This window comes from Scomber scombrus, chromosome 15 (genome assembly GCF_963691925.1).
Source record: "Scomber scombrus chromosome 15, fScoSco1.1, whole genome shotgun sequence".
Taxonomy (NCBI): Eukaryota; Metazoa; Chordata; class Actinopteri; order Scombriformes; family Scombridae; genus Scomber; species Scomber scombrus.
In genome coordinates, this window is record NC_084984.1 from 4,644,212 (window position 1) to 4,786,534 (window position 142,323).

General features: G+C 39.4%; 11 protein-coding genes across 12 annotated transcripts; 6 read left to right on the forward strand and 5 right to left on the reverse strand.

Annotated features, from left to right (window-relative positions):
- Positions 1-6,084: 6,084 nt before the first annotated feature.
- On the forward strand, positions 6,085-13,429 carry mpx (myeloid-specific peroxidase). Its single transcript, XM_062434608.1, has 17 exons — positions 6,085-6,130; positions 6,261-6,326; positions 6,456-6,543; positions 6,738-6,922; positions 7,148-7,280; positions 7,710-7,836; positions 7,933-8,139; positions 8,237-8,600; positions 9,546-9,706; positions 9,811-10,069; positions 10,153-10,323; positions 10,416-10,653; positions 10,823-11,031; positions 11,206-11,246; positions 11,486-11,533; positions 11,802-12,089; positions 12,484-13,429. Exons 2-17 carry the CDS (start codon positions 6,263-6,265, stop codon positions 12,505-12,507), a joined length of 2,607 nt encoding a protein of 868 aa, XP_062290592.1. The 5' UTR covers positions 6,085-6,130; positions 6,261-6,262; the 3' UTR covers positions 12,508-13,429.
- Positions 13,430-19,811: 6,382 nt separating this feature from the next.
- Positions 19,812-26,456, forward strand: loxa (lysyl oxidase a). The gene is made up of 7 exons (XM_062435182.1): positions 19,812-20,635; positions 20,940-21,048; positions 21,511-21,648; positions 22,912-23,068; positions 25,343-25,438; positions 25,598-25,713; positions 25,802-26,456. Exons 1-7 carry the CDS (start codon positions 19,996-19,998, stop codon positions 25,806-25,808), a joined length of 1,263 nt encoding a protein of 420 aa, XP_062291166.1. The 5' UTR covers positions 19,812-19,995; the 3' UTR covers positions 25,809-26,456.
- A 3,968-nt stretch (positions 26,457-30,424) lies between these two features.
- snx24 (sorting nexin 24) lies at positions 30,425-36,968 on the forward strand. Its single transcript, XM_062435184.1, has 7 exons — positions 30,425-30,625; positions 32,461-32,544; positions 33,632-33,736; positions 34,009-34,103; positions 34,195-34,224; positions 34,468-34,532; positions 34,622-36,968. Exons 1-7 carry the CDS (start codon positions 30,557-30,559, stop codon positions 34,690-34,692), a joined length of 519 nt encoding a protein of 172 aa, XP_062291168.1. The 5' UTR covers positions 30,425-30,556; the 3' UTR covers positions 34,693-36,968.
- Positions 36,969-36,997: 29 nt separating this feature from the next.
- ggcx (gamma-glutamyl carboxylase) lies at positions 36,998-43,673 on the reverse strand. The gene is made up of 15 exons (XM_062435183.1): positions 43,513-43,673; positions 43,078-43,278; positions 42,488-42,646; positions 41,699-41,864; positions 41,523-41,601; positions 41,316-41,422; positions 41,058-41,221; positions 40,633-40,934; positions 40,068-40,199; positions 39,722-39,873; positions 39,429-39,598; positions 39,171-39,301; positions 38,943-39,090; positions 38,514-38,715; positions 36,998-38,015 (listed from the first exon to the last, which is right to left on the reverse strand). The coding sequence occupies exons 1-15, from the start codon at positions 43,535-43,537 to the stop codon at positions 37,856-37,858; spliced, it is 2,298 nt and encodes a 765-aa protein (XP_062291167.1). The 5' UTR covers positions 43,538-43,673; the 3' UTR covers positions 36,998-37,855.
- Positions 43,674-47,352: 3,679 nt separating this feature from the next.
- gmcl1 (germ cell-less, spermatogenesis associated) lies at positions 47,353-55,823 on the forward strand. Its single transcript, XM_062435185.1, has 15 exons — positions 47,353-47,663; positions 49,327-49,513; positions 49,633-49,752; positions 49,851-49,947; positions 50,044-50,141; positions 50,260-50,372; positions 50,501-50,566; positions 51,570-51,654; positions 51,750-51,840; positions 51,930-52,070; positions 52,407-52,476; positions 52,615-52,690; positions 52,795-52,940; positions 53,230-53,317; positions 53,423-55,823. Exons 2-15 carry the CDS (start codon positions 49,334-49,336, stop codon positions 53,561-53,563), a joined length of 1,512 nt encoding a protein of 503 aa, XP_062291169.1. The 5' UTR covers positions 47,353-47,663; positions 49,327-49,333; the 3' UTR covers positions 53,564-55,823.
- Positions 55,824-57,185: 1,362 nt separating this feature from the next.
- fam136a (family with sequence similarity 136 member A) lies at positions 57,186-59,484 on the reverse strand. The gene is made up of 3 exons (XM_062434838.1): positions 59,265-59,484; positions 58,955-59,095; positions 57,186-57,929 (listed from the first exon to the last, which is right to left on the reverse strand). Exons 1-3 carry the CDS (start codon positions 59,349-59,351, stop codon positions 57,741-57,743), a joined length of 417 nt encoding a protein of 138 aa, XP_062290822.1. The 5' UTR covers positions 59,352-59,484; the 3' UTR covers positions 57,186-57,740.
- A 1,590-nt stretch (positions 59,485-61,074) lies between these two features.
- On the forward strand, positions 61,075-66,429 carry pcyox1 (prenylcysteine oxidase 1). Of its 2 annotated transcripts, XR_009927151.1 has the most exons (8): positions 61,075-61,292; positions 61,534-61,675; positions 62,719-62,925; positions 63,016-63,190; positions 63,300-63,511; positions 63,634-63,786; positions 63,874-65,251; positions 65,365-66,429. XR_009927151.1 is itself a non-coding variant. In XM_062434837.1 (7 exons), the coding sequence occupies exons 2-7, from the start codon at positions 61,555-61,557 to the stop codon at positions 64,542-64,544; spliced, it is 1,539 nt and encodes a 512-aa protein (XP_062290821.1). In that variant the 5' UTR covers positions 61,075-61,292; positions 61,534-61,554; the 3' UTR covers positions 64,545-66,429. The 2 variants fall into 2 exon arrangements, 1 of the variants encoding a protein (XP_062290821.1); XM_062434837.1 differs by having other exon boundaries at positions 63,874-66,429.
- Positions 66,430-71,573: 5,144 nt separating this feature from the next.
- On the reverse strand, positions 71,574-84,150 carry slc20a1b (solute carrier family 20 member 1b). The gene is made up of 11 exons (XM_062435192.1): positions 83,875-84,150; positions 82,141-82,830; positions 81,566-81,706; positions 80,566-80,651; positions 80,158-80,254; positions 76,349-76,468; positions 74,768-75,049; positions 73,982-74,594; positions 73,641-73,826; positions 73,438-73,522; positions 71,574-73,228 (listed from the first exon to the last, which is right to left on the reverse strand). Exons 2-11 carry the CDS (start codon positions 82,487-82,489, stop codon positions 73,073-73,075), a joined length of 2,115 nt encoding a protein of 704 aa, XP_062291176.1. The 5' UTR covers positions 82,490-82,830; positions 83,875-84,150; the 3' UTR covers positions 71,574-73,072.
- Positions 84,151-87,680: 3,530 nt separating this feature from the next.
- Positions 87,681-93,676, forward strand: stard7 (StAR related lipid transfer domain containing 7). The gene is made up of 8 exons (XM_062434934.1): positions 87,681-88,543; positions 89,316-89,479; positions 89,665-89,714; positions 90,129-90,239; positions 90,436-90,518; positions 90,624-90,723; positions 90,818-90,902; positions 91,342-93,676. Exons 1-8 carry the CDS (start codon positions 88,089-88,091, stop codon positions 91,518-91,520), a joined length of 1,227 nt encoding a protein of 408 aa, XP_062290918.1. The 5' UTR covers positions 87,681-88,088; the 3' UTR covers positions 91,521-93,676.
- Positions 93,677-100,028: 6,352 nt separating this feature from the next.
- Positions 100,029-106,377, reverse strand: drg1 (developmentally regulated GTP binding protein 1). Its single transcript, XM_062435196.1, has 9 exons — positions 106,204-106,377; positions 104,621-104,744; positions 104,310-104,485; positions 104,134-104,203; positions 103,058-103,227; positions 102,197-102,327; positions 101,410-101,577; positions 101,165-101,287; positions 100,029-100,378 (listed from the first exon to the last, which is right to left on the reverse strand). Exons 1-9 carry the CDS (start codon positions 106,240-106,242, stop codon positions 100,279-100,281), a joined length of 1,101 nt encoding a protein of 366 aa, XP_062291180.1. The 5' UTR covers positions 106,243-106,377; the 3' UTR covers positions 100,029-100,278.
- A 3,367-nt stretch (positions 106,378-109,744) lies between these two features.
- On the reverse strand, positions 109,745-132,528 carry kcnn2 (potassium calcium-activated channel subfamily N member 2). Its single transcript, XM_062435195.1, has 8 exons — positions 132,508-132,528; positions 130,883-130,975; positions 119,750-120,168; positions 119,293-119,434; positions 118,996-119,106; positions 118,770-118,897; positions 113,660-113,729; positions 109,745-110,020 (listed from the first exon to the last, which is right to left on the reverse strand). Exons 1-8 carry the CDS (start codon positions 132,526-132,528, stop codon positions 109,745-109,747), a joined length of 1,260 nt encoding a protein of 419 aa, XP_062291179.1.
- Positions 132,529-142,323: the final 9,795 nt, after the last annotated feature.

Consider the following 142,323-nt stretch of genomic DNA (forward strand, 5'->3'; position numbering starts at 1 on the left):
TGGATTAACTTACTAAAACTGTTGCTACATACCCAATGTGCAATACTGCTGTTCACAGTTTCATTTTTTATACAGTTCATACTTTAAATCCTCTTTTTCATAAATTGTATTGTGTGTTATATTTTATTTATATCTCACATATATATCACATCTTTATTTAATTGTTTATCTTATATATCTTATTATCTATTTTTATACAACTAGTGCTGTCATCCAACAGATTTAAATATACCTTTGACCCACCATTAACCTATATATGACTAATAAAACAGAATTACTCAGTCACTACTAACAGGGAAGTAGTCATGAATAAATAATTCCCTGAATTCCAGGCAAAGTATCAATAAAAGGACTTTAATGAAGGTAATAACAGTTCCTACTTATTATGATAACAAATACCTGTACAAAAGCCAAAAGACATGAAAGGAGTGAATTTATACAAAATTACCCCCCCCAGACAAAATCTGGTATTATGACTCACTAATGATACACACTTGAAAACTTATTCTACATAATTTGCAGATAGAGATATACACATATAAAGAACAAATAACTGATGTATGTCCAATAATACCTTTTGTGCATGTGTTAATCTTGTTATTGCAATAATCCAATGATATATAAAAATAGTTACATTAGATATGCACACAAATATTGAAGCTACGGAACTTTTTTCTTTTTTCTTCTTTTTTTTACTCCTGTACTGTAAATATCCAAGCCTGATAACAGTCTTTGAAATATTCATTTGACAATTCAGCAGATTTCCTAAATAACTTAATCAATTATTTAATCAATCCTTTAATGTGAAGGCCTACCAGTTCATCATTCATAAAGGTATAAAAAAAAAAAAGGAGGAAAAACGAAATAATATGCTGTTCAAAAAAATAGCAGTGTGGAGTTCAATCAGTGAGGTTCACACCGGACTTATCTACAGTATTTGTGTGGAAAAAGGAAGTACTTACATGACAGTACAAAAAAATGCTAACTTCCTAAAACTGGTTAAACTAATTTAGCAGAACTGACATGACCTACACATGACCCACATAACCTTATACATAAGTTAAACATAAAGGTAAAGTTACTTTATTTGTCATAGTTGTACACTGAAATCCACTGCATTTATCCCATCCTAAGTATTGGGAACAGTGGGTATCCACTGTGCAGCGTCCAGGGTCCAACTCCAGTTCCATGTCAGTGCCTTGGTCAACATACATTGTTTTGAAATTGGAAGGAAACCCATGCAAGCACAGGGACAACATGCAAACTCCACACAGAAAGGCCCTGCCCCAGCCGTGCTAACCACCAAGCCACCAAAGTAAGTAATGTTGTGTGTTTAATGGTTCATAAAGGAGCTTAGTCTCCTGTAATGTTTAATGCTTCTGTAAATATGTCAGATTCTGCTCTAGATAATAAGCGGTTTGGACAATTAGGTCACTTCTGCTGATTCTAATAACAATAAATATGTTCATCTTGAAACTGAAACATTTTATAACAGCTGACACCTGCTAGCAGTAGCGGTCCCTGACATAGGCGAATTGGGCAAGCGCCCAGGGCGGCATTTTGTCATGACTCATGGGGGTGGCACGAATTCTTCTTCAAAAAAAAATCCTGGCACACAGGTGGTCGAGTGGTTAAGAGCACATTGGACTCCAGTTCAAGTCCCGGCCAGCGGACCTTTCTGCATGTCACACCCCCCTCTCTGTCCCGTAATTGCCTGTCTCTCTATTGTCAAATAAAGGCGTTTATGCCAGAAAAAAAATTGTTTACACCGTGAGGCGGTTTTCTATTATTTGCACGTCAAGTCAATCTATCACTCTGTTGTGCACCCACCCCTGCTTGCTGAGGGTGTCATTCAAGCTACTACCGCCACTGCCTGCTTGTGCTCAAATTTGTTTATCCTGATCATCTTCACTGTCGCTGTGGTGAGACAAGCTCAAGCAGAATGTTTCTTCTATGGATGTGTGCAACAGAACTGACATTATTTAATAGTTCTTTGCAGTTATATTATTGCTACTTTGTGCAAATTGCATCTATGTGCATAAAGTCCTCAATGATGTACATGAATGGAAACATAAGCTCCTGCACTTGTTTTCTAGGTTTTAGTTTGGGTTTAATTTACATGGACTAAATACAATTGATCACAGTCACATCAATTATGTCATAATATTAGACTATCTGCATGTGGGAAACTTCTTTTCGCACTAATCTTAGAGAGGATGTCATGAATTTGTGGTCATCATTATCGAGAAAACTGTTTCCTTATTGTGCTCATGGAAAAGGTGAGGTCTGCGTTGAACTGACTTGTACACAAAGTTATTGTTATAGTAAATGCCACAAATGACTCATGCATTCTCCAAAGCATCTCTGCTTCCTGGACCAGGGGAACAATGTCTCTGCAGCACTCACAGTGAGTACTGGAACCCTGCAGGGTTGCTGCCTTAGCCCCAAACTCTTTTCAATATACACACATTACTGCACTTCCACCCAGGACAATAACACTATTCTTAAATATGCAGACGACATGACCATCCTTGGCCTCATTAGAGGGGGGGGGGGGTGAGTCATCATACAGGGACCTGTTTCATACTCATTATAGACTTCAGGAGACGAGCCCACCCTCTGCAGCCACTCACCATCAAGGGGACTGTGATGGAGCGGACTGACAGCTACAAGCTCCTAGGCCTGCACATCTCAGAGAGCCTCAGCTGGGCCAAACACACTGCAACCACAGTGAAAAAAGCTCAGCAGAGGCTGCACTTCATCAGGGTGCTAAAGAAGGCCGGACTTGGACGCCAGCCCCTCACCCAAGCCTACAGAGGACTCGTTGAAAGCATCCTCACCAGCGCCATCACACTGTGGTATGGCAATATCACCCTGGCCGAGAGGAAATCGCTGCAGTGGGTCATTAGAGCTGCGGAGAGGGTCATTGGCTCTGGCCTCCCTCCTATGGAGACCATATACATGCAGCGGAGCCGGCGGAAAGCACAGAGCATTCTGAGAGACAGATACCACCCAGCACATGCTCTGTTGCGGTGGGGGGACTCGACCCGAGTCGAGGCTACGACCTGAGACACTGCAGGCCAGTGAACATCAGGGCCCGCACGGCTTGCTTCCACAAGAGCTTCTTCCCAGCCACTATCAGACTAGTGGCACAGGACATTAGGGAGATAACTCATTTCACACTATATACAATACGGACAATGTGCAATACCTTTACAACAATAATGTGCAATAAGTGTTTTTGTACTCATAATGTGTTTTTATTCATGTGTTGTGTTTTTATTATTTATTTGATATTTGTATTTATAATGTGACTTAGTGTCTATTTTATTTACCTCTGGGTCTTGTTTTTTAATGAGTCTAGGTGTGCTTGACTCAGGGAAATTCCAATGTACCCGTACTGTGATGTAACAATGGCAATAAAACTCTAATATAATCTAATTACACTTCCGACAGCACTATGAGGCATTGTTGAAGGTCTGCCTCACTAAATAACAGACTTGAATTAAAATTTTAGGTACTTGTATATAATTCCACTCCACTGCATTACTCCATTATGTGATTTTCCATCTAAACTTCTCACATGGTTTCATTTCAACTAATGTTAAAACGATCCAATATTTCACCAAAAATCAAGATTAGAGAAAAAGTTCAAATACTAAAAAACAGATTTGTGTCTCAGAAATGTGTTTTTTTCTTATTTCCTCTCCCATTAATCATCTCACAACCCCTCAGATTGATCTGGTGTTACTATGGAGGGGAACGCCCCCCAGGATGGGAAGTAGCTAGTGGTATAAACATATTATATCAGTCAGAGGGACCAAATGTGTACTTTAACTTTATTTTTTAATGTAAATGTTACTGCTTATTTTGATGTACTTTGATGTGAGTTATAATGTAATTTTACTTAAGTAAAACTGCAAAATGATCATCTACCAAACCTGGTGGCATTAATATTTATTCAATGTTTCTGCAGAATTGTTGCTCGATTGTAAAAGCCATATTTCTCAACAGCTTACTTCTACCTAGGCACACAAGAAACCACACACTCCCTGACCAACTGCCTGGTGAAATGTGATCTCTTGCTACATCCTGAAGTTGACCAACAATGTCTCAGCCAATGCTGTAAATTTCTGCTTCTTAAACTTCCCTCGAAGGGGGAACTGGACATGGTTAGTGCAACTCTCCTGTGCAAGCAGACAAACTGAACTCTCATGTTGAAACTGTTGAGATTAAAAATAGTCTTTCTGGCAACCAAAGAATCATGTATACTATCAATCACTTGCATTCATTTGAGTGCATCCTCATCCTCAGCGTTTTAATTAATTGTCCCCTTTTGAAACCATACTAGCTCAAATTTAAAGTAAATAAGTTAGAAGCCAAAAAGGTGGATAGTGTGCATAGAGTGGGTTAAAGCACAGGACAAAAACAGCACACAAATTTGTACAGGACTAATTGTTGCATCAGTAAATGTTAAGGGGAGTGTGCACATTTCAGTGTGCACACAGCCTTTCAGTTGTCTTTAAATAGTTTTTACACCTCACTTGGTTGAATGAAGGCCAATTGGTTTGGTTGATTGATTAATGGATGTCCAATCAGCCTACAGGCTATTTAGGATCCTGATTCAAATCTTGCAGCCTCAGGAGTCATAATTAAATCAAACTACCGACAAAAGAATTCTTGGCAATGTTTTGGGCGTATAGTACAATGATGTAATGGCCCACAAACATGTTGTTCACGTTATCATTAACAATCATTTAGTTACTGTATGCCAGGTTTTCAAGGGCCAATGATGTTTTCCCAAACTTCCTGGTTCCTTGTTTTATTATCAGTGGTAATTTTGTGTGACGTCCATGAAAAAAGCCCTATACACAATATACAGGCACAGGGATCCACACCCAAACAATAACCTACTTATTCAAGGTTAAAACTTAATCTTTCCTTTTTCCTCATTGTGCAACTGTATCTCAGACAGCCTGTTACTTATTTACCTGTGTTGCTGTGTGGCTAACATCATTAGTTAATGCACTGCTGTCTTTAGTACCTAAAAAGTTCATTTAAATGTGATTTTGCATTTGCACAGCAACAGGTCACATGGACGCTGGAAATCTTGTGCAGTTGACAAATTTGCAAAATAATTTAAAAAAAAATGAAGTTAAATATAGAATTTTAAAAAAAGGTCTGAGAGAAATTACATTATTTACAACAGTTATTTACTAACTGATGCATAAATTATGTTCAATCTTTCTCTTTTACTTATTTCACTTTTTTCGTCTTTTGTAACAAGTGTTAATGAGTTCCTCTTTTCAAGGACTTTCTCAAGTTCATCAGTTTCTGTGTGGTAACAGTGTAGAGCATCAGCCACAACATGTCAACAACAGATGATTAAACAACACCACAAGTTATAAAAGAAAAATGTCTTAACTTCCTTCATGTAAACAAAAAATTAATGAGGGAAAAGTAAAATCTAGACTATTTGGTCTATGGGAAAGTAATAGAAGAAATTATTTTGAAAAATCAATTTCAAAATCAAACAAATGTAAGAAAACAGCCCAGACTTCCTCATTATAAATACATAACAATCAAGACTAGTGTCCCAAATGCCCCAAAATACTTTATGTCTAAAATGTCCCCAGAGAAGAAAGACTAGATCATAATGTCTTGTATAAGGGCATATTAGGTATAGAGATAGACCTACTATTCACTTAATGCAAAAAAGTAGACAAAATTATTTGTAATATTTGTTTATAATGATTCTTAAAATCACATACATTGATATTAAAATTATAATTAACAACAATGTTCATTCATATACTGTAGCTTCATGTTAAAATACTAAAAAGCCAACTACAAGTGGTATAATATAATGATCCACTATCACCATTTCCAGTAGCACGTCAAATAAAAGTCTTTCCTATCAACTGAAAATCAATAACTGATAAGAATGAATGATTTCCCCTCAGTAAAACTCAGAAAGAACAAGGAACTGTTCATTACTCACTGTAGCTTCACCTGGACAACCCAGGGGGTGGGGCTTTAGTGTATATAAGAGGTGCAGGTATGCACAACAATGCATACTTCAGCTTCCAAACATCTTAAAGAATCTTCAGAAGCACCTTCATAGATACGGGTAATGACAGTGCTTTTTTATTTATTTGGATACTTACAGATTTTATTGTTATTTGTGCATGCCTCTTACTGTAACTAATGCAGTGACTAGTGTCATTTTAGCGCTGATGACTTGTGTTTGTTTGTTTCAGAGATGCTTTTCTCTGTCCTTCTTGTGCTGGGCATCTGCCTGGTGCCAGCTCACTCCAAACAAAAAGGTAGACTGAATCCCTCACACTGTGGACACGTTTCTAATTTCAATTTATAACTGACTTTGTGTGTGTTATAGTTACAGTGTATAGTTGAATTACAAATCTTTAGGATAAAGGTGTTGGTTTTTTTTGCAGGAGAATATCTCGGCAGTCCTTTCCTTCAAGACTGTTTTGAAGAGGCAAAGAAAATTGTTGATGATGCATACAAATACTCCAGAGAAGAGTGAGTTCATTTAAAAGCTTAATTTAATCTCGTAGAGCAAAAGGCAATATTGACTGTAAAACGAAATGCTTTTTCTTTAGCTGTTATTTACAATAACTCTGTAGCTTAGTAACTGTTAGAAAAAGTTACAGAACCTGCACTAGGACCACAATTTGGGACTCAACTGTTGAACTGTGTGACCGTTTCTCCTCCAGGAGTCTGCGTCGAGTCCGCAGGGACGTGGTGACCCCTCGAGATACTCTTCGTCTCTTGAAGCAGCCTCGTGGAGACACACGCAATGCTGTGAGATCTGCAGACTACATGCAACAAACCCTCCGCCTGCTGCGCGAAAGGGTGCACCATGTGCACCATGTGCACAAGCGCTCACTCAACGCAACAGGTCAGACATGCAGCACCAAAACAAAAAAAGACACACATAAACACACACACACAATGCTCATATTGTTTTTGTGATAACTTTTCCTGGTACTGGTTGAGGGTCTGAGGTTTATTGTTTCATAAAGATGGCCTTGTCTAGCACTTCAAAGCTGTAATTAAGGACTAGACATAAATTAGATAGACAGTCGAGCATAGTGGTTACCTATGTGTCTTTCATATTTTTCAGATTTGCTCACTGAATCCGACCTGCAAAAACTTTCCGAAATAACCGGATGTGCAGCTCGAATCAGACCTCCACTCTGCAATATCACACAAAACATTAACCGCTTTCGCACAATCACCAGCGTCTGCAACAATTTGTAAGAAATACTTGAATCTTATACTGTTCTTTTCAACATGTTAGGTTAGGTTTGTTCTGTATTTTGTCTCCTATAACTCTATAACATACAGTTTTACATGCATATATTACTTTTACATGAACTGAAATCTTACATTTAAATATTTTAACATTTCTAAATGTCTGCACTTACTTACTTTGATTTCTTGCTATTTGTAAAAACAATTTCCCTGTTATGTTTAAGAAAAAAGGTTACATTTCTCTTTAATTAAGGGCAACTTAGCAAGAATCGGTTGATTTTGTGAAAGAGTCTGTGAGATTGAATGGTGCAGACTGTTACTTGTGAAATAGACCAAAACGTCTTAAGCCATACACTGCAAAAGATGTGTTCACTTCCCCGGGATTTCTCAAGCAGTGTTTCAAAACATTTACATTTCCGGTTCACTTTTAGAAATAACCCTCGCCTCGGAGCCTCAAACACCCCTTTCGTCCGCTGGCTGCCAGCTGAATATGAAGATGGCATCTCCATACCAAAAGGATGGTCAAACGAATCAATCAACAACTTCCTGCTCCCCCTGGTACGATCTCGATGACAGTTGCTTAAAAATCCCAGACAGTTTTATTGAGTAATCCTGATATGAATAGAAAACCAACCACTTCTCCTCTGATCTCAGGTACGACAGGTGTCCAATAACATCCTCCCAACAACTGATGCAGCCGTGGTTAACGACAGAGAATTCACTCACATGGTGACCTTGTTTGGCCAGTGGAATGACCACGATCTCACCTTCACGCCCTTTTCCCCCAGCATCCGCTCCTTCAGCAACGGGTTGAACTGTGACGAGAGCTGTGAGCGCACGGAGCCATGCATCCCCATCCCGGTTGGTGTCAAAATTCAAACCCAAACACCTGAATGTTGTTTTCACTACAAGATTCTGTTCTTTCCATAACCTTTCGACCTCTGTTTCCAATAAATAGATTCCTCCCGGTGACCCCCGCATACCCCCAGGCCCAGAAAATTGCATCCCTGCATTTAGATCAGCCCCTGTTTGCGGAACAGGATTCTCAGCCTACAATTTCGGTGGAGAGCCCAACAAGAGAGAACAGATCAATGCTCTGACAGCCTTCCTGGATCTCAGCCAGGTTTACGGCTCAGAGGACAAGCTCGCCCTCTATCTTCGTGACCCAAACAGTAATGAGGGCCTGTTGCGTGTGAATACAGAGTTCAGAGACAACAGGCGTGAGCTGCTGCCCTTCCACCCTCTCCAGGTCAAAATGTGCAAAACTCGCGAAAGAATCACCAATGACACGAATGCCAGAGAGGTTCCCTGTTTCATTGCAGGTAAGTCATCTTGCAACTTAGTTTATGAGCTGCAACTAGAAGCTTTAAAAATAATAGTTCATTAATGCTTTGTAGATAGTTATGATCATTGTTGCCAGGTTGTGAAGAAAAACTGTTGCCTTCTCTAGCATAAGTGAGAAAACTACAGCCCTTTATTGATGTTTTATTGTTCTTTTCTAACATCTTTATAACAAATTATTTGGAAATAAGTATTTGATAAAGCATCATGTTTTTGTTACTTTATAATAAGTAGTCAGGTCTGCAGTCTTCATACCTAATGGCCATTTCACAATGATCCATTTGAGCTTTTTCTGATCTGCTGCCTCTGTAGTTTTGGTTATGTTTAAGCTGCTTTGTTGAGGTTAGGAAACTGTGATTTCAACAATTGGTAGGAGACGGGATGTGAACTTCTGTCTTTGGAGTTAAAGTCACATATTCTTCATGCACAGCCATGAACCTTGACCTCCAGGTCTTCGCTGCTAGTACAGGAAAATGTAAACATAGATCATTTTGAGCATTTAAATGTTTTTTTTTTGTTCTGCTGAAACTGTCAAGACATCAAAAGTAAATGAACTACGCTTATTAAAAAGTGAAAGCAAGTTATATGTTTTCTTATTTATGGCCAGTAGGCGATTTGAGGGGGGTGATGGGGGGATATCATCATACAGTAGAAAAATCACCAAAATCCATCCCCCTTGTATTACGCTATTGTGCCTATGTGATATTCCCTCTAACCCGCTCATTTGACCATCCCCCCATTTAAAAATGAACAAATCATCTACTGTTTATGGTTTATATTACTGATCTATAAAGCATTCATGAATTAACTAACTAATAAAGTCATTATTTACAATTCATAACAGAAATAGGTGCCAAACGCCTGAATTTAAGGAACTCCTTTGATCAAGTATACTATTTCATGCCTGCTGCATTTCTGTCTTTAAGGTGATTCCCGTGTGGATGAGAACATCGCTCTGACTTCCATCCACACACTGTTTATGCGTGAGCATAACCGCCTGGCTCGTGCACTTAAGAGAATAAATCCACAATGGGACAGTGAGACGCTCTACCAAGAGGCTCGCAAAATCATGGGTGCTTACACACAGGTAACTAAACCTGAGAGTCATTTAGCATTCAAATTTGTATTTTCATTTCCAAAGCATGTGTCATACAGAATAAAGGATAATAAACCTCTCTCTGTGTTTTTCAGGTGTTTGTGTTGCGGGACTACCTGCCACACATTGTGGGTGACGAGGCGATGCGTAGACAGCTTGGCCGTTACCCAGGCTACAATCCTAATGTCGACCCCAGCATCTCTAATGTCTTTGCAACAGCAGCATACCGCTTTGCCCACTTGGCCATTCAGCCAGTCTTGTCCCGCCTGGATACCAACTTCAGAGAGAACAGACAGTTTCCCAGCGTCCCTTTGTTCAAGGCCTTCTTCACCCCCTGGAGAATCATCTTTGAGGGTGAGTTGTTAAAAAAGGCAACTTGCAAGTCACTCTGCCTTAAACTGTAACCTTAATATTTCAACACTGTTTTTTCTGTCTAGGTGGTATTGATCCTCTGCTGAGGGGTCTGATTAATCGTCCTGCAAAGCTGAACACTCAGGATCACATGATGGTCGAGGCTCTGAGGGACAGGTTATTCCAGTTTGTGATGGAGTTGGCTTTGGACCTGGGCTCTCTCAACATGCAGAGGGGACGTGATCATGGCTTGCCTGGTACATTTCTCACTGATTTTCAGCCTTGAATTTTCTGTTTCAAGTTTGATTTGTCCTCATGCTTCTTATCCTCTTGTTGTTCACTCCTCTAGGCTACAATGCCTACCGCAGGCTCTGTGGTCTGTCTCAGCCCAGGAACCAGGGAGAGCTCGCTCGGGTTCTGAACAACGCCAACCTGGCCCGCAGGCTGCTGCAGCTCTACGGTACGCCTGACAACATCGATGTCTGGATGGGAGGTGTTGCAGAGCCATTTGTCCGTGGTGGCCGTGTGGGCCCACTGTTCTCCTGCCTTATTGCAAATCAGTTTCAGAAGATCCGTCAAGGTGACAGGTCAGTATATCTATTGATCCAATTTTGTTTTTTTAGAAAAATTGTGGGCAATCTCAGTTGCTTTGAGCTCAGTTATCTCAGTTGCTTTCCAATCCTGTTTGATGTTTGATAGATGAGTCCAAGTGAAATTGAATACAACTTACACTGTCACAATCTTCATTTCAAATAGGCTATGGTGGGAGAACCCGGGCACCTTCACTCGGAGACAGAGAGCTGCTCTGTCCTGTGCCTCCTTGTCTAGGATCATCTGTGACAACACCGGTATCACTGCTGTCCCTTCTGACCCATTCAGCGTCCTATCAAACAGTAACCGGCTCGTTCCCTGTTCCAGCATCCGTAGCGTGAATCTGTTGGCCTGGAGAGAGAGACCATGCGGAGGTAATTCAGTTGAAAAAGCACATCTCCAAACATTTTGGAGGGGAGGCTCAACAGATTCACTCTTTTGTCACCCACTATATTTTTCATTCTGTGTTTAACATGGGTTGTTTATTTCCTCACTAACCACCTGTATATATGGAAATCATTCTTCATATGTGGTGTTTGATCTTGCAGACGCGGGTGATGCTAACTGTGTTGAAGGCGATGAATCACAGGTCGGTTTTAAGTTGTGTTTTAACATGTGGTACTCACATTTCAACAGCACAATGAATCCACACCTCCTTAAATTACACATTCAAATCATGCAAACACTTGTTGTTCTTAACTTTTAATGTTATTAACTTGGTGAGAGGGGTCCTAACTCCAACTCCATTCATTCTTCACTGATGCAAGCACATTTTGAACTTTTCTTAAATCATGAGGCTAAATAATCTTAACTCTCTTTGATATGCAGACTATGGAATCAGACCCTCAGGACAGCGAAGAGCCCCTGGACAACGAGGTAGTCTACTCATTACTAAACATATACCTTCACCATAACAAGTCGCAGACATTAAATCAGTTTTACATAGAACATGGCTAAATTATCACATTTACAAAAGTCTCTAGTCATTGAAGATAGGGTTATAGATGAGTTAACAGCAGGATTTTACAAGCCTACTTTTTAAACAAATAGCTTTAAACAAGCTGTTCAGCTTGGACTTGCAGGTTGTTTTAACATCTGAAATACAGCTGAGATCAAGACCCACATACCTCTTCTTGATATGCAGGTAATGGATTCATTTTTGGACCCCCTGGAAAACGAGGGGCTCCCGGACAACGAGGAGCTCCTGGACAACGAGATGCACCTGGACAACGAGGAGCTCCTGGACAACGAGGTGCACCTGGACAACGAGGAGCTCCTGGACAACGAGGAGCTCCTGGACAACGAGGTGCACCTGGAAAACGAGGAGCTCCTGGACAACGAGGTGCACCTGGACAACGAGGAGCTCCTGGACAACGAGGTGCTCCCTAACAACGAGGAGCTCCCTAACAACGAGGTGCTCCTGGACAACAAGGTAGTCTTTTCAGCTTTTTTGCACCTTGTATATGTTGCTGAATGTCTTCTAAAAAGCTCAACATGTTTATTTAATATCAAAACTAAACACATACTGACACCATAACAAGTCACATATATCTAGATTTTCATTTTTATCCGTCTTATCAGTTTAAATTAATATATTTAAATGGACAGCCTAGACTTAAACCGAGATTTGGAAAATTCAGCGGTGAACAGAAATAACTGTTCGTTGGAGCAGACCTCAAATTATCAGGAAGTTGATATAGCATCACTTCAGAAATGTATTTCAACAAATTAGATTCAAACGTGAAAATGTTGGTAGTTAGAAAGTGGCTAATAGTCACAAACCTACCAAAACCTGTTTAGTAATCATTACTTTTGTTTCTCTACAGGTCCCGCAGGGCCCCCTGGTCTGAGAGGCCCTCCTGGACCGCCAACTGTCAGCATCAATGCCACACAGCGACAATCTGCCTTCTTCCTCCGCCTGGGCGAGTACAATCTATCCTCTGAAAAAACCATTCCTTTCCATCAGGTCATCTACAACAAACAGAACGACTACAACACGCAGACGGGCATATTCACATGTGCCACCCCCGGTGTCTATCAGTTCAGCTTTCTTTGCGCCTCCTTCACCGGTGCAGGAAGTGTGGACCTGTGGTGTAACAAACAGCTGGTGCTTCGCAGTTTCAATATATATAAGGGAGGCCACTACTTTTCATCAGGGGACACGGTGATCCGGCTGGAGAGGGGAGCCCAAGTGTGGCTGCAGGCCAGCAACAAGACCTCAGACCTGAGCCCCAAAAGCTTCTTCTCAGGTCACCTGCTCTTCACTGCCTGACAAACCATTGCCTCTCAACCTCCACAACATACAACATACACACCCAACAGACTCTCACTGCAGATTATTTAGCATTTGTTTTCATTACTAAGCCACTCTGCACTGAACTTTACTCATTAATCAGATCATATCAAATCTATATTAATAGTAATTTCCTTTTTTAAATTTGCAAACCTTACAACCACACAATGCTTTACATTTTACTGAAGAACAAATACATTTTTGATAGCTTTAGCAAGTAGCGTAATGAACATGGAATACGTTTGCCTGATATTATTCCCACACTCTGTTACAGCATGCACTCCATTGGATATAAAGTCATCAATAGTCAGTTTTGATGGGGGGAATTACCAGTATTATTATGAATACTTTATGCACTGATAAAATGTATGTGTGCCTTGAAAATATTGTGTTGGGCTTTGACTTTGAGGCTTATTTTACTGTAACTTTTTTTATCTGTCGTATTTTGCATGCAATTAAAAAAAATTGTGCCTTGAAAATATTGTGTTTATGTTCTTATTTATCAAGAATTATCTCGTGTACATCTTACAGTACTTAGAGGTACGTACTGTACGTAGAAGAAAAGATGAGAAGACTGCCCAAAATGTTATTTACTGCAGTGAAATTGGTCTTATTTGGTATTTTATCGCAGTGTGAAATACATAAAGATAAACACGCAGAGCATTAAATTCCATTTGTGCAAAAAAAAACAATGGAATATGGTGCACAAAATGAAAATATTTTAAAATAAGAAATTGTATGTCTGCTGCAGAGATGACAATTTTGTTTAAAAAACTGAAGGGAAATGTATCATGTGAGCCTGTGAAGTGTTTGTGTCTGTGCAATTTAAACATAACAAAAACAGCTTGGTTATTTGTAACTGTAACAACAATAAGAAGTCGTCTCTTATAATAATCTTATTGTTCTGAATATCTCCTGTAGATGGAGCCATCATTCTTTTTTGAGAAAAAAAAAAGAAAAAGATAAATGTGACATAACTGGTCTGAAAACTAAGCCTGGACAGAGCTCAAACCACTGTTATTTCTGCTCTTTAGTCTTAAGCTACATATTACTTAAGTGACTAAATGTCTTATTTTCTGCCCATTTGAAGGGTTTTCACTAAGTCTTTGATTTACCAGATATGTTTAAAGGGGAGCTCTGGTGATTTTACACATCAAGCTCAGTTTACTGGTCATGAGGAGGCAACATGGAGCCTGTTGTATAATATCTTTTATGACTCTTTAGGGAGTTTTCAGTAGTTTGAAAAAATACCTCTTGGTCTTGGAGACTAAATGTTTTTAACAGGAAAACACTGAATTACAAACTGGAGCTATCATATTTGAAAGACACAGGCATACAACAGCCAGGAAGAATTGAATGAAAGATGCTACATGCATCATGGGAAATGTAGGATCCAGCCATTTTGGTCAGGATATCGCTGCCTCTGGTGCTTCAATTTTGATCATTCTACCTTTAATATGTCTAATGCAAGTTCCCCCCCCCCCCCCCCCCCCCCTTTATTCCACGAAATTGGTGTAATATCCCTTTAATGCTATAGTTCAAATCAAAGATAAGATGCAGGGTGGCCTGAACACCTCTTAAGATGGCCAAAAAAAAATCCCAAACTCTGTGAGTCAACCTGTGAGCAGACATAAATAATACATTCATTTAGACTTGAAGAGACTCAGTGTTGCATTAAAGAACAGTCTGTGGTTTGTTTGCTAGTTAATTAAAATTAGTCATCACATCATTTCACTTTCTAAATGATACAGCCAGATCCAACCACCATAGCATACGAACGTTTAAATACAAGACTGGATAACTGGAGTTTCAAGGCTTGAAATGTGTTTTATGTGTAGTTAGCCACACCGTTTATTCTGCTCTGGTCTTGGAAAATATACACATAAATCACTGCTGGAAATAAAAGACTACAATATCGCACAGAGTTGAGTCACAGAAGAGCAAATAAATGTCTTTGTCGTGGGATTAACTGGAATCTCTGTCTGTATCCCTGCGGCCGAGATGAAAGGAGATAGTGGGAGTGAAAAAACAAAGACCTTTGTAAGTTGCAGCACAATGTAAAGTATGTTCAGTTGTGTCTTGGTGAAGCACTCCTCCTCCTGGCTGCAAAGTGTACAGTGTATGTGCAGAGTGCCACGTAGTCCACCAGACTCCCTCTTTCTGTGTGTGTGTGTGTGTGTGTGTGTGTGTGTGTGTGTGTGTGTGTGTGTGTGTGTGTGTGTGTGTGTGTGTGTGTGTGTGTGTGTGGTGCAGACCCCTAACTTGGCCCTAACCAAGAGTAATGGAAACCCAGTATTTATGAAAGAGGAAGAAAATATTTGAATTGTCTGTTTCTGTCGTAGAGTTTTGAGCTGAGCTGAACCGTGCTAAGCTGAAGCTGAGTTAAAAATATATTTATTTTTTAAACTAGGAGGAAATCTGCTATTAGGAAGAAATGTAAGAGCATCAAGAGAATAAAAACAAACTGTGAAGGAGATTACCAGCAGCAGAGAGGTTATGTGATAGTGCTTGTATAGTTTTAAGCAGAGAGATGTGATAGAAGAGTCACGGGAAGCAGGACTTGCCCTGGATGTTTTGAAAGACGTGTGTGGTCCTGTTTCACTGTGATGAGATCATCCTGCTCAGACAGCAATACATAATCATATGCAAATGAAAAAATGGTGCATACTTTTAAATTGAAGCCATACATTTGAGAGAAAGAGTGCACTACATCCTCAACTTAGAAAACAAAGCCACAACATGTGCAGTAGAGTTGATCTTCTATCAGAGGTATTGGATTTCATTTTCATAAAAATACATTTATTAAAATTGTCTGTTTGGATTAAATCTAGACGTTGGCTTAAGTAAATGCTTAAATGTAGGTTTCCCTTCTCAAGCAAAATGAAAAATGTCTGCCAGATGTTGACTCAGTGATGGTACTGAAAATTTGGTGTTGGTTTTATGGTAAATTTAGCATCATGAAAGGACGGAGAGCTTTTTTTTCCCTCTTTACTCAATGACGTGTCTCATGCAGGAGGCGCTGTCACTATTTTCCCTCCTTATTGTGCAACTCAGACGTGGATTTATTCAAATTCTTTTAGCTCGATCAAGTGCCCAAAAAAAATCGGGTGAATTCTAGCAACGTGGACAAAAGAACTCGGCTAATTCCTTGCAGATGTGTCTCTGAGCTGTGTGTGTGTGTGTGTGTGTGTGTGTGTGTGTGTGTGTGTGTGTGTGTGTGTGTGTGTGTGTGTGTGTGTGTGTGTGTGTGTGTGTGTGTGTGTGTGTGTGTGTGTGTGTCAGAGAGAGAGAGAGAGAGAGAGAGAGAGAGAGAGAGAGAGAGAGAGAGAGAGAGAGAGAACACTATGCTGCCCTCTCTGGAGAGAAAGGGACTATGCAGGAAGAAAGTTCAATGAATTACGAGCAAAAAACATCAGTGACCCAGTACAGCTGGTTCTGACTGTCTGTCTGGTGTTCCAGGGAAAAAGAGAAAAGCAGGCAACCTAGAAACATGTGCACATAGTTTTCAGTCTCTGGAGGATCAGTTGGTATGCAGAATCACAGAAGTGTATGTTAGTCATCCTCAAAGTAAAAACACAACGGTGCTTTGGCCAGAAAGAAGTACAATAATTGTTTTATGCTGAGGACAAGTACTTCATTATTTTAGTAAAAGTAAGACTGTTAGAGGGCATTTCTGAAGTCAAAACAGGAAACATTTACAGGAAAGCAGTCTGATTAATTGTTGAAAATCAGTCATATTTTGACAGTTCTTTTCATTTTTATCTCTTTCTTTTTAAGTCTCGCATTTACAAACACATCTTCTAGTTGATCTATGATTCATGAGCTACAGGCATTCTCACTTTGGAGGGAGGAGACATTTTCAGGGGGCTCATATAACTCGACTTGGCTTTAATTCACCCCCACAGCTTACACAACCTGCAATGTAGCACGTGACAGCGTGCCCTCCGTTATCCAAGAACAATACGACTGGCTTAACTGTAATTTACAGCACGAGTTAATCAATTTATACTCTACCATTAAAAAGAAGCCATCCTCATAAAAAGAAGTATTTATAGTGTGTCTTTTGGTTCGTAATCTCTTTTTCAGCTACTGTTTGGGCAGAGAGGAGTTTGACAGGAATCCTTAATGTCTGGTTTAATGAATAAATCATTATCACATTGTTCTTAAAGTGATCTAAATTCTATAACATTAAATACTATACATACAACAATCAAAGTAATAGTGACCTTTTTTCACCAATAGAAGCACAATGGAGAGGTGTTTTTATGAGTTGTTCCTTTCTTCTCTCATGCAGTGAAACAAAGTCTCACAAGAAAATGCCACAGGGTAAAAAAAAATCCATAGATATTTAGAGTTTAACACTAAAAAACTAAAATTGTGTGCTTCATCTGATGGATGTGGTTGATTGACAGTGGCCTGGTAACAGATGCAAACAGCCTCACAATTGCCGTCAGATTTAGACTCAAATGTCACTAAGTGCTGATTGGTGCACAGAAGTACGTCCCATCCACTTCAAGCCAGTGAGAGGAGAAAACAAAAAACAGAACAGATGGAAATCTCTTGTGTGAAATAGCCAAGAATATTTCTAATTTGGCATAAAACAGGGTGTTCTAAAAGGGCCTAATAACTGGTGGTAAAACATTGATTAAGAAAATGTGTTTTCGGGGGCTTTTATTGCGCAATAGTGGCTTAAAAGTAGAGTATGCTCAAAATGAACTAGTTACTCCAAAAGTAAGAAGTGTTTATAGCTATTCTGGATGGCAACACCCAAAGGCGGCAAAAAGAGAAGTGCAAGACCCGATAATTGTTCAAATGAGGATAATGATGAACAGTTTTACACGGTCTTCCCTTTGATGCATTCATGATGTTGCACTCGTTTACACTTGTGAAAAGTGAGAGAAGAAATAGTGTGATGAAATAAAAAAAGAGCTTGAGAGAGAAACCTTATTTTCTACTAAACTCTGCTTTCTCAGTCGCACACACCTGACCTCACTTTGCTCTCCTAATTTCGACATTAGAGAGATAGGTGTGTGTGCGTGTGTGTGTGTGTGCGTGTGTGTGTGTGTGTGTGTGTGTGTGTGTGTGTGTGTGTGTGTGTGTGTGTGTGTGTGTGTGTGTGTGTGTGTGTGTGTTGGGGGGGCGGGGGGGTTAGAGATCAACTATCAGACAGGCACTTCAGTTCAAGTGTACTGACGTCTTAAAGGACCAGCTTGTGTCCAGATGGTCGTCAGTTCAATCCTAGGTGTGGCTGGATAAATCTGAGTGGAAAGTGAAAGAGCAGCACTTGCTTCATTGACACTGTGGAGGTGCCTTTGAGCAAGGCTCTTAACCCCAACTGCTCCAGTGGAGGTGCAGCGACCAACAGCTTAGACTGGACAGCCTATACGGGTGTAAATGTGTGAGGGAAAATTAATTCATTCATTAGAAAAAATGCTTGATTTGTTTCGTGTTTCTTGGTATTGACGGAGCCACTTAAATTCATTTGGATTTTACAGAGTGTATGTCTTTCTAACAGCATTTACTTTTGGTTTTAACACTATTTGTGCTTTTCCAGTAACTGATTCAACGCACAGACAAAAAAACACACAATCTGAAGAAAAAACTACATATAGATAACACTTGTTGACTCTGTCTAAGGCAAGACTATGTTCCTCCCAAAAGACAGGGGTACTGCCTGAGACACTGATAAGAAAACGTCAGTCAGCACTCCAATATTACAGACATCTGCCCCCTTGTGTCTTGATATGGGAAACTATCACTGAGGATATTTATATCATTTTATCCTGAATCTGTCACACAAGTGCTTTCTTTTTTATGCTAGGAAAAGCCTTTGCTGCTTTATTTCTCTTTCTCTTTGGCTCCATTTTTTAAATCAAGAAATGTCTGAATATCCCTCTGATGTAATCAAAAATCTCTGCTCATAAGTGAAGAGTTTCATAAAACTGTGAAACTGTGACAATTTACCGGGGTGTAGCCGCAGACACCCTGCGTGTAGATGCTACTAAGACTCTCTGGTTTTCTAGACAGAGGAAAATGAAAACCTTGGACTAAGTTTCCCAAGCTATGCATTATAACTCTAGCATTAACACCCAGGCACTGAATTGACTGGGCTGCAGCAAATGATTTTTATCAAGAGAGGAGCTTGGAGTCAATGTGGCCAGTCTGCCATTTGACACAGTAATGCAGATATAAAACACAGTGTCATTTTATTTATTGCTCAAAATACACTAATTATGATTTTATACAAAATCACTGTAAGATGCATGTGATGTGTCTTTCACGTTTTCAGTAAAGCTCCAAAGCAGACAGCTGGAGTGCACGGAGGATTGTGGGAGATGACTTCCCAGAAAAAAACCTGAAATGTTGCAGGGCCATCAACTAGTCATGTTTAGGTTTCTGAGATCCTCCTATGAGAAAGTGGAAGAGTGTAGAGTCTTCTGGCAGACTGTGTTGCAATTTGGTTGGGAGTTCATCCAACAGTCAGGGAAAAAGCTATTTATCATGACATTTTGTTGATCTGGCAGAGAAAGAGTATATGGAGTACGTTCTAGGAAATGGGTTGTATCATTCATATGCAATCATAACTAAGATGGGTTTTTGTTACTGTCTACATGTTCTTATAAATGCTGTTAAGACTCATAATGTGCATAAGCTTGATGTTGGAAAAAAGGTCTCTCTGCTTGTCACTGGCACATATTCCCCACTTTATACCAGGACCAACCCGAGCAGTTATCAAACACACTTGGCCGAGCATGATCAGACATCACGTATCCAATGGTTATATGAGCAGCAGCACCAGACTTGTATAACAGATTCAGAAACTCCGAATGCTGAACTCCTCCTCTTCTTCATCATCTCACTGGGCGCATCTGCAGGCTGCTGGAGCAGACCGATATGAGTTTACACGGATACATATAAACTAAGCTTTTCCTCTCTGCTCATCGGATATCCTCCAAATGGAGATGAAGGATATTTAAGTTAAAGACAAGTGACGGCTCATTTATAAAACTCGCTTTGTCACGTTGAGTCTCCTTTAATTGAATTCATGATGGGATTACGCATATTTGGCACGCCACTTTACGCGTATGCGTGCGTCTATTTGTGTGTTTTCATCCTGCAAACTGCCCAATCTCAGAGGAATCCGGGGAATCCACAAGGAAATAACCAGAGAGCGGCTCTTCGTCAGACACTGCAATGGTCACACAACGGCAAGATTTTTAGCATTTTAAGTCAGGGCTCGGAGTATCAGCCACCGAGGCGGAGGGGCGCACCTCAGGAGCAAGTGCAGGCGCGACCTGTCACCATCATCCGCGATGCAGACGCAAGACATCCAGATACCTCGAGCCAGCCGCCGATACAGCAGCGGCAGCAGCCTCCCCGGACGGCGTCAAACCCTCTCCCCCCTGCGCTCCAAAGGCTCGTGAGAGGGCACGAGAACCGCCACCATCATCATGACCAGCCCGGTGAGGGCACGGAGACACAAAGCAGCAGAGCCAATGAGACCCAGGAAAAGGTCACGGTCAGTCCGTCTCTGCCCAGGAGAGAAGACATGATGGTCGGTGATGATCCCTATGACCCCTACAAGTCCATTGACACCGATAATCCATATTACAATTCTTATGATGTGTACGAGAGACCTAGGCCGAGACAGAGACCCGGATATGGCACACGTTATCACCAGTATGGTAAGAGTGGGGAAAGTGTTCTCTAACCAGCATTTACGGTAGTAATGATATAGATGTGAGCCATAAAGTGGCGTTTATGATGCTAAAGTGCTTCAAAGTCAATCGGTCACTTAAAGTGTTCAAGGATCTATCTAGTCTTTCCTTGTCTCTACTTTTCTGCATGTGTGTGTATCTCTTTGTCATTTTTTCAAGTGTTTATTTGCATGTGAAAAGTTGTTGATTTATTTGTCAATGTATTGATTTACTTTCATGTATTGTTTTATTCAGTTTTTATTACTATCATTATGTTCTTGTTTGTCTGCAGGCCTTCCTGATCTTGTACCTGACCCGTACTACATCCAAGCCTCCGCTTATGCCCAGAGAGTCCCAATGTACAACCTGAGATGTGCAGCAGAGGAAAACTGTTTGTCAAGGTAGACTGCTGTCAGGACTAATCCACCACTGGAAGGGAGAGAAAGAGAGAGAGAAAAAAGAAAAAACATGATTTGTTTCCAAGTCTGAGTGTGATTCAGAAAGCTTTGAGCCATAACAACCACCTAAAGTGCTTGTGGGTGAGGGCTTCCCAGAGGAACCATTAGCTGAGGTAAAATTAACTGAATGCTGCCACTGCTGGCTGAAGGGGTGGAGTGGGGTAAAGTTTAATCATAGTTTGCCCGAGAAGAGAAAGCCTGAATGGTAAACACATTATTGAAAGCTAACCCAAACACACACGACTCCAAACTATTTTTCCACCCACCATTTACGTGTAAGACTGCCTTCACTCAGGCACTCAAAGTCGGCTCCGCTCGGAGGAGGGGATGTGGCAAGGAAAAACAATCTCAGTGATGTCACTGGGACTGTGTTTTTATGCTCTTCCTTTGGTTTTGTTCCTGCAGCTCAGCCTATAGAGGCGACATTAGAGACTACGACACCCGCATGCTGTTGAGGTTCCCACAGAGAGTCAAGAACCAGGGGACAGCAGACTTTCTTCCCAGCAGGCCACGCTACTCCTGGGAGTGGCACAGCTGTCACCAGTGAGTATAATGACACTTCATGTGAATGCTGCCCACACTCACTGACTTGTGGCAGTTGTCGTGCATCACTTTGTTCTTACTGGCCAACATGCTGGCCCCAATTTGAATAATTTGCATGAAGAAGTTGAGCATGAATATAAAATATAAATCTGGACTCCATCTGAGAGTCCTGCACCGAATGTGAAGTCATAAGTTTTGCACAAACATGTCAGATAATCAAGCTGTATCTGAATATTTAACTACTGTGTTAATTCACATATTTTTACACGACTGAACTGAAGATTGAGAAATTTCTTCACAGGTCAAATGTAGATCTGTGTGGTTGTTTTGTTTACCAGTAATGAGTAGCTAAAATCATCATCACAATTTGTCTGTTCCAGTCTGCAGCTGTGGTAAGGCACCCCCTGTTGAACCACAGTTGTGTTACTTTTGGCTGCTTTATTGTTTTTCAGAGGTTTTGATATCAGAAGTGACAGCTTAACACAAGTTCTATTTGTATCTTTAGACTTTAAAGATGTAATCTTCTGTTTTTAAAGTCTCTACATTAATACAGTAAAAACCTCTTCAGGGTTTCACCAGATGATGTGACTGAACTTCACATGACCTGTAAATTCAGTAGATTTACAACAGCAAATCCAGACACTGTAAAAACGTTTGTGTGTATTGAGGATAATGAGCCAAAAAGGAAAACTGCTAGTGTTTTTTTTTTTTTCCTTTATTGGGGTTATGGAAAAGTGCCTAGTTCCTTGATTCCACAGAAACTACCTCAGGCCATAGTTATGTTGCGAAACAAGCAATCCTCTGTGCTTATCCCCAAGATGGAGCACGTTTGGAAGAGATCCAATAAACTATTGATGTAGCCTGTATAGATTTTTTTGCAGTGTTTGGAAAGTCCACTAATCTAAAAAACCAGGCTGCTTTCATATCCTAAAACAAACCTGTTTTTTAGATAACAGGGTGAACGCATCATTCTCAACAGATTCAGATTCATTGGACCTGCATGTGGATGATAAATAAAGTAAACACCTGTGATGTTTTTCAGTCACTGCGTTTGAGCTATTTCAGTAAACACCAAGAAATGTCTGACAAATTGTTTTAAAATGTTAACCAGTAACATACATACAGCCCAGGAACAGAAACAATCCCTGGCAGCTCTCTTAGCATGACAAACAGTGCCTGGTGGTTTTAAAAAAGTCCCAGATTGATTTGTCGGAAGACGAAAGAATGTCTGGCACTGTTGAACACTGTGCTGTTGATCCACAGGCACTTCCACAGCATGGATGAGTTTAGCCACTACGATCTGCTGGATGCCAGCACTCAACACTCGGTGGCTGAGGGCCACAAGGCCAGCTTCTGCCTGGAGGACACGTCCTGTGACTACGGCTACTACAGGCGTTATGCCTGCACTGCACATACCCAGGTCTCAGAGATAACTGTAGAAAAGTTGTTATTACTGCCTTTAAATCTCCATCAAACATTTTCACATGTCACAGCAGGAAGGGTGTGAATAATAAATTAAATGATGGCTGAGTTCCATTTAGCTGCTGCAGTTTTAGGTTCCTGGTAAGTCACAGTCGGGCTCACTGTCACACTGTCACGTTTTGGATGTTAACATTTGATTGAAAGGGTGTTATCAGTGGTGATCAGCCTCATAGATATCGGTTAGAAGGGGTCTGCTACACCTACTAGTACATGTAAATATCAACCCATTGGAATAGGACTGTGGTACTTACCAGCAGGTAATATGCCACTATGTTACATTATGATACAGAACACTGTGGTTTAGGTGTGGTCAGGTTTAGGCACAAAAATCATCAGGTAGGGTTAGGAAAAGATCATTGCTTTGGTGAAAATGATCACTTGAAACGTGATTAAACATGGCAATGCAGTAAAATGTGGTGAAAAGGCCTGTAGGCCCGCTGAACAACTGTAGCAGGCCCCTTCCAACCCATATCTATAAGGTTGATAACCATTGACAATTGGGACACTTAAGTATAACAGAGTTATTATTATTAGTAACACCTATTGCTCTTCCTGCTGTGCCAAGTTTAAATCTGAAAAAGGTCTATTATCACCTGACTGGGCAGTTTCCTCTCCTCTCTACCGAGTGTCTTATCTTCTTTCAGCTCATTGGTTCACTCTCAATGCTTTCATCACTTTCATCTTCAGTTGCAGCAGGCAGCTATTTTTAGAGAACAAACTCCAAAACCCCAGTACACTACCTGCCCAGCACCAAACAGCAAACAGACAAAGTTATCAGCTAGCTGGTAATCATAGTGATGCATTTAGCTGCTATGGAGCCAGATATTTCCCTCTGGAGTTGGTGGAGACCAAAAGCAGAGCTAAAAGGATTAAACAAGTGAGAAGAAACACAACATTAAGTCAGTGTTGTTCCGTATCTTCTGCATGTCCACCATATCAATTTTGTAATGTAGCAATATTTTAGTGTTGTCTACAGCTTGTTGTGCTGTCCCCAAGTAGCCACAAAATAGTTACTGCAGGTTTAAACCTTTAATTTATTAACATCCACAATGTTGTTTTTAAAAAATGACCACAATGACCAAAAGGATAAGAGGCTAATCCAATGATACACATTTTATATATTTATGTGACTTTTCATATTACAAAATGTCCATGAAAGGTTGTACATAGTGCTAGATTCCTGCAGACAGAACTGGTGGTAAAGGGTTAAAGGAACCGTGTGAGATTTAGTGGCATCTAGTGGTGAGGTTGCAGATTGCAACCAAGCTGAATACCTCTCCTGTCCCACTCCCCTACAGTGGCTGCTAAACGAAAAGGCCCTCTCCAGAGCCACTGTTTGGTTTGTCCGTTCTGGGCTACTGTAGAAACATGGTGGTGCAACATGGTGGGCTTCTTGGAAGAGGACCCACTCCCTATGCGGATATAAAACACTAATTCTGTGGTTAAAAAATAAATACAGTGATCTTATTTTCCAGTTATTATACACCACTTAAAACATACTTATAAATATTATATTCCATTTCTGCTAAATCTGCTCAATACCACGGAATTCTCCATGCTGCACCTTTAAAGATAACATCACCAATTGAGAGATAAAGTAGGTGTCAAAACCAGCTAGTATCATAATTGTTGCATAATAGCGCCAGTTCACTTTGACAAAAATAACTATAAGCTGCACTAATGCATTCTTGGAAATACACATGAACAAAGGATTACAACTCAAATGAATTACTTGCCTAAATGTCCTGGCCTAATTTGCAAGAATTCCAGATCCTTTGAAAAGCAGAGAGGAACTGAGAGTCAAATGCTCTTTTTCTGCAGCAGCCGTCTTTTACAGAACAGCTCTAGTATTTCCTTTTTGCATGAGCCAATAGTGATTTAATGATTTCCTGTTTCTCCTGGAAGAGTAGCCCACCTGCCTAAACTTCTGTGATTAGTCGTTTTAGCACATGCTCCCACCCTCCCACCCCTTTCCTTTTTTCTTTCTTTACTTTGACTGGCTGAATTTGGTCTTTCTTTGGTTGTTTTTTTTCTGTTTTTCTCCCATTTTTGTTGATATTGCATTCAAAAATATAATAATATATTAATTTATTAAGAGCTTTTTGTCACTAAATATCTCTCAAAGTGTCTGCTCTATATGTGAAAGTGTCTTTAATTTAAGAAAAGTGTGTTTATTTATGCAATATTTTTATTGATGGTGTCCAATGTGCAGGGTCTGAGCCCAGGATGTTATGATACCTACAACGCAGACATTGACTGCCAGTGGATTGACATCACAGATGTGAAACCTGGGAACTATGTCCTCAAGGTTTGTTGATAATAACAGATGACTTTTAGTTTTCCTCCTGAGACACAGAGCCATTTGAAAAGAATTACACTTCAGTGGAATCACATTAAGAGCGTTGCACGTGCTGTTTTCATTTACCTTTGCTGCAGTGTTATTTGACCTCTGTTGTTTCCCCAACAGATCAGTGTAAATCCATCCTATCATGTCCCAGAGTCAGACTACAGCAACAACATAGTGCGCTGTGACGTTCGCTACACTGGCAACTATGCCTATGTGTCAGGTTGTCACATGTCAGGGTGAGTATGATGTTCATCGCTAACAGTATCAAACAGTTCTAGTGTCCTCCATCGATAACTTATAGTGGTTTTATTCTCTTTTTTTCAGCTATTAAGAGAAGACAGTCATTAACAGCAACTCAGCAAAGACAATCTGTAAATGACAATGAAGAGGACTGCATATGAAAACATATAACACATCATGAGATCTATTTTAAATTGTTAAATACATTTTATAAATTAAAATATCCCAATTTAGAAAAAAAAAGTAGGAATAATCTGACGTCATAGCATGTGATGTGAACTAGTTTTTCTTTAGTGCCAGATAATGTTGAATTCTTCTTTATTTGTGTGACAATGTTCTTTTTACTTCTCACAGACTGCGAGCGTGGCTGTAGACTCTTACTCGTTTTCTTGCAACTCATTCATTCATTAATTCATAAACATATTCTTCTCACGTTTCCTTTTGTTTGTTTTCTGCTTTAGAGCATTTTATCTACTGTATGCTTGTTGTTTCATATCATTTGTCTGATATAATAGAATAAAAGCCACAAAAGTTGTCGAAGACTAGCAAAAAACAAATAAAAAAGTAAACCTGCTTGCCCTTATTGTTAAATCAATATCAGTTGCAATATTACAATTTTAAAGTGAACCAGCTGTTTAAAGGAAAAATGTATTTGTTATATTTATGTGCAAGGAAAGGAACTATCTTTACTCCAAAGCTTTTGATGAATCTTACTTGAATAAAACTTTGTGATACTTTACGATTTGTCAGAATGATCAGTTAACTAACCCTAACCCTCCTGTCTCTCTTTTCTTCCTTACATTGTTGTTTGGACATTTGTCTCATTTTCTTTGCCACACAATCACACACAGAGAAAAACACATTCCATGTTAAAAAAAAAAAAAGTGAATGCAGAAGGCACCAGAAAATCCCAACAATTACATATTTCAGCTCTATAATGACAGGGGACCAAGAGTTCATGACTTTTAGTCACTATTGCAGGTCAAGCTCTATAAACACTACATTTCCCATATTGCAACTTGATGGTGTCTTCCATTTGACCATCCCTAACTGTCCTGTATTAGTGAAGGCGACCCATATTTTCAATATTTCCATATTGCCCTGTACGTTGACTGAAGTAGACGTACTCTTACAGATCCTATAGCTGATATCAGGTCTGATACAACAGCAGTGGTAATGGAATAAAACAAAATAGCTGTGTGCTTATCACACCACAGGTGAGATTGTATGTCATTTAGTCACAGGCCCCCTCATGCACATCAGCTGTACATTTAATCTAAATGCAGCATTTTTGGTAATGTCTGGGGTTGTTTAGTGCAAATGTGGATAAACCTGCAAAAAAGAAAAGACTGTGTAGATACAACAAACAATCAAAGCCAAAAGGGAGGATTAAGCCTGTCAGCAGAGACTCAATGAATGCCTTCTATATTTTATGCAATTGGGAATTCTTAATTGGCCACAGAGGTGAGAATGACCTCATTTAGCATGCTTCCATAGAAAAACACAAGGCCATGTCCGTGCATTCTTTGTTATATCTACTGTGGGAAATGATTAAAAAAAAAAGTGTACCATACTGTTAAACTCAGAATCAGCTTTGTGTTTTGTTTCATGAATAAATGTTGTGAATAAGATTCACTTGGGAAGAACGAAAGCTCAGATGATTACAATAAAAGTTTTAGGACCAAAGACTGCAAGATATTTTGGACGACCTGTCCCCAACCGAAGGTGAGCTGATGTATTTCTCAGTTGCCACCAATTCCTCAGACAAGGGAAATAGAAAAATGTTTCCAGTATGCGTGAGATACTTCTCTGTGTCTGATAGATAGTAGTAGGTGCAAGTTACTTGACTTTTATGAATACTGTGATAAAACTGCAAATGGCATACATCAAGCTCTAATGAACTGTATGGAAAAGTATCAACTGGATATTAGACACATCCCTTCCTATGCAGCAGATGATGCCAATGTCAACTTTGGAAAACACGACTGTTTAGCAGTTACTGAGCAGTGCCAATAGTCGCATTCTGAATGCTAATTGCACAGCTTACATAGCTCATAAACCTGCCATGCCTGCAATCAGCTGCCAGTGGATATTGAGTCATTTGTTTTAAAGATCTTCAGCCACTTCTCAGTATCTGCTTCCTGAAGAGAGGAAATGCATGCATTTTTTTTCCTTTGTTGACACTGAGTGGAATGAAATCTTTGCACATGATGGCTTTCTTTTCCAACAACTGTTGATCATCGCCTGCAAATCTAGCCAGCTCTCACGTAATACTTCTGGTCCTTTGGGGAGACCTGTCCTGTGGCTCTGAAGAGGATTTTTGAAGATGAAGAAAAACTTGAGCTGCTGAGATTTATCCGTGCTTTTTCCAGAACGTAATGTGTGTTTTTGACCAACTCGTAAAAAAAAGCTGGAGGACTTACAAGGGAGTCCAAAAGTTCTAAATGAAGATGCTTCAGTGGGAACAGCTTTTTTTTGTATACCAGACCAAGCAGCTGATGAACAAACAAGTGTCAGCACAGAGAGCCAAGCAGCAACAGGACTTTGTTACATTCCATGACATAGTTATTGCATACTGAAACCGATTCGCCTGTGGAGCTCTACTTTCACTGACCTGGAGCATGTCAGTCCTCAAAATGACAGAGAGAATCAGTATCAACCAACTCTATGACGAATGTTGTGCTAGCCAGGAGAAAAATACATAAAGCCAGACAGAAAAATTAAAAAATCCACCAGTGACAGGTGTGTGGCAGTTGATCAACATGTTCAGGATTGTATCATTTGGCGTCTGTGTGCCAGGCTCACATTCCCTTGTGGAGAGCATTTTCTCTCTGATGACAATTAAATGGTCAAACTCAAGAAACAGATGCACCACAGAAATGTCATTCAATTCAAATATTTGTTGACTGTGACTTCTCATGTAAGGACTTTTCTCTCTGGCTGTTTAAAAGGACAAAGAACTGCTTGAATCAATCAAGAGCAACAAAAATTATCCATGGGAGAAGTAGACTTGCCGAGTCATGCCCCTTTCTAGAGGGCTGTAGAGGTCAAAATTGTGATTTTTCGATGATTTATTTTGAGGTTTAATGATAATGATACATACATAATGATAGAGTTTTAGTAAAGCTATAGACTGCCTTACATACCCACACTGCCATGGCACACCACCCTTTGTCCCTTATTTGGTAGTGAGAAAAGAGGCAACACTAACTGATGACATCACTATGATGTCGGCCTGGTTATTCTCAGACTCGACAAAGCTCCTCCAGAGCTACATAGGACATTATATTCGTTTTCAAAGGCTAAGTACCATGAAAAGTAAACTGATCTTGATATGTAAAATTGGTGGGGCGCTCCTTTCGTGAATAACTTTTATAGAGTAAATGAAAGTTTTGATTCAATTCATTCAACTAATTGCTTCATCAGCTATTGGTTTCAGCACTAGTCAAGAGCTACGCAGTCAATTTAGTTCTAATTAATTTATGAAACCAATAACATAGCCTGTTAAAAATCAATAATCAATTAATTTAACATTAATGGGCTAAAATAGGAATGCTCACTCGTTTTTGGCTGGGTTCTCTAGGTTCCTTCAACGTTTCTCAAAATAACCTTCTAAGGAATGTTACTCAGAGCTTAGAGAACATTCTCCAGAGGTTTTAAAACAAATAAACTTCAGGGAGTGTCCCCTTGAATTTTTCTAAAGGTTTTACTAAAATAATCATAAAGGAACGTTCTCTAGAGATTTCACTAAGAAATAACCTTTGGGGTACGGAGCCCCCGAGGGGACATGGAGGTCAAGAAAAAAAATCTGTACTTATCTCTTGATCCCGACTTAGCTATGTCGGGATCCCGAGATAACTAAGTCGGGATCCTGACTTAGTTAACTCAGGATCCCGAGATAAGTACAGATTTTTTCCCCCTGCTCTCCGTGTCCCCTCAAGTGCTCCGTAGTGACGTCAATGTTCCTCCGGGTCAGTTTGGTATCATGGAAGACAAGAACAACAACAATGGAGCAGTTCATAGAGTTTTATTTCGTAACTTGGCCTCAAATATAAAGATATTAAATCAGGTAGTTTTCCAAATCCTCCTCCATGGTTCCACGTTGCCTCTTGAAGCTAAGTTATCCCGATGGCTGCTGAACTGATCCGGAAGTACATTGATTTTGAAAAGTTAGCTCAAGATCCCGAGATAGGTAAGTCGGGATCCCGAGATAACAAAAAGTTATCTTGGGATCCTGACTTACCTATGTCAGGGTCCCGAGATAGGTAAGTCGCGATCCTGACTTACCTTGGGATCTTGGGATCTCTTTGCCTCTTCTTTTTTTTCCCACCTTGTTTTTTTTTTTTTTTGCCTCATGTCCCCTCAGGGGCTCCGTATTTGGGGAACACTCCTCAGATGTTTCACCAAAAAAAAAGTTAATGGAACTTTCCCCAGAGTTTGTTGAAAGGTTTGACCAAAATAATCTTCAGGGAACAGTATTAGATCATTGTAGGAACAAAAAGGTTGTGTGAAGTCAGCCTTCAGTTATTTTCTCTGCAGGTTACCTATTTGCTGGGCTCTATTGTTGCACAGCAGTAACATCCCTCATAAAATCCCTTCAGTGTTGAGGACCTGCCGTGTCCTCCGCTCCGCTGGAGGGAACCAGAGAGACTTTGTGCATCTGGTTTGAATCCAGTGATTTTTATCTGGCTGCCAGACAAACTGGAGTAAACCACCACCAGCAGTGTGAGTGAGTGAGTGTGTATGTGTGTGTGCGTGCGTGTGTGAGTGTTGTAGGATCAATTATTACTGCAGGGGGGAAGAAAAAAAACAAAAAACACTTTCGTTATTCAATTCAAAATGCATCCAGTCAGAGTGTCGATCCCGTCGTTTCGCTCAGAAAACAACTCGATCGAGAGAGGATACACGGTAAGCTGCTCAGTGACCACCTCTGTCTGTGCGTGTGTGTCGTCTCTGCTGCTGTCATCAGTTTTTCATGTTATCTGTCTGTCCTGCAAATGAAACCATCGTCCGTCCAACACGTCAAGCCTCGTTAAAGTGTCGCAGTTAATTTAAAATGTCAAGGTGCGTGTTTGGTCACCGACTGTCCAGATCAACCCTGAATTCACCTTGATATTACACACTGCAAACATCTAAGCCGTATAGTGGATCACAGACAATATAAAAGGGTATTTAAGCAAATACTTGTAATGTGTGAGTTTAATTTAACGTCGCATTTATACGATGATGTGTCTAATTAAAGAGCCACTCTGCATAGAAAAACAACCCACCCAGCCCACCAGATCAGCTGTCTGATACAAATAAAGACTGACTTAAATAAAGCTTCGTGACATCAATGCATGGGAGGGGGGGGGGCAGTTTAGGTTTGCACTTTCATTACAAGTTGGGAGATTAAAGAGACTTATTTACAAGAGAAATTGTCAACATTTAAGCAATAGAAGCTGAGATATTCAGTTTTTTAGTCTCTAAACCCCTGAATCCTACATTTCCCATAATGCACTTGGAATGTTATTTTTGTTAGGCTGTCTTTTAAGTTTGTAATGTTGTTTTTTTGTTGCAATATCTCAACTCAGGGTATCTTCTCATATCGAGTGCTGACTGTCTGGGCCTCAGTTAACCCTTGTTTATCGATTAATCTGCTGACTATTTTCTTTATTAATCGTTTTGTCTTTAAAATGGCAAAAAAAAAAAAAAGGGGGGGTGAAAAATGCAGAGTATTATTTCTTAAAGGTCATGTTGATGTCTTTTTGTCTGATCAACAATCCAAAGATATTCAGTTTACTGTCATTTATGACACAGAAGCTTCAAATCATCACATTTAAACAACTATAACCAGCATTCAGCATTTTTGATTAAAAAAAAAGAAAAAAACAAACAAACAAGACCATAAATAATTGCTAGTTAATTTTCTGTCAATTGGCTAATGCTTTTAAGAGGTGAAATGTTCTGTATTTCACAAAAAAAGAAGTATAATGAAACATTTTTTTCTTTTTCTTTTTAATCATCCATGGATCCTTCTTGAGTTGTCTGAACCGTAGGGTTGGGGACCACTGCTTTAGACAACTGTGTGTTTCCTACTTGGTGGCAAAGAAGGTCCTTTTTTTTTTTTCCAAAATGACAACGCCCCTGGGCACTAAGCCCGGTCCGTTAAAAAAATGTTTCCTGAATTTGGCGTAGAAGAACTTGAATGGCCTACGGTCTGACCTCAACCCCATCCGACACCTTTCAGATGAATAAAACCCTGACAGCTGACCTGTCCTCATCACCTCGCTGGGTGTTATCTCATTGTCTAGTCTTGAGTTGATAATAATTTTTACTTGCTGGTTCATGGCTGAGCTGATAGTACGCTTTTGTGATGCCATTTCAGAATTACATGAACTGGGCTGCCATCATTTAAGCGTGAATTTCCCCTTTCATATAACACTGGCAATAACAGCTACACACATGCAGTAAATATGCCACTTTTAGGGAAGAGTGCAGCTGAGCGAGGGAAGTAGATCAGAGTGTTTTGGGATGTTAACAGACAGATCAAGTTGTTTTTGTACTACAACCAGCCAGATGTTTCCTCTTGGTAAGTAGCTGACATAGACAGTAACTGACGGTCAGCTGGCCATCACTCACGTAATGTTCAGCAACTATGTGTGCTGGGAGGGGTCATTTTTGGCTGACAGATTGTGGTGATATATCACGATTCCTTCAACTGACTCTCAACAGGTTGTGCTGACTTGTTTTCTTTCTTCCAGGTCTTTAAAATTGATGTGCTGATGAATGGCAGACAACATGCTCTAGAGAAACGCTACAGCGAATTCCACGCTTTGCATAAAATGGTGAGATTAAGTGGATCACCAACTTTTATGATCATCCTTAGAAAAGTTCTCCTTTATCATGAGTTAAAGTGATTGAACCCTTGAAACCTGTAAAACATTCACATTTAAACCATTTGATACTTTTTCTTACAGACATTTGAGTTTTAGATGCCGTTGAATGTGAAACTGGATCAATCACTGTATTATTTTAAGTGATTTATCACTGAAAATGCCACGATTAAATTCCTTAATTTGTGCCGTTCTAACACTTTAAGTAATTATAAGATGACACCTCAGCTCAATGGGCCTTGATTTCATCCTTGACATTTTGTAGGCTAAGCAAGATTAACTGATAAAGAAAAAAGTCAACAGTTGTAGCTGTAACTGCATCGGTGGAGCGACCTGCCATTATTGTGCAACATTCAGAGACGTGCTGCTTTGCACAGGAAATCACAGCAGAAAGTTAACCGTCATTGAGCTTCGTGTTGGTTTACCACTTTAACCAGAAACAGTTTTGGGGTTTCAGCTGCAAATATGTTCCTATTCCTCTTTAAGTAATTTCTGCCAAATGAAAACTAAATGATGGCACCTGCAGTCAGTAGTATGTGTGTGGGGCTTCTTTTCAAATGAAACTTCAGTATCTGTACTAGACAGAACAGATGTTTGAAAGGTACCAAAGTTAACACATGCTGCATTGTTATTTATCTGCCATATACAGAGAGAGACTTAGTTCATGTATAAATATAAACAGGATCAAAATAAATGGACCAGTGTCCTTTCCTGACCTCAAGTGTTGTTTGTAGTTGTTCATTATTTTTTTATATGCCACGTATTCTGACAAGAACATCCTCAATGTAGATTTCACATATTCACCATTACACAATGGTCTTACAATATTTGAGATCAGTCAGTGCATATTATAAAATCTCTCCACAAAGAATGAGGGAGTTAAAATAAAATGCATAAATTAAATTAAGAAATAAAATAAATGAATAAAAAAAGGGGAGGGGGAGGGGAGTGAATGCAAATAGTCAATAAAGGGTTGCCATATTTTGTACAATTTCTCTTCCATATACATATTTTAAATGATATTTCAAAACCCCTCCAGCTAAAGAAGAGCCTAAAGCCACCTGAGATCCCTTCGAAACATGTGAGAAACTGGGTTCCCAAAGTCCTGGAGCAGAGGAGGCAAGGTCTGGAGCTCTACCTGCAGGTACTCTAACACACCTGCACTGTTTTGCTCCAAGCTAACAACCAAAACATTTCTTAACCTATGCGAAGTCAGCATCATGCTACAGTTTTTTGTGCTTTTACCAAATACGAATTTGTCTCAAAATAAACATATATATGCTTCAGGGCAGATGCGGAGAGGGTAAAAATCCGTAAACAGTCCAGTAAAATGAAAGTCACGCAGAGCTCTGTACCAGTGCACCACTACTTCAAGCACACATTGCAATTTGCTTTTGTTTTTTTCTCTTTTGTCAGACTATAATTATGGAAAATGAAGTTCTTCCAAAGATATTCCTGGATTTCCTGAATATCCGCCATTTTCCTTCAGTGCCAAAAACAGAAAGCTGTGGGTGAGTTGAATCTTGAGGCTTTTCTATAAAATAAGTCTTTAGAAAGGCTGGAGGAAAGCTGTGTTAACCTTTTTTGTTTTTCTCCTTTAAGGTCATTTGACACAGAATCAGAGGAATCAAGGTGGGATGTTTAGTTTCTTGTGAATATTTTTAAACACTGTTGAATAAAACAGATGTCAGATTCTCCTTTTGCACTTTAACCAGTTCAAATGTGAGTCACTGTTTGCTCTGCACTTGAACTTCACCCTGCATATCAGTGACACCACCTACTTCTCATCATTGTGTTCATTTGTATGTAGCATGATGCCGCCCACAAACCTTTTAACTTCTGCCTTTTTTTTATTCTCCTTTTGACTCTTTTCAGTAAACTTTCACATCAGCCAGTCTTGCTCTTTCTGAGAGACCCCTACTTGCTGCCATCTGCAAACGGTGAGGCCACACTGTAACATTACTATGTCAATATCTTCAGCAAAAAGTTCTTCTTTGCTCATTTTATCTCTTGTCTTCATTGCTTGCAGACGCATTTTCAAATGTTGTGATTGAAGGTGTGGTACATGGAGTCTTCTACCCAGATCTTCAGCCAAGGTAGAGCGACAGAGCTGAAGCTGAGGGACTGTCACTACAGACGGATGCTTCATATTTCACACAATGTTACACGTGCTTCAAGGAAGGACATGTTTAAAATACACTGAACCTCATTTTCATTTCCCAAAAGCACAGAACAAAAGTCCATTACAGAAAGAAAGGAAGCCTACTCACTCAGCAATATCACTTATATCAGTTTTCCATTGTCATTATATCCAGTGAATCACCCAGTGCACATTACCATCAGTTGTTATTAATGACCCATATTCATTTGCTTAATTATCCTAACAAAATAGCTTGAGTGAACAATATTTTGAGGCATTAGAAAAATCATTAAGATGGCATAATCAAGATTATTTTCAGAAATTATAGAGTTTAATACTTTGTAATAAATTATCTTATCATATACTTTCCTTGTTTCTTAGGAAAGTAATCAGTAAAATAAACATTCAGGATCAACTGGAAATACAAACATGATGCTGATCAAAGAAGGGAGAAGTGGTTTTTGAAAAGAGTTATATTTTTAGTCGAGGACACTCCAGCTCTAAGGAGCCAGAAGGGAAATGCGGATGTCTGCTGGATAGGAGGTTAGCTTGCCAGAGACAGAGGAGCATTTTTGGCTTGCTGGGACAAAGCTGGAGCTGCAAACAAGGAGGTGCCACCACTCCCTTTGTGTCACCAGCACTGTGGGTTTTGAACCATCTGCAGGGAGCCAGCTGAGGGATGTGGCAGGACAACGTGGATACATTTTGAGGGAGTGAAGATTTGCATACCGATGGAGGTGACAGCTACATGCTGAATGTTTGGGTGGAAATGAAATGTTGAGTTTCTCTAAATAGGTTGTGGCAGTGATGTGGACCTCATTTAACAAACACTGTGGTGTTGACAACAGTGCTATTGAGCTCTGTGTGGAGCTTCTATACGAGCAGCTTAGTTTCGTTCAGTGATTAACTGGAAATTTTGGGCAGAAAGCCAATTTGAAATGTAACTATAACAGACAGAAATATGTGGCACAACTTGTGAGTGCAGAAAGACATGTTTAGCTCGAGGTGAGTGTCATCGCAGTCATAGAAAAACTGATGTTGACCAAGCAATTAAAAGAAACTTACTGTAGAGTGAGCTCCATTTCTTTATTTATGGGTTAGGGTAACCCATAAATAACTTTCATTTTGTCCTCCCTCTAAACTTCCTCTTCATGTATGACATGAGTAAGAGATGCAATGATGAGCCTTTAAGAAAAGCCTGTTGGAACTATTTAAAAGGTTTGACCTGCACATGACACACAACCTCTCTCCTACCTAAGAAAATCAGCACCACATTTGTATCTGAGCAGATCAAATGTTAACTCAAGGGGGAAAACACTGTATTAATCATGAAATGAAAGCAGACATCCCTTGTATTACTGTTAAAACAAGCTTGTACTCTTCTACAATTCAGTATTGTCTTTGATCTCACACCACTGACTACACACACAGGCTCGGTAGGCGAAGGTGCAAGTAAGATTGTTGCATTTAGATTTCAGTTTGTGCATGAAAATAATCCTTTGATTTCGTGTGGGAGCAGGAAAAACTCTTCGGATAACACTCCTTTAGGGCCAGTACCTAACACTAATTCTAGTGATATTACATTTCATGATGAATTTACACTCAATATATTTATGTAGAATGCCAGTTTTTCAGTTGTGGTGATTTAAGGGAATAGTCACCTGTCATGTAAAGGGATGCAAAGTGTGTTTAGTTTTACAGAGCACTTGTAAAAAATAAAGAGGCGGTGATGTAGAAGAACTAGTCAAATACTGTGCAATATGAAAAAAACTAAACAAAAACTGTCTTTATGTTCCTTGTAAATGGATGTCTGTGAAACTACAAAGCACCCATTATTGTGAAGACTCTGTGAAACACAATGTTGCATGTCACTTTTTTGGACAGTACTTGATGACACAACAGTGATCTGACCTACATTTGGACTCACCATTAATGTGACTGGACCTCCACTACAGCACAGTATCAACTGCGTAATTTGTACAGTTTAAAGATGATTACTGAGCAACTAACCTCCACTTAACAGATCACAATTTTATGTTTTAACAAGGTAAATTATTTCCTAAAGATCCACCTTGTAGATTTATATGTATTTATACAGTGTAACATTGTACTGTTTGTGCTCTGATTATTTGAAAAGTGTCATTTATGTGCCATAATGTCAAGACTGGAATGTGACTGCAGCACTTCAGGATGGGCAATGTGTAAAAATACTGACACAAATAAAACTTAATATTTCCACAAACTGTCAGTCGATTTTTTATCAAGTTCATTAACATCACAAGCTCTTTATTATAAAAGTGACAAAATGTTCTTGATTGACAAGCTAGCAGTTGTTTTCTTTTTCTGTCAGTTTTTCTCACATTATAGGGCATAAAAGCACATAGCAGAAAACTCCTTAAACCTCTTCATAAACTGGATATTTGTAAATCTGCTTATACTATAGAGCCAGAACTACTGAGAATTAAAGCTGGGCAATAAACTGAGAATTTACCAATGGAAGGAAAAATGATTGACCAAACTGATCCTGTTCGGGTCAGTACAGCAATAAACAATAACTGAATTATAAGTTAATAATAAGTCATGTTTTCACCTCGTCTCATCAAACAAACACCATTAAGATACGGTGCTTTGTTGTATGATGCAGACTCTGAAGTTTTAAATTTAAAATCTTTTATTTTTAATGCACTTTTATCTTGAAATTGTTATTGATATTGATATTACCCAGCTGTAATTGCAATTATAAAGTTCTCAAGCAAAATCGAACAAACTTGAAATGTCATGCACAGTGAAGCGGTGCAATTGTTAAACAGTATTCTGGTTTTGCTGCCATTATGACAAATGTGTCATTAGCATTAAATTCAAATTTTAAAAAAAGCTATAACAAAATACTGACCTTTACATTTGGAAATAATCTGATATTCCAAACATTTCAGAAGCATAGAAGATTAAAAAAATCATAAAATTTCTGGGTAGCGACGTCCCTGTGTAGTAACAGTCCAGTAGTAACAACACTCACTCACACACTCACTCGCTCGCACAGACACACACACACGTCTGGAATGTGTGATCCAGCACTTAAAGGCAATTTGACAGTAACTGTGTCTTTGGTCCCAAACAATAGCTTCAAAGTTCTCCGTGGCCAACTTCATCTTTGAGTCGCTCGTCCTGGTTGGTTTCCGCCTCAGGCTCTTTCATGTTGGCGAAGGCGACTTCCCGGGTCAGCTGTTCCAGCGGAGGCAGACCCACAGCCAGGTTCCGCATTGCAATGGCTGTCATCACGAATCTTAAAGAAAAGGGGGCCGAGTTAATAAGATGTAGTGCATTCACAGTAAAAGGCTTTGTGATATAATGCTTTTGAAGATAACTATATTTAAAAAATGAAAATTGATATAATACAGATATGATAATATCATGTATATAATCAAGTGCTGGTTCTTCCCATTCTCTGTCTCTGTCCCTCAAGGCCCCACACCCATACATCTTGTGGATCTTTTGTTTATCAGTTCATCTGGTTGTCTTTTCACTTTCCATTAAGTGTAATTGTTCTTTTTGTATGCTTTTGTGCAGTTATGGTAACAGACTCCCTCTCCATGTAACCACACTCGTATTTTGAGAATAATTCATTTTCCAGAAAACAGAAAACAAACAATAAACAAAGTTAGATAAACACAGATATCACACAGCCATGATAACCGTGTAGTGAAAATATAATATCTTGACAGCCCTAATTCACAGATTCATTTTGTTGGTTAAAGAACAAGATCGAGAGGACAACACTCACCCTCGCCGTATCGTGTAGTACTTTTTCACAGCAAAGCGGTCCAATCGCTCCAGCATGCCTGCCTCCCTGCGTTTCTTCACCTCCTTCATGCGGCGCTGCCTCTTCAGGAACAGCCGCACAATGGGGTCAGTGGCATTGACCTCCGCCCCTTCGTCATCTGCAGCCATAAGAGGCAGCAGCTCAGGAGGAAGAGGCTCAGTTTCTGTGGGATGAGACTCCAAATCAATCTGATTCTTTGTTTTGAGTTCTTGAACAAAATTTTCTTTGCGTTCAGCAAAATCTACAATATTCTACTATGAAGTGCTACAAACTTCAGTTGTACAGCACCTCTCCTGATACGACAGAACAAATGTATACAGTAAAAAGCTAATGCACATAAAAATGTAATGATACCAATAAAATGAATTCAAACAAAGAACAAAGTTTCACCTGTCCCATTGCGAACACGCTCCTGCAGCTCAGACAGTTTGGTGAAGTTCTGCAGTAGCCCCGCCTCTGTAGTGTTGACGTAGATGTACATATAGCAAGAAGGGTCTTCAGACACCGTGTACACTTTATGGTAAGCCCCAGCAGGTACCTACACACATGCACATTATGGTTAATGCTTAAATTTGTCCCGCTTAAACAGTTAATGGTGATACTATTGTGTATCTGTACCTGTATCTGCTCCCCAGCCTGCAGAGTGTGGTTCTTTTTCTCATCCACTACCTCAACTTTCACCTGACCCTGCAACACATGGATGCTGGTGTTGCCCAGATCTTCACTCACAAAGTTTTCTAAGTGGAGACCTGAAGGATAACATGCTTTCAGTTAGCACAAATTCAGACAAAGTAGCACCAAGGATTAAGAAGGGAAGTCAAAACAACTAAATAAACACAACTAAACTAAATGACAGGACAAGATGAAGTGTGTAACCTGGGAAATCTGCGATAAAGACGATCTCTGTCTGATTGTCCAAACTGTCCTCAATCTCCTGGAACTTGGTCCTCCATGGCGAGAGGTCGACCAGAAGAGGCATCAGCCATGCGTTTGGTCGAAATGGTGACCAATCAGCCTTCACAATGTCCACACGGGGATCAAAGATCCTTAGAGAAGAGCAACACTTTGACTCTTAGTTCATTATGATTTTTTTTTACAAGATTCACATTTTGATATAACTGAAAAAATATATGAATAGCATCTTTTTCTCACATAAACGCCTCTCATACCTTTGCTGGAAACGTTCATTTATGGACACCCAGATGTCAAAGTATATTTCAGGATCAGAGATATTATAGCGAGGCAGGAGCTGATTGAGGCATGTGGCGTACTGCTTCAGCATGTCTCCGTGGTCTTTCCACCGACGACTTTGAGTGAACACCTACAGTACATATACAATATAATAAGTACTTCACTAAATTTGCTAAAATGCAAACATTAAAAGAGACATTTTCAATCAATCGGATAGTGACAACAATGATAAGTAAAAAGTATAAATGTGATAGTCTGCAGCCACTTCGTTGTCTATACTGCATTGATTCAGTGTTAAGATAGTGAATAAATAGAGTTACTTACCCCTGGGTTCAGGTATCCAATATCTCCTGTTTTTCCATCTTTGTAGGTGATCTTAACATGCTGATGGCTGCGGGCATGAACCATCATGTCCCACGAGTAGCCATACAAGCCATTGGTCCAGTTGTTGTAACCCTGGATGAAACAACATATACACATTAGGATAATTCCATTGCTAATAATTTCTAACCATTTCACCAGTTTTTATTAAGTCAGTATATACACCAAGGCTTTAAATTCATAAATAGCTAAGAGAAAAATGCAGTGTGTTCATATCAGAGGCAGGATGACAAGTATCTTTTTCTGCACCGATCTTGCTCTCACCCTCCTGCTAACAACACAGGTCTGAGCCACTGTTTGCTGTTGAACAGCAGCAAACTGATTGAGCAACTATCTGTATGGTCAGTCAGAGGGCTGATAAGGCTTTTGTTGATAGCAAAGTACAACTTCTCGGTGGCAAAAAGCATCAGAAGAATGGACTCACTTTGCAACACTTTGATAAATGGTTCTTTGAACGTGCAGCTGTACAATCTGGGTTACGCTGACAAATAAAGAGAGATAGAGGTACCTTTGTGATGAAGTGGGAGTACGGCATGAAGAACTGCTCGATAATGTAGAGGATAGTAAAAATAGCTCCCAGCTTGTGCTTCAGTCTCAGTTTGGAAGGTTTGGCAGCAGGCGGGCTCTCCTGGCGTTCAGTACCGGTGCCGTGGGTCTCAGCGTAAACACAGGAGGTGCTGGGCTGAGGGTTCGTTGACGTGAATGGCAAGACTGGCCTGAGGAATGCTGGGAAATAGGCGAAAAATCTTCTTGGCCAGTCGGGGTAGCAGAAGAGAGGACTGGTGGCCAGCATCGTGTAGGAAAACATCCCTGTGGATTATTAGCATCCTTTTTTTAGATGAAGGTAAAATGAAGGTTTCATTAAAAGTATTAATCCAAACTGAAAAACTAAACAAGAAAGATGTTTATAGTGAAGCGAGGCAACAGACTCACCGATGCTAAAGAGCTGGGAGTTCATACAGTGGAAGTAGGAGACAAAGAAAAATGCATAAGGTCGCGTGGCATCGAAAAACAGCAAGTATCCGGCGGTCAGATCCAGAAAGAGACCGCCTCCATGCACCACCAGTATGTTTACTAACTCCACCGGAAGAATCACTCTGAAAAATAATGTGAGGTACACCAAGGTTAGAGTGGGTGTAACGAAATACGACAGGTAGTGATGTTTTGGACAAGCTGCTAACTGATACCTACTTGAAAGGATCAAAAAGCCAGTGGTGTGCCAAGTATGACATGGAATATCCCTCTACCCAATCAGCATCCAGCTTTTTAACTCCAGCAATGAAGTATACAATAAATATCTTTGAAGAACAAGAAACATAGACAACGTTAGATTACCTGCACCTGAGAGATAATTCATTAGTTGAAAAAAATGTCTGTTTGACTGAAAAAGTCACGCACCTGTGTCCTCAGCACAGTGTAATTCCACAGAGGCACTTGAGCGTTTCTTTTAGCAGGTCTCCGCAATCCATCAACTGACCTACAAACAGACAAAAGGGCATAAGGGCATGTCTCCTATGCTCACATATACAGACAGATATGCACAAGCACCCACAGACAGACAAACATTATCTCACCAGTATCTGTTGCCATCCATGAGTATGAGCTGAAATCCAATGAGGCCATAGAGGTAAGAGTGATTGTTCCAGGTCGTCTTGTCCAGAAAGAAGATGTACCAGTATGTCGAAATAAACATGAGGCAGGAGAGACGATAGAAACAGCCGAGCATGATGCCCAAGGAGCCTTCAATGAGAGACACACACATATACACACAAATCTCAGTTATGATGATATAACAGTTGTTGCTACTATGAATCTTTTTGTTTCACACATTAATGTCTTTTTACAAGTCTGCAGATTAAACCAGTGAACACTATTGTCAAAATTCTTAAAATTTGATTTTATGTTTCATAATATATGTAATTGTATGTCAATAATCTAAATTGTATTACCCACATTGGTGAGTCCACTTTGTAAAGTACATGGTTTGTAGCCCTAATGATTTCTTCCTCGATCAGTATTGATTTACTTTGATTGTCACTGTGTTCTGCTGCCTGTTTGCTCTCTTACTTCAGCTATAATGTTTTTGCACTAGTTGTCAAAGTCTTTGTAAAATCTTGCGTTGAGTTATTTGGCTTGGAGGAGAAAGAGAACTGGAAAATTGCAGGTCTGGAGCATACTCTTTCATCTTTGCCAAAGACAGCCTCCCTACAGAGACTGCCTCCAATAAAACGCTTCCGCTCAAAAAGAACGGTGGGAGGGGGGGTTGCTCTTCTCAGAGAGTCGGTAAATACAGATGTACGAACCTTCCAACCTGTAATCTTTTGTATATCAGCTTCTAATATTACCACAAGAGCATGACCCACCAAGAAACATCACCACATACACCAGGTACATCCAATCCATCGGCAGGGGCTGCAAGAAATTGATGAGGGGAAAGCGGCACACAGGGGCACCATCCAGGAACTTGTAGTCCAGGTGACTGAGGCCACGTTCCTGCGTGACGTCGATAGCCATCAGCAAACCTGCAAGGAAAACACAAGAAGTGACAAGAGACACACAAATTGTAGAAATAAATCAGTATCAGTAAATGGTAAAAGGAAATGGCATCTTGAAGATCTCCTCCAGACATATAAAACTTCAGACATTATCAGACATTAATGTGTCTGATAATATTCTACTCCTTATCCCTCATTTTTCCACAATCTATAAATGTGAAAATATGTTTCATTTCAGAAGTTAAAACAAAATGTCTCCTTGTTCATTCTCAGTGTTCGTGCACCAGAGGCCTCGGGTTTCACATCACACATGTGTGAGCTGAATATTGAACCAGCATTGGTTTCCAGTTTAGTTATGATATCACAAATCCTGCTCATAGGCCCATCGTTTTAAAATTAGATTATTAAGAAAATGTCTGTCTCCTGCAGATGAATGTGAGGAGGAGACTTTGACTTACCAAACAAAAAGCGGAAGATGCCCAGGGATGCAGGGTCAGTGGGGCGGTTCAGAAGGGCCACCAAACTATGCCAGGAAGTTAGGTCCTCCTTCTTGAACCCAAAGATCTGCTCCATCCTGGTTTTAGTCTGTGGGTTGTCTTTTTTAGGAGCTGCAACCTTTTTTGCAGTTTGTTCCTCTCCATCGCTGCCCACAATAGCACCTAGAGGTTTAACACAGACACACAATTTACTGTTATGTTAATTGTAACTCATACAATATGAAAGCTGTTGTTGGACAACCTGAGGATCCCTACATGGATTACATCAAACATGCAACAATTGTTTATACAGCCAAACACGGCTTTGGTTTAAATAAGAGATAGCCGTGGTTAATTGCAGGTCTTATTTCATTGGCTAAACAACAACAACACATAGCCTGCTAACAACAACCTCACCTGCAACAGCGTCTCTCGTCTCCATGCTAACACGTTCAAAATGCACCCGGGTTTAGATTCGGGTTTAGGTTTGGGTTTAGGTCCCCTCTGTCTGCTCCTCGAGACCCAGGTGGAGGTGTCCTGCCTGGTCACGTCACTGAAACGGCCGAAGTTACGTGTCACGTCCCACACAGACACACAGAGGAGGTGGACAGTCTGGGGCGGACGAGTTATTGTTCTCCACCCGTATTCTGTAAAGACCTATTCTGTATTTGATTGGCTGTAGCCGCGACATTAACCTAAACCAATCATCTCATTCCTCCTGCCTAAATGTAACCAATCGAACCAACGACGGTTATGAATACTAGCCAATTATAAGTAGAGTAGGGCGGGTCTTCGTGGAATGCGGGTGGAGACGGGAGACATTGGAATGTTGTGAAACAAGTGCTTGTCGTTTATTGGCTAGTTTCACTGCGTCACGCCTAAAAAGGGTAGGACCCTGTACGTCACATCCGGTAGACTGAAGATTTGACTTCAATATTTGAACTACAGCATATACAGTAATATACAGTTACAGCATATACAGTCTATGAGTTACACAGACAATAACGGAAGTACAAGCAATATAGGAAAATAAATCAATACATTAGTAACAAACCGTTGAAATACAAATAAAAATAGAAAAAAACATAATAGTAATAATAATCATCATAATCACATTACATTTAATTTGTATCACCCTTTATTGTATTGTATTATATTGTATTGTGTTGAATTTCAGAGTGCTGCAGCATTACAGCATACAACACATAACATGTTAAGATGCCAAATAATGTTTTGACAGCAATACAGCCCTTTATAGATATCACACAAAGTGTATACCTAATTTTATTTCATTGGCCTTTACAAAAAGTGCCATCTTATTTGAATTTACTCATGATATCACCCAAAAAAAATTAAATGACCAACAAGGAAGTCTATGTTTTCTCTTACTCCCAAAAATCTTAAGAATATAATATGATTTGATTTGCATTTTATTCAGAAAGATGTTTCCCTACTTCTATAATGATTATTCTATCCTTATTTCAACCTTTAGCATGTGTACATTTCTCACTCATATACTTATGAGGGCAAAAGCACAAGGCTGTGGATGTGTTGTATTTAAAAGAAGGGAAACTCTGGCCATCCAGTCACACTGACGAACCATGTTTAATCTCACCAACAGGGGTGTTTGAAACTTTCTTCCTGATGGAGGGTGGTCATGTGATCTTAGCCATTTATTTGTCAGTCTATTATTTTCTGTAATGTAAAATTTTAACATTTTTTAGGTGGAGTTTTCTGTGTTTTCTGCCGCACCCTGCACTGTATATTATCTGTCATAATCTGTCATTTTTTGTGTAATTTTAACTTGTGTAAACTAAACTAAACTTAACTAGTCTCATAGTGACTTATACCTGTGCTCATTAGTAAACACTGGTTTCACAATGAAAATTGACCACATGTAAACATCTTATGACCCTTTTTCTGCCTATATTTCAAGCTACTGTCATGACTAGAATATCAGATGATACTACTGGAGGGCAGTTGTGTGTAAATGTATTTACATATAATTTGTTTATCAGCCCGGCTTTAGAGGAAAGATGATGGGGTTTACTTTCAGGACTTCAGAAACAGGACAGTGTCATAATTAGATGTTCATCAAATGAAATGCTATTCCTTCTAGTCATTAAAAAGAGAGAAGGGACGGAGAGTTATCTTTGTTGTTGTTTCTTCAAGTGTTTGAAAGGTGACTACCTCTGTTGAATCTCAGTTGTCTGCACAAACTGGTGATATGAATTTGGCAATGGAGATGGTTGCAGACTCCATTCAGTGAGGTCTTGGTCTATCTGGGTGGGTTATTCACAGTTGTGTGTTAGTGAGAGAGAATGAAAGAGGTTTTCAAGTGGTTGGAGACAAGAAAGACCTTTGTGAACTGGTTGTCTTGGATGCAGTGTTACTTTCTCAAACCCGATGTTAAAGCTGTTCCATGTCACAGGGAAGCACGTTGTTTCACACACGTCCGTATGAATATATTTTATAAGGTCACTTTTTTAACATAATACTGGGCATGCTTGGCTTTGTCTTTGTGATTACACAAAAAGAAATGGTTGCTTCACCCTTTGCTTTAGATACTAATTCAAAAATATTTATTTAGCCTTTTAAATCATTTAAAAGACAGCAAATGAAAAGAACTTCATAAATACAATGTTTTGAATGATTTCTCAGGACATAAATGATTCAATGATATTAATGTATAATAATTTCCTGTCTAAGAGTTTGAATGCAGTTGGGATAACAGACTGCATTACGCAAAGGTTCCAGCCTCAACATACAAGATAAATACTTGGCAGTGCTCTTTGGACTCAGGAGGATCCAAACAGACAGGTCAGTAGGGTTCAACTACTGTTAAAAAACAGCCTGATGTGTAGGATTTGTTATCAAGTTTTCATTTTTTATATTTCATGGGATGATTAAATATCAGTTTTAAAGTCTTAAATTAAATCCAAAATGGAGTAGTTATTTCAGATAGAGAAACCCATCGAGGCATGAGCAGATAAACTATTCATTAACAAAACACTTAACACACTATTTCTAATAACGTATTTTTATCCATCTCTATCCAAAGTTGCTGCATCTCTCTGGGCACCACCGGACGTAGTTATCACCAATGATCCACACTGTGTGAATATGGGAGGAAAATAAATGAGTGTAATAAATGCTTCAGTAAAGTTAACTTAAGGGCTTATTTTTTATATTGACACTATTATTGTCACATCTATCTAAATACATTTTTTGTCATTTTTTGACAAACTGAGTGTAAGTCATATGGTCAGGACTGTATAGACAGTTTATGCTGTGTGTATCAGGCATGATGGAGGCATTACAGATGGTCATAACCTCGACAAGGACCAATGAACTAGAACAAATAAACATCTTGTAAAAAAGAAAAGTGAAAAGAGTAAGGTAATGGTAATAATGAAATGAAGTATACTGCTAAAATTATATGAAACATTTTACATTTTAGATTTATTTCCAGAATGAAATAATAATAGTATGAAAACTTAACCATTGACTCTACAAAGGAAATATGGAGTGCACTACAGACCAAGAAATTAAGTGTATGAAGTATGAAGGTGACAGATGAAAAAATGAAATGATGTAAAATGATATAAAAGTGACAAGTGCAGGGATTAAACGAGTAAAGTCCAGTTTAATAACAATGTAGCTCAGCTATTTAGTAGGGCCTTCCAATGAGCAGCATGAACAGTAGGACAATGCTCATGTGGATTATCTGACAACCAAACTTAAAGACTTCTGGACTTTTACATGTGGGCCAGGCAACATTTGAGGTACAAAAATGTGCATGCATGTTAGGCTAATGACACTTTAAAATAAAATATGTGACTCAGCTAGTTTCTCATGCATGCATGTTACACATAAAACTACATAGTATTGCAGCAGTAAGTCAGAAATGCAATAACAGGAATGGATATGACCGTCTAGTTGTAAGCACAGTGTTTGGTCTGTGGTGGATCTTAGTCTTTAAACCTCTAATGAACACGACGTGATCAGAAATAAAATGTCCATCAGCATCAGATTGACTGAGTCGTGTACTGGATCAACTTTTCCATTGTGTTTCTTAGCTGCTACTATAATACTTGAGATTATGAACCCGTCCTGTGTGATTATTTTCGACCGACTTGTGTAATTCCTCAGTCTGACACTGAGTGGCGCCCGTGAGCGCAGCAGCCACCTGTGACGTAGAACTGTTACTTTTAAAGCACCGAGAGAAGAAGAGCAACAAAAGCAGCCTCAGTTTTTTCAAGGTAGTAAAACACCAGCCTCTGCTTCTGGCTTCATATCTGCACTAATTTAGAAGGAAAAACATGTAACTGGGACCGAAGACGGTAGTGCTGTCTGGTGGCTTGTGTGGAGGATCAGCTTGTCAGAAGCGAAGCTGTTACTGTTTCCGTCTTGTTTTTTTTGGATGTGAATTCGGCAGCTAAGCTAGCTCTGAGGTTAGCTCATCCTCAACTGGCTCGTCAACTGTCTGCAGGACTGACCTGAGATAATCAGCCGCTGTTTGACTTCAAATTAACATCTCCCACTGCTAGACCTGTGATAATCGTCAGGCAAGTCAGCCGTTGTTATTTCATGTCGACTATTCATGTGGTGTGCATAGGCTGTGTGGACAAATGCACTTGCACTTCATTCAGGTTTTGTGTGGTTGTGGGCTGAGACTCTAAAATGGTAAAAAAAAAAAAAAGTTTGTTTGCCTTTCTATCAGTTAGATGGGTAGATGATAACCTTTTTAATCAGCCATTTTCCTGCACATTTGAATTTAAAATTATGCCATGAAAGCACTTTTAATTTCTCTGGTTGGACATGTTGACATAGACTAAATCAAATATTTAAATATTTATGTGCAAAATACCTCAATAAAAAATGGGATATGATGACCAGTTTTTTCAATCATTGGCTTAAATTAAGTTTGCATGGGCTTTAATGTTACTTGGTTGATACTCCTATAACATATAATAATAATAAACGGGATTATACACACAGATGGGTGACAAATAAAGGATAAACTAGAATAAATGAGTGGAGAAATATAAAATGCTTCCACACAGTTGCACTCCTTGGTACAATTAAGTAACTAACATCCGACCAATGCTCTGTGGCATGTATAAAATGCTGAGCAGGCCCAGTTATTCTGATTTTGTGTTAAGATGGCAAAAGAAAAAGATCTCTTTGTAAAAGTTTTCATCGTTGGGGCACAGATGGCAGGAGCTTCATTCACAAAGACTGCTCAACTGGTTGTGTTTCCATGTGTACAGTGACAAAAGTGACATTTGGATTTCGATCTTTAGGAAATACATCAGCAAATAGACTCGGAAATTGTGGATCAACAGCGAACGTTTGATGGCTGTGATAGTCACGCATTTTCCTCATGTGACTGAAAATGTTAATGCAGGATGTAAACAGACTGTATCAGCAAGAACAGTCATTGACAGTTTCATAGATAGGGATATTATAATAAGGTTGTAGTGCATAAACCCCGCATTACAAAGATGAATGCACATTTGAAAGTTCAGTGGTTCACTGGTCTACAGAGATGTGGATAAAGTGATAGTATAGTCAGATGTCACTGAATGGTTTGATGAGTATGAAACCACTGTGAATCGTATGCTTTGACCTTCACAGTCACCAGATCTCAACCTTAACTGAAGACTTATGAGAGATTTTTGGCCCACATGTTACACAGTGCTCTCAACCACCATCATAAAAAGAATATTTTTTGGAAGCACATTACTTAGACGCTTTATGTTGTTTTTTCCTTTTTATTAGTCACCTGTCTTTAAGTTATCTTATTTCATCATGAAGCAGTAAACATATGTCATCACATTGTTAGTTACAATCTCTTTCGTGTGTTTATGCATGAAACAGATGGTCGATTAACTGATTGGTCTGTTGACAGATAACTAGTTTTTAGAAAACTTTAATTTAAGTCATTTAACAAGAAAAGAAAAAGCCAAACATTCTCATGTTCTAGCTTGTGAATCGAAAAAAGGATTAACTTCATCGTTAGTTGCACGCCTACAGAGTAATAAACTAAACAAGCAAAAAAACAACAAGACCTCAAGCTACATCACATTACTCCAAAAGCCAAAGTACCAAACAATATCTTCTGTCATGATATTGATTTATATTCATCGATGTAGCTGTGTTGTCAAGATAAAGTAAAGCTTACCTGTTATTTTTGACCAGTGTTTGTGTTTTGTCTCCTTTTGACAGACTAAAAATGGGAATTCTGGGCAGCAGGTTTCAGTCCCCCTCTCAGGGACCAGAGGAGGCTGTAGAGGTCACGGGTGCCGGTCGCAAACATGGATGTGAGTGTAAGAAAAGGAAACGAAATGCCCAGTGTGACTGCGAAAGTGAGCAAGAGGAGGACGATGCCATATTAGATACACCTCGCAGGCAAGTGTGATCAACAGACCAATGATCAAGTCAGTGTCAAATGCATTTTAAACCTGTCAATATATTGCCTCATCTTTGCTTTTTTTTCTGTTCTGTCTGTGTTTTCTAAATGTGAACAGGAAGAAATTGAAAAGCACATCACGATACATTTATCAAACCTTGTTCTTGAATGGGGAAAACAGCGACATTCGTATATGTGCCCTGGGACAGGAGTGGAACCTCCACAAAGTATACCTGTGCCAGGTAAGAAAAGAAGCCACATAGACAGGCGGTGATATAATCTTTCATGTGAGTTATCTCTAAAACTTAACTTTATACTCCTTCTTTCTTGCTTTTGGCAGTCAGGGTATTTCTCCAGCATGTTCAGTGGATCTTGGAAGGAGTCCAACATGATGGAAATCAGTTTGGAGATCCCAGACCAGAACATCGACACTGAAGGTGAGACGATGTCAGTCACAGCAACTAGGCGTCGTCAGTGTTGGTTGATCTGTTTGTGTGATTTACTGATAACACCGGACTGTTCTGTGTGTGTAGCCCTACAGGTCGTATTTGGATCTTTGTACCGGGACGATGTTCTGATCAAGCCCAGCAGGGTCGTCAGTATACTTGCCGCTGCTTGTATGCTACAGCTGGTCAGTAAATTGAAAAGAAGTCAGATTTTGTTTCAAATGTAAATCTTAATTTTTTGTATAAATGCATTTATATGATACAACACAGAATCAAGTCAGGTGGTTTTGTTAATGTTGACAGGATGGCTTGATCCAGCAGTGCGGAGAGACGATGAAGGAAAACATCAGTGTGAAGACTGTGTGCGGTTACTATGCTTGTGCTAGTATCTACGGCTTGGATTCAGTCATGAAAAAGTCAGATTCCTATTTATCTCATGTGTTTAAAAAAAAAAAAAAAATAACAAGCACTAATAGTAAAGAGTGTCATTTCCATAGTGTATTTACGTAATACTGTTTCTGTGTTTGTGTATCTCTTTCTGCAGGTGTCTTGAGTGGCTTCTCAACAACCTGATGACACACCAAAATGTTGACTTAATGAAAGAACTCGGGTATGTGTACTCAACTCATAATCCTTCAGTTTTTATGCCTTTATCTAACAATAGGCTATCTTCATTAAATAATATAACTATAAAACACTTACCACAAATATAAAATAATACACTGCCAGGTTGAAGATTAAACAATTATTACTGTACAATAAGGAAACAGCATACAGAATGACATCAGCTCATCTCACTATTATAGTTTCTAAGAGAACAAAGAAATCATCTGTGATTGGTATCAGCCTATATGATTTTACAGGGGCGGCTGTGGCTCAGGAGGTAGAGCGGTTGTCCTCCAATTGGAAGATTGGCGGTTCGATTGGCTCCTCTAGTCTACATGTTGATGTGTCCTTGGGCAAGACACTTAACCCCTAATTGCTCCCGTTGCTGTGCCAACGGTGTATGAATCCTCCTGATGTGCAGGTTGGCACCCTGCATGGTAGCTGCCTGCCATCAGTGTATGAATGTGTGTGAATGGGGTGAATGAGTTGTAGTGTTAAGCGCTTTGAGTGGTCGAAAAGACTAGAAAGGCGCTATATAAGTACAGACCATTTACCATTTACCCAATAGAAGATGACCATGGAGCAGAACATGTATGAATATGCACATCCTACACTGGTCATACAACCCCAAAACAAGGGCCATGGGTGGTAAATGATTTCTTGACACTTAACCCAGGGTCCCCACACCCAAGATTCTGAGCTTCTACCTTATTTGGATATAAGCCAAGATAGAAGAAGAGCAATGGGCCTCCTAAAGATAACAACACAATCCACAAGACACACAGTGATGAGGCAAAAGCAGTGATCCTACATTGATATTTAGATTAAAATGATCAAACTAATAATTGATTCTTCTTCACTTTTACAATTAAATTGGATATCAATTGGAGAAAACTTTGACTTAAATGGTCTCAATTGGGTGCAGTGCTGTTACTATATTAATATAAAACATTGTAAATACATTGTCTAACATGTACTCACTATTTGTGTCTGCACTGCATTCACAGGGCAGACGTGATGGAGCAGCTCATCCAGTCTTCGGACCTGTTTGTCATGCAGGTGGAGATGGATGTGTACACCGCTCTGAAGAAGGTACATGGATAAATTCAATATTTTATCACTTCTAGACACACGCTGTATTTTCAGTCTTTTTCATTGACTCTCATTATAATTCCATCTCTCTTTAGTGGATGTTTCTGCAGCTCAATCCATCATGGGACGGACCCATCAAACAGCTTCTGGCTGATGCTGATGCCTGGCTTTGCAAACGCAGGACAGGTACTGTAATTTCACATCTTATGAAATAGTATCCTATTACGCCACGCACAGATGCTTTACTCCCATTTCTTTTTGACCTTGGTCTGCAGATCTGTGTGAGAAAGAGCCCTTCTTGAACACGGAGGAGGGGGAACCTTTTTGTTCAGTGTTCAAACACGTCCGTCTGCAGTATATCATCAACGACCTCGCCTCTGCACGCATCCTGGAGAGAGACAACATTTTGCCCCCCGGTGAGATGCGATTGTGTCTACATAATTTCATCATGAAAGCTGCAAAGTGGTTTTGAATACTGTAAATAATTAGATTTAAGGATTTTTTTTAACATAAATTCAGTTTGCATTAATCTTACTTGATTGATAAATTCTGTAAATAATAGGTCCAATTACATGTAGGTCATTTTATTTCATCATGAGCAGTATTAAGAATTAGATAGGCTTGCTGAAATTAAATAGAAACTTGAAGACAAACTATAAAGCAGTAAACTAATTTAATCACATTGTTACTGACAGTCTCTTCTATGTTTTTAAGCACTGTCAATAATTTTCTGTTCATCTTTTCTATTCCAGATTGGTTAATGGCAGTGTACAAAAACCAGTGGTTTGCTATGCTGCGGACAGAATTTGACAATGATAACGGGTGAGAACCTGAAACTAGTAGTGGACTAGTACATTTCTCCTTCTGATTTCTTCTTAAGTCTTGGTATATCCACAAAAACTTTATGAATTATAACATGATTTTAATGTTGGATTGACAAAAGCACCTGTGTAACATTAGTCCCCAGGAAGCTAACAAAGAGGAGTTCGAGTTGAGCAGCATGAGGTGCGGCAGAAAGCTGACAAAAGATGGAGATGTGAGTAGAACAGTCTCAGTGTTTGAGTAACTTTAGCTCCCGTACAGTAAATGTTTTTCATTTAACATCTGCAGAGAAAATCAGTGACAGTTTCTCCTCCACAGTACTGCTGGCGGTGGACAGGCTTTAACTTTGGTTTTGACCTGCTGGTGACATACACAAACCGATTCATACTGTTCAAAAGGAATACTCTGAGTCAGCCATGTGGGGGTGCTGTGAGTCTTCAACCTCGGAGACATCTGGCATACAGGTCAGTAGTGCTTTCAACCTTAACCTAGAACATTTAGCTAACTCATCTGCTGGGATAGTCTCAAACTATCTAAAGACTCAGTGATATAATATCACAAAATTGGAACAAATGGGGACTGGAAATAAAGTTAAGTATACATATTTGAGTTCAAATGCAACAGAAGCGGGAACTGTTGGATTGTATTATTGCACCGATATCATCTGTCAACTAGTATGTAAGTAATGAATTCAGTGTAATTACTATTCCAATTAAACTTTTCACTTATTTTTGTTTCTTTTTCTTTGTCTAGGTTACGTCTCGCCTCCTTTGATGCTCGTGGAAAGCCGGTCTGCAGTCGCTCGACAGGTTACCAGCTTCTCACCCTGGAGAAAGACCAGGTCAGTGAGCGCTGCAAACGGCTCACATGTCACTGCGTTACCCTGCGAAAAAATGCTGATCTAACACTTGCTTAATAATTTCGTCCTCTCCCTTCAATCACTCAGGAGTATGTAGTGATGAACCTGGACAGCCGGTTGTTGACATTCCCCCTCTACGTGTGCTGCAACTTCCTTTACACGTCGTCGCAGTCGGACCACCGGCCAGACTCCCCAGAAACGGAGAGCAGCACCCGCAGCGTGTCTTGATGCCTGTTCGACAGCCAGTAACTGCTGCCATTCCTCTTGGTAATGCTGAGACACTGACACAAACTTTGTCTGTACAATCCACTGCCACATTTAACACCACTTTGACATTGGACATATCGTCTGCATGCTCTGTAACTCAGTGAGGTGTTACGGAAAAATGTTTTGTATCTATGTATTCAGTGTTTGGGCACATTCTGAGTTGGCTACATATAAATGGGCCAGGTGGTATTAGGTCGGCCCTTTGCCTTCACAGCCGCTTCAGTCCTCATTGGATCTCTGTTATCAACGGTTTGCACTGGGATGATGGACCCTTCCTCAAGATGGACAACTGTCAATTCTTTAAAGACGATGGAAATCTGTTATGGACTTCAGAACTTTATATAAAGGCATTAAAATCGGGTGATTGAAGGCGAGGAAAGGTGTGACTTTACACTTATGTTAATGAAACCACTCTGGAATTGGTTCATCAGTGTGTACAGTAAACCTGGGCCTTAAAAACAGTCTCATCATCAAGAAGCTGGCGTCAGACCCTGTCACACCTCCATGACCTCGACCGGATTACAGATGCAGTCATGGCAACAGAAATGGTGGATTGATATCACCCTTGGATTTTTCCTCCCAATGTAAACCCACATATGACGATGATAGACACCTCAACAAACATCTTAATCTCAATTCCTCCATCGCTCCGTGGACCATCTCAGAAAATAGAAATGACCTCTGCATCAGAATAATAGTCTGGCAGAAAAATTTTACATGATGTCTGTTGTTCTTCCGTTTGCTGTTGGGTCGGGTCAGAGGTGGGGCTGGCTGCTCTGATACTGGGTGTGCTCCAAAACTTGATTGGTCGCAGTGCTGGTTTGAGCCGGGAGGGCGGGGTTCCCACTTCTTTTTCTGATTGGCAAACAAAACGGCACATTGTGTTTGTGCTGACTTGAATGTAGTGCTGTAGTAGAGTTGACTGAATGATTCTTAGTTTTGATCTAGGTTTGAATTTGATTTATGTGAAATATGTTATTACTATATACATTATTATTATTCTCTATGCTGCAAGTAAATGTGACTTTTTTTTTTTGCTTGCCGCATGACTGTAAGGTAACTTACAGTGTTTGCCAACACAAATAACATGTAAAAAGATTCAAGTTCACCACAGCATCTGCACCACCTGCTGCTGTGTGATTATCAGCTCATAGAGATTTGAAATCCTACCTGCCAACATGCCCACAGTTGCTGCTAACGATGCTAATAAGTGGCAGGCCAGCACGATCGAATGGAGCGCAGCTGAAGAACGCACCCAACAGGAATGTTTAAATTGTGAAAAACCAATTGAAAGATGGCAGTAAAAACTGATTTTTCCACTTTCATTTCATCACTCTTTAACCCTTTGGTTGCCCAGTCTCAACAATGCTAACACATATTCTACACCACTGCAGCTTCTGTCCATCTCCTCATAAGTAAAATAAAACAATAAGTAAAAAAAGCATCAGCACGTTCAAAATATCCCTAGTATCATGTATTCCTTTAACTTTTTTAAAATGACATTTGCTGCAAAATGTAAATATTTATAAAAATGTGATGTGAACAAAAACTTTGACATGAATGAGACTAAGTAACTGCACAGCCCGGTGGTGTGACCACATGAGCTAAGCCCAAATACTGGTAACCATGGTGATGTGACATCCTCTCAGTGATCCAGCATTGTGTGGCAGAAAAAAGCCAAACTTAACCCTGTAGTGTTGCTTCATTCAACGTGAGGCTCCGGGATTCTTTGTGCATCAGCCTAATTTACAGTTTACAGTCCAGTTATTATCACCAGCTTTTCACAGAAATGTTGAAACATGTCAGGTTTTGAGACCTCCTGAGGTGTTAACCAGCTACACTGTTAAATATTGTTTATTTTTGTCCTGTTTTTCAGTTCAGTTGCTTCCTGTTTAGACAGTTATTAATCTGCGCTCATCACCAAATGAATCACCTGTGCAGTTTTGTTGTTGTACACATTTCTACTATTAATTTCATTCTTATTTGTCTTGAAATCTGTTGTTACCTCATCTTGTGACACAAACTGATGAATGTGGGGATTGTCAGACCTGTAAAGCTGACATGTACTAAGTCATTCATACGTTTATAGTTAAAGGTGTTTTTATTTGGCATTTATTTATTTTTTACTTCATTTGTATGGATTTATTTTTGCAAAATAAATGTGTATTCAATTCTCAACTGCCAATAAAACTGCCCATCCACATGGGCTGTGGTGCTATCACATGATCTTATCTCTTTTTCCAATGTAAGTCTTTACTGCAGCTCTACAGTTATTGCTGTATTTATGCTTATGTGGCTCTTGTACTTGATAGATACTGATCCTGTCATCTGCCAAAAATGACTTTTCTCCAAATATATAATGTCCTTTCATGCTCACTTTAATTTATCTCCAGTCTCCATGTGTAAGTCTGACTTCCTATTTGGTGACATTCATCAGGACGTTCTTGATATATTTGGAAAAAGCTGTCTGGTAATTTGATTTCAGTGATCATGTTCTGTTGGATCCTACCAGATGACTCCCGCTGCGCATAATTATCACTACAGTGTGATGACTAATCTTGTAATTATTACTCCTTTTATTGCATAGGTGTATCATTTTCATTCATTAGACGATTGCTAAAAACTTCAACAATCATTCCCACGCGTTTTATTCTCTGCAGAAGGGCACAGATTGGGCTTGATTTATTTTTGACGTCATCTTTATTAAGAGTGCAAAAGAGATTGATTGTTAACTGGCAAATCTTAGGGCGAAGTACCAGTCAGAGCATTTCCAACAATCACCCCAAAACTGGCTGTTAGACATTTAGGGATTTACAAAAAAACTCAAGTATTTAAGATGTTTAAACGACTGTGCAAAAGCTGTTTGAGCATCTTCCTATCAGAGTGCCTCAAAGATCAATGTGCAGCCGGCACTGTGTTTTCATTTGGCGCCTCTCCAGTTTCTTTTCTGGTTTCTTTGCAGTGATGTTTGATTATAATTCAGCAGCCATTTCCTTCACTAAATGTTGCCCAGTTAAAGTAAAAGCAATGTTGGCAAGAAAAGAGCTTTCTGTCCAACTACAACGATTTGGAGCGAGTTCAGTCTGTCACTTGTTATTCTGCATCGATAATCTGGCGGAGGACCTAAATCAGAGTCTTCTATCAGAGTTTATAACACACATGGTTTTTTTGATTGATACCAGAAAAAGATACTATGGCTACTTCATTATTTATGGATATAATTACACTATATTAACTGTATTGCATTTGTTGCCTCTTATTCTCTGGCTTGTTTTAATATGTTTCACCAGCTGTGAAATTAAAACATTTTCTACATGAACATCAATGGTATATTAGATTTGGACCAATTAAATGGCTTGTGGGATTTAAATCAGGCTTACACTGTGTTTACTGCTTCTTATATTTCTTCCACCTTAGTGTTGCCTTTCTTGTACAGTATATTGTATATTATGAATATTAATTTGCAGTCATTAAAATACATGAAACTAAATCATTACTGGTGTTTGTCATTGCCTTGTCTCCATACTTGCAAGCAGAGCCTTTATGTTATTTATATTATGGAAGTGAATCAGTACAAAAACAGTTACATCGATATCATTATTTATTCGGATACAAACATTCACAGAATAACTCAAAAATTACACACAAAAAAAAGATTGATGAATGATAGGACATCAGAGATTAATAATAAGAATGGCTGAATATCAAATCCTGCAAATAAACAGGATGTTCAGGACGTACACATGAACAAATCTGAATCCTTTCGACTGAACGGTGTACTGTGTAGTTTGAAATATGATGCTCAGATGTGCACTGAGTTAAGTTATCATTTTTAAAAAGTTAACACAGGTCTCCGAAGCAGCTTTGAGCCGGGATCTTGACACAAGATGCATCACTAGATTTCTTTCTTGTTGCAGCAATACAAATAAAACAAGATCAAAAACTTCCAGCCTATCCTTAGTGTCACATTATCCATTTTAAACCCTCTATTCTTTCATGGTGTTCCAGCTCTGTCTACTTCGGTTGTAACTGGTCAAACTGGCTGAGTTGATGTACTCTGCACTGCTGTGTGTGTGTGTGTGTATATGTGTGTAATGAGGCCGTCTACAGGACAGACTTCAGTAATCCATCCTGCTTTTCACTGCTGTATAGAGTCCAAATTATCTTTGAGTCTTCGGGTCATGCTGGGGATCAGGTTTACATGGTCGTCCACACAGCTACCCACACAGCGCTCCATCAGAGACTTCACGGCTGGCTCCTTGGCGCCAGAGTCAAAAAGATCCTTCGCCTTGTCGTTGCAGTGCATTGTGCATCTGCTGAGACGGTCCTGAGGAGCAAAGAGGGGATGACGCAGGGTTTAGGACATTAAATTTTGCCAGTAAATGTTTTTAAGAGGACTTTCCAGGTCACATGTAACCAATGGTTGAAATCTAAAGTACAATATTTTCCTTTTGAAAGAGAAACAACACTTGAGTACAATACAAAATGAACTAAATTGCTTTACAGGGTTAATATGAGTAAAATAAATGTTATTTTTTCATTACAGAATCATTTAATTAGACCACAGATTAACATAGATCATGTAGAGCTGCAACAATTAGATGATTAAATGATCAACAACACAAGCTTTTCTGTGTCATATGTGATAATAAACTGAATTTCTTTGGATTTTCGACCACTGACCAGACAAAACATTTGATGACATCACCACTGGATTTTAAACGCCATAACAGGTATTTCTCACTATTTTCTAACATTTTATGGACTAAACAATTACTCAAGAAAATTATCAACAGATTAATTGGTTGCCGCCCTTGTAGCCAATGAAAGATAATATTAGAATATTGTCCAACCCAGGGTTTTATGTTGTAGTTGCTGCTGTTGTTTTTTAATGTTATAAGTAGTTTACTGATCGGTAACTTGGCTGCACATCTATGATTTTTTCTCCTCAAGAACACTGATGCTTGAACTGCCTCTTCAATAAAAACCCACATAATTATCAACTGTAAATTACTCCAATGAGATCAAATACACAATAAAGGTAGTTAACCTCAGTAACAAAGCAAAGTGTATTTTAGTTATTTAGTCTTAACAATCAATGTGAAGTTGAAGTTTTAGCTAAATTTCAATTGCTATATATTATGTGTGGCAAGTTTAATAGAGGTTATAACACCTTTACTATGGATGATGCTAATTTAAACTAGGGCTAGAGACCAGAAAATATCCATATTTGAGAAACGGTGACAGAGAATTTGGACATTTTCTTCTTAAAAATGACTTAAAATGTTTAATTGGGTAAAAACAAAAAGTCTCTCACACACACTGGGTTACAGTCTCGTGAGTGACCCTCACCTGAAACTTTTCCAGCTCTGAAGTGACAAGTCCCTGAGCTCTGGCCAGAGGAGTGTGACACCTGTCGATGCACTGATGCACCTGAGACATGGAGTCCGAGGGGCGCTCACAGCACTCTGCACTGCACCTGAACATGCGACCCTGCAACACACACACACACACACACACACACACACACACACACACAGAGAGAGAGAGAGAGAGAGAGAGAGAAAGAGAAACATTCAGATAGGAACATGTGATGGGTGTGTTCATTGCACGCACAGACCATGTACGTGGTGCAGATCAGGGTGCACAGATGGACACCTACCTGCATTATACGGATGTTATCCCTCTCCAGACCCTGCACCATTTCTTCGACCACATTCTGAACTCGTGCCTGATGAGCTTCCGCCATCTCTGCTGGTCCTGCTCAAGTCTTCACAAATACTCAAAACCAGTTCACAGCATGTAAACCAAGCGGGACAGGCGCCAAATACCTTCGCTTTACTAATTGATAGTAACTAAGGTCACCTCCATTCAAGCATGGTTCAGCAAGAGAGACGGATAACGTCACTTCCGCCTTTCTTCCGTAACCGGTTTTAGGGAAATAAAATCCACTTCCGGTTTGTGTGGTCAGATAAGAGAATAAAGTGAAATTTAATCTAATCCAGATCTGATACTTAACAGATATTTATCAGACATTATACAGGATTCACATGGTAGGGTGTGAGGTGAGTTTTATTCAGTGTTGGGGAGTCATTTTGTAACGGCGTTACGTAATGTAATTACAAAATAAATGTAACTAATTGGTTACAGTTACTGAGCAAATATGTGTAGTTAAATTATAGTTACTTATTAAAATGTTGATGTTTACAAAGGGGGTTACATCTGAAGTCAAACCTTTAAGATTTTGTTCAGGAGGAGGGTTTTTATTATTACTCATTATTTAATATTTATGTCACTGAATACATATATTACTGTTTTTAATTATTTTTAATTATATCTTATTTTTTACATGTTGTAAATAAATCATGACATGCACTTATTTGGAGCACACATGGGTGTAATGTTGTCACAGTACCAATTAAGCCCCATGCCAGACTTTTGAATTTAGAAACAATCTTTATTTTATTTATTTATCCAAAATCTACATGAACTAATGAATACATTTTTAAATGAGAGATCAATCTTGCTTTATAAGAAATTATCTCCCTTATACATCATGTCAGTATCCATGAAAAACACCTGAACTTGAATCTGAGATTTTGGTGGACTTAATGGGTGCACTTACTCTACCAGTTGAAAACATTCATTAGAAAATTTGAAAAGTAAGGCAAGGCAAGGCAGTTTTATTTATATAGCGCATTTCATACACAGTGGCAACTCAATGTGCTTTACATAAAAGAAACATTTAACAGAAAAAATTGAAAAAACATGGAATTTGAGAAATAAAAATAAAACCCAATCATCCAACACATACATACCCCCCCCCCCCCCCCCCCCCACACACACACACTAATAATAAAGACAAAGTACAGAAACATATAAAAGGGAGAGAAATAAAATACTATAATAGAGCATTAAAAATAAGATTAAAAATAAAATTGCAGCATCCAATTAATAATCCAATGCATTCAAATGTAATAAGTTACATTACTTTGATCAAGTAATTCAAAGAGTTACATTACTTATTACATTTTACATAGGGTAACTAATAATCTGTAACCTATTATATTTCCAAATGAACCTTCCTAACCCTGGTCATGACCTGATTAAAGGTCACTGTGGGGTTAGGGGGGGGGGGGGGGGTTATCTGGACTAAAAAGGAAGAAACTGCCAGGATATCTGTACAGTATTGTTTGTTCTATATAATAAAATATAACTAATGTTAAAATGAACATCAATAACAAACAGTAGAGGGCATCAATACACCACTGTAGCATATAGTCTGCCTTTTCCAAAGAAGAAGATGAAGCAGAAGCGTGCTCGGAAGCGATATTTTTTTACTAGGATGGTGAAGTCATTAGCAGCCCTATTCTGCCTCTGAATAAAGTAGGGCGGGTAATGACTTCGCCATCCTAGGCAAAAAAGTGCCTACCCGGAAGTGTCTCAATATTTAGCGACGTATACGCATGCGCACACTGCGGTCCGGCGTGACTCAACCGTTAACAAGTTTAGTTAGTTTTTGACAGTTTTTGGTCTTAAAGTGGCTTTTTGTCAGCGGTGTAGTTTTATGTTTAACCAGACAGGAAGACGTTATAGTGAGCAGTAAAGTTAACTTGAAGTGTTACGGTGAAGACAACTCTGTGAAAGCTACTTCTGGATCAGCACACCTCCTGTAGTCACTTCTGAAATAGTGAGTCTAAAAGTTCTGCACTTTACCTCTGCACTCTTTTTCGTTTTAAGTGTTATAAATATATATATATGTAATATTAGACAGACATGATATTGTACAGCTGAGTCCAACACTTCATTATGTTACAGTTGTTTATTTGTAATTCTTTGCGTAAGCCTGACCTCCTGTGACGTTAACCTTTGACCACACACTGATAAACACTTGTCTGATATTATATCTTATGTTTATTCCTCCTGTACAGATGCTCCTGAGTGCCCACTAAATGCCCACAATGAGTCTACAAAACATGTCACTGAGGGCACTGCTGCTCCTGGGACTTTGGCACACTGGGAGGAGAAGTCTAGCCTCAGCTGCTGGGCTGCAAGATCAGCCCAAAAAGATAGGTGAGCCAGTGCCAGGGTGTGTCTGAAACAAACAACAAATCAGTTTCTCCTTTGTGCAGCTAGTCTACCTCCTTTATTCATTCTGTTTGCGTCTAAATCTGTTCCAGTGGAGGATAGTCGAGCAATTATCCTCCCCAGCATGATGAAGATGGAGAGGCTTGTTTCACAGTATATTTCTGAGGCAGAGACCTCACTGTGACTTCACCAAGAATGCATTATTATTATTGACAAACACAGTCAAGTTAAAAAATAATTTTAAAAATAATTTATTTTAAAATTGACCAAAGTCATCACCATGATTTGCATGCATTGCTGTTGTTAGTTAACTCAATGCAATGTGATCTCAACAGGGAAATAGGGATTTACAATAAAAAATACTCCCTATACAGGTGATACACTTCCTGTAGTTTGTCCAATTTGACTAGTCAAAATTACCAATTATTTGATATGATTGTATTTTTTCTTGGTTTGATCTTTAGAATATCTATCTATGATTTAACTCACGGATTTAAAAAGAAGAAAAAACACATGTCAGAAAAAGTAAACTTGCTAGAGTCAAATAGAAATTAATTTATGAATGCATATAGCGCTGCAGCTAATTAATATTTTATTATCGATTAATCTGTCATTTGGTCTATAAAATGTCAGAAAATGGTCAAAAATGCCAATTAGTGTTGCAACCCAAAATATCTTCTGCTTGTCCCAAACAACCGTCTACAAGCCTGAGATGTTCAGGATAAAGGAAATCAGAAAATATTCACTCTTGCGAAGCTGGAACCAAAGAATTTTAGCAGCAAAAATTATAAATTGATTATAAAAACAATTTCTGATTTATTTTTCTTACTTAAAATAAGAAATGATGCTACGTGAGCCGTATTGTGTGCTTCCGTGTTCCTTATTGGTAGGAAATGAGGACGAATAAATTGATTGATATGCTCTCCGATTGCACTGAATACACTGAATGCATGAAATAACTTTTAAGAAGACGAGATAAGCCTGTCGGAAAGTTGCTTTACTCTGTTTTCTTTTACTCCTTTTAAAAGCTGTGGTCGGAGCAGGCATTGGTGGCACAGCTGCAGCGTATTACCTGAGGAAGGAGTTTGGAGCTGGTGTGAAGATCGACGTCTTTGAACCTGGAAATGTTGGCGGGCGATTGGCAACGGTGACGATTGGGGATTATGAATATGAGACGGGAGGTGCTATAATTCATCCTCTGAATCTTCACATGAAGGAATTTATTGAAAAAATAGGTAATGTACAGTTTAATACAGTTTCCTGAAATAGTAGTTAAATTCATAACTGGTGGTGTGTTAGAAATCTGTTACTGTGGGTTTTTTTAGGTATTCCTCCGAGGAAAGACGTCCCTTCTAAAATGGCAATCTTTGATGGAAAGGAGCTCACATTTGAAGAGAGCGATTGGTTTATTGTAAATTTCTTGCGCATGCTCTGGCGATACGGGTTTAGCTTTCTTCGAATGCACATGTGGGTGGAGAGTGTTTTGGACAAATTCATGAGGTGAGAGATTTTCTGTGGTGTAATAACTTTAAACCAATATCATAATATCATAACATATTTGATGCTCCCACTTCTGTCTTTATGATAATGTAAATCATTTTATCCCCAGGATCTACCAGTATCAGCAGTATGGCTACTCGTTCTCCAGTGTGGACAGGCTCTTGCATGCCATGGGCGGCGATAGTTTTCTGACCCTGATGAACCAAACCCTGGAGGAAACCATGATGGGTGAAGGATTTTCGCAGATCTTCCTTAATGATATCGTCGCGCCAATCACTCGTGTCAACTATGGCCAAAGTGTTCGCATCAACGGCTTTGTGGGTATGTTTCTCAATGTAAGAGTTTTTTCATTGGTTCATCAAATATCTAAACATACAAGGTTTTTTTGTTTAAAGGTGTAAAAACTTATAAAATAGAGCTGACATGCTTGTCTCGTCATGTAGGGGCTGTGTCATTAGCGGGGGCAGATTCAGGCCTGTGGGCAGTGGATGGAGGCAATAAGAGGGTTTGCTCAGGACTGCTGTATAACAGCAAGAGTGAGCTCATCTCTGCCAGAGTGACTTCCATTTCAGTCAAAGTTCGCCCGTCCAAGACAGGTACCGTTAATTTCATGTGTATGTTCACATTTATTCAGTCTTATTTTTGAATATTTCATCTTTACTACCTCTGCCTTTCATTTTCAGGCACCACAACCAGCTTCTACGAGGTCAATTACGTTGGAGACTCAGGTTCAGCACACTCTCTGTATGACATAGTGGTAATAGCAACACCACTTCACCAGGGGAAGTCTGACATAACCTTCTCAGGCTTTTCCCCTCCAATCCCGTCTCACTACCCTGGGCGCTACCACCAGACGGTCTCCACTCTGGTCCACGGTGTACTGAACATGTCCTACCTCGGGACCACAGAGCCGGCGTCAGAGTTCACGGTGTCTGATGTCCTTACCACTGACTCAAAGGACTCTTTCATCCAAAGCCTGAGCTCTCTCGACCCTGTGCACATCCCTCCGAATTACAAGCGACCCCCTGCCAGCCAGAACAAAGTCTGGAAGGTGTTCTCCCAACAGCCGCTGTCCCAGGAGCAGCTTCACGATATGTTCCTCTCCTGGGATTCAGTGTCAGAGACAAAGTGGCTGGCTTACCCCGCTTACCGCCCGCCACACCGCAAGACCCCCCCCTTCATCCTGCACAACCGGCTGTACTACCTCAACGCTGTGGAGTGGGCAGCTAGCGCCATGGAGATGAGCGCTATCTCTGCCAGGAACGTGGCCCTGCTGGCACACCACCGCTGGCACAACCAAGTTAGCAAGATAGACCAGGAGGATCTGCACACCCGCCTAAGAGGGGAACTTTGAGGAGAGAGAACTGTTTGAGATAAGAACCAAAAGCAATAAAACACTATCATTTCTACACCCGCACAGATACACACAGGCTGCACTGTAACTGTAACACTCCTGTCGGGGGGAAAGCCCAACACTTTCATCAGGTATCTGGGGTGCTATGCCCTCTTTAAACATAAAGAATAATTCAGTGTCATTACAACTTGGGTCTTATTTTTATTTTATTGGTGACATGCTCACAACAGTAAACACTGAGATCTTATGATAACACTACAGGAAAGTCAAACAGGGATAGAAGGACAGGAATTATGAATATCAGATTGTAAACAATGCAGCTGATTATCATTTTATATGAGTCGGTAATAATCCATCATGGCACAGGAAAACTGTATGCAGATAAATGTTGAATTAGAAGGTTGTTTATTAAAGGGTAAGTTCACAGTTTTTCAAGGCTGTCTTAAAACAACAGTCAAGTTAACCAAATGAATATTAATACAGGTTTTCCTTAATATAGCCCTCTTCATACTGGCCATTAAAAGATCTCTCTCTAATGTGCTTCCAGTGTAAATTATGATGGATGAAAAAAACAAAAGACCTGGAAAACTGTGATGGATGTTTACAACATACAGTTAATCATTTTATTGATGCCTTTCTTTTTCTTTTCCTAATAAATAAATTGTCTAACACGGACGTTTGAGAACTAGATCTCAGCAGCAAACTCAGTGAGTACAATCTTACTTTAAACAATGGGAAGGCTGAACATAACTATAAAAATAAGACCCTGTGTTGTAATAAAGATGAATTATCCTTTTTTTTTAAAAATTAATCCTAACAGTAGCCACAGGCCATCATTCTCCGTACTGACACCTGAAGGCATCACCAGCAACAGCAGCACAAATCACATGAAAAAGGTGGAACAACATTGTCTTGTGCTGAATTTTGTAATCACTGTGAACCACACTGCACTGCAGGGTAGACACATAAGTGTTCCTTTGTCTGTTTAAGTGTCTTTTTTTCTCCCTCCTCCCCTAATGTGCCCTGCTGCTGTTATGAACAGTACAGCTAACCTATAAGCACATGCTAACCTTTGTCACCCTTTGGCCAACTTCTTGCGTAGTATTAGCTAAGGTAAAGATGTTCCTGTGTCTTCTTCCGATGATGATACGAGTCTCTCTACCTCCTCAACAGACTACTGTATATGTAGTTAGTGAGTACAGGCAGCTGTCAGCAAGGGAGTTGTGCCAACCAAGAAGATTTCTGAGTAAATTGGATGTTATTGATGTCACTGATGATTGATTTTACTGATTTTACTACTTAAATATACTTAAAACCATGATTGGAGAGTCTAATCCCAAGATAATGTGTATAAATGATGATTGTGCTTGAATTAATTAACATCAAAGTAATGATTTTATGTCTTTATTAAATTATTATTACTTTCCCTTTTTAATTTAAATTTAAATTTAAATTTAATTTTCTGTATTTTGTTGTGGGGAAGACTCTTCTTTTAACCTGTTTGGTACTTCTCATTTATTGGATCTGATGTTTACCTGATGTCATGATTTAAGAATACTGTTCCTACCTAAACCACTCTCACGTTCGTCAACCACTTTATGGAAGAAGTGGTAGTTTACTAATATTTTCTTAAGCATTTTTAGAAGTGTATTTTATTTAATTTTTTTAGAATTTTAGCTTGAGTGTGTGTCAGGACATACTGTAGCATAAAAATAGTGCACTTAATTGACAAGAGGCCATTGCAAATTGCCAAAAAACAATAAGAGTAGAGACTTTTCTAACAAATAAAACATTTTGATTTGATTTTAAACAATACTTAAATCTCCCAGACCATACTTGTATGTTTTAAAAATGTTTACAATCACAATAAAGTGATGAGATCTTGTCTGTTTTTCTTCTTGTATTAATGTAACGGCTGGTTAAATTATGTTTGAATCACTTCTCAAAAACATACTCCACTCATAAACAGATGGATGACAAATTGAAGGGGGAAAAAACTGTTTTAATAAGGTGTTGGGTCATCTCATGCATCATTGCACCTCTGGATTGATTCTACTATCTCTGGCCTCTATGGCCCAAAATCTCTCATAGGTGTTCAGTGTCCTGGAAGAGACCACTCCCATCAGGATAGAAAAAGTTTCATCACAGGATAAAGGTGATCACTCAGAAAAACGTTGATTTGCAGTGACCCTTCCCTCTTAAGGGACAAGTGGACCTAAACTTTGCAAGCAAAATGCCCCCAACAGCATAACCGTGTCCTTTGGGTTGGGGTAATGTCATCCTGGAAGATCCTGTTTCGTCATAATAAAGGTGATCACTCAGAAAAACTTTGTATTGATTTGCATTGAGTTTTCCCTCTGAGGAGACCAGTGGACCCTAACTACATTAGCAAAATGCCCCCAACAGCATAACAGAGCCATCAGATCCTCTCACTGTAGGCGTCAAGCATACAGACCTGCGGGTCAATGACGTATAAGGATTTTCAACAACTCAATTTTAGAATAACAAAAACAAGCATATCTAATGCAGTAGTTCAAACATTCAGAATGTTGTGTACCTGGAAATTAATATTACAATTTGAAAGTGATTTTAGTGGGGTTTTCAAGATTAATTGGTACTGGCCTGAAAACAAAGTCATGTGGTGCGACCATGATTCATCTTGAAATATCTTATATAAATAAAAGATCATCATTTACAAAAATTAAAAAAAAAAAAAATGCAAATACTTTGTTTCCAAACACTTTATATTACTGAAAACTTGTAAAAAAAAGAAAAAAGATGTGAAGCGTGTTAAGTAAATTAATTTATTTCAAGATGAATCATGGTCGCACCACATGACTTTTTTTAAGGCCAGTGCCAATTTATCTTGAAAAACCCACTAAAATCACTTCATTTCAAATTTATAATATGGATCTTCAGGTACACAACATTCTGAATGTTTGAACTACTGCATTAGATATGCTTGTTTTTATTATTCTACAATTGAGTTGTTGTAAATCCTTATACGTCATTGACCCCTGTACTGGTTTTCCATTATTTTGTCACCCATCTGTAGATCTCACTTTTTATGATACAATTGGTGCTATGGCCTTAAAGACCACAACTGTTTGGATCTGTTTTGATCTTATTTCCAATTTCACCAAATCATCTAAAATTCAGATTTTCTCATGTTTTGACAGATTCAGGACTGAGGAGACGAGGCTAAAATGTTAATTAACCACGCTGCCAAAATGACACCAGCATCTCTTTGATCTGTGCGATTAATTGAAGAATTGTCTGAGCTCCATTGTGACCCCATCATTCATATGACAAGGGTGCACGGTGAAATCACTGTTTACATCCATAAAAGGAAATGGAGATTGTTTTGGTGGGATACATGGAGTCCCACTTGTCCCACAGACACAGTAACATCCCAAATAAAGGCCCATGTGACTGCAGAGCCAACAATGGGTGGCATTGATGGCCTGAATAAGGATACGTCTGTGTGGTGATGTGCCACCCAGCTGTCATCTCAGGTAGGGAGGGACAATGGTACCAGAGCCGCCTGTCCATGCGAAACATGTGATGTGACTGAAGATATAAGAAGCCACAAACTGACAACAACACACACAAAGAGTTTGGGGCGACGCCGAAATCCTTCCACATCCACACCAGGAGCCAAGATGAGATTTCTAGTGCCGCTATTCGTTTTCCTTGCTGTTGCAGCATTTCAGTCTGGTAAGAAGACTAAATGTTCATGATTTTAATGGAATTAGAAAATTATTTTATATAAAAATGGAGATTCTCCAGTGATGGAGGCTAAGTTGTGGAATTATCATGTTCAACATATCTTGGGAAAATCTCCAGTCTGTTTTATCATGTGTTTGCTTTCACTTCTCGTATATGCGTATGTACATGTTTATTATTATGTTTATTCTGTAATTACTTGAAACCTGACTGATGTATTTGTCATGACTTCTAGCTCTCTCTGCATCTCTGGAATCTTCAGACAAAGAGGGAAAAGTTCTCTATGGTGAGAAATTATTGTTATTTACCGTAACAGTGATTAATGATATATGCCATATTAATGATAATGGTGATGACAGTTGCATTAAAACTTCTTTTCTTGCAGATGGGATAGCTGAACTGCAAAAAATAGGTACGGTGCATTTGTCCAACCGATAGCCTGAAATTCACAATTGTTTTTTTCCAGAGTGGAATATTTTTAATTGTTTTAAAATGACATTAGGAGTTAGAATAATTCAATTATATATTATTTAAAAGAAAATGTGTGCTGGTTCACCAGTATGTTAAAGCCACCACTGTCTCAGAGATGCTTTTTTTTTTTTTTAACAGCGATTCAGTTCAATCATTTAGTTTTTGTGTGTTTTCTTTATTTTTGTATTTTTGGTGTAATGGTTCTTTATCAGTAACATAAGAACTCATTTTAATAATAATTTGTATCACTTTGTCCCCCTCAGATCAGATGGAGTTTGAGGCTGCTCAAAAGAGTGAAGTTGCTCAGATGAACGGTAAGTTTCTTACACAGTGACGATGACCGTAGACCAAAATGAGGTGACTTCAAGTGCAAGCATACCTTTTTATCTATTTATTTATTGTGTTGGGCACAGAATGTAAAATGTTTTTCTGTTTCATTACCCATCAGTTACAGAGGAGCAGAATGAAGATGGGCGCTATCTCGGTGAGGGCAACCATAAGACCTTTGATTTAATTGAATACTAATAATGGCTGGTCCAGGTTCAGCTTATTATACTTATTATATTATGTCTTTCAAATATTGTCCTTACAGAAGCTGCTCAAGATGGATCTGGTAAGTTACAGTTAGTACTGATTGCATATTGATCATGTGTAAAATGTCAGAATGACCCTTTAAAATGATTTCAACAGTGGAGGAGCCTATTGAAGTTGGGGTTGGCAAAACAGGTGAGTAAAAACCTCCTGCTGGCTTAAACAGACAACATGTGATGCTTCTTTACCTGAGATTCAAAATTACATAACTGTGAAATCCTCCTCCAGCAGTGGGAGGCGGTAAACCTGACGCACCCGCCCATGAGGGTAAGAGAGATTTTACTGTTCAAATATCACCCTCTAGGTGGCAACAACTGGCCAGTTTGACTAGATTTCAAAAATATGTAAAATACCACAACATTGTGACATGTTCTCAACAGAGTCTGAGTCTGAGTCCTCTGAGGAAGCAGATGGTGAGCAGGTTATTCTTTACACTACAAGATTTTAGCTTTAAATTCAGGTTTTTAGTCATTCATCAATGATCATTTCTGCCTCTGTTATTTCTGACAGGGAGACAAAGGCGGGGTAAGTGTTGTATCACTACACTATAATACTACAACTAGCTGTAGTAAAACAAACACCACATTATGAGCTTTAAGTTATGCTGTATGAAAGTTACTTTTTCTTTAGTTGTGCACATATTTATGAGTTTATGCTGTTAGTTGTAAAAAATATTTAACATTAGGGACAATAATTGCAGCCAAATGGGATTTATGAACTGCAGTCCCTGTTTCAACTCAAAGTTTTTTTTTTTAATGTCTCTCTAGATGACCATGGAGCAGTTGCAGAGGCTCTGGACGATGTTGGTGAGATCAATAAAAATGGTCACTGAACACTCACTTTACTCATGAATCTCACACAGGAAGTATCAGCTGTAATTCTTCCTTTTTTCCCATTTTTTTTCTCTGCAGATGAAACCAGGCAGGATTCAACCAAGGAACAAGGTGGAAACCCATAAATCAGTGATGTGTCACACACAGTTAAATACGTCCACAGTTGTTTACTAGTGTGCTGTATCTCCAGACGATTTGAGTTCACAACATTTTTTTAAGGCCAACTCATAGTACCTGCTCAGGCAAGAAGCGTGGATGTGTGGTGTACTGTTCTTTAGCAAGCCGGCAAAAGTTAAAATTGTAGGTTGTGTAATGAACCAGATACTGAAAAACAAGAGACCAGTCAGAGCCGGTCTCAGTTAGATTTAAATAGTTTCAAAAACCTTTATGGGCTGGGTTGAGAGCAGTTAAATGTCTCAAGAGCAATTATAATTTTACAACCTGGCAGCTTGTTGAAAAAAATCTAGAAGTGATATTTCTTAAATTGAATTTAAACAGCAGTCAAAACAATTGTCACTCTGGTTAAATATTCCAGCCATCACAAAGATGACAACAATTTCAAGTTTTCTACTTGACCTAAAAAATAAGCTGCTAGGATTGTTTATTTGAACACAGTCCTTCTTGTATGTGAGAAAATCTAGGACAAAAATCCAGGGCAGTCTGAGATGTCTGTCCCCTGGTGCTTATTGTACTTGATTTATACTGTATCATCTGCTTCAGGTTATTTTGGGACTAAGGATGCGATGTTCCTGTCCTAAAAGATGCTGAAAGGGATTATCTTTAAATTGATTCAGTTGCAAGGTAGTTGATGTGATGACAGATTATGATTCTCTGTGGTTGGGAAAACCTTCATGTACTAGTTTAAAAAGGAGAATTCAACCTGTAGTAGTAAATCCTAATCTCTGGGGTTAGAGCAGGCCTCACTCTGTGCTTTACAGCTGTAAAATAAAACACTGACACAGTCATCATTCATCAGTACCTGCACAGGACTGAGTCATATCAGAAAAACCTAGGAGATGTGATTCATACACCCGCTTTGAGAGGCCTGGAAAACTACTGAATTGTGATGTTTGCAATGTAAAGCTAGCGTAAAGGAATCCTCTTTGTCCCTGCTTCACAGATTTACTGGAGTGAGAAAGCAGAGGCAGCAGGCGGATCCCACCGCTCGCTCAGCACCCGGCGCCTGAGCCGCATTGAGCTTACTGTCAATAAAAAGGGAACCATTCCACCTATCTGTATAGTCTTTTTTTCATGTTATATACTAAGAGAAAATCCTGCTGGTGTACAAGATGAAGGTATTTCACAACTGCTTTTGATTCAAGATAAAGCTTATTTTTTTGTTTTGTTATGTGTTTGTTGTTATCTTTGTAGCTCTTCCCTCCATTTCAAATAAGTCACAAAACTCCAGTATTTTCCCATTTTTATTTTTCATTTGTTTTTCATCCACTGGACTGGATTATGTTGATGTGCATTAAAAAAAAAAAAAAAAAACAACAAAATCTTCTTTGGTACCTAAGGGAAAATAAAACAATTAAGGCATCTACAGCATCTACAGGTCTGAAATGCATTTAGTACTGCAACCAAGTGACCACACACCAGTGGTATACAATATACTGTATGTCTGTCCTCATTCAACAAAGACACCAGATCAGCTTAACACCAAACCACCCAGTTAGATAACTTCCAGGTTTTAGGTTCCTGTTCCTCCTCACTTACAACCTCATTCAGTTTTTCAGGCCGAGGGAGAAAAGGGGTGGAAAACAAAAGCAACCCAATTGTCTGGGCAGGTGCAAATTCCACAGAAGAAAAAAAAAAAAAAAAAATCACTGGGAAGTAGCTGATACAAGGTGAACTATGAAAACAAGGCTGAAGCAGGACTAAAGCATTTAACCATCATGGATGATGCAATCAAGTTTTAACAGGAGACGTAAGGTCATTTTTGCATTAATTGACATTCTCTCAAATTCAAGTAACCAAGTTATTTCATGCAGTTAATTCTGCACTGATTTAAGAATGTAGAGCCTCACGAGATTCAGATGAAAGAACTGGATAGGGGACAGATAATCCGTTGACTTCAACAATGAGGACGTGTGTGTGTGCGTGCGTGTGTGCTGCCTTGTAATGCTTTTGGTGCAGTATTTAACACTATTCTGCAGGTGGTCATCCAGTGTATACAATTAGTGCTTCTACCTTTGTAAATTATTCTGCAGGGTTGTGAATGTGGTCAGGTAATTTGTAAACTTAAGATATGTCAATTTTCTTCAGTTGATGATCAATTTTGTTCCATATTAGACAGGGGGAAACAAAAGTCCCAATTTTGGAGATATAAGAAGCCCGATGCTAACTATTAGTTCATTAATAAAAACTTGGAATTGGGGGAAAATCACACACACACATACCTTGTTTTTTTTTCACCTAAAAAATACTGCTTTTGCAGCTATGTTACCTTCAGCATGTGTTATGACTGGAGAGTTACATTTGAAAAAGGCTAATACTGCATTTTAAATTGTTCTTTTCTTTCTAACTTGTAAAACAAAATTAAAACAGCATGGTGGTATATACATAATTGTAATGTAAAAAATGGAAGAAAGATTAGAAAAAAAATTCAGTTGATGCTTTTAGATACTCCTTACAGAAAGATGAGATATGAAAAAGCAAGTCAGAACAAAGAAATGTAATGCAAAAAATAAACAGCAAATTCTAGGTTGAAAATGATGCAGCCAAGAACCACAGGCCCATATCACAAGTCCTTCCAAACATTTCCTTTTTTTTTTTCCTTCTTCCTTTTTCTCCCAAATCGGTTGGCTTGAGGTAAGCGATATATTTTGGCCTCCCAACTTTCCTTCTCTTCTGGTGCGCACTGGAGCGGTTTCTTTTTCCTCCCCTGCTTGGGGTGCAGCTGAAGGCTCACAGGATGCCGTAGATGAAGATGGCCATGATGGCGGCACTGATCAGACCAGAGATGGGCACAGTCACAAACCATGCCATGAAGATGTTTCTGAATAGACGCCAATCTACTGCCTTCCTGGAGCGCAACCATCCTACTGCCACCACAGAGCCCACCTGGAAAAATACAGCAGTTGTCACATAAATCCTATTATCCCCCATAAATATGTGACTTAATATTATCGGTCTGCATTCCTAAAAACATAATTATTTCATTAGGAAACTTTTAACCAAATCTACCAGACTGGGTTCCTGTTTACAGTAACTGAATAATCTCTTCCCCTGTGTCTCAGCCTAGTTTCCAGACCACAGTTTGACCAGCTTACCTTGCAGTGGGTGGTGGAGACAGGCAGACCAATGTTAGAGGCAACCACGACAGTCAGGGCTGAGGCCAGTTCAATGCTGAAACCACTGTAGGCGAACAAAAACAACACTCATGTCTCTCAGGAGGATGTATAAAAGCATGCCTGCTAAATTCAAGGCCTGGTAATGTCTGAGTAGGATGTGGTTTTCTGACTACAATCTGTACCTTGAGGGGGTGATGGGGGTAAGGTCTCTGCCCATAGTCTGGATCACTCGGCGACCCCACACCCAGAGCCCAGCGCAGATGCCCACGCCTCCATACAGCAGCAGCCAAATGGGTGTAGGTTCATTTGAAGTCACACTGTTGGTTGTGTAAACCAGCCACAAAGCTACCAACGGTCCAATGGCATTGCTGCAGAGGAAACATTTTTGTTATTTCATCATAAGCCAAGAATTCTCACATTAAGTTGAACTGTGATAAGTAAAAATGTCAACAACATGCCAAAAGAACAAGTGTCATCCTATCAGCCTGATAATAACATGTCCTTCAGGAAGGAGTGTGCATACCTCACATCGTTTCCTCCATGGGCGAAGGATCCGAAGCAGGCAGTTAGAATTTGGAGGAACTGGAAGAGAGTTGAGACTTCTGGCTTGTCGGCCTCAGGCCCATCATCATCCAGAGAGCTTTGGCTGCTACCTGCATCCTCCTTCTCAAGTTCTAGTGTGACTTCACCCTCTCCCAATCCTTCAGGAGTCGTGTGCTCTGCCACAGCATTGCAGTAGCTGGTGTAACTGTCCATTCGCACACGCTTCCTTTCCTGACCACCTGACACAGGGGCCTTGTCGCTATCCTCGCTGGCTCGATACTCCCCTTCTCTATGCTTGAAGTCTCCGTGCAGGCCGATGATGGCCATAGTGTAGGATGTGTAGCTGTTGTTGCGCCGGATAGGTCGGTCACCCGCCTCACCCATGCAGTCACCAACCTTGGCTAGGTGGAGCTTGTGCAGTAAGTCTTTGTAGAGGCCGGAGTCCTTGTGGACAGTGTGGTACTGGCTGTAACCGTTACTGGGGATCTGTGCTGGCCGGTTGTTGAACTGAACATGGTTGTTGAACTGGACCTGATTGGAGGTATTTGTGGAGCCATTGCTGTTTTGATTGTTTGACTGAACCTGTTTAGGCACTGTAGAAAAGGGGTAAAAAATAAATGTCGAGTTAAAATAATATGATAAACTCTGCCTGGTTGGTTGTAATGCAAACTGCAAACTAAACTGTACGCACAAAAAACATTTATCTGTCAGCACATCATTTTAATTCCCTATAAATTCTATAATATCATTCTTGTGGCTTACTTACCACCATTTGCATTGTTGTAGTCTGTGTCATCAGAATCTCCGATGTCAAATGCCACTCTGCGTTCCTTATTAGTGTCTCCATCGTCAGAATCTCCAATGTCAAACGCCACCCTGCGCTCCTCGGGGGCAGCCTGGGGCTGTGCAGGGGGGTTTTCATTGACAGTTGGAGGGGTAGGTGTAGATGTCTCCTTGGCAGTCTGTTTCAGGATTGGACAGTGGACTTCTCTCAGCTCCCTCTTCTCCATCAGGGGGCTCTCAGAGGGGCTGGAAGACTTCATATCTCCTAGTAGGGGAGGGGTTGGAGTGAGATATTGCTTGGGTCATGTCCAAACATATACACAGTTCAGCAGAGAAATACTAGCACATGACATGTGTTTCCTTTTAACCTAAGCTGTAGGGAGTCAAGAATTGCATAACCAGAGAGTCAAAAAAACCTTTGTCCTGGAGATGCAACGTTACCCGTGTTCAAACACAAACCCGTGTTCACAGGATCAGATAAATGGATTATGACCTTAAGGAATATATTTACGCTACCACTAGCGGCTCAATTTATGAAAGACGATAAGACTTAACACTGCCTGTGGCTCACATGACATTTTGTTTGTGGTTTTAGAGTGAATCAGATACTCAATGCCAATATTTTCTATGTGATAATCCAAACGGTGCTCTGGCCAGCTGACCACATTGCATCATCCAAACTAGTCACAGCCGGAGCCTGAGCAATCCGTCACTCCTGGCCTTCCCACACATGCACCGCAAATGCCATGTCAACCACTTAAGGCAACCTAGACTTATTTTAGTCAAGGAAGGTAAAGACCAATTAGTGGATCACTATGACCTGATCACTATGACCTAATTACCCTGATTGTCTACTTGGTTGGTGGTGATCTAGACAGTTCATGCTTGGTCAGGTAAGCCTGCTGTCTCAAAGTTACTATCGGAGATACAACTTGACAGTTCTGGTCAAAGAATATGTAAAATCTCCTTGCACCCAGGGAATTATATGGGCCTCACTGTCAGGTTTTTCAACATTGCTAAAAGTAGATATATATTTTTTTTAAACATAAAAGGTAGTGTCAGATAAAACAATTCTGTCATCTGCCCGTATAGACTAGTATGACAATGGTTAACAGACAAGACTAAACCTTTTATGAAAGACCAGTGAGTATAAACGCCCTGTACTGTTAGTAATACAGGGAACTACAATACATTAATGAACATGTTGTAGTTCCTCTGAATGCTGGTCCCCTTTAACACCAACCACACTCTTGGTGTTTAAAATGTAGGCAGCTTTGGATTTTTTTTTAAAACTGTAATCCAGGATTATAGGACAAAAGTAGTGACAATATTTTCAGATGAGTTCATTAGTGCAACTCCATTTTAACAATATCCCTAAGCTCCATTTACTGGATTAATAAGAGCCCTTAGTGTGAATAGGCTGAGGTTACATGTGTAATGCAAAGATCCCTCACTAGTCCAGTAGCTCAAGTGAGGATACCACCATCTCAGTCAGCCGAAACAGTTGACACATGAAAACTGATTCATCAGGTTGCCAAAAATCAAAAAATATAATGTGACTTACGTTCAATCTTCTTCTTGAGGCGTGGGCAAACAATAAACCAGACCACGAGGGCAGTCAGCACAGCGAAGCCCAACGAGATGAGCAGGAGGACCCACCAAGGGACATTTTCAAATCCCAGCACTGAAGGACCGGCAGGTACCACAGAGACAGAAATCAGACACACACACAAAGGCAAATAGAGAAAGACAGTTTTAAAAAAACAGGGTGCCACCTTTTTTAGTGGACAACACAAAGTTACATTGCATAGACTAAAATGACAAAAAAAGTACAACTGAGTATTTTTGTGACACTATTTTTAAAACATGTAAAAATAGTATTTACAGGTCAAAATTGGGTCATAACAGGATAATTAAATTTCAGGTGTTACTTGAATGTCATTTAAATATGTATGGAACCAATGATTGAAAAGCAACTTCAGGGCAATGGAAATACATTTGACAGACATCTGGCCATATGTTCCATCTTTTGGCTCTAGTTGTGAACATTATGAGTGTAACTCATTGCCTCATTGTGCCACGTCCTAGTTAAAATATGGAAAACATGTGTAACCCTTAGATGTGAACAGTTATGCAACACCTAAAAAAGGTGAAAGAGCAAAGATGTCACCAAGACCCCAAGCACCCAGCTAACAACTGCACATGGACAAAGAGTTCCTTAAAAGGTGACATTACTTAGGGAGAAAAGAAAGGGGTGTCATTTAGTGAAGCAGTTTGCTGTAGCAATAAGGGCACCTTCTGCCAAGACTGCAGCAAAGCTGGTGCAGCAGAGGCAGACGTAACACAGCGCATGCTGGCAGAGGGCAACTATTTGAGTTTCCCTGTGGAAGCAGTCATCTTTGTCATACAGAGAGGTTGCAAGTCAGCAGTGTGGTTAGGAGAAAACAAAAAACAAGAGTGGCTGAAAATTCCAACACTTCCGGTGAGGTGACCGTGACCATGTATAATTAACGTACACACTTCCAATAGCCTGGGACTGTTTGGGAAGTTTAAGATAAACAAAAGGAAACGAGGGCCAAGGCTAAGCGATAAGTGTCTCGGTCGCCGTGTTCATTTGAGGGCAGAGTCCACGGTGCACTCTCCACACTGAGTCACGCTGCAGCATGAGGCTGCAGCGTACCTCACTGATGTTTATTTTGTTACGCAATGGAAGCTCACTCCCTTCAGAACGGAGAGGCATAAAGAAAAAACAGAAGGTGACTGTAACAGCTGAGCCTCCTGTCCTTCACTAGAGTACACCGGCTCACATGTAGCGAGACATCAAAGAACAGGTGTGGTCCAGCTAGACATTACAGGGCAGTCAACTCCAGTAAGTTATAAAAATAAAATGGGACAAAAAACCCTTAAAATGACAAAGAAAAAAGGGGTCTGACACCCTTCACATGAATACTCTGTCACTGTGACTCATTCGTGAACAACTTCCTAAAAAATAAAAAGAAAGGATTATAAAACACTAGCTTAGGTCTAGCGGTCTGATAAATACTCCCACACAAAGGGGTGAGTTTATACCACAGCCATGCAGTGGGATGAATGGGACTGCACAGGAAATGGAATTTAACCACGGCTGCGTTCCAAACCCCTCCCTGAAACCTCTGTATCCCATGGACTACATAACACAATAACATGGTTTGTTGGGTTTTTTTTTCCATTACTATACGTGCAGCTCACCGCTAACCTCAATTACAATGTTGAATGTTCAAGTGGTTGTTTAGGACTTATTTGGCGAGGAACCTTTAGTTACTTGTGTCTTACTTTTGTCCACAACCCAGCTTAACATGTAGCAAGAGTATTAGGTGACAACTGCATTAAGTATCAGCACTAAAGGGATCTGTAAGCTCAGCATTCACTCCTCAAAGTATCTATCCATGGTACCACAGTTGACAAAAGCAACTTCTGAGGACACTTAAGGTCTGGATTCAGGACGACCGCTCTGATTAAAATAAATCACGCATGCTGTGACGTGAACAGTGGTTTTATGTTGCTGACTGTTTTGGTGTCCTCACAGCAACCAACGCTACTGGGTGTTTGTTTTTCAGAAGGTAACCCAGGCAGAAAATTGGCATCCAGCTAAATGCATTGAAGTTCATCAATTGAGGCTGGTGTGAGGGGTCAAAAATGTACTGTCACAATGACACTCAGCACTTTTAAAACATACACTGGTATGAAAAAACAAACAAACAAAAAAAAAACCAACTGTTTAGTCCTGTATATGAAGCAGGCTCTGTGACATTTCTCTAAAGCCTGGCAGCATAGCTTTACCGACAGGTTAAATAAATTAAAGCAACTTTGCAAAAATATGGACAGAATTCAGTAAATGTAGGGACCTGCTCCTGGTATCTGAGCTGACTGAAAGAGTTCAAAGTGATTTTATATAGACTTAACTTAAATCCAGTTGACACTTATGGGACATTTTAAGTGGGTAGGAATCATAATTCTGTCTCTGTGTAGATTTAACTGTACAATGAATTGGGCTGTAGTAGAGTGACAGCAGCTGAGTGATTTATAAGGTGTGAAGAACCCATGTTACACCAAGACTCATCCGTAAAGGACCGACAGCTGACCCTCAAATTCTTCAGCCTGAATGGCAATCCTTTTTGAAGTCTCTTGCACTGGTGTATATATTGAGTTTAGGAATGTGCTGTGGGATGCCTGGTGTCCAATCGCACTACAGTGAAAGGAACTTAGATCAGGGGAACGCTAAGTGCTATCTCAGGAAACCAAACACACTGTACTCAGTTGGCTACAGATACTGCTGCTGCATTAGAGTGCATAAATCTGCAATATTAAGCCGCTGTTGTGTGTGCCAGTGTAGTATGCTATCCAAAACTTGGCCTGAAAATGAACATGTTTGACTTGACAAAAAGAGCCATTTTAAAAATATCAGACAATGGCTGCTAAATTAGCTGTGCTTTGTGTTGTTAAGTTTTGAACTGGTCAAACAGGAATCAACCAGGTTTACCCTGATGTTGGACACAACATTGGTCAAACTGCAGTCTTGAGGCTTTAATGAGCCTCTGGTGGTGACAATTTGTCCTTGTCCACAGTATTAAAAAAAAAACAGGAGATGCAGTGGGTTTTGTTAATGTGTCTAAAATGCAATCTCGCACCTTTTTAAGAAAATGTGAGGCACCCAAGTACAGGTCCCCATGTACAGTGCGTTGACGTGTGAGGGACTTCACACAACTGTACAGAATGTGCCTGACTAAGATGGGTTATGGGCTATGCTGGAACCAAGTGATCTCTTCTCTGAGTGCGCTGATGTGCATGCACACATCAGCGCACTCAATCTGGTCATACTCTGGCCTGTAGCCGCCATTTAATGGCCCAGGCCAGCTGAACTGTTAGGCCCTGCAGAGAGAAGAGAACAAAAAGGAGCAAACGTTGCTCATTTAATAAAGAGTTTCTTGAGGACAAAAAACCCAACAAGTATTCACTACACAATTTTCTGAGCAGAAATATAACTACTTGCACCAGACAGTTATGACAAATCCAGCCCTTCAAAACACCATTCTTTACTTCTCTTTTCCTCTTCCATGTGTGAAGGCCACAGACAGTGACGTCAAGAGTTAAGTGAAATCTTATTTCCATCTCCCTGTTGTGCTCCGCTCTAAAATTTTAGTCCAGCTATGACCCACATAGAACCACAAGCAAGAGAGTCCCAAAAAACATGTTAAAATAAACACAGCTTCTGTGAAAATGGTAAACACAGTCTGGAATACATGTGGGCATCCGGCTGTCTGAGGGAGCAGTTTATTTTAAGCTGTGGCTGTGGGCAGGCATGCAGAGCAAAATGACTGAAACAATGATACTCACTCGGAGCGCCAGTGAACATGATGGAGAACAGGTTGATTCCCATGGTTATGGCATAGAATAAAGGAAGGGCCTTCAATCCATTAGGCACAGGGTCTTTCTGCAGGAACAAGAAACAGCAGTCAGAAATCCAGATTTCACTATATGAACAAAACTGCCCCATTTTGTTGTCAGATTACAGATGATGGCATAACAAGGACACCGGGGAAATTTGAACCTAGCTGTATGATTCGGATAAGGACGGCTTTAGAGAACACTGGCATTATTCTCACCATGTCACAGTACTTCCTCATTTATATTTTGAGCATGTACTAGTACAACATTGAAGCTGACCTAAATGTATCACTGTGGAGGGTTCTTGTCTAACTCACACAAATACACACACTATCAACAATTTGACAGCCAGCTTACCTTGTGTAAGATGAACATGCGCAATAAGTAGAAAACAATGCCTGACATTATACCAGACAGAAGGGGACTCAGGAACCAGGAACCAACTGCAAGATAAATAAAAAAAGAGAACATTGCAAATTAGTGGTAGTGTTACATTCAGTTCATGGCAATTTAAAAAAGTGAAATTATATACACCACATATGCAAAAATACGTCAAAGAACCGAGTTCAGTACATCCACTATTACTTAAAAAATAACCATTTTATTCTAGGAATGACAACACCTGCTTTTCGAGGAAATGCAATTACCCTTTCGAAACAATCGGTACATGTCAAAAACAGGAAACTTCCCTCCAAGCTTGTCTTAAGTTATACCAGCTGTCGGTTATTTCAGTTTTAACAGTAAACTATGAAGCGGTATGAACCAGCTTCCTGGTAAAGTGGACAGTATTTGATTATTTTGGCAACAGGAAAGGTGGATTATTTTATTCATTTATTCAACCTTACTAATCAATAAGGGTTCTTACTCTGACCTAGTTGTAAAATTTCTGAATGATTTGTTTTACTAAAAAAGGGTGAAAACTGTCTGCTTTACATCTGGTTTGGTCTTTTTGTAGAGGAACATAGAACGGAAAGCCATCTAATACAACAAGTGTGAGAAACAAGTCGTGTAATTAAGTCTGCTACTGTATATTCCTGTATTGCTCTAAGTAAAATAGAAATGGTTGAGTGCTCATCAAAAGTGAGTGCTGGGCCCATCTTGACAGCCCACTCAAATATTTGGGAAAACAAAAACACCCAACAACTACAGAAATCAGCATTTAAATCATATCAAATTTAGCTCTCAACCTGGATTGTTGACCTAGATATTTAAAAAAAAGTCCAGCACACAGACAAAACACTGGACAATGGTTTATGATATCACTGTGTTACCTGTCACACCCTTTAAAGTATAATCTGTGATGCAATCCAAACATGGAGGAAATTTCTAGGTCAGCTGATTAGAATGTCTGACTTACCAATACGGAGGAGTTCAAACCACCTGACTCCCTGCTGGCCTCTGGCAACCAGCGAGAAGCCGATAGTAGCACCAACAATGCAGTGTGTTCCAGATATAGGGAGCTTAAGAAAGGAGGCGGCCAGCTGCCACACAGCAGAACCTAACGAGAATAAATAAATTGATCACATTAGATTTGACATGCTAACCTCATTTTAGCTTTCCACATACACACCTCTCCAGACAACCGAAAATATAGACACGTGAATGCATTAGATCTACAAGCGGCCTAAAAGGTTCTCCTTAATATGTTGCCGTTACATCTTAAGACAAAATACACACAGCAGATTTGTTTATTGGCTGCTCAAGATAAAACCGGAAAAGTTTTATCTTTACCAGCTTTAAACATGTGCTGCATTATTTAAACTAAATGATAAACAACAATTTTGTAATTTACACAATTATTTACAGCCATACTTCTGCGTGTTTGACACCTGTATTTCCTTGTTGTAACAGCCAAACAATGCCATACTCTATGTGTCACCAAGCTCTGTTCATAGGATTCAATTACATGCAAGATAAGCTGCAGATACTCACCAAACATGGCACTGATGGATCCAGCCATCAACACATGCTCAGAGCCATTATACATGCCGACGTCAATGATACCCTTGCGGATGGTTTCGCTGACTTTGGCCCCAAGGAGCACAGAGCCCAGAGTCTCAAAGATTGTGGCCAGAACACATGCCTGTCGCAAGGTGACCACCCCAGAGCCCACGGCTGTGCCAAATGAGTTGGCAACATCATTGGCACCAACGGAAAAGGCTAAGATGAAGGCGATTATGAAGCCAATAATCAGCAGCCACATGTACTCTGTCTTCGCAGTGTGGGCCACCATCGCTGTTGTGCTGGCTAATATTATTGCAGTCGCAGTTGTGGAAACCATGATTGCAAACTATGGAGGAATTGCTTCACAATCTTAAAGGGAATAAATGCCTGTCTAAAAAGCAGCTAGTAAAATAAAGAGGTACACGGTCAAATAAATAATTAACTTCTCTTTAGGCCCACCTGTCAAGCAGGATTTCTGAGATTTAGCAGTGCAAACTTGAAATGGTTTTACTTGGGAATGCCCAGTAAACAGTTAAGGTAAACAGAGGTCTAAGGGTGGGCTTATTGCTATCCTGTAATTAAACTAGATCTGTTGCTGTTCCTTTGGTGCTGAGCTATCATGAAGAGTGAACAGACAGCCATTGTGCAACTGTAACTGCAGATGAGCAGGGGTACATCCTGAAAAAGACAAAGAGACAAAACAAGGCTTACTTTAGTAACAGTTAATCCTCATTCTGCCTTCATGAAAAAGTAAGCACCAAAGACAATGACAACGGAAAGGAGATGCACAGAGGCCAATGCCCCCCACCCCCTTCGCGTTGTACACGGGAAATCTTTAAAAACGAAACTACAAAAAAAAGCAGGCAATGGGGACAAAAATAAAAATCGAGTTGGGGAAACTTGTACCAAAAGCAGCACGATAATACCCACTTTTTAAAAGCCAATGGGAAGCCATTTTTAAGAAGTGTCGCAGGAAGAAGGAACCGGCCGAAATCTAACACAGACGTCCTCTAATGTCACCCAAACACTTCACTCATGTTAATGAGTACCGTTTTATTGAATATCGGTGACCATAAAGGCTATTATGAGATAAGGAGTATGTTGTCGATAACAGGAGACTTACAATTGTTTGTACATGCGCACGTGTCGTCATCCATTCATACAACACGAGCTGAACACGAGCGCCGTCTGTTCAAAGTGACAAACAGCTCGGCTCGTTTAGATGTAACATTCAAATCTTTAATATGTCGTTATAACAACTTTAATATAATCATTTTGCACTTGTGCATTGTGTTTTACGCATGTTTAATTATCTTCGACGTGTTTTTCCTTCCGTAAAAAATGGGACGCAACCGGATGTGACTTAATATGGGCAAGCAGTAAACGCCGTTTGTGTTTCTCTGAATGACCTGAAGTGTTTGCTGCCAACATTAAAATAATTGACACTTTCATTCAATGGTTCAAACCTGACTGAGCTCATTATTACATCAGCTAACTAACTAACCATAATGTACCTTAAGTCACACAGGATGTTGAACCAATAATACGTCTCCGTTTTGTGTCTTATTGTAACTAGCTAACATGTCACTGTGGTGGATACAAAAGCTTCACAAACACGGCTAAAACTAGCTGAACACTCACATCGACATTAATTTGATTCAAGTGTTAAATAAACCACAAGCAACACTCTAACATGACGAAAGGAGAACTTTAAGTTCTTACCACACGTTAAGTTGTCAGTCCGGTGAAGAAATGGTCCGCTAGCCGTTAAGCTAATTAGAGCGCGCGCACACACACAGAAGCGCGCGCGGGATAATGGAAAATTCAGCTGATTATTAAATGTATCCTCCTCGAAAGAAGATCATTAACGTTAAAAATAATAATAATAAAGTGACGGAGTATTTATCTCAGTCGGTGTTAAAGTAGATCCGTGTCTTCAGGTCCATAAACGTCTCGGTTTGAATGAACGACCGTCACGACTGCATGTGGACAACTAGCTCGAGCCGGGTGAAAGGAACAGAGACTTCTTTTTTATTGGATAGTATACACCCCTTCACAAGGCCCCGCCCCATCCCCCACGTACAGCTGTCAGCAGGACGAGTCTGTTTTTTGTTTTTTTTCTTTAACTCATCATGTGTTCAGTGCTCTTTAGAGGATCCCACCTCACAACCAAGTCTTCTTTACCATCCTTTGTTCTTATATAACACCTACATGATCTCTCTCTCTCTCTCTCTCTCTCTCTCTCTCTCTCTCTCTCTCTCTCTCTCTCTCTCTCTCTCTCTCTCTCTCTCTCTCTCTCTCTCTCTCTCTCTCTCTCTCTCTCTCTCTCTCTCTCTCTCTCTCTCTCTTTGATTTTTGATGAAATATTGGATCAGGTGAATATTTATTGAAATGAAAGTTGAAAGTTTAGAGGGAAAAATTACTATTTTGTGGAATTGTTAACAACTCAGTTATCTGAAATGTGACGGTGACAACACGCAAACAACTCACACTCAAAGCTTGTTTTATTATCAGTTATGTCAAATATTCATTTGAATAGAATAGAATAGAATAGAATAGAATAGATCTTTATTGTCATTGTACATTGCACAACAAAATTGAGATGCAACCCCTTATTATTGCAAATTATGAAAGTGCAAAGATAAAACATTAATACTAGGATTAAAAAAAATAAATATAAATACCAAGCACACACCTCACATACAACATGTCATTCAAGTTATTGCACAATCACCAGATTATTGCACAGTCAGACACATTTTACTTCTTAGTTACTGAAAAGTAACTAAAGCTTTAGTTACTTCTCAGTAACTAAGAAGTAACTAAAGCTGTTAAATAAATGTAGTGGAATAGTAAGTATGGTATTTCCCCCAGAAAGGTTGTGTAGTAGAAGTATAAGTACCATAAAATGGAAACATTCATATATGCATACATGTAACTCAAAATTGTACTTAAGAACAGCACTTGAATAAATGTACTTAGTTACTTTCTACTTCCTCTTGTACCCACAACAACTACTTTAAACAAATGCCACATCCTACAGTGCAGGAAAACAGCATTACGGACAATCTGTTATTTATTCAGAAATGATAACAGCATCCAACAAAAGCTATTTACTCTGACTGCTCTCTTATTTTGTTTATCCAGAGTAAATATGCTGCACAGAGAAAAGTCAAGTATGTTTTAGCTGATTATGTAACTGCTTAACCAAATAGTTTGCACGATAGGAACGAGTGAAACACTGAACACCACATAATGCTGCTGTAATAACAGCTCGAGTAACCTCATTATAAATATATTTTTTACAAGCTCACTCCCACCATTGTCCTCCCCCACTTAACGTCACTTCTTCAGGGGATCATGGAAAATTTTCCTCTCTCCCTATCTATTGGGTAATGTGTAGGGTTGTGCCGTGAGGAGCACTTGTAAATTACGAGTCTTGTCACAGACCCCTGAAGGCAGCATTTCAAACAGGAGGGAGTGGTGATTACGTCTGTTTCAAAACTACCCGTGTCAGGAAGTTTTACAGTTTTTAATTTGTATTTACTTTAATACCCACATGGGCCAACATTGCAGTGAGTCACACTAATGAAAGAAATCTGAATGTTTACCCCCTTGCGGTTGTGTGCAGGCAGGGAAACGTGACCTCGACCCAATCAAAAACCAGATTGTGGCGGGACTATCAATGTCAGAGAAAGACTCGGAATTCATGTTTACTGATGCTTGTTCTTATTTACAAAAATCAGCCTGTAGTATGCTATAGTGACCTATAGTAACCTAATTGGCACAATCGCAGAAAGCGCAGCTGACGTTGTGTAATCTACATCCTGTATGTGAATAATACAATAACTTCCGAGAGCAGCCAGAAAACTATTGGATAAATAAACTGTGGCAGCGAGACGTGCTGTTTTGTCAGTAGGCTCTTAAAAATAATCATCTCATATGCTTATGATACTGAAATCCTCCCTAGTTTCTATCAGGAACACACATGACTCAACATCACAGGGTCAACAGTGCTAAATGGAGTATTTTTCCCAATGAGACCTCTGATTTAATCAAGATGATCACACTGATGACGTGATATAGATTATGTTAATGTTTTGTTATATTTATTATATTTACTTCTGCCTTATGTTACAGTGGATAGGATAGTAAATGACTGACTGAATGAATTAATTTGGGCTTTTTATAATTATTGTTCTTTGACTTTGAACAAAGAACCGAGTTTATGTCACATGGGCAGGATGAGTAATACTGTCTACTGGTCTATGCCAAGATTTCTTGTTGTCTGCATGGTTCAACAGCGCCATCTGGCTTAATATGAATTTAATAACAATTTAACATGTGTCCCCTCTGTCTCTTCTTGTATTGTGATTTGAAGGTCAAAATCTGCCTTTAAAAAAAATTGTTTACAATCTTTTTTCACATACTCAACAGTTATTTCACTCATTTCCATCTGGAAGAAAGTGTTTTAATTGTGTGACACAATTAATATCTGCTTATTTCCCAATTGCAATAAATAAAAAGTAATTCATAAAAAGCTATTTTGTCAAGAGAGCTTCATCAGTTGTTGCTTTTTGACACTGAAATGTTAAGAGCACTGCAAGAACACACAATGCAGGCTCATGTTTTCAGTCAGTTGCACTCAAATACATATTTCCAGTCAGTAAAACAGGCTGTTTTAACTCAAAAGTGTGACTACTGTCTTATATTATACTTTTTTACACACACACACACACACACACACACACACACACACACACACACACACACACACACACACACACACACACACACACACACACACACACACACACCACATATTTTGTTTAAAAATGCATCTGCTTAATAGTGACGACTTTGGCTTTTTAAACTTTACAAAGAACAGCTTAACATACATTTCAAGTTGAGGTCAAAGAACATGTACACCCACTATACATAACACCAACCTGTGAGCACACACTCAAAATAATGACTAAGTAACACAAATAATGAGATAATATCTCAAAATAATGAGAAATTATCTCAAAAATAATTAAGATAGTATTATTTTCGAGATACTAAGTCATTATTTTTAAGATAATGAGTCATTGTTGAAAGTTTCTCATTTTAATGACTTACATAATATTTTTTCATAACACTGGCAGACTACCATAAAGTCATTATCACTCATAATAATACTGAGATATGGCCGTAATAATTTAAAGGGCGCCACTGGAGGGCAATGAACCTCCTATATCCAGTTCAGCTCTTTTCTGCGGACTTTGACTAGATTTGAAACTGGTTTGTTAACATGAGCACGCTGCAGCACAAAAGTGACCCTAGCTTTACACAGGAAGTGGAAAGAGGGTGCAGAGCTAAACGAGCGCACATGCTAGCGCCCGAGCAGCTCATTTTAAGACAGGCTCCCGTCAGGACCAATCACAACCGTCGCAGAGCAACAACTATCCAATGAACGCCCGGCTTAGCAGCCTTTAAGGCGGGACTTCCGGAGTGGGCGTTTGTGTGTGTGCAAGTCGTTAGAGGAAGAGGAGGAGGTCAAATGCGAGAGTTTGGAAAACGTGAGGCTGTCTCTACTCTCCAGGATCAGTAAAGAGGTAGATAATTGTGCCAGGTGACAGTAGACGAAATAATTGTGTCGAAATAAACAGTGTCGACTCAGAAACCAGTGTGACGGTGTCCGGTTGTAGTTTGTCCGTGTCACAGAGACGTTAGCTAATGCTACATATCGCGTGTTCGCCAACAGCTGCTGTGAATAACTGGGAAACTAGAGTTTAACGATCAGTTTTGCAACCTAAAAATGATGTATTATTTATGTAGAGGTGATGCATGAGACATCTCTACATGATCGAAGTTAGTTAGTTCGCTGCTGCACGTTGCTGCCTTGGACATTTATTATTTTGTCTTTGGGAACTTGTGTCACGGTCACAGCCGTCATGTTTCACTCCGTGCCCCGTCGTCCCATCTGCGACATCGGTGTGAGTACATTGAAGCTTCAGAGCAGCCGGTCATTCAGGAGGACTGTGGAGGAGAATAGACGGAAGCTCGAGAAGGTCCCATGGCTGGGCAGGAGCATGGGCCTGCTGCTGTCCTGGCTCCAGAAGGCAGGTGTCGATACGAGCCAGGCCGCGGGATCTGGCCGAAATAGGAAGGGCTTGCTCTCCATATTTGCAGACCACTGCAGCTTTGTGACCGGCCAGAGGCTCCGGCGTGCATGTCAGATCGGCGAGCTTTACTCAAACCTGTACTCCGAGCGGACCAGGTGGACCCTGGTGGGGAACATATGGCGCAGATTTCAGAGCAAGCACGCCCCCAATGGGAAACTCATCGCGGCCCTGGCTTGCGTCTTCATGTGGGATAATGAGAAGATTCAAGATGAGGAAATCCGCAGGTTTGGAAATTCTTCTAAATTACACATACATGCTGAGACATGCAGGTGGTTGACAAATTAGAGGCAAAACGTGCAAGATACATACTAAATACTGGGCATGAGGAGGTTAAGGGAAAAGTTGAGGAGAAAGTCTTGCATAAGATTTGTTTGATACTACATTTTCTCCCATTTATATCAAATAGAATAAAGGTTTCTCAAGTCTGAAACTGTATTTTAATGAGTTTCTGGAGTCTCCTAGTCAATCCAGGTTTAACACGTTTAAATCTAGTGGTATTGATCTGAACCTGGTCTGGTCTAGAAATTGTCCTTTTTCCATTTTTCATAAGAAAAATAAAGGTTTCCTATATCTGAAAATGGGTGCTAGGATGTCTAACTCTTTCAAAAATGTAAATTGGCTAACAAATGTCAATATTTATGTTTCCCTCAACTTCTCCTTTAGCCCCAAATCGGAAGTCATGTGGTTTGATAAGTATGAAAATGAGATTGATGTACTATGACCCTTCAGTTCAGTTCTGTTGTGTACCATCATCAAAACACCAAATGAAGGACTGTACCTTGAACGATTTGTTTTCATAGCTTCAGTATAACTCCATGTGAGATGTACAGAATTAATGTCACAATGCTCACAATGGCTTAAAAATCTCACTAAGACTATGGGCTATCCTTCAATTTGTCACCCATGTGTTTGTGCAATTCAGCCCCTCCCATAGATATTTTACTTTTATCTGTAATGTCGAACAACCTGTACTGATATTTGCATCTTGTTTTGAAGGTGTGGACTTGAGCTGCAGGCAATGGAAACTGTGAAATGTCAAAATCCTACACCAGGAACAATGGTTGGACAACTGGAGTCTGGCTGGGAAGTTGTGATGGAGAAAAAGGACTTCAAAGTATGGAAGCGGCCTATCCTCGACAGTCACCTCTATGAATATAGAGGTGAGACAACACACAATGTCACACGTGTAACAACAAGGTTTCTGATACACAGTATAAACACACATTCAACATTATCTGAGTTACTTGTCCACTTTGAGAAGTCCTCATGATGATAAAATGAAATTATATTGTTTTGCTTTTTCATCTGTAAAGTCAGTATCCCTTATTTTTCTGGTTTCCTGCAGTGCTGGGCTCCTACAACGATGTCACACCAAGACAGTTCTTCAATGTGCAGGTACAGACTTTTAAAATCTCCTTTAGTATCATTTGCAGGACATCAGTCTCAGTAATGAAGCTATGCAGTGAAACTGAGGTACTGGTTTGCAATAAGACAACATTAGGAATGCGGAGAAAGATGTATTCTTTATTCCTTATTGGGGTTGTGAGTGTGTGCCAATCTCCTCACTCCTTAAGTCTAAACTTATGAGCCCTGGAAAAACATTCTGTAATTGATTTATTAGCAGTGAGACATGCAAGTGTGTTTTTTTTCACTGTTTGGGGTATATTTTGGGCAGCTGTTTTGTTCTCCTATTACCCTGCTGATATTGCGCAACCAACATGTTTGTGGTGTACAGTATGTGTGCAGCACAAAAGCAACCGTGCTATATTAAGCATCTTACCCTTGACTTATGCTTTCCCTTTCACCCAGTTGGACACAGAGTACAGGAAGAAGTGGGATTCTTTGGTTATAAAGCTTGAAGTGGTGGACAGAGATGTCAACACAGGCTCTGAAGTTGTGCACTGGGCTACACACTTTCCAGTGAGTTTCAGTTGGTTTCTCATTTTGCGTGAAGTGAGGAGACTGTGTGTGTTCATGAAGAATTTATTTTGTTTATCAAGCAAAGTTTGAGTGACCTTCATATGGTCAATCGCGCCTACTAGCCACATATATGTATTCATCATTTATGTTTTAGATTTAGCTGTTTTGTTTAATCCTTTTCAATCTCCCCTCACAGTATCCCATGTACTCGAGGGACTATGTGTATGTGCGGCGCTATGATGTTGACTTGGACAACAACCTGATGGTCTTGGTATCAAGGTGAGACTTTAAGTCAAATATGATTTTAGTTTTTGATGCATTAATAAAGGAGCAACTTACATTTAGTCTCTTTTCAATGTGTATATTTGTATTTATGTTGTACAGAGCCGTGCAGCATCCCAGAGTTCCAGAGTCTCAGGAATTTGTGAGAGTCCATTCATACCAGTCAAAGATGGTCATTCGCCCTCACAAGTCCTTTGATGAGGTTTGTGTTGAATGTCTCACTACCATAAACAAATCATTTCGCAGGCTCCCATGTTTTGTATGCACTGAGTTTCATTTTGTGTTTTTCTTCACAGAATGGATTTGACTATCTGCTAACCTACAGCGACGACCCTCAGACTGTCTTTCCTCGTTACTGTGTGAGCTGGATGGTGTCAAGTGGTGAGTTGTTTGAAATTGGTTAGGGCTGCATCTAATGATACTTTATATAAGTACAAAAAAACGTGGATAGTGTGAACATCCAAACCTAGTCTTGTTCAGGTGCAGGACAAAAGACGGCAACAAGAGAAAGGGAGAGGCACACTAAAATGTATTCATTCAAGATTCCAAGTATTTATTGCAATGTTTCGACCTGCAAACCAAGGACCTGACGAACACCTTGCGATTGAAATACTTTGGAGCTTGCAAATATCTGTGCTTTATTTTTTAAACAATGAATAGAAATTGCTTTTTTGTTTAACCAACAGTCCAAAACTATACAAATTAATATGCAATTTTCTACTGTGAATATGTGTCTTTCCTTATGTACATTTTCACACTGAATATAGTGTATATTCTACTTTGATTATAATCAATCTTCCTCCTTTTGCACCTTTTGTAGGTATGCCTGATTTTCTGGACAAGCTGCATACTGCTGCCTTGAGGGCCAAGAACTTGGAAGTGGGAATATACGACTATGCAGGTGTCATTAAATCAAGCGACACCAACCGCCAGCCGAGCCAGGAGCGCCTCGCTGGAGAAAGCAAACACACAGGTGGTCCGGGGCAGATCTATGCTTGAAATGGATATTTTATAGACTGGGGTTCAGTTGGTGCGTCTTCACTTGCACTTGAACCCAAATCAAACCCTCCAACCCCAACTTCTTGGGTACATTGTGTGAACTTCAAATGGAACCAACATTTGTGAGAAACGTATGTCCATCCATAGACATGGTTATATTTGTTGTAGGTGAGATGTCACAAGAACAATGAGTGACAGCATTACTGTCCTTTGAGAAAATGTTGCCATGGAAAGGCTGTTGGCCTTGGTACTTTCTGCTTTACGAGCCAATGCCATGCGGCATTTTTTGCCGTCTTTGGTAATGATGCATGTACTGCAACCATTGGTAAGATCGAGCCAAAATTCCTGACTGTAGAGATGCTTTTGCCAAAGCAGTATTTGTCTCATTTTATTGTTCTATGTGTTGTCTTCCATTCTTTGACATGACTCGATTTATAAAGGCTGTTCAGAACTCCAGTAGCCACACCACTGGATTGATTTCTGTTGCGCAGTATTGGACGCACAACAGTAGCTATGACTCTGGTGGACATTGTGACTGAAACGTAAAGCTGTGGCCAAGATTTCCGCACTGACTGAAGAACTGGGGCCCCTGCAGGGAACACTGACTAACATGTTTCTTCATTTCATGTATTTAAAGCAACTGGTCTCCAATATATTTTTTGCAGTATAAGCAATTGATCTTCAGATGACTGTACGAGGGGAATTATAAAAACAAAACAAAATGATGCCATTATTAGATAATGTGTCCACAGAATTTAAAATGAAAACTATAGGGCTTCTGTTTTTGTTTTAGTGGATGGCATTACAGTATTTTGCTGCCAGCACAGTCAAGGTTTCACACTGTCCGTCTCACCGTGTTTGTGTAACTGTTTAAAAACTGCCAGCGTTGACAAAACAGCCTTCTGAAGATAAACCAGTCCTCTAGCAGTAGGGGCATAGTGTCTTATAACAACCACATAAATCCTCAGAGACAGTGGTACTAATGCACTGCAGTTTATTTTTACTAGTGAGGCAACCCAACAGTTACACATTTTAATAAACTGATGCCCTTTTTAGAGATACACAGAGCACTTGTGCCATCTCACAACCAAATGCATTTCACAGCAAAAGTTAAGTTGTCCCATTTCCGCTCAAATGGTCTTGTTATTCTGGTGTTAACAACAGTTGTAGTAGCAATCTGTCGTTCGCACTAGGGAAGTTATTCGTTACTGTTGATCTTGTGCATTCATAAAACCATAGTCAGAGTGTTGAAAAACCTTGTTGTTATGAGTATAACAAGCTCTGTAATGTTTGTCCCCTGCACTGTGATGCTATCGTTTTTGTCATAAATGTTAATCCTACTGAAACTCCATAGACCTCATCCTCCAGATGTGTTGCTTTTGTAATTTATAGTTCACAGGGGGTGTTATGAATGTACAAAGAGCACTACACGCTGTGGGAAGACACATCACCTACGTATAATAAAGTACACTGTTTACAGCCTGACAATCTGGAGCAAATATCTTGAAATCTAATTGTTTAAAAACATCTCAACTTGTACTCAAAGCTAATGTCACATTTGGTTTAGGTAGAATATTGGACTGTGTCAAGGTGAAGCAGTATGGTGGGTTTCACTGTTGTGAAGGAAATCTCTCTGTATTCAATACTGGTTTTCATATTCCCATTGTGTCAAATATGAACAATTTTTTTTCTGTAGTGAACTAATATTTAATTTTTTAAAAATGGCAGTGTAGGCTGTGATATGATTTATGAGATATGATTATGTCGAAAGTATGAGGGAGGAAAGTAAATGCTGCTTTCTCACATTTTTATCTCGTGGACAAACTTTGAATTGTGAGACTTGAGAGATCATAACCCCAGTAACATTATGAAATGTTTGCTAATGTTCAGCTTGCGAATGTAACATTTTAGTAGTTTGTCAGTTGTGGACACCTCTGCCACCTGCAGTAGTCTAAAAGAGTTGTTGCATACTGTTGTTGTTTCCTCCTGCGGGCGGTATAACATTTGTTGTGATTAGCTATCACATGGGAATTACTTTTCAAGAACTGAATTAATGTGTGGGAAATTGAGCTGTCGCACTTGTAACCTTGTGATTTTACGAATGATTAAAATGAAAGAGCAACTAATCCGATAAAATAAACAGATCTTCATGTGCATCCTTCTGTGTTTAGCTGTTGATTACCAAGCACTGTTGGTTTTGACCCTGAAAAGGATGATTAGAGTTGTGTTTGCACTAGGCAGCTGTTGTAGTCCAGTCTAATGGGATAATCTGTAAACCCTATATTCCCTGTCTGGGCATAAGGTCAGTGACAGACTGCACAGAGAGAGGCTCTATGGTCTGCTGAGAGCACTGTCTGCTCAACTGATCAGCCTGGATATAACCTGTCCCAACAGGAGAATCATAGATGTAAATAATAAAATGAATAGTGGCTACATTTCTGGTATTTTGCATGCTGGCTCACTGTCAAACTGTCACGGCTTATCGGGATACTTAAATAGAATGAGGTCATCATAAATATTAGTAACACTTGACTTTTAAGTCATTTTCCCCCCTCTAGTTAAATGTGTTTGATAAATTGTATTTAAAACAATGCATTGACTGCATTAAAGACAGCAGCTACAATTGAGGAATTGGGTAACACACCACCTCGTCCATGGTGCAAAATTCAAATAAAAAAAACAAACAAAACAAAACAGAACAAAACAAAGACAATCTGTCATTTAAATTCTGGCACGCACTGCTGCCAAAGTTAAATGTCCAAAACAGGGGGCTGTATATTTCCTGGAACATGTAGGCTATGACAAATGCATGAATAAATATTTCTTCAGGATAGGACACATTGACCTAGTACAACACAACAAGACATGGCTTGTGGTGTACTTTATAGCTGTAATGGTCTTTATGACATGGTTCATACCCCAAAGTGTCGCAACAATATGTTTTGGGCTGCATCATCTAATGTCAGCAGCACATGGAGTGTCAGTAAAGACTGAATTATATATAAAGAAAGGAGTGTAGTTTATACATTTTAAATGTATTGGTTAAATGCACTTGTGTTTTGATTTATGGGACAGCACAGACTGAATTCAGAGTAATATAATTTTATCATCATTTCAAGAACATAAACGCACTGTCTAAAACATTGACCTGTATGTCTCAGGCATTGCGCAATGTCTCATGGGCTGATTTACAGATCAGTGACGTGTCTGCAGTCTTCGCAGAGTGCACATTGTTTTAATATATGACCTCTACCATCTGCAATTAATAGCCCTAGTTAAAAGCCACTGAGCACTTACTGTAATTGATCGTTTCTACAAATCTGCCATATTGGAACCAACCAGGTTGTAGGAAAAGTCTGATTTGTCTATATGAGTCTTATAAACCCTTTGAACCCAACTCACCCTCCCTTTTTTTTTTAAATCAATTTTTGCCCTTCATTCAACATTGGAAAAAAATTGTGGTAGTAAACACACAGGAGGTTTAGATATTTATTGTAAGTCAGGATAATGGTCAGAGTCTTTAGAGTTCATCATGAAATAAAAGAACAAGAGTGAAAATAAATACACACAATTAGACTCTGGACTGGAAGCGATAAAAGTATGCATTTAATAAATAAAGTTAGTTCATGGTTATTGGTCATTTTGTCTTCATTCCTGCACTTGTATACATACTCAACACATTTTATTGCCCTGTCCTGCATGGTTTCTTTACATTTTAAAATGCATACATGTAAAGAAGTGACTTTTGAGAAGCATAAACCAAATTTTCTCAATTTCTCTGGGGAGTCCTGACATTAGACTGATAACAATAGAAGGCAGATCGTGCTCACAAGCCTCCAAGGTGCTTGGCACAACCATGGACAGAAGATTCACTGCATGGTTAGATCAAGCACAATGGGGTCCTGGGCAAAGACAAAAAAACCAAAAACACAGATGGCAGTGGACTCAGCTCAGTACAAAGCACCTAATGGACTTGAAATCTTTTAGATGTAAATGTAAGTCCGGGGAGAAAACCAGTAAAACAGAATAGTTCTCATTGCCTTCATCAGACATGGCTTACTCATCCTTTGTGGTTCAAAAATTGTAAGCAAAACTCCTGAAAAAATAGATATAATTAAAGCATTTTCTGGGTCTTTTTTTTTTTGAAGGACAGTCCTGTGATTCGGTGGCATCTGCAGTCCAAGAGTTGAAGCCCAAAAGGTATGAACCAATGGTGGAAAAGTCACCACTGGTTTAAACAATGATTAAAATGATGAAAATTACAGTTGAGGTAAAGAACATCTGCAGAATGAAAAAATTAAGAAGATTAGTCATAGGTCACACTTACTGCGGAAAAAAGGGCTACACCCTTTCTGCGCACGAACTGCGTCAAACCCCACCCTCCCGTTCTTTGCGACCTACTCTACCAGGCGCAACTGGTAAAAAAAACCAAAAAAATTCTATCGCTTTTTTTTTTACAAACATTGCAAATATTCAACATTTTCAAGAAAAGACACCAGTCCTTGGTAATGGTGACTTAATCAAATTAGTTTCTTCATCAGTCTGTTGGGTATTCCTCAACTGATCGACGGAAACACAGTTTGGGTAATTTCTGTGACCTTGTTAGGAACCGCAGCATCTCATAGAGTTACTTTACGAAATGTTGCTTGTAATTGACTAAAAGAGAAGACTTGGTGGCCAAGGACACCAATGGACTGAAGATTGATAGTTATAGCTACAGTATATTGCTGAAGTCCATCTGAGGACATTTTCCATCTCCTCAGAGTAAAGATGCAACCATTCCTGACATTTTAGTCTTAACTGTGTTAACGGTCACTGAGTGCAATGTCAAGAGTCATGATACCATCAAGCTAAGAGCTGTTTCTCCTAAAGGTTTGACAATCTTGTTACCTCCTCTTGTGCCTCTTTCAGCTCCCTTGGGACATTTTACTAAAATGAGAAGGCATGGTGTGATAATCAACTTAGGACTGTGGCAACTGAACCACTTTGACTGATGAAATTACATCATGATGCATATCAATGAACCATAGAAAAACTCTGCATTTGTAGCGACGAAATGGCATGAAAATGGGAGTACTTTGGGTGAAAATGGGAGTACGTTGGGTGAAAATGGTCGGTGGTGGCGGTGGCGGTGAAACAGACCTCTGTTTCTCAGAGCAATGACAACAAAAGGATGCAGTGAGGTAGATGGGATGGTGTGATTTTTTTTTATTTATGCGTAGATGATTGTGATACATAGTTAGCCATCCTTACCTTCTTTCTGATGTTTTTTCTTCTTGGATCACCACAATCAGGATCTTTTAGGAGTTGCCGTTCAAACTCTTGCATGAATCGCAAAATCAAACTCTAAATTTGGACTGAAAAATGTTTAAATGTTCTTGATCATCTATCATGAAAAGTACCTGATTTAAAGCAAAGGAGTTACAACAAAATATTCTTTAGAGGAAGGGTCACATTGACCAACCCAACAAGGTATCAATACAATACTGCAAATATAAGACTTAGTCAAAATGTTCTCTGTATTTTACAGAAAACATCTTGTTTCTGTCTTTAGAAAGTAACTTGAACACGTTTTCGTCTTTCCAAGAAAACCCACCTTTCCATCCGCTGGCCCCAAAGTTGTTCACCGGCACGATGCAGTCGGTTGAGAGGACTTGAAGACAAGTTGCTGCTCTGAGCTTTGTCTTGAGGTCTTCCAGCTTGCTCTACTGGAGACAGACTGTCCTGACTGCGTCCTGAGCACCCTTCAAGTCCCCATCTTCTGCCCCTCCTTCAAGCTAGGAGGGGTTGGTGATGTTCTCTTGGGATAGGTGCGCTGGCGAGGAGGACTTGGTCAGGCTCGGATTGGATGTGGGCTGGGGAGTTTGGGGGGGGTCCGGTTCCGCATTTCATAAATATTAATACAGAGTCCTCCCTCTCCAAATGGGTAGATTCTTTAATTTTGTTAGAGGGGGAAGTGCTTTATTCACTTAATGGCTTTTATTAGTGCCCGGTCTTCAACTCTTTCATTAGCTAAAGTGCTGCTATAATTTACAGGGTAAAAGGGGGGTGGGGTAGAAGCGGTATCTGAGGAGGGTTGATCCTGCTACTGCTGGACAGGCAGGCAAAAACCTCAACTACTGCAGCTTTTTTGCTAAAAAAAAGTCACTATTCTCTCAGAAAAAACTACTCTATAACATCAAATACACTCTTCATAGTGTACCTATAATATCTAATACACTTATATTAGAGCATTTTGGTGTTGTGAGCATGCTGCCTCTCTTGCACTTTGGCTTTTTACATCCATTGGCTTGAATCTTGAATCTCTAAATGCTTGTTAAACATCCAAGACTAACATTGTTCAATCCAGACACAGTGTAACCACTAATTAAGACAATATTGGTAGCACTTTTGACAAGTACCTAAATGGCGTCTTATAGCCTATATGGCTGGACTTTTTTTTTTTCTGGTTTTGCACAATGACCGTAGAGAGCAGACTTATTTAATTAGGGATCCAGTATTGTGATATATTTTTCTTTCCACTTACTTAAGGGATGATTTCATGATTTTTTATGTAGTAAATGCAGATAAACTTGATCGTTAAAGTTGCAATTATGTATACAGGATATATTTTGTTGCTCTGACACTGTTCAGTGTATCTTACCAACCTTTTCCTGTATGATACATTTAATATTATTATTTTTGGTTTAATTAACCTGGCAAAGCTCGAAGTAAAAAGGCCACTACCACCACCGATGTAGCATAATAAATATACTATGAAACAACCATATGTACCTTTACAAAACCTCTGCTGAATTGTTTTAGCTTTTATTGATGGATTTGATCGTGTGTAGAGTCTTTATTTTTCAAATTTCCACTTTGACCAAATCATACAGTGGTCTAAATGTACTCCTGGATACACTGGCGCCATCCTCTGCATTCACTAGCTAGTATCAGGTGCTCAGACACAAAATGGCCACTGCACTTCATGCAGGTTGCGACATATCGACATTAGATAATGCAAACCTCCAGAGTGCTCCTCGCTCTGATGAAATGCTCTTTATTTTACTCTATGGAGTCTTGTTAGTTGTGAACAGCCGGTGTATGATGTCCCCAAACTGTGTCTGAGTGAATGAACTGATTAACCTGAGTGGCCGTCCCTACCAGAGAGAGGGGGTGGGCCACCAGCCTGAATAACTGCCTTCATCATCAATGTCACATAAATCACTTAGCTGGGCAGGGCTTTCAAATGAGACTTCTTCCTCTGAGCCAGACTGAAATGGTCACAGTAATGCTGTTGCCGAGTGCCGGTGTGTTTCTAAGGGGAAAACATGCAACTGTGATAGCGCACGGGATGCAATGGTGCAACATTTCTGTGAAACTTCAGTCTCGTTAAATCTTGATTTAAATAGAAAAATTGTAAGATGATTTTTTTTAGATACTTGCAAGTGAGACATTATTTTAGGAAAAGGTGAATAAGGGTGGATTGAATCCAGTTTGTGCAACAATTATATTTCCAAAATGATATAATGCCATACGATTATCCAAACATGAGAGTACAGAATACATCAAGTAAAAGAAAAAGATATTGATCACGCTGGAGAGTTGGGAAAACATATGCCAGCTACAATGGTTCAACGGGTTCGAGTACGTGGCGGGAGTTCTGCTGGAAAAAGATTGTGAGATTTTTTTGTCACACCCATTCAGAAACAGCATCAGGGCAGCGGGGATGCCTGTTGTAGACTTTGTGGGTCTAATGGAGCCGACCACTTTCATATCTTTTGGGACTGCCAGGTGATGAGGACTTACTGGGAAGAGATCCACAAACATATTAAGAATGTATTTGGGGTAATTATTCCATTCAACTGTGAAACTATATATTTGGGGGGACTTACCATTCGAAACATGGGATATTAAAGACAAAAGACTACTTGCTATATTATTGTCAGCCAGTAAAAAATCCATCACGAGGAAATGGTTAAAAGTAGAAAGCACCCACCATTGATGAATGCGTTGACATAGTATATGAGATTTATGTGGAGAAGATATCATTTTCCCTCAGTTGAAAAAGAAAAATTCTATAGGATCTGGACCAAATGAACTGAGTATGTAAAACCGATCAGATCTGAATTTATGTGTAAATGTACCTTTTTTTTCCATGTAATGATTGGTCAGAGATGGTGAGCTCCCCTGTTGTTCATGACTTTAATAACTGGTGCTTGTAAAAGAAAATTCTGGGAGGCATTATGGACAAAATCACTTGAGCCTTCTGCATCCATCCTCCCTTATCTTTTGAGGGAGGGGGGGCAGAAACAAGTGACATATAACTTGCTATGATCTAGTGAGTCTGAAATGCTGTAATTACTATATGTATTGGGAATTTGCCTTTCCAAATAAAAATAATTAAATAAATAGAAAAATTGTATGTCTGGCTAAACGTGAGACTGAATGCATGCTAACAATCATGCGGAAGGATGAAATACATCAGGATCAAAAGAAAAAAGGTCGCACAAGAAAGAAACGGCAAGATTCCTTTATGTTTTTATTGAAGACATTTTTTTTTTTTAATGCAAGCTTGAACCAATATTCAATATGAACTATTCATGGTGTTGGGTTCTTTTAGATGTGACACTTACGTTCATGTAATTTTAAATTAGAGCAAAAAGAAACTGGGATCCACATTAACACAGATGCTCTTATGAATACGTTTGGTTTATTTCGTGAGCAGCTGTACAGGACACTTTGATGATCAGGCCATGCAGTGACTCAAGCCTCATTTTTACTTCTTCACCAGCTGAATAACATCTTCATCCTCCATCACGTGGTCTTTGCCCACCTTTTGAGGGTTGTGTTTCACAGATGCTCCCCACACAAGCGCACTGAAAGAGGTAAATTATTGTTTGTGAGTGATCACTTCAAAGCAGTAATGCACGTTTCATTTTTCATCACCAAACAGAAAAAAAATGACAGCTCGAACAATGGTTCTGCACTATAAAGTAACCTACGGGATGAAAAGGCAAAGGCTCTCTTGTCGTGTATGTCACTGTTTAACCCATTTATTCCCCAGAGGATAATGGTAATGGTCAACAGCACTAACGTATTGACTGATTGATGATCTTAGCTCTCCCATTTGGAGATGGCGGCACAACACATCATCTCAGATCCTAATCCAGACCCTCCAATTAATGCTTATCTGGCGTACCTTGCCATAAAGAGGGCAATGGCTGTTATTGAAGTGACCGTGTTGTTTTAAACCAATTTATCCACCACTTGTCATTCTGGTTTAAAAGGTATCTATTGATGTCTAAGTAAAATGTCACAACTGGCAAATAAATAAATAAAATTGGCTTCCAAATAGATGTTCATTTTAGAGGTCTAAATGATCCTCACTACCTGCTTCTATTTCTAATTTTTGGCCTATAAACTATGCATAAGACTATAGTTACATAGATATATTTAAATAAACATTATCATAACTAATCCTCCCTTTTACAAACATTTAACAGTGGTTTGATTTCTCTAACAGTGTGCATGGGACAAAAGCCATTTACAAGAAATGTACCATACTTCTCTAGGGAGTAGTGTACCAGACATGATCAAATCTGTGCACCAAGACAAAATTTCTCTCAACAAGTAAAAATATAAAACAAATCTCGATTACTTACTACTTCAATTCTTTGAGGAGGTTTTTGTGAATCTTTACGCAGAAATCCTCGACTGAAGTTCGATCAGTAGGGAGTACGACGGGAGATGTGTAATCAGGAAGCTGGCCTTTGGGTTTGGTGTAGCTGCAAACAAACACATCATCTCAGTCAAATATTCCAGTCTGAACAATAATTACAATTTTAAATGCACTCCTTGTTCCGCAGCATTAACACCCCCTGGTGGTGACTGTATGAACAACACTTACATGCGCACAAGCTGTAGGTAGTCCCATATTTTCTCCAGAAGGTCATCAAAGTTCCAGCGGTGGTGGGCAGAGATGGGTACACAGTGGGGCACCTTGTAGATGACGTCAAGCTCTTCGATGGAGATCTGGTCAATTTTGTTGAGCACGTAAATGCATGGGATGTAGACCCTGTTATGATGAGAGAGAGAGTCGGTGGATGCCGGGCATGAAATTACTGCACAATATGCAACCATTCGTGTTCAGCAGTCTGAAGTGAATTCACACCTTTGTCATGTCTGTTTTAACTGAAAGAATTGTAAAAGAAAAATAAACAACCAGCTGTGTTCAACCTTTCACTGCTTTTACTGGTAGCATCTGTAAAAACTGCATGTAAGCTGATTCAGACTTGAGTTGTCAGGCAAAACTACAAACCAAATCAAAATGTTCCTTGCTTACAAGTACAAATGGTGAAAACAAGATAATTAATTTTAGGAAGGTCATTTCTAATGTGATCCATATCCTAGATTTAAATGCATATGTTGAGATTTTATGTTTATTTCCATTCAAGAACTGTAAGAGATGCCCTTGCTTAACTAGAAATTACACTTTGCATTACACACAAATCAGAAAAATCTTAAATGGCCTAAAAAATGCAAGCGTGGTTCGAAGCCTGTCTGACACATGAACAGCATTTTCAGATGCATCTGCATTGGTGTGGCGGGGGCTGAAGTAAGACTTCGGATTCCAGCAGGCCACACCCACTGCGAATGACTAAGGCAGGGCCCATTCTGGCACTACAGCAGCTTACCGATTTCCCTCCACGCAATCAATGAGGTCATCAGCTGTGGAGTCGCTGCGCAGAGTGATGTCGGCGTTGTGGATCTTGTACTCTGCCAGGATAGACTTCACCGTATCACCATCCAGCTCACTTTGTGCACACTAAAGAGAGAGGAGGACAAAGGACAGGTGTTTTGTCATTCAACACACGATCGCAAGACATATTAAACACACGGTATGATTTACCTCAAGCTTCAAATACAAAATAAAGAGAATCCATCAGTAAAATGATGTAGCCCTAATGCTAATAATGATATTTATGAAATTCCAAATTTACCAAAGAAGTGATATTTTGCAGGGCAGAAGAATAACTGTCAGAGAATCTTAGTGAAGTGTAATCTTATATATGTCCACCAGAGGGCAGCATTGGGGAGCGTCTCAGTGATTGTTGCCAGTAGATCAGACGCCATTCATATTAAATGTGTTAAGACGCATTTGATTCTACATGTCAAGTGCTCGTGATGAAAAACTTTCAGATGTTTTGATTAAACTAATTAGATACCAGAAAAATAGCCATCATCAAAATGCACTGACAATCAACTAAAGATATCCCTGACAAATTATATCAATCATGCATGTCAAAACAATAGCAGTATTAAGGACATCCCTTAATTGACTAGTTCTTAAGATTATCTCACTTTTATAGCTCATCAGTTTGTTAAATAACAAGAGGACAAGTATTTTAACACACACACACGGCACACAGCCGCTAAAACCAACCAAAAACTCCTCTCTGCACTACATCATTCATTTCAGACACTAATTTAGACATGAAAATTGTGAGCAGTTTGCATCTCTGTATTTAATTGCCATCATGCTGTGTGAGCCATACTGTAGCTGTGAAGTTGATGCCTCCTTTGTCCTTCCTCTTGTAGCCAATGTTGGGAGGTTGCTTGTTAAGCCTGATGCCGAAGCCCTCCAGCTCGTGTTCTATTAGCTTCTTATGAAGAAGAGGCTTCAACACATCGAGCACTATCAGGATTAAGTTGCAGGTTCGAGCCACTGAAGTAGAGGGAGGAGGGAGAAGCAGACATTAATGGAGCAGTGGATGTGGATGAAGTGTGGATCACCAACCATTTCATAAGAATAACACTTGTGATGCTTTATCCTACCACCAATTAAGGGCAGAAAATGTCTAAATGCATTGTCATACCAGGGTTTCCCATACATAGACCAATGTGTGGCGCGGCGCCTCAGAATCAACACCGAGCGCCACGAATTGATTCTGGGTTGTTTTTTTTTGTTAAACTTGATTTTGAAATATAAATATAGTTCTGTTCATTCATCTCCGCATAGCATCTTTCTCCCTGTTATTCTCGTACACACACTTATTAGACCAATCGCACCAAAGTCTTCTAAAGTGTAGGAGCAGTTCACACTACATGCATTTTGTGCATCCTGCCGAGGGCGGCACGAAGCACAAAAAACGATCGGTTTTCTATCACTTTTGCGTCATATCAGTGATATAATGTCACAGTGTGGATCATTAACCTTGTTGCAGTGTGCTCCCTGGTTATAGTTAGTAAACTAACAGCTTCTACCTGCTCAGATCTCACAGTCAGCAGCAGGAGATGAGGAGAGCAGCAACTAGTAGCTATGTATGGAAGCCTAATGATGGTAAAAGTAAAACTGGTAACTACAAAAATAAACCATTATTATTATTTATTATTTATTTATTTGAATTAGTTCAGTGTAAATACTAATAAACGAATTCTACTGTATTTATTTGACAGTCTACAACCTACCCACTAGACACAGATGCTGATGGAACTACAAAGCTACTTCTGGACCTTCACTTGAGGAAATGTTCACAAATTGGACTGAGTGAATTTTAATTGAATACCTCTGCTGTATATTGTTGAAATCCAGTTTTAAACTAAGCAGAAACCTCACTGATCACACAATTACCTGCGATAACCTGTCTGCCTCTGCCTTTGCCATCCTTGGCACCCTCAATGATTCCTGGGAGATCGAGGAGCTTAGAGGAAAAAAAGAAAGTAAAAGTAAAATAAGCAACCTAGCAAAAAAAATATAACCTGAAAACACTTATATGCTGGTACTGAAAAAAAAAAAAAAGGCTGTACCTGAATTTTTGCACCTTTGTAACGAATGACTCCAGGTACAGTTGTAAGAGTGGTGAACTCATAGGCGGCAACCTCAGAGTAAACACCTGCAAGGTTACTTAGCAGTGTCGACTTTCCCACCGAAGGAAAACCAACGAAACCAACACGAGCATCGCCAGTTTTTGCTACATCAAAACCTAAAAGGAAAAAGACGACATCAGAAACCAAATATCCACTATGATGTTTACAGGACAGGAGACTCCCAACATATAAAATATAGTTAAGAGTAGGAAGTGTGGATAAAGTATTTAGTTTAAAAACTGTGATGTTACCTTCTCCTGGTCCGCCACCACTGCCTCCCTTTGGTGTGATGAGTTCCCTCCTGAGTTTGGCAAGACGTGCTTTGAGCAGACCCAAGTGGTGAGCTGTGGCCTTGTTCCTCTGCGTCCTGGCCATCTACAAATGACAGCGACAACACCAGCATGAGGTCTCTTGTTCCTTTTTATGATCATTTTGGGAATAATCACTGAGCAGTCCGAGCCGTGTGCCCCCCTCTCTTTCTCTCTACCCAACAGGAGTTCAGCCTCACCTAATGTCTCCTCTAAATAATGTCTTTATCATTCTTTCTCTTCTCTGTGACTAGTGTTTTTCATGTCTCTTCTGTATGTGAGTGGTGTGATGAAATTAACAGTTAAATACCTGTAAATTACTCACACAATTTGAATAAATGAAGGGATCTGTAAAATAAAGTGTTACTGACAGTTCATGGACGGCTCCGTTGGTGTTCATTCACACCACCAAATCTGGGAGTAAAAGTACCTGCCTGGTGGGACATAATATACTGACTTTAATCCATGATTGTGATTTTAAATGAACCGACTTGTTTTGAGAGTGAATAGGAGGTAAACTGTTCTCCTTTACCAGACCTCTCTTTATCGCCACCTGCTCTGTTGAGCAATTTCAAGACAAATCAATTTTAGGGCTGCAAGTAACGATTACTTTTCATTATCGATTAATCTGTAGATTATGTTCTAGATTAATTGACTAGTTGTTTGGTCTATAAAATTGTGAAAAAAGATGATCAGTTTCCCAGAGCCAAAGGTGGTGGTCTTCAAATGTCTTGTTTTGTCCACATCCCAATTTACTGTCAGAGGACTGAGGAAAACAGGAAATATTTACATTTGAGAGGGTAGAATCAGAGAATTTGGATATTTTTTTCTTTAAAAAAATGACTCAAAAATTATACATCACTCATTAAAACGTTGATTAATTTTATAATTGACAACTAATCGATTGATCAACTAGTCATTGCTGCTCTAAATAGTCTAAAATTAACTTACTGCTAACCCTAAGTGGTGTAATTCAGATTTCTCCTTTGGTACTTTAAGATCATCTGAATTAAAAGTAGTTATAAAACTTCTTCTATCTCTATCTAAGCCCTAACATTAAAATTAAGCAGAACATTTTGTTTTAAATGTTGATACTTAATCAGAGTCTAAGTCCCTTTATTAAACACCATTGTTGTTGTACTACTTATGTAAAGAAAACAAACTCTGACAGGTAAAAACACACTCTCATATTTCACTCATTTTGGTTAAAGTTTGGGTGATTTGAACAGCTTGTCCCTCACCGAGCCTGCTGCCAACCACTCACATACTACATGGAATCGACTCTAAGCGTTATCCGTATCTATGCTTTTGTCTCATAACATAGCAACATCCTGTTAATAATGCAATTTGATTCCTAACGATTTTCTAAGTCGAATAAGCATGTTAAGAAAGAGTAGGCCATAAATACTGACTATACTACGTGCCCCTAGCTGTGGGGGCTAGGCTAATACATGCTAGCATTAATAGCTAACGGTGAGCGACAACGTGATTCACTGAGTTCTCGCCAGGTGTCTAACATAACTTACCTCATTTTCAATCTCTGCTATTTTGGCGAGTATACTCATGATGGCGGAGATTCTTGTGTCCAATCGATGTTAGTGTAGGAGATTGTAAAGATGTTACATGGAAGTTGGCAAAGTTAGAGGGATGTTTAGCATGCACGCTGAGCTACAGGCTAACACCACGCAAGTGCCGCTGCGTGCTGCTTCGCGGGAAATCTCGCGATGATAGCGACAGTTCACTGTGCCCAGCAGGTTGACTCGCAGGAGGTAAATGATGAAGGACGAGGCAAAAAGGCCAACAAGTTAGGGCTGAAACATGAAAACTCTTTAAAAAAATAATTGCACTTAAATGCCCTTATGGATTATTAATGTTTTTATTTTATTTTTGTATGCCTCAGAGAGTGCTATCTAATAGTCGTTAGGCTATATTGTTGACCCTTAATATAATGACAATTATATATAGTTGTTTTATTATTTTATTTTACTCTTACCTTTTTTCCCTTTTAATAACCCTCCTAAGATTTCTGGTTTTATTCACTTTATTTTATAGTGACTTTATTATATTCTTTCCTCATTATATATTTTAAAAATATTTGTATTAATATTTTATTACCTTTTATTTATTTGGGTATTCTTAATTTTAAAAAAACAAAAACATTTTTATCCTACCTCTGGTGCTTCCTCACTAGAGATTCATTAGAGTTATGATAGTATTTTCTTAGTTTCTGTTTTTTTATTTATTTTTTTGTTTTTTGTTTTTTTTACTATGTAAAACACTGTGTTACATTACAATGTATGAAAAGTGCCATACTGATTAAGTTTGATTGATTGACTTTTGAACTGTATTACAGTGGGTGTAATAGGTCTTCTCATGTTTCTTATAATTTGTCCACTTCTCTCAATGAGGGTCAGTGGTGGAAAGTAACTAAGTACATGTATTCAAGTACTGTACTGTACAATTTTAATATATTGTATATATTTCTTCTACTATTCACAGTATAAAGTTGTCCACTGCATTTGTTTGAATTTTCAGTTACTCTTCAACACACACATTTATCTTGTGATCCTTTGGAGGGACCAGACCCCAGGTTGGGTGCCACTGGACTAAATTAAGAGTACCTAATTGTAAATAAGGTTGTAACAGCTGCAACAGTAGTGTGATACTTACAGATTGGTGCATCAGTGACAATTAAATAATCTGATATAAAACAATATGCCAGTGAGGGGCCATTTTCCTGCAGAACGAGTACTACATTTATTTGTTATGGAGAATACTGTATTTATATTATTGTACATTAAGAAAACACTAATGAGACTAGACAGACTAAATACTAGAAAGCACCTCTCTATATAATCCAACATATCTCAGTAGCACCACAATTACAGCCTCCTACATCACTATAAAATTGTATCAACACCGCTCTTAACAGCTGAACATCATAACATGAAGGAGGATTTATGGGACAGCAGCTTTATTATTTTTAGCCAGTAATAAACTAGCCACTTAGGGTATGAATGGTTAAAGGTGTAACCTTCAGCCTTACAGACTACATGAGAATGCCTACAAGTCATTATTGGGGGCAAAATGTACCCGTATACACATGTTTGACCCATACCTCCTTCAATTTATCTCCCCTATCAGTGAGGATCAGAGAGAGTTTTCCACACCAAATTGAATTAAATCAATCTAAAATAATTTGCACCACATCTTAAACAGTACTATGTTGATATAATTGCTTTTGTTATTTATGAATGGGAATATACAAACACACATTTTACATTGTCCTATAATACAATTTCTCACACAATAAAAAAAAAAGACACAAACCTGTCAAATAGTATAATTTTATTGTTTAATTGTTTATTGTTTAAGTCGCATACAGTATAATCTCTCATTGGTATCTATGTTGCTGAAGTTTGTGGACTGAACATCTGTAATTTTGTTGACCTTTTGATTGGTTTGTGCGTGGGCTGGTTGAACCAGATCAGTGCTGCTGATTTGAAAAGTGACCACCAGATGTCCTCTGACCCATGCTATGCTCTGTGAACCTTGCAAAGGCTGCATTGACAACAATGTTCATATATGAATGTATATGGTTAGAAAGTATACTGGACAGAGGAGGGTACTGAATCAAATGAAAACAGTTTGATTTGATGTATGACATTAACATGTTACAACCTAATAAATGCCAGCCACTAAAGGTAGATTCACCAGTTCTGCTCTTAAGTACTGCACTCCCAGCTCAGCCAACAGTGTTAAAAATAAATGCAATCTGAAGAATAATATAACTTTAAAAAAATCTGTCTATAATTAAGTTCAGGAAAGAACATATAGACTATGTATGTATCTGAACTCCAGTCCAAGACAACTTAAACCACATGCTAGATATGCTTAATCTGTCGCTTCTTAGATCCCCATTGTTGTTTGTTGAATTGTAGGAGGTGTGCTTGTCCTCATCAAAATATATAAAAATAGGCATTTTCTTTTTAAAAGGTAGATACGGTTTCAGCGAGTTGTTGTTCAGCATTTGTTGTTGCCCCAGCTGGGGTGACAGCAAGCATAAATAGCACAGGAAGGAAGGACAGGAGGTGAGACACAGCAAGACAAGGGGTAATTAATGAGATTGTGAACACTGAATACATTTCTGTAGACCTGTATGTTAATTATTCTTGTGAAAAACAGAAAAAAAAGGGCTTTGACTTGATTCATCAACACTAGCCACAACTTGAGAATCGACAATAATAAACCCATGCCCAAACATCTCAAATGTTCTTCTTTTAATGAGCAACGCATCTTTATATCATACGTCAGTCAGCATTGAAGTGCATTGATTAAAAAGTAAGTGCAAGTACAGATTTTGATGCATTCATTTCGACTAGAGGATTAAATTATTTGCAATGTTGCCCCAAAAATAGTCATTCTACGGGGGCACTCTGCAAAAGAAAACCACTATAGTTGATGCTGTTTCTAACCTAAAAGATATATGCTTTTTTCCTCATTTCAAGCTTTTTAAGTTATCTCTGAGTGACAGTGTGTAGGAGTGATTTTCATCTGTCTTCTGCTGTCATATCACTCCAGTCCATCAAACACAGCACTCTTCCTCAATATCACTGCCATGCTCCCTGACTGATTTCTCAGTAGTTTCTCAGTTTGTTTTGAGGAACACGCCAACCGAATCAAGCCGGCAGAAGCACAAAGTCTGTGAGAAGCACTATTTTAGTGCAATAGTTTCACACTCGGTAACATTGCCACCTAAAACTGGCTACCTCTGCATAGAGATGGAGAAAAGTCCTTATCATAGCCCCATCGATAGGCCTTTTCATTTTTACTGAGGGAAGCGCCATTATTTGTGGTCATGTCACCAGAGCAAGGATAACAACATCTTTTGAGGTAATAAAAAACAAATAACAGCATGAAGTTATCCATTAAAATGCACTGTCCCCAGTATCTTGGATTCTGTCATCAGAATTTGGATAATACTTATTGAAACCATAAGGCTTTACGATAAATGCAACGTGGCCATATGATGGCAAAAGTCTTCAGTGGAGGCATTCCCCTTAGACTCTAGCTGCTCTCGGAGGAGGTGGGCGGTGCTGTGGAGGACGACCTCCGTCGGGACACTGACTGTGAGCGCTCAGGGCTGTGTTTATCATAAGGCTGGAGCTGCACCTCCAGGAAGTCCCTGTGCTGTTGGCTGATGACCTGGCTGATGAGTCCCGGTAGAGCCTGCAAGTTACTCAGAAGAGTCTCCAGTTTTGTCTCCAGCAGGGCAATCCTCTTCTCCATGTCCTCTCCTCTCTCATTCAAGTCCGATATCATGTCATACATGATGTTCTGAGTCTGGAACAGGGGAGAGGAAACATACTTAACAATATTGTTTTCCAATTTCATTTTTGACTGACAACATGCGTGTGCAAAATGTATACATAATTAAAAACAATGGCTGCTTTGATTTCTTAAATACAGTTGAAAGTGTTATCAGATCATTCTGGAAAGGAAAAGAAATGGGAGAGCTTGTGAGCTTGACATCAAGAGAGAACCACTTTGTCAATGTGTTCAGTTCAGACCACAGACCTACTATAAATAACCGAAAATCAAAACATACATATAAATCAAACAGCCAACGTCATGTCTTTATCACCTGTCACAAAATAACTTATCTCAGCACCTAATGCAAAATGTCAATAGCTGAGAAAATGTCAGTTATCAGTAAAACAAAGTAAAGTAGAAGAATCAGATTTTTAGGAACAGTAAATCCTGCTATTGTCACGAATTGTGATATATTCATTGTCATCCACTCTAAGAGGATCAGAGGTCGAAGGCAGAAAAATTAATTCCACATCAAAAAGGTCAGAGGAACATCAGGTTAAGTCCGGACTTGAGTATATTAGTTATTTTTATGCTAAACAGGTACAACCTTGAGAATCAGCACATTTTCAGTAAAAGGGCATATTTTATATGAACATTTTACAAGTATGTTTCCACTCAGACCAAAGTACATTATCTTATAACCTTGAGGAGACAGGAAAGGGGGCTGCTGACTTTGCATGAGGCTTTCTGCTCTTCTGATGCATTAAGCGTCCTCTCAAAAACCTTAAAATCTAAAATATACCGTATGGGTTTTTTTTTTTACTTCTGTGGTCTGAGTCTTCAAAAACACTCAACAACACGTCACTTTTGGATGAGGAGTGGGAGTGATGCTGCTGGAGGGTGGTTTCTCAGCGGAGGACTTATAATCCCTGGCAGCCTGGAGGCGAAGCCATCCATCACTTACCTTGTCCTCTTCTGATTTGAGGTGGAAATAATTTGAAAGGTTGTTTATGTGAATCAGCGAGGACTAAAGTAGCACTGACATCGCTCAACACAGCAGCTAGTGGAAACAGGGCTTTCACTGCGTTGTATAACTTACATTAACACTTATCAAATCCTTTGTAGATTGTCATGTGTAGATTAATGCAATATTTAACTCTTAAACGTGGGCTATATCATCCTATATATTAATACTTCCTCTGACTTAAAAAAAAAAGGCACATGCCTGCATGTAGAACCAAACTAACTCAACTCGTCTGTGTGAAGGCATAAAATGCTAGGCCTATTAAACCACAAGGGAACAAATATTACTGATGGATGATAGAACTGATGGAGCAAGATTATATACGGTTATTATAGATCCACTTCAGCCATATAATAAAACTGCAAATTGACACTATCAGCCCATTTCTGAACAAGAGAATGAGAGAAAAAGAGAGAGGAGAGTGGAAAAGATTGTTTCAAGTAAGAGCTCTAAGAGGGCATTTTTGCAATTCGAGGACATGTAATTTAGCCTCAAAGGCAAACGTGAAGAAAATGCTGAGGACAAAAAAGTAACATCCAATCACATACTGCATCTCCGAAATCACATTGATTGAAACCAGATCTTATATTAGACTGCAGAAGAGATGATGGGTTAAGGGGATACGTTATGATCTCAGGAATTTCACATGACATTGCAGTAGCAATGCAGCTGGCAATGATGCACTGATCAGCCACAACATTAAAACCACTGACAGATGAAGTGAATAACATTGATTACCTCTTTACAATGACACATGTCAAGGGGGTGGGATGTATTAGGCAGCATGTGAACAGTTAGTTCTCGAAGTTGATGTGTTGGAAGCAGGAAAAATGGGCAAGCATAGGGATCTGAGCGACTTTGAAAAGGGTCCAATTGTGATGGCTAGATGACTGAGTCAGAGCATCTCCAAAATGTCAGGTCTTGTGGGGTTTTCCCAGTTCCAGTACCAGTACCTATCAAAAGTGGTCCAGAGGTCAACTGGACAGACAACTGGTGAACCTGTGACAGGGTCATTGCACTCAAGACTCACTGATGCAGGTGGGAATTGAAGGCTAGCCCATCTGGTCCAATTCCACAAAATAACTAATGTAGCACAAGAACTTATTATTGGCTATGACAGAGAGGTGTCAGAACACAGTGCATTGCAGCTTCCTGTGTATGGGGCTGTGTAGCTGCGGACCAGTCAGAGTGCCCATGCTGACCACTGCCCACTGCTGAAAGCACCTACCATGGGCACATGAGTGTCAGAACCGGACCATGGAGTAATGGAAGAAGGTGGCCTGGTCTGATGAATCACGATGTGGTGTGTGTGCATTATTTACCTAGCTGGCAGAGGCTGTGTGACTCTCTGGAAAACGCTCTGCTGGGAAACCTTGTGTCCTGGCATTTATGTGGATGTTATTTTGACATTAACCACCTACCTAAACATTGTTGCAGACCTTGTACACCCCTTCATGGCAACAGTATTCCCTGATGGCAGTGGCCTCTTTCAGCAGGATTATGCACCCTGTCACACTGCAAACAAATCGCTCAGGAATGGTTTGTGTCCTCCAAAAATTCCCCAGATCTCAATCCCACTGAGCATCTGTGGGATGTGCTGGAAAAACAAGTTTGATCCAGGGGGGGGGGGCCCACCTTGCAGCTTACATAACTTAAAGGATCTGCTGCTACTGTCTTGCTGCCAGATACCAGATAACACCTTCTTAGGTCTTGTGGAGTCCATACATTGACAGGTCAGGTTGTTTTGGTGGCACAAGGGGGACCTAGTATTAGGCAGGTGGTTTTAATGTTGTGACTAATCAGTGGTATGTTCAACTCTATTTGGTTCAATCCTTCCACTGAGAGCATGAAGAGACAACTGAAGCTATACACTGCCCTCTTATGGCTACAGACTTATATAACAATGATTAAAGAGCCAGCTGTGTGAGTGGCACTGGCTCGAAGCCATCTTATCCAATGTCACATCCCGACTCTCACTGCTGTTTTACAGCATGAGGCGATTGGGCAATATTAACTAATACCTTTCATGACATGCTGGCCTGAATCCAGTTTGACTGTGGTGTACTTCTGAATGTCAAAGCACTCTCCCTCTCTCTCTCCTTTCTTTCTCAGTCTTTACTTCTGGCTGAATCATCAGATCACAGTGTCTCCCTTTCCAGGTTACTGTTTCTGCTGTGTCAGGCTGGCGCACTGCCTGGTCTTTCCCTAAGGTTTGTCAACTTCTGTTTAGTGCATCTGGAGACAAACATCACAGAATACATAAAGTAAAAAACAGCATTGGGGTTTTTGCATACACAAAAGGGTTTGTGGTTGCACTCATTCAGTTATTTTCAGGTGCACATGTCCTGGGGATTTTTAATTTACTCTGTGAAATAAAATGGCGTTATTATTGCAAAAGATCAGAATCTCAGGTGAGTGCATACAACCAGAATTATCACACGCACAGTATTTTTTTTTTTTTATCACCTTGTGAAATGCCTATCTGTTTATTTGACACCTGTAGACTTTGATTATATTATGAAACACAACTAATCCAGCGAGTGAACTAGCATGCATTGAAGTCAGTCACACACAGGAGAGAAACTTGTCAGGATAGTTGTCTATCCTAATGTGCAATGCAGCAGTGAACTGTTAGTCTAGCTTACCTTAGCAAGGTCCACTAGTGAGTTTGCTTGGTCATTCAGCTTGCGTTGCTCCATTTTAACACTTCTCAATCTGAACACAAGACCATTCAGAACCCAATAAATTAACGCTATCAGAATTTATCATTGAATTTGTGCACACACAAGGCATACACGAGAGAGAGAGAGAGAGAGAGAGAGAGAGAGAGAGAGAGAGCACGCCTAGGCCATGCACAGGATGTGTGTAGAGAATGCAGGGATTGCAGGGGTCAGTCTGTTTGGTTGAGCTGCATGCAAGTGGAAAAGAGGGGAGGGGGGGAGGGAGGGGGCTGCCACTGAGGACAATGAAATCGGTTCTACTGTACGTTCCTACTCAACCAATACATACAACTATACTAAAGGTGTGAGGAGGACTCATATCAGAGCACCAATGCAGTGTAAACAGCATTTATCAAGTCCAATAGCTATTTGAAATCAAAACCAAAAACAGCCACTTTTTTATCTACAATATCTTTAACATTTGTTTTTATGTTAAATCAACTTTTCTCTGTTTAACTTTATGAATTATTTAGGCATTAAAACAAATATAGATATCAAACACTGTTTTATGGAAGCACAGAGATTAATGTTTAACTATTTGACAGCTGCTATCTGCACAGATGTCTGTTTTACTTTTAAGACTTTGCAATTTAAACATCAAATTATGTCACATCAGACCTGAGACATTTTACTGCTTGAAGAAATCTTTTTCATTTTGAATCATGGATAGAAAATAATACATTACCGGTTAAAAAGTAAAAAAATATTATCTTCCCCATGACAAAAGTGTGATATAGCCCACTTTTTATCAACCAATAAGCCTTCTTTTAAGTTTGCAAAAAATAACCATACAACATGCTTAAATAATTCACATCTCCTGTTATCTCTGCTATCTGTTTAATTAGGCCTCTAAAGCCTGATTTTACTCATCCTCTCAGGGGGCTTAAAAACAGCAACTGTGCAGTATTGTAGAGTGTCGACCACACATGGTTTCCAGATATTAAAGGAGTTTTTTTTCCTCCTGAATCACCCACGCATGCTAAATTAAACTGGGCGCAATACACAGAACAAATCATGATATCAGGTTTGCCAACATTTCAGATTTTGAGACATTAATAAAGAAACCTTCTATAACTGAGACATTGATGCACTTTGAGTGTGAGGTGATCATTAGGTTGTGTGAATCGAATGCAAACAGTAATGAAGATCGAGAAGGGATTCAAGGGGCCCTTGGGGAGTCTGATAATTAGCCCCAGATATACCCATTCTCATGCAATGCAGGATTATTTCCTCTGTTTCCTGAAGACAGGCAGATATGGAGCGAAGATGAGGTTAGACCAACAGAGGGTGCCACAGGAGTCACTAAAGGAAACTACAGTCAAGGGAAGATGTCCTGACAACTGAGGACCGAAATGCTTCATACAGAGCAGATTCTACAGACAAGTACAGGATACTATTCCAAAATAGCACTTTTATTATTCAGTTGATTACATGAAAGACAAAAAGGAGGCAGTCTATTTGAAGTAATGAAAGATAATAGATTGTTTAATGTTAAATGGCTTTGCAGTTGATGTAAGACCTGTTAGAATTATTCATTTCACAGTTGGATGACCAATAGCCGTCAAATAGGGTCGAAGCATGGGGCAGATTGAGGTCAGGACAAGGAAGCTTACTTGCCCTCGCTTTTATTTTGCACGTATCCCTTTCCCTCATTCAATCACTCCTCTTGGGCAGTTCAGCTTTTGAATGGGCTTTCTAAAACTGCTTGCTATTCATCAGGGGAAAACAGCTACGCTAAGACTTTCAATACCCCACTAAATCTGTTAAAGCAATTCCAGTTAGTGCTGCACCATATTTTTTTTACCCCCGTGAGTTGCTTTCTTTTGTCATGACCTCTGTTTACCTCATTGTGGAGGGAAATGCTAATTTATCTTGTGCTGTAAAGGACAGGGTGAGCATTCTGTTCTTTTTTTTGTCTGTCCCTATTGACAGCTTCACACTATCGGTCACAGTTGCAGCTTCTCAGGCACAAACGGGATTGCTTGAAAGCTTTACCCTGACCTTCCTATTAGGTCACTCTTTTGTTTCATCAGTCCACTGATCTCTGAGGTAACAAGCAACACTGCCTATTCTGCGTCTCACTACGATTCCCACTTCAACCTTGTGACGGCAATCCCAGAGGGGTGGTCGAACTGCACTGAGACACTTGACTTAACAGCTGTTATGGCTTGAAACATACTGAAAGACATTTGGTTGCGTGCTTGCAACATCATGCCTGCTGTGGTGTGGTAAAATGCACCATCCAAGTGACTTAAAGAGCGTTCCAGCTGTGCTTATTACAAAATCTGCTAATTCGTCTTAGTATAGAGAGATTGATGACAGCTGTATGTCCTTGTTATTATGCTGTTTACCAGCCATGATAAATGCGGATCAGCATCTTTGCTAGTGTGTCATCCAACAGGGAAATGGAGGAAATGTGGCTGCAAATGTAGTAACAGGCGTAACAATGGTTCCACACGCCGAAAGATGACCCTGAGCCCTGATCTGTATGAGCATGACCGCTAAGTTTTATAAGATGACTTGAGAGGATATTATGAATTATATACTTGTGCTACTGGAGGTCTCTCTCCTGTAGAGCTCTAATCATCATCCTTCGGCACGTGAAAGCACAGTTTATTAGAGTTTAATCAGTGGCTTTCTGATTAAAGATCAAATTCTCATCACATCCATGCAGAAATGGAAAGAAAAACACCCTCCATCACTGATAATTGAAATTCACTTTATATGCATCTATGGGTGTGTTCACAACGTGAAGTGTGTGTCTACTCAATATTAAAAAAAGGTGTTTGTGTTGGTTTTATTTAAAGCTGTTTGATTGCAACAACAACATGTTGACAATTGAATGGAAAATGTGAGAAAAACCATTGCAGCAGCTTAAATAAAACAATCAGTCAACATTGTGTCATGTGAAACATTTCCATCATTACAAACATTTTTTTTTGTGGCATGAATTTCACTTATCAAATGAGGGAGTGCAATTTTTAGTCACATTATTGGGTTCAAGGACAAGCTCTCGTTAGCATGCACACAACAGGTCTGTATCTACGTGTGAGGCGAACACTTACTTTCGAGCTCTATTGCATTGTGTCGACACAAACAGGAAAAAAAGGAAACATGAAGTAGACAAATGAATTATTACAACATCAGATAAACATATTCAGATGGTAAAATCTGTTTGCTCAAGTCTGGCTGCTGTAACCCTCATCTCTATGCTGTCACTTCACCTCTGAGCAGCAGCAAAGAGTTCTTCTTGACTTATATCTTCCTGCAACCAGAGTGTTTCTGGTAGCTGCAGCTGTGCTGTCTCTCTTAGTCTAATCCCTTTTATTCACACTACTCCTGGTTATCAGAAATACAGTGAATCAAAACAACCTTCCTGAAATGTCAATCTTTCTGACCAACACATTGGCAACACAGACAGAGCCTCAAAGTGTCTATGACCCCATTTAACAACTGTTAACACCTCATAACTTCGTAGGCTGTGACTGATACAGACCTCTGGGTGTGCTGTCTTGCAGCTTTGACTGGAGGAAACAGGCAGGATGATATTTGATTTGAGATTTACTATCGCCTAACAACAGGTTAAAGACGGCTGCGACTTTTTTCCGACCCTCCACTTAAGTGATTTGCTTGCTGTCAGGCTGATTCCTGACCTATATTCAACTCAATACAGATTTTTATCATCACATCCTGCATATAGGCTACAGGCAATACTTAAAACTCTCGAGATAAGGTCTGTGAACCCACTACCTTGTGAAGAAAACAGAATCTTTAAAACACCATGACACCATGCTGAGTAGTTGTCCTTGCACACAGAGTTAGACGTGACTTTTTCCCTCTGAATCTGGATCTTTATAGATTTAGCTTTAGCTCCAAGGGATTTCCATTATTAGGCTGTCCTAGAGAACAGGAGATGGACATGAGACTTCGTCATCACACCGCTGCAAATCGGCACAGATACGCGACAGCAAGGACATAATGACTCGACAAAGCAACCATAACAAAAAGACTATTACACGGCACAAATCTGGATGCGGGTTGCAGCAGCAGCAGACAATTTATGTGTCTCTCTACCCTGTAATTAAACATCCTAATGTCTTTAAAACATAAATGTATGTTCAAAATATTCACAAGCAAATCAAAGTTGCACACAGGAGACCAAAAAGAGCCATATACATACATAAAACTACAGAAAGCAAACAAACATACGAACAAGGGACATTTTATTTGACTACATCATAACAAAATCATTGTACATCTAATTACCTATTTTAATAAAAGAGATGATCGCCAGTTACTGAAAGAAGCCACAGAGTAGATGTGCTTGTAAGCACTGTAGGTTGAAGAAAAACAAGAACGAGGTGAGGCTAAAATCAATACTGTTTTGGAGTTAGATAGCACTTCAGGGGTCCTCGGGGACCCCCTAAAAGACTAGCTGACAGGTAAGTGTCTGACTAGCCGGCAGAAAAGTAGAAACCCAGATGTGTCACCCCTCAGGTCAGCCTGACATCTGACTCACAGCTAAAGTGACACACAAGAGTCAATCTGACAGCAAAAGGCGAGAGAGAAAGATCAATATACTGCTGTGAATTCTGTAACTTGAGAATATTTCACACAGCAAGTTTTCCAAATGCCAATAAGAGAAAATGCCATTTTACACAGATAAATTATGTCTCTTTCATAACGACCATTCCAACCCTGTTTTAATATAAATGCATTACAAGCCTCTAGTGTATCTGTGAATACAATTTACATAAATCTAGTTCCTTTGCATATTCAACCACTCTTTATGATGCAGAATCAACTGAGAGTCAGGCCAACTCATTACCACATCTGTAAATTTTAGGTTAGTCAAGTCATGTGAAAATGAAGTACAGGATTCTTCAGTAATGGGAGCACGTTTTTTTGCTACAGGTGTCAAACAATTCAGATTTCAGGTTCGTGTTGAATCGATACATGAAATTAACACACTGCTGGATAAAAGGTGTTAGACCAACATGAGTGGCGGGTTCAGGGTTCAGAGCTTGGTACCTACTGGTGAATGGCTTGAAGAAATTTCCTCTGGTGCTTCCTGACTCTGGCATGGTCCATCTTCCTCACTAGTTTCGTGTTCTTATAGATGAGCCACGTCTCCCTGAGAACATTCGCAGCTGTGTTTTTCACCTAAAGTGCAAAAATGAAGAGATGTTCAGTCATGAATACAGATGGTGAAATATCTGTCGATGTTCTGATGTTTGTATAACTGACAGTGGTTCACTTACTCTTTTTGTTAGCTGGGTGTCCATCATAAAATTGTGAACATGTTTTTCAGCTTTGGTTAATTCCAGTTTCTTTGCCACCACAGCCACTACCAAGGCAGTGCAGCCAGCACCCTGTGAAATAATAGGAGTGGACCGGCACAAATATACAATATCGATTTTTACTTATTTGATTTGCTTGTCAACTGTTTTTTTCCAGTCATTAAATATTAGCAACCTATTAGTTACTTTCACATTAACAATAATGCTTCCTGTCAGTTCTCAAAAAATAAAATGAAGCACTCAGTCTGCTTTTCTCACCATAATGCCAGTCAGGAGGCAGACTCCTTTCCCACAGTATGTGTTTGGGACCATATCCCCATATCCAATGGTAAGAAACGTGATTGAGATCAACCACATGGCTCCTAGAAAGTTGCTGGTTATGTCTTGGTTGTCATGGTACCTGTAATAAATAATAAATGCAATAGATTGACCATCTTTCATGCACCTGCAGAAACTGGTGCACTCCTTCTTCTCCTAACAACTAATTCTCATAATAAAAAAGAAAGAAATACCATGCAGTAGGTAACATAACATTTTTTGTCATAATACTGCAGAGCACTTAAGCTCTAATCTTTTCTTACAGCATGTGTTAAGCTTTATATCTTAATGCTCAGACACAGAAAGAGCTAAGAAGTGTGTACATTATCTATTTTTATGCCTTATCTATGTTTCATGCGGAGCAGTATAGCATAGCGTGAGAAACTGATCCAGGCACCTCTCGCATGCTCTCACAGTCCATGCAGCGATGATCCACAGCGAGATGGTGAAGACCAGCAGCACAGTGCCGGGACAGATGGTCATGAGGGTCTTCATCACAAAGCGTGTGTTAAAGTTGATCTTGTTGAGTGCACCGATGCTGCGGGACGAGGCGTCCGTGAAGAGCTTGCTGTGCAGCAGCATTACACGAGCGATGAGGTACAGCCGCAGGAACATGGGTATGGACAGGATGATGTCCACATCCGCATCCGTCTTGGATGGCACGTAGGAGTAGGCCAGGCGTGCTGTCCAGGTGAAGGTGTAGTTCCCTGGGATGGGGTGGATGGCACACACCAGGATCTCGAGGCAGATGAAGAAGATGCGCTCATATGTCATGGCTATCCTCCAGTCATCAGCTGCGTTGTCCACCATAAATAACTGCAAAGAAAGGGCACGGAGAGGCTGATGAAGGGTAAAAGCCTGCTAACGTTTTCATCATGGTGACACAGCAAGCTACAGGAAATCATTAAACCCATTAAAACAATAAGTCACAAATGGCCTCGAGTCATCAAATCACATTTTTGAATCACATTATTTAACCTTTTTTTTTTGCAGGTTGTTACCCATTTACTACTTTGATATATATCCATAAAATTATTTGTGTCCATTTTCCAGAGAATATTATTGATCCAAGTCACTGTGCTCACAACAACCTTTGGAAGAAGTGCAGTCACTTTATTAAGTCTAAAATGTGCCCTAGATGCCTATAAGGATGTCTGATGAAGGTTGTAGACTGCAAGGCTGAAACATGTATTTGTTAAAACAAACAAACAAACAAAAAAACAAAAAAAATCTGCTGAATATCATGTTGTTTTATATGCTTTAATGTTTTCTACGTAATTAGTTTCTGTAAAGTATCAAAATCACTGCAATAAATTACCAGCAAAAATGCTAAATTCTACAAATAATGGATATTCATGTAAAGTATATTTGATTTGCAGTGAATAGGCTAAATAGTTTGAATTAGGACTGGAAGGACTGAATTCCTCTGTTTCTCTCACCACTTTCAGACTCCCTGACTAAAAAAAATAATAATAAAAAATTAGCGTTACATTAGCAGTATGCAGTTAGCCCTTTCAACTTCAAAGCACTGTACTGATGAGAACATCTGCCGCCTCCACATTAGCATTAGGCCCTGATCGCCTGGACACCCCGACCAGAAGGTAGGCCATTTCACTGGGGACATGAGTGTGGGTGGATTTCATCACTCCTCACACCACCCTGTCCTCTGTTATACACTGTAGCTTCCCTCATATGGTCACCTCTGCTGCTGTCACCTCCTCTTCTTCCTCCCCTCCCTCCTCTTCATCACTTTCAATCCAATCTACAGTTATCTACCGAGATTCATGGTTAAGTGTACTCATCCTGAACTAATGGCTCAGGCCATGACAGCCATCACCAGCTCATTCACAGTGATCCCTGATAACGCTTATGGTTGTAGATTCACTATCTCAATCTTACTCCTCCCACTGAGTTTCATATTTGCTAAATATTGGGTTAGCAGATTAAATGCTGCAATATTAAACTGTATTAGCGTCCCCTGAATTTCTCGGAGTTTTTTTTTTCTTTGACACGCCACACTGAAATTCCTCCACAGCAGCTTCTGCTATATCCACTCAATCACCTCAAGGTCCTCTGCCGGTGTACAGGCCGTCACAACTGGCAGTAGATATTTCACAAAATGTTGCTGTCAGCAAATACGTGCCAGGTTTCCTGGCGGCCTGTTTTTGCCATGAGAGCAGAAGCCTTTTCTAAGTAAAGAAAAGAAAAACTGCACATGATTAGATTTCGTCGAGAACCTCTCTTATATGCTCAGTAATGAATTATACAATGTCCAGTGACTCCTCAGGCTTTAAAATGAAAATAGGCATGTATGCAATGTTTTTTACAGTTGAGCATCTCTCAGAGCAAGACTGTGACACAGTTTATCTTTGGGCTCAGCTCATCTTAAATGTTTAAAGCAGCAGTTCTCAAAGGGGGTCCCCAACGAATAGACAAATTTATTTTCACTATAATTCCATCCATAAATAACTCAATGAAAGAACTTATGACTATTTTGGTCATGGGTTTCATATACTTTCTGTAGTGAAAAACCTAAAAGCAAGAATTCTTATCTGATGGGGGTCTGTGGTCTAATTTTTGTAATTTTAGGGATTTATGTGAAAAAGTTTGAGAATAACTGCAAGGCTTTTACGTGACTTATATTTCCCTCTCCACAAATACCTGCTAGTATTTACCCCTGAAGATGAATAGTAAATAATTTAATGTATTTTAAAGTTAAATTGTCCAAGTCTGAAATCTGCTGATATATCAGTCTAAAAGGCAGTTTTAAAATAACAGCAGTTAAGTGTGTGAGAAATACAATGCTCATAATATTGAACACACACTGGAGGCACACATCACGACTCGGCATCTTGCCAATGAGTCTCCATTCACTTTAATTTAGAATTTCTCATTATAGAAGTAAAAACTGTCCCAATCCTGGAGGGCTAATGGGATCAGTGACCTAGATTGTAAATTTAGCTGTGATGTGTTACATAAAATTGGATTGATGAAATAGTCATATATCTTACAGCGAAAAGAAATCTCCTATTCAACATGTTCAACTCAAGGACAAAGAAAGCACAAAGGAAAAAAATCAATAATGCTGTGCACTGCCACTTTCCTCACAGACATACATGGATGCTCCACATAGTACAATTTGACAGCTTCAAAGGCACTTTGACACTGCAGCTGCCTGCTTCACTTCAACACACAAACTTCACTGAACCCACAACAGCAAACACAGCACGCTCATTAAAGCCTGTTCTGAGCCAATTACTATATGTCCAGCAGCTACTGTACAAGAAATATCAGCTCTCAACAAGCTGGCACATTACAACAAAAACACAACACTGACACATGTCCCTGAACACACCGTCCCACAAAGCCTGCTCGGGCTTGTTTGTATTTATTTAAAAGCTACAATCAAAGTCCCCCACCCCCCCCACCCCAAACACAGAAAACACACAAATTAAATTTTCAGTTGCAATTGTTCGTATCAAATGAGTGACACTGAGCTCTTTTAACAAACTGACATCTGCCAGAGAAGTGTGTAACTCTAACCACAGCTCGTGTTGTTCGGCTTTCCAAAGCGAGTGTAATGTAGACACGGAAACACAAGCTGCGACTCCACGCCGCTTCGGTTTCTTACTTACAGAATTAGGCCCTGAAAACAGCTAAATCAATTGTTTGCACACAGCACAAGCTGCGTCTTATTTTACGTTTTAAACAACAAACCTGTCCTGTCAAAAGCATTTACAAAGTTTGTTACCTCAAAACAATGTAATTAAACATTTAAACCCAGGTTGCATAAGGAAAGCCTACTTGGTGACTAAAAGCAATTATGGTAATGGATGACCTGAAATACAATACTCAAAGGCTCTGTACCTCCGAGCATCAAATATTCCATGCTAGCAGCAGAACCAGCAGTTATGACAGAGAGGTTGGGGAAACTACATCTGCAGGAGAAAAACCTCAAAACTGTGTTTGAAATCATGTGAAGGTACACAGAAATTAAAACAGACAGCTGATGAAACAGGCAAAGTTTAAATTAGATACAAGAGGTTGACAAATAATTTAAACACTTCAAGTAAGATGATTATAACTAATTTAATCACAGCTAAAAATATGTCTACAAGGCATTTTTCAGGCGAAGCAGAGTTCTGACAATCAGCACTTTGATTCAGTATTTTAAGCAACGTGAAACTAGCAGAGCTGCAAGGAGGCTAAATTATCCGTGACCAAATGTAATTTGCGTCCATCAAATCAATTCATTGCCTTGTTGTTTTGTTGCACGTTAGTAGTCATAAAAATCAAGAGATCCTGCACACGGATCCAAAAAAGCTCAAATGAGACACGCTTTGAGTCATAGCGAGATGAAATACTCCTCACAATTCCTCCGAAAACCAAGAACACTGCCTTCGACTACAGCAAGGTGAAAAAAAGAATCTAGGAAGGGAAGCAAAACCTGAAATGGTCTCGTAAAACCACAACCAACATCGGTCAAACTCAAACAAAACTGCAAAAACAACAGAAAGAAAAAAATGTCTTCAAGTGGAAACTAACTCAGATGTGATGAACATAAGGAATAGAGTATAAATGGAGTTTACAAATGTTGCTACTTTGCACTTTGCTACAGAGTTTCCGATGCTAATTTGGTTACTTAAAGAGTCAGTCCTCCCAAATTGTAAACATATTTTCTCACTTAACTATAGAGATATACTACAATGCACAAAGTTTGGGTTTTATTTGTTCACATTTTGGGATATCTTTCTCTGAGATTCCTGCCTACTTCCCATTTCAATAAAACTGAACTGAATTTAAACTTGTGTTGAAAATTAACATTTAAAAAATGTACAGCAACATCTCTTCCCTGAAACAATCTCCCTGTTACTCTGGAAAACCCACGGAAAAACTATCTGCATGAACAGATACCTCCTCAGGAAATGTTTTACCCTTTTATGACCCTCTAAGTCATTGTTCATGAATTGTTCATGTTCTTTTATCTGGCTCCTATAATCCCGTTTTATCACCACACACACACACACACACACACACACACACACACACACACACACACACACACACACACACACACACACACACACACACACACACACACACACACACACACACACACACACACACACACACACACACACACACACACCATGTTTCCATCACTTCAGGGGACATTACATTGACTTACATTCATTTACTGGACACTTATCCTAACCGTAACCATAACCACTACATGCATAATCTTAACCCTTATCCTAAACTTAACATAACCCTAAACTTATATTAACTTTAAATCAAGTCTTCACCCTAAAATAAATCATTTCCCTTAAGGGGACTTGCTTTTTGTCCCCATAAGACAGGCGAGTCCCCATAACATAACTGTGTGAACAGATTTAAGTCCCCACAACGTTAGGAATACCTAGTACACACACACACACACACACACACACACACACACACACACACACACACACACACACACACACACACACACACACACACACACACACACACACACACACACACACACACACACACACACACAGTATGCCTCTGTGCACATGAGAATACATCGTGTCCTTAACCCTACAACTAAGTCTTTACCCTCAAAACAGCTCTTTGGAGGAGTAAGAGGAGACTAAAATGTCCTCACATTCCAAAACTGACCTCATTCTCATGCTCTAAAACCCAAATTGGCTGTCACAATGACAGAAGAGCACAGATCTCAGAGAACAAATAGCCAAAACAGTAAGTATTTCTAAATGCGACCAAATGTAACTGCTTGTTTTCTGACAGAGTTTAATAATTAAGAATGCATGGGGACATTTCATTTATGTCAGGGTGAAAGGCAGGACAGCCTAGCATGTCCTGAGATCATCGCGTGCCTGCCGCTGTCCTGCATCTTCACTGCACAGCCTCAGACGAGCTCACCTGTGATGCTAGCTGGGTTGGTTACTGGTTTCACTACGCTCAATATAACTAATGGAGTCCGGCTCAATATTTAATCTGTGTAATGTGGAGATGGGAACATATATCTTGTCACTGAGAATGAAATCGCTCAATCTCATTAGTGAATTAGGTTGAGAGGTTCAGCCCAATTAGACATTAATGCAATGCTTTATTTATGATATCAAAGCGAGCCACTAAGAGGCCACTTTGCTGAGTAAATCTGAAGATGTTGCAGATTCAGTTTGCTTTTGTTTCTGAAATTACGTTGCACATTTGCATATACATTTTTCTACTCAAGGAGAGTAAGAAACTCTTTGAGCCAAAAGTAAAAGCCTGAATAAATCTTTCGGTCTTTCTTTGGAGTGTTGCTGTTGCACACATTAATAAACTAAAATCATCTGCATGTTTAGAGTCATGGTTTAGTAAATACCATCAATAAGTAACACTTAGGGGATCTTGACTCATTGATAGCGTCTCTGTCCTTGAAAGCCTGTATGTTCAGTGAAAACATCGAGGTCAGCAGCCAGAGGTGGTTATCTGACTCCAGTCTGGACTCTCGGGTAGAGGACAGATTTCACTGTGAGAAATGCAGAGCGTCTCCTGCAGTTACACCATATCTCTGACACATACACACCACCCAGGGGCGGTCTGACAAGTGTGGCCAAGTTTGGCTCTGTTAGGGTTCGCTGGGCACATTTTGGGCTATTTGTGTTGTTATTTTATCTTTTCTGCAGATTGTAAAATTGAATAGTGTGCAACCGTGAAACATCAGCATTGACTTTTATCGCAAAAGTACACATCAAAGACAAGAACAGCCCCTAAAGCATTTTGCATTAGTTTAAGAGAACTCAGCAAAACTGTCATCATAAGGCACAGTGACATAGCAATGGCCTTAACACAAATGCCCCTCGGCAAAGAGCCTTTGATGTGAGAACAATAGAAATCTTTCAAAATGTCAGTTTCTGTCTGCCGGGGAACAAGGTGAACTCATCAACCATCTTAGCAGCGAGAGCAGGAAGATGTTCCCAGCTCGTAGCTCATATAAGACTTTGACAATGACAAATCAAAGTCAGGGAGATGCTGCCGACTCTCACCTCTCCATTTCCACTTATACTGTACAGTAAGGTGCTTCCTGCCAACACAGCAAACTCAACTAAACTAAAAAGTCTTTAAAAATTCCTCGGGCGGATCACCAGCTGTCATCAAAAGACATCATTTGGACTGAATCAGGTTGCTAACATTTCAAGGAGAAGTATAAATAGGTATGTGCTTTACATGCATCATAGAAACCTGAAAAACATCACTTTGTACAAAAGAAAATCAAACATTAATAGTGTTCATTAGGAATAATACTACTTATCTTGATCGTGGACAATGGGACAAATCTAAGGACATTACCCAGAACATGGACATATTGTCTTTCTCTGTTAATGCACTTGGCTCAGTAGGTCACTCATCACTGCCATCGGAGCACGGCAGAGGTATCCCTTAACAATTCAAATGACAGCTGGTGTACAACATCTATCCTGTCTGACCTGACCTTTTGAGTTTTCAGTCACTCTGTGGAGGAAAAACATCCTGTTGTTAAACCCTATAAAAATGAGAGGGCACGAACTTTACTGGAGTTTGACAAGTAAATCAGTTTTTAAGGTGGGATAGAAGTGGTAGAGAAATATTTCATCATCGTGACTTATGCCTCTACATCTGACAGGCATCTGTGAGTACACATGGATGTGCATGCATAATCTATTTCACTGCAGGAGCACAACTTCCCACATGGAAAAGTGCGGGTTTAGAAATAGCAACACTAATATCACAGACATTAAGATCCTAAACAGAAATGAAGTCAGTGGCACAAACCAAGGATGTTAGATTAAAAACACAATAGTGGGTAGAGTGTTAAAAGTATATTTCGTGCACCGATAATGCAAAAATATGGAGTCAGTTAGTCAGTAGTTGTGTTATAAATCTAAATTGATATGGTTTAATGGAAAACCCCAATTTTACAATCAGTTTACTTGTCACAGAGAGGATCTAACAAAATATGTTGCATAATAAAAAATCTAGAGCAGCAACGATTAGTCAATCAACAGAAAATGAATCGCCAACTGTTTCAATAATTGATTAGTCATTCTGAGTCTTTTTTTTCCAGCTTCTTCATGTGCATTTTTCTTGTTTCTTTCATCTACTATGACAGATAATATATTTGGGGTTGTGAACTGTTGGTCGGGACAAAATAAGACATCTTAGGTTGCATCTTGGGCAAACAGTAATCAACATATTTCACCATTTTAATTAATTGATTAATTGATAATAAAACATTTTACCACATGCATGTTTTTTTAAATCTCTCTCTCTAACACATAATGAACAATTCACTTAGAAAGCAGCTTTTTTAAAAATTCTTTTTTGAGTTCGACTAATATTTATGTTTAAATAATAAACACAGCATTTGTCTACGCTATGTGGTTAGTCAGTTATCACTTACGAAAGTGAATCTTTAGTTTAACCCCTCCATCTCTGAGGTTCTATTTAAGCCTTTATTCGGTCCTGGATAATCCTATAAACACTTTATGTTATTTGAATATTAGAGGCTTTAAAGCCTGTTTGTCTTAGTCCACCTTTGAAGTGTCTTTTAAAAATGTAGCTGTGACCTAATACACACAAAGTCAAATTGCATTTTTATCAGATGCTTTCAGCTGAACAGGTTTGTCCAAAGTGCTGTAGTGTGCAGAAAACGTCAGTCTCGCAAAATACATGAGAAAGGGACACACATCGCAGAGCTGCTGTGTGTTTCTGTGTGTCATTAGTCATTAGCAAGATAGATTTAGAATTAATGTGTGCTTGTGTGTGTGTGTGTGTGTGTGCGTGCACATGCGTGTGTGCGTGTGCAGGCACATATGTCAGCCTGCAGGAACCGAGTAATGACAGACTAGCAACAACAGGCACAAAAGCCCTTAAGGCAGGGAAGTAAAGGAGCAGCTGGTGTGGTGGAAGTTGAAGTATAAACACTACGAACTCGATTTAAATAGTAAGACAGAGTCAGTTTCCAGGAACTCCAAAGGCTACTCAATGAATTAGAAGAGGGAACTCATAATCAACTTGTACATTTCAAGAGAAGCACTAGGGAGTGAGTACGGCTGCAGTGAAGTGATGATGCTTTCTGATTCATGAAAGTAGTCAGGCTGCTACATTAATACATAATAAATTGTCTATAAATCATGACTGAGAGTGGATATCTGGTGATAAGTGCATTGTGGTAATCAACTCTCAGGCAAACAGTTGCCTTAATAAAGTTTTCTAGGTCAGCAATGGAGGAAATGTCTTTATCATTAAGACAGATCTGGGGTGAAAACTCTTTTGGATATTGATGTGACTGTCAGAAGAGTCTGGATCAAAGAGGTATGAACAACCCTCCTGTGGGTAAACGCGCAGCTACTGACAATTAAAAGAATGGAGAGAAAAAGCTTGTTTTGGAGCTAAAATGAGAATTTCGGTGTCTGTGTAATGAAAGACAGAAAATGTGGTTTAACAGCCATTTTAAAGGTGTAAAATAGAGGATTCAAGCTTTGTAAAACTAGGTATTGTCAACATTTTATCACAGTTTTCAATACACATGATTAGGCTGGAACAAATAGTTGATTAAAGAATTATTCCATCAACAGAAAGTTGAAGTATTATATATATATATACAAATGTGTGTGTATATTCACTTTAAAATCTGTGCAATAACACTATCAACTCAGGTATATTATTATTTGACACCATTTTTTTAAACTATATTTTTTACTATTATTGTTTGTTTGTTTTATTGTTTGTGTACTTACTTATTATTTATTGTTGTTTATTCTTTCTGTTGATGCTCTTCTATTTTTTGCGATCCACTTGCTGCTGCAATGATGCAAATGTGCCCACTGTGGGACTAATAAAGGAATATCTTATCTTATCTTTTCACTGTCATCTGATATTTTACAGGCAAACGTTTAAAGGATTAACTGAAAAAATATTTAACATTCATTTATAATGAAAATAATTAGTTGCAGCGCTTATTATGATACTAAATATAATAATAATAATAATAATAAACCTGCTGTGATGAGGAGGGCACCTTTGCGATATAGCAGTCACAACTAAATACTTACATTATTTAGCATTGAGGAAAGTTGGTGCAAGGTAGAGGTAAAAAAAAGCCCAGTTTATGAATGGAATAATTTACACACGTAATAGAGTAAAGGTGTGGAGGCAGAGGGAGGAAAGAATGAATGTGATACTCTCAAGCAAACGTATGCTTTCTAATTTATAAACAGCTACTGGGAACCGACTACATGGGAAATGAAAATGCTTCTGTAAGGCATTGAAATATGGTAATGATGTCTGTGCATTTCTATCATCCCTCATAAAGAAAGGTTTACAATGAGACATCTGAAGGGGGTGAGATATTTTACTGTTGGGCTGTTTCAGTGACTGATACTCCCCTGGGACTTGTAAGTGCTAAACATACCAACAAGGCTGATTAATATACTATAGCTAATCCAACTTTTAACACCAAAGATAAAAACTGGTGGTTCACCCAAATGTAAATTTTTTCTCTTTCATAAATACTCTCCTATTCTACATCTTGAGTCTGAGAGCAGATGAAAACAGCTGGATCAGCTACAATTTAGCTGAAGGCTCTTTTAAAAAAAAAAAAAATCACCATCTCGTTTTAAAAGTAAGAAAAACCATTAACATGATTAAATGTGGCGTCATTCAAGATTCATAAAAATGCCTGAGCGATATTTCTTTTCAAGTTTTTTTTTCATTTTAAGTCTAATAAAGTAATAATTTAAAAAAAAAAAAAAGAAAGAAATTAAAGCCTTGGACACAAGAAAATGTTCTGGCAATAATACACCCACCCTGCTGAAAGTGACATCATTAATTTTGTGGCTTTTCAACAAAGTACTGAAGCGCAACTGTAAGTAATGCAACAATGCTCCCAGGCAAGGTCATAAAACTGACCAAGTGTTGGAAAATCTCGGGGGAGGCAGACAATCTATATTCATTCACTGACCACTGCAAGGAGTCCTTAAATCTTATCAGAATATATAATAACTGTTAACGTGGGTTCGAATGATGATGGCACCCGCTTCAATCAACAGCACAAAACTCTGTAATGTCATTCATGCAATCAAAGTCTAAGACATTCATAGTTATACGACACATTTTAAAACAAATGATACTAGTCTTGGAATTAAAAAAAGAAATCAAATAGAGTTGTTAAAACCTTTTAAGTGTTGCATAATGCTCCTGTTATTATTAAATGAGTCCCACTCTGCAGAGAAACTCAAATGTAACACTTCACTTGCTTTCAGGAGAAGTTATTTGCTTTGCTAAATAAATAATTTTATCTATTCCTCAGGAGGACTTCCTGCTACCAAACCAATTTGTGACATCCTAAAAACTGCACTTTTACAAATGTGTGGACACATTACATCAAATTGAACATTCACTAAATGTGATAAGACATTTGCTGTTATGGCAGACCCTTCCAATTCAGTAACAAAGACATTAAAAGGAGTGAGAAAAAGTATTTCCACATTACCTGTATCTCTCTTGCATGGTAAATGATAATCAGCCCCAGGAGAATGATTGTAGAAAGGCTTATCAGGCATTTTAGAGCTAATGAATACAGGGACTCCTGGAAGAGAGCGACAACACTAAAGCCAAACAACACACAACATCACGGCATAAAATCACATTCTTACATGGCAAACCAACTGTTACACATATGTATAAATTAAACACTATAATTCATCTTCTGCTGACATGTGATATCTTGTATCTTCTATGGGATTCCCCTTCATGGTTGGACAGCAGTAGGCCTTTTCTGGCCTGTATGTGACAGGACAATGTGACTGACTGCATGGGACACTTAATAGTGAGCCCACACTTTTCTTGCCTGGCTGCTTTAATTGAACACTTTTGGTAGAAGTTGTTTTATGTAAAAGGCTCGCTCTGTCAGCCACATGCCACTTGAATTAACTCTAGATACGCACCTTTCCATAGGCTCCCCATGAGAGTTCAGTCTCTATAACCATAACAACGATCCCAAACATCCCAAAGATTAAAGCATAGTCGCTGAGCCGCTTCCTTTTCTCAAACAAGGCCCTCCTGTGCCCGAGCTTTTCCCCAATGTTCTGGTTCTTCTTTTTACCCGATTTACCGCTGCTGTGGCTGCAGCCTCCCCCTCCGTCTCCCGATGCGTAAGGCATCAGGGTGGTAGAATTATTCTCCGGCTTGGATACTAAAGTGTCCGACGCATCTGCGGCGGAGATGGGCTGCAAAGGCTGGGACTCGGAATCAAACTCGTGTATGTTTCTGCGGGACGAGCTCAAGTTGCTCAGCGGCCGCATTACGCCGCCGTTGTATCTGCAGCTGCTCATGGCTATTTCATTGTAGGAGTTACTGTCTTTGTGGCTGCTGCCCAGGCTGCCCCGCTGCCGATCGCGGCAATGCTGCTGCTGATGGTGAGGATGATGATGTCTGGATGAACTACCATGACTAGAGGGTGTGCACTCGCAGACGCTGTACTGGCAACCTTGCCTCGAAGACGTTTCGGAAGGTGTCCTTAAAGTTCCCACAGTGGTCGGCGACGTCCCGCGAAAGACGAGGCTTTTTCTCGCATCACAGGTGCAGTTATTGCAGGTGCAGCATTGGTCGTGCTGCTTGCTGAGTCGATCCTCCCGCCCGCAGTAGTGCTGGTACTTACAGTGCTGGAACTGCTGCTCTGGAAAGAAATCGTTCTGCAGCTGCAATGGGTTTTCCATGTCAGTGCTGCTGTTTAAAGCAGCAGTCGGGTACCACAGAGCACCCGGCGAAGGGCGTTATGGTACTTACGGGAGGACAGAGCCGCTGCATGAACAGACCCATTTCGGCTCCGGTAGAATGTGAGCGGAGCCTCCGATTGGGCAGAGGGGACCAAAACAACTGGCTCGACGTCATGAAAAGGTTGCAACCATAAAAAGCCCAGCCTTTGTGATCAGGACTAACAAAAACAACTGAATTATTGCTTCTTGTTTTTTTTAAGGGGGATCCAATTGCACTTTTACATGTTCACACATTCTCTCACAAAGACCTTAACATTTTAATAAAAACACTTCTTTCTAAAGCTGCAGCCAGAAGAAAGTATAATACGTGTGTTTTCCCTTTCTTGTTGCCAAATATCACTTCACCAATACCCCTCTGCATTCCCACAGATGTAATTTCAGTTTTTTGACACCCGTCAGCCAGGCCTATTCATAAATATCCTGACTGATTCCTCATATATTGACTTCATAGGAAACACACGTAGCTCGCTGTCACCCTTGATTTACAAGATGCTGATTTCATTCAGCTCATTGGCCGCTGGCCATGTGACCATGCAGGCCTGTAGCACCTATGGGCCTGTGTCTGCAGCCACAGATTGATGTGACCGCTGGTGGCTGCGTTATTAATGGAGTAGAAGAGTTATATCACCCCAAGGAAATACAGCCAACTGCCCGAGATTGAGCAGCTGTAGAGGCATAAACCAAAGGCTGAAACCCAATCATCCACACGTCCTGGCGTTGCAGCAGCAACAAATTTAGTCTTAGTGCTGTTAGGCTATATTGGAGTTATGTTTTTGTATTTGCACTGGCATTTTAGTCAGAGCAGCACAGTTTGCTTTCTCTGCTTCAGTCGCAGTGGAGTCATAAAGTTGCCCCTCATTATGTATGTATATCTTATCTGAACATCCTCCATGAAACCAGCAAACACCAACAGAATCTAAACATCTGCAAAGTTGGACAGGCCACATCTTAACTGGAGGTTTAAATATAGAAATGTTTTATTATAGTGGTCTATTTGTGCTGTAAGGTAATTTGAGAGCCGAGCTGTCCATGGTCCTGAGAGTCAGTCCACCGTAAACTAACTTTCAGCACCGTGGACAGCTCCACTCATTCATTGATCACCACCAACCTTTTAATAAAACAATCTCTCTGCACAGGATCGCAATGCGCACTTACTCCCGATAGGCTGGATCCACGTACCACGTGACACCTCCCACCTCCTTGAGGCGGAAGCTCCGTTTTCTCTCGGTGTGTGAGAGTCCAATGAATGAAGGAAATCTACATCAATTCAAGCCACGTATCGCCAAGAGGATAGACGCGCTCATCATATCCAGACGAGCTCTGAGCTGTGTCAGTATGCTCTGGGACAAGGCCACAGAACACACTAGTGGAGAGGTTTTAAGAGTCATTCAAGCGCGAGTTGTCATCTTTCTGGTCGCTATTACCTGGATGAATACACCCTAGTTATGTCCTTATTTTCCAGTAATCTTCCTCCCAAAGCAGCCTGTATTTGTTTCTTCATATACTGTTTGTGAGGAGTTTCCCCCTGTCCAGGTTTGCCAGTAATTGAATCGAAGGAACTTATACATAGATACAATAATCTATCTATCTGTCTGATCTCTGTATTCATTCAGATAAATACCACTGAAATGCCCAAGTTGATGTGAAAAATAATACATTATACTAAAGAAGAAGAATATACATCAGAGTATAGGAAAAGTAGAAAGGTATAGAAAACATTACAACATGCTCTCAATCTGCTCAGCAGAAGGTCACTTATCCCGTCCAAGAAATGTTTTTTCTAGTCAGAGATTTATGATCATTTTGCAGTTATTAGTATAAGTGCATTCATACCTGTCATTCACACATATAAATCATTCTCTGTGGTGCAAGTTGATGCTCCCCCTACTGGTGGAAAGGACTGATGGGACCAATAGACAGATGTTCTTTAAGATAGGGACAAGTGAAAACAAACACCTAAAAGGAAGATGACATGAGGAGGGAAGAGAGAACCTTTTTTATTCACAAATTGTCATGAAGTGTCATTTTTGTACATTTAGTCTGTTTTTTTAAGACATAAAACTCATTTCATCAAGTTTAATCTGGTTTATTTTTTAAAGCGCAGTATCATAAAGAGTGATAAACATAAAATTACATGTTTAGGACAGATGTGTTGAATGAATCACATACAAATACAAGATATAGAATAAACATTCGGATGCATAATTTTAAATAGAATTTAAGTCAATAAATGATTCAATCACGCATCCTAATCATGCTTTCTGACATGTCTCCAACACACACATTGTTATGGTTAAGCTGAAAGAAATTTGATTCTGTATTGGCTGCTTTCTGGTTCCTGTAATAACTTAACTCTATATTCTGCTTATGTTGTTGTTGTTTTGTTGTTGTTGTTGTCATTGGTTTTACTCACCTATAGACTCTATAGTATGTCATTCAGGTCAAGTGAATGACCTGCAGAAATGTACAGAAACAGACTTTTAAGTTTATAAATAAATACATAGTTTGCATCGGAGCTGTGAGTCTGCAGCTCTTTCCGCTCTCCTTCTGATGTATCTTGAAAGGGAAACATAACGCTGCCTCACACAATTACAGAGTCAGCACCACTTTACCCCCTAACTCCATGTGTTTACCTAGTGGGCTGTGTTTTGATCATCCTGACAAGTAGGTCGAAAAATGCGGAGTGAGGTAAGGAGCAAAGTGAGTGGCCTGCTTAGTTGACAGAAACAGCCACTCAGAAGCTCAGGGGGGGATTTCCCTATAGGTGAAGGTGCTGGGTCCATTAAGACCACAAGCACCTAGAACACTCTTGACCTCGGTCAGGAATGAGGATAGGACAGAAAGGTAGAGGGTCCAGATGCAGACATAAGTCAGAAAAGGTTGGATGAAAAAAGGCTTTAACCCTCCTGTTGTCCTCAGGTCAAGGAAGGAAGGAAGGAAGGAAAGAAAGAAAGGAAAGGAGTAAGGAAGGGAGGAAGGAAAGAGGAAGGAAGTAAGGAGAGAAGGAAGGGAGGAAGGACAGGAGGAAAGAAGGAAGGAAGGAAAGAAGGAAGGGAGTAAGGAAAGAGGAAGGAAGTAAGGAGAGGAGGAAGGAAGGAAGGAAGGAAGGAAGGAAGGAAGGAAGGAAGGAAGGAAGGAAGGAAGGGAGGATGGAAGGAAGGAAGGAAGTGAGGAAAGAAGTATGGAAGGAGGAGGGAGCAAAGAAAGAGGGAAGGAGGGGAAGAAAGAAGGAAAAACTAAAGAAAGAGGGAGGAAGGAAGGAAGGAACAGTCAAAAGAGATGGGGTCAAATTGACCCAGGAGGACGACAGGAGGGTTAATAAAAGGCTTTAATAAATCAATGCTTACCTGTCAAAAAAAGGTGGGAGGTGAAAAACAGGTGGAAGGTCTAAACCATAAACAATGCAGGAGCAGATAACAGAGGATCAGAGTATATATTGTCCATATGTGGAACATTATAAGAAAGACGAACTGGCAGGGTAATGAATGACTGAGACCGGTAAATGTACTGAGGAACTGATGAGTGAATGGGGAAAACACTAAGAGCAGGGCAGGGCTAATGAGACCTGATGCAGGGCAGGTGTGGAGGGAAAAGCAGGCTGAGGAAGGAGCACAAGAACACAGAAGAGAAACAGTGTGAGAAGTAAAACCCAGAAAACCAGAGAGGACGCAACAGGACCATATCAATCCCAGTAGCTTAATCTTTAGAGTTGTGGTCATTCTTACGGTGAGCCTCCACTATGAACAGCCTGTACACTACTTCTTCCTTTGTCCATATCTGAAGCACTGTGGCTCTGAATGTTATTAATACATCTTTCAGCAATGTCACCATGACAAATATCTGCTCATTTTTTTATTAGAAGAAACTTCATTTGTTCGAAAAACATTGATCGCTTTTTAAATTCCCATGACGGTAAAGGGAGAAATTGCTTTTGCTATGTTGTGCGCAGAGGTTTCATTTTGCTTTGGGATTTATTTTTAATAACTTGAAGGCCTCAGATGATTAAAACCACAGATGACACTCAAGATGGGTCAAAACAACGACTGAAATTAAGAACGTAAATTATTTTAAAATACTAAATGATGGTTTTGTCTTATACAATTAATGAAGGGACAGCAAAGCATATTGTCAACTATGTTTCCATTTAAGTGAGTGATTAATTGAACAGTTCAAATGATTTGCGGTCATATGACATTTCAGATCAATATTGGTCCATAAAGTGCAAAGCAGCAGATATTGCCCTGTCCCCCCCCCCCCCCCCCCCCCCCCCCCCTTTGTTGTGACGTTATTTTCTGTAGGGCTGCCCGGTGATCACTGGACCCTTAAATAATCACCAGTGCTACAAGACTGAACAACATGAGACTTAATGAGATGGCTGACATTATAAATAAACATCTGCAGCAATCACAGGTGTGCAGTCCATTCAACCTTTTATCTGTGTACTTTTACAGCACTTTAAAACAATACCACTTGTTTTTGTTTAACTCTATCAGCAGCCGTTCTTCAGCCACATTGTTTGACTGCATCCAGTTTATGATCTGAAGTGATTGAGTCTTTTTTAAAAGCAGCCAAAATAACTTCTGAATGAATATGTGTAATGTATGAAAATACATTTTGATATTAGTTGTCACTTATAGACAGATTTTTTTTAATTTTTTTTTTTTTTTATCTCTAATGGTTTGGTTTAGACCATTGGCTTGATAATTATAGATACTTTTCACATTAGGATTTTACATTAAAAAAGCTTATAAAATGCAATGCATCATTAAAGATTAAGTCAGTGGTATTTCATTAAGTCATTTTTGGCTTGTCTAGTGTTGTCTAGTTGGGACTTCTTGTGACATTCCAGATGTTTATGAGTTGTTATTGTAGCAGGTCTGCCAGAAGTGATTTTGCCTCTAAGCTTCTCAGATGATTTTATCCATAATACAGTTCGAAGCCCATCAAACATCTCACAACCCTTCAGACTTATCTTAGGAGTATTATTTTACCATTGCTTCTACATTTCTATTTAAAGGATGTGAATACTTCTGACTGTCAGGCCACAAGGCAGCTGACATTCAAGGTTATGTGCAATACCTGTAAGTAATGAAACTCATCGAAAACAAAAAAAATCCCAATTTTCTTTGGCTGCCTTTTTTTTCAACATTGATTTTTTTTTAGAAAGAACTCAATTTCATGACCTGTGCTTCATCTACTAAGGGGCTTAAAAAGTTCACAACACTTTCTGCTCTGCTAGGTAGGTCTTGTTTGAATTAAATGACTTCAGTCAGAACTTTAATGGTCACATCGTTGTTTGACAGTTTGAAAGCTCTGTGGCCAAATATTCACACTGTCTATTCACCAAATAAATTATTAAAGTATTAAAAGAAAAGGACCAGAAAATGTTGATCTTTTGCTTTGCTGTGAAGTCTTTTCCTCGGCATAAAGTTCATGTCATAGCAGAAAGATATTGTGTATTTAGTGTTCTTGTGATGTGTGGTTCAATACACCGATGTGACTTTTTTGTTTTGTTATTATGTTTGTTTATGACTGTTTAAAAGTCCATATCTACATGGCTATTTGTGCTGTTTGTGTACCACACAATTATTCATAATTATTATTATATTTGGGATGAACACTTAATGGCTTTTTAACACCAGTAATGAAGTCAAACTCCACCCAACTGAGTATTTTTTTATTTTTAAACTTTAATCAAAAATACTTTGAAGGGAAAATAATAATGTTGTTTGGGACCATTATTTGAGGATATATAGTATTATATAGTGTGTATATATAGTAAGTATGTATATTTTTTTTTCAGGATTTCTCACAGCTCAGTTGCTCAGACAACAGAAACCTTTTCTCAACTTGATATTTACATACAAATATTCAAGTTGAATCAACATGATTCAGTTAATCTAACTTAAACTATTTTTTTCATCACCATTACAAAAAACTATTTATTTGAACTGTGATAGATAATTTCCTCTTTTTATATATGACCACATGTAGGAGTGCAGTGTTTTCACATTATTATACTTGTGAGGTTCAGTTTGTGACTGAAGAAAACTGGAAGAAGCAGGGAGCAGGGACCAGGGATTCTTGCCTCCAACACTTGTATTGATGACTAATTCACTACCTGAGTGTCTCACACTAGTGTGAAGCTCCAGATCATGCAGAGCAAACCAGGCTCTAACCACGTGTCTAATTTTCTCACAGTAAATACAACATGGCAACAATCATAGTATACTGCGAGGCTGGGAGGTTCCCCTTCATGTCTTAATTGATGCCACAAAATAAACTTACAAGTTATCAAATTTTACATTGAGTCCAAAAATAAATAAATAAATAAATAAAATAAGAATTCAGACTCCAATGTGACTCGTCTCCATTGTGCTGGAAATTAATTGAGCATGATTTATTTAGCTGAGTCATATGGACACTGGATACTTGACTTGAGTGAGAAACTTGCCCTCCAGCAGCATTCGGCACCTGTTTTCACTCCAGTTTCTCCTCTAGTGTCTCTGATACCTGAATCCAGAAGGCTTTTAGTCGTGTCACACCTGACAGAAGAGCCATTTGTGTTGAGCTGGAGATTTACTGGCAATCTGGTTTAAGTGCCACGCTCAAGGACATGGCGGCACGATAGACAACGCAGGGTTTTTGACTCTCAAGTTTCAAGTTTATTTCCATGAGTTGGATGATATATTGCTGCTATGTTGGTTCATTTGTAAATATGTCATCAGGAATGGGCAAAGAGCCTGCATACATGGGCAGGAATTTGCGGCCTAATTGGTCAGTCTGTCTTGTTAGATCATACACGAGTGCTTTATGGAAAGAAGATTCTGAGGATAAATGCATCATATAAAATGAGATGGTCACAGTGTGACACCAAAAGACGGGAAAACTGTGACTCTACAAAAACCTATTTTATAATTATAATGTTGATTTTTATTTACATCAATACTTTAAGGACAACTTTGAGAAGCTCTGCATGTGGAAGCTTTGTCTCTAAAATGTGTGTGTGTGTGTGTGTGTGTGTGTGTGTGTGTGTGTGTGTGTGTGTGTGTGTGTGTGTGTGTGTGTGTGTGAGAGAGAGAATAATTTAGGAAAGGTGCAAATTATGGTTACAGAAGTGTCTATTACTGACAAACACTGATACTCTGTGAACACTGGTTTGTTTTTACTCCAAAGTCAAGACATTTGCTACACTTCCTTCCTCTTTGATCTCTTCCATTCGCCCATCACATCACCCAGTTAGAGGTGAAACCATTATGTTTTTAATGCTTTGACAGTTTTTTGCAGCAGGATGTAGTTGGGTCATTCCTTCCTCCCTTCCTCCTTACTCCTTTCCTTCCTCCTTCCTCCCTTCCTTCCTTCCTTCCTTCCTTCCTCCTTTCCTTCCTTCCTTCATTCCTTACTCCTTCCCTCCTTCCTTCTTTCCCTCCTTTCCTTCCTCTCCATCCTCCCTTCCTTCTTCCCTTCTTCCTCCCTTCCATCTTTCCTTCCTTCCTTCCTCCCTCCTTTCCTTCCTTCCTCCTTTCCTTCCTTAACTGGAGGACAACAGGAGGGTTAAATCATTTTACCTTCCATACTAGCTGTAAAGAGTTCACGTCCTTCCTCCAAATTCAGTTTTCCTTCCACGTGAAATGCATTTCAAACTTATATGGGGCTTTGGTTAAATGACTTGGTAACATCCCACAAGAGAGAAAGAAAGGAAGTTCATATTAAAGTCTTACAAAGATACAGTTTACCTCAAGACTGATTATAAAACTGAACTCTGGATTGAAAATGAATGACATTATGATCAATATTTTCAGCTCTAGATAGATTCAAATGCAGATAACTCATCATTTTTTTAGTGAGCAACAGGGCTCAGGAATGATCCACTCCAAAAAAGAAGAAGAAAAAAACTTAAACAGGCATTTGACCTCTCCTGGTGGACCTTTTGGGATTTGGAGTTGGAGTTTCAAAGAGCTAAAAAGAAAACTTCAAGAAGAATTCTTAAGTAAGAAATAAGTCTTGTCCATATAAGTGTAATGGGAGAGTTGATACAGAAGTCATGATTTGTTTAACCCTCCTGTTGTCCTCGAGTCAAGGTAGGTAGGGAGGAAGAAGGAAGGAAAGGAGGGAGGAAGGAAGGGAGGAAGAAGGAAGGAAAGGAGGAAGGAAGGGAAGAATAAGGAAGTAAAGGAGGGAGGAAGGAAGGGAAGAAGGAAAGGAGGAAAGGAACATAAAACAGATGGGGTAAATTTGACCCGGGAGGACGACACGAAGTTTAATCTACATGACTTTTATTTTATCTCCTCTAATCTACATTTGATATTTTAAATTAACTAGGTCTTGTATTCCTGTCCAGTTTGGGAACACTTAACCACTTTTTAAATATTCAGCAGAGAGGAGACGTTGTGAGGGAAACAGTTGGTATAAGTCACCCTGCCTTGACTGGAGTTCACACTCACATAATGAGAATATAGTGAGTGTGTTCCTCAACCTGAAAAGCTCCTTGTAAAGTGAACCTGCGACTCATTCATTATTCATCGTGATCAAGCGTTACCATGACTCTCTGTCTACTTGGGAGGACCTTACGAGTTTGGCACGACTCCTTCAGTGTCTGTTTCTGCTGCCAAGTGTTTCCCTGACGGCCTGAAACAAACAGTCCAGCCTTTGAAAAACATGCAGTGTTTGATGAGAGACGCATGCTGAGAATATCAACTGTGCTACTGCCACCTCATGGCAAATTTTAAGTCAACACAACAGACTCTGAGAGTGATGGAGGGATGCTGTTTCTTGGCCAGTTTGGCTGATAATGTGCTTTACTGATTAGTCACAGCAATGGTTTTGGCATTAGTTTTGACAGGAAAAGTAATGACTAATTTAATTTTAATTAATTTATTGTCACATCCAAAATAATTTGCTTTTTCATTTTAGTTCACAAGTTTTCACTTTTAGACAAAGATCAGCTTCTTTATCAATCATCTTTCATGCAGAGCTTTGTCATACTTGAATGACTTACTAACACTGAAAGATAAAAACAACATAATAGAGTCAGTTCATGTTAATATATAGAAAACACGGCTTGATTGAGCATTATCCATCAGTTACTTCTACTTTTACTACATTTTATTTAACTGTGTTGGATATGAATATACTTTGGATAAAAAGTTTGCAGGAATTGTGTTTAACAAGACTTTATAAATGCTGGGATAATGATGAATGTCTTTATGATAATTGTAATGGAAAAATGAATAACAGCTCAAGTGAAAATGCTGAAGTAACATTTAGCATTTTTCTTGTCTGTCGTGACTTTAGTGGGCTGACTTCATTAAAGACATAATTTATTGTTGCACTTTCATTATGCGGGTGGGCTCTCAAGAGAGAGACTACAATAAGCAAGCTTTGAGTCTACAGTCATTCAAGCCTTTGCTAAACGCTAACGGAAGGATGCTAACATGCTGATGTTTAGCGGATATATTATTTACCATGGTTGCCATTTTAGTTTAGTCAGGTGATCATCAAAGTCAAGTTTCATCCTCTGGGGACCCGATAAGAGTCTATCTGCAGTCTTGCAGACTTACACGGCACACCTACTTCACTACACAACACACACCCTCTGACCCTTAACCTTAACCATCTGCCTCTTCATGCCTAAACCAAACCAAGTGGTTGTGTCGTATAGATACTGTGAGTCTACGGATAGGGTCTACTTGGGGGACCCTGAATGTTTGTATGGAATTTCATTACAATCCATCCAACTTTTGTTGAGATATTTCAGTCTGGATCAAAGTAGTGGACCAAGCAACTGTCATCTTTAGAGTCACACTGCTAGCATAGATACAACAAACAATCAAAACAGGGGAGGTTGAGACATTCAGACTTTTCAAAAACACGGCATCCTACAATTCCCCATTGAGAACATCTTCTGCTTAGACCTTCCCGCTTAGTAAACTCCCATAGCTTTCAATCTCCACATCTCCAGTTTGTAACGCAGATTTTCTCTTAAATAAATTAAACAAATTTGTTTTGAGTTCTTTCTCAGACTGCCTGGCCATTTGGAGCTGGGTGCAGTCTGCAGAGATATGTACTTGTAAGATAGGGCTGTAGTCAGCCATATTTTTAAATTATTTTTTAAGTTCGATTTCTAAAATCATATGAGGAATAAAATATTATTGCA

What these genes read in the sequence shown, in the direction of transcription:
- stard7 (XM_062434934.1), top strand. Translation starts at nt 88,089, where the DNA reads ATGTTTCACTCCGTGCCCCGTCGTCCCATCTGCGACATCGGTGTGAGT. An exon ending in TCACCTCTATGAATATAGAG is followed by an intron (nt 89,480 to 89,664) that starts GTGAGACAACAC and finishes GGTTTCCTGCAG; the next exon opens with TGCTGGGCTCCTACAACGAT. An exon ending in CTCACAAGTCCTTTGATGAG is followed by an intron (nt 90,724 to 90,817) that starts GTTTGTGTTGAA and finishes TTTTCTTCACAG; the next exon opens with AATGGATTTGACTATCTGCT.
- drg1 (XM_062435196.1), bottom strand. Translation starts at nt 106,242, where the DNA reads ATGAGTATACTCGCCAAAATAGCAGAGATTGAAAATGAG. An exon ending in TACCTACAGCTTGTGCGCAT is followed by an intron (nt 101,288 to 101,409) that starts GTAAGTGTTGTT and finishes GTTTGTTTGCAG; the next exon opens with CTACACCAAACCCAAAGGCC. An exon ending in CTCCTCAAAGAATTGAAGTA is followed by an intron (nt 100,379 to 101,164) that starts GTAAGTAATCGA and finishes TACCTCTTTCAG; the next exon opens with TGCGCTTGTGTGGGGAGCAT.
- loxa (XM_062435182.1), top strand. Translation starts at nt 19,996, where the DNA reads ATGATGGGATTACGCATATTTGGCACGCCACTTTACGCGTATGCGTGC. An exon ending in CACACGTTATCACCAGTATG is followed by an intron (nt 20,636 to 20,939) that starts GTAAGAGTGGGG and finishes GTTTGTCTGCAG; the next exon opens with GCCTTCCTGATCTTGTACCT. An exon ending in CTGGGAACTATGTCCTCAAG is followed by an intron (nt 25,439 to 25,597) that starts GTTTGTTGATAA and finishes TTTCCCCAACAG; the next exon opens with ATCAGTGTAAATCCATCCTA.
- mpx (XM_062434608.1), top strand. Translation starts at nt 6,263, where the DNA reads ATGCTTTTCTCTGTCCTTCTTGTGCTGGGCATCTGCCTGGTGCCAGCT. An exon ending in GGTTCCCTGTTTCATTGCAG is followed by an intron (nt 8,601 to 9,545) that starts GTAAGTCATCTT and finishes TCTGTCTTTAAG; the next exon opens with GTGATTCCCGTGTGGATGAG. An exon ending in GAGAGAGAGACCATGCGGAG is followed by an intron (nt 11,032 to 11,205) that starts GTAATTCAGTTG and finishes TTGATCTTGCAG; the next exon opens with ACGCGGGTGATGCTAACTGT.
- slc20a1b (XM_062435192.1), bottom strand. Translation starts at nt 82,489, where the DNA reads ATGGTTTCCACAACTGCGACTGCAATAATATTAGCCAGCACAACAGCG. An exon ending in GTTTGAACTCCTCCGTATTG is followed by an intron (nt 80,652 to 81,565) that starts GTAAGTCAGACA and finishes TTTATCTTGCAG; the next exon opens with TTGGTTCCTGGTTCCTGAGT. An exon ending in CCTCAAGAAGAAGATTGAAC is followed by an intron (nt 75,050 to 76,348) that starts GTAAGTCACATT and finishes CTCCCCTACTAG; the next exon opens with GAGATATGAAGTCTTCCAGC.
- gmcl1 (XM_062435185.1), top strand. Translation starts at nt 49,334, where the DNA reads ATGGGAATTCTGGGCAGCAGGTTTCAGTCCCCCTCTCAGGGACCAGAG. An exon ending in AGACAACATTTTGCCCCCCG is followed by an intron (nt 52,071 to 52,406) that starts GTGAGATGCGAT and finishes TTTCTATTCCAG; the next exon opens with ATTGGTTAATGGCAGTGTAC. An exon ending in CGGAGACATCTGGCATACAG is followed by an intron (nt 52,941 to 53,229) that starts GTCAGTAGTGCT and finishes TTCTTTGTCTAG; the next exon opens with GTTACGTCTCGCCTCCTTTG.
- pcyox1 (XM_062434837.1), top strand. Translation starts at nt 61,555, where the DNA reads ATGCCCACAATGAGTCTACAAAACATGTCACTGAGGGCACTGCTGCTC. An exon ending in AGATCAGCCCAAAAAGATAG is followed by an intron (nt 61,676 to 62,718) that starts GTGAGCCAGTGC and finishes TCCTTTTAAAAG; the next exon opens with CTGTGGTCGGAGCAGGCATT. An exon ending in TCGCATCAACGGCTTTGTGG is followed by an intron (nt 63,512 to 63,633) that starts GTATGTTTCTCA and finishes CTCGTCATGTAG; the next exon opens with GGGCTGTGTCATTAGCGGGG.
- fam136a (XM_062434838.1), bottom strand. Translation starts at nt 59,351, where the DNA reads ATGGCGGAAGCTCATCAGGCACGAGTTCAGAATGTGGTCGAAGAAATG. An exon ending in ATAACATCCGTATAATGCAG is followed by an intron (nt 59,096 to 59,264) that starts GTAGGTGTCCAT and finishes TGTGTGTTGCAG; the next exon opens with GGTCGCATGTTCAGGTGCAG. An exon ending in CAGAGCTGGAAAAGTTTCAG is followed by an intron (nt 57,930 to 58,954) that starts GTGAGGGTCACT and finishes TTTGCTCCTCAG; the next exon opens with GACCGTCTCAGCAGATGCAC.
- snx24 (XM_062435184.1), top strand. Translation starts at nt 30,557, where the DNA reads ATGCATCCAGTCAGAGTGTCGATCCCGTCGTTTCGCTCAGAAAACAAC. An exon ending in ACAGAATCAGAGGAATCAAG is followed by an intron (nt 34,225 to 34,467) that starts GTGGGATGTTTA and finishes GACTCTTTTCAG; the next exon opens with TAAACTTTCACATCAGCCAG. An exon ending in CTTGCTGCCATCTGCAAACG is followed by an intron (nt 34,533 to 34,621) that starts GTGAGGCCACAC and finishes CATTGCTTGCAG; the next exon opens with ACGCATTTTCAAATGTTGTG.
- ggcx (XM_062435183.1), bottom strand. Translation starts at nt 43,537, where the DNA reads ATGGAGACGAGAGACGCTGTTGCAG. An exon ending in CATCTTCCGCTTTTTGTTTG is followed by an intron (nt 42,647 to 43,077) that starts GTAAGTCAAAGT and finishes TTTTCCTTGCAG; the next exon opens with GTTTGCTGATGGCTATCGAC. An exon ending in GCGTGTTCGCAATGGGACAG is followed by an intron (nt 38,716 to 38,942) that starts GTGAAACTTTGT and finishes CTCATCCCACAG; the next exon opens with AAACTGAGCCTCTTCCTCCT.
- kcnn2 (XM_062435195.1), bottom strand. Translation starts at nt 132,528, where the DNA reads ATGCAGAGGGGTATTGGTGAA. An exon ending in GCCTCCTGACTGGCATTATG is followed by an intron (nt 119,107 to 119,292) that starts GTGAGAAAAGCA and finishes ATTATTTCACAG; the next exon opens with GGTGCTGGCTGCACTGCCTT. An exon ending in TTTCTTCAAGCCATTCACCA is followed by an intron (nt 113,730 to 118,769) that starts GTAGGTACCAAG and finishes TCTTGTGTTCAG; the next exon opens with ATTGAGAAGTGTTAAAATGG.